Consider the following 144,179-nt stretch of genomic DNA (forward strand, 5'->3'; position numbering starts at 1 on the left):
CAAGAATCAAATGCTTAACCGACTGAGCCACCCAAGCACCCCATTCTTGAGTTTTTATTTAATTTTTTTATTATTCCAACTGATAACTGCTATTTTACAAAGCAATGTGAGCATTTTGTATCATGTGCAACATGTGTCAAAACTGATGCCAGTTTCTGGTTGTGCTAAGCCTAGAAATCCTGGTAGATAGCTTTTTTGTGTACCAGAACAATTTAGTACATATTCTGGATGTACAAAGATAGGCTGGAAGCCTAGTCTGGAGTGGAGGTCAAGGCCTAAATTGAATGGTTAGGTGAAAACACCTGCTCCTGTTTTGATCCTTCTAGTTACTGATCTCAGCAGCTGCTAGAAAAGAGGAAATAAGAAAGAGACTATTTGGTGGGCATATATCAAGTTACTTATATTGATGTCATGGGGGATGACATGGTATAGTACTTGACACATAGTAACTGTAATAAATGTTTGTTGAATTAATAAGTAAATGACTAAACAGCCAAGTCACAAAAGCATATCTCCTGGTACCAATGACAGAATATTGGGCTTTGGGGACAATGGATCTGACCCAATATGTCTGCAGTTTTTCTCTTCAGGGGTCATAGTGATCTGAAAAATTAGCTTTATAACAGGTAGTTGAAGAGAAATGGAGAGAAAGATCTCATCAAAGATTACATTGAGTATAAAAGCTAGAAATCAAGTTGAGATACACATAATAAGTTTCTTCTTGCTTTCTTTTTGAACCTAAAGGAAGAGTCTAGAAAAAAATATTTTTGTTTCCCCTATTTTAATTAGATCTATGTATCTAAAAACCTTATGTCAAAGCCTTCACATGTTTGACATTGAAATTAATTAAGTGCACTGTGGTCAGTGCTGGCCAGAATTTTCTTTTTCTGGCTAAACCTAACTGTTGTATATATTATTGGTAGTTTTTATTTTTTATTATTTTTAGCATTTCACTTGGAGGAACCTAAAAATGCACATATCACTGAAAAGGCAGTTTTTCTATTCCTGAAATAATTCCTCCTTAAAGAATGTTCCTGGCTTAAAGAAAATTTGGAAAAGGTTTTCTCTTTGAAAAAACTCATATGATTGAAGAGATTTCACCTTCAAAGAGTTTTACTCCAGAGGGAGCCCCCTTTGAGAATTTTAAGCATTGCATGGGAAATGTATGCTTTGAAGATTTTCATGTTAAAAAACAGTTGCATGACTTGGGTATCCTCTTTGAAGTTTTTTAAAAAACAATATTGAAAGGATTTCCCCCTTTGAATGTTTTCTTGTTACTAAGTACTGCTCTTCTGAAAAATGTTACTCTCCACTCAAGTGGTTTGCTTCTTTTCATTTTTTCCCCATTATTACCATACCTTTTATTATTTGGGTTGAATAAGAGGGATAGAAGATGCTACTCTACCAGGGCTCCTCCTACATACTATAAAACTAGAATTGGATTTCCCAGTCTCACCCTGCGTCAGATCAGAATCAGAAGTACTATAAAAATTACTACCCCATATAAGGAACCAACATGGAAATGTGACCTCATGTCGGAGATTTTATAAGAATTGGTGATGTCTGGATGAATTACTCAAGAACATTATAAATTGGTTATAGGTAATAGAGAACATCTCAATGAATAATCTCTTCATATTATCCCTAAATCAGATACTGCTAAAGAAGAGACAAAAAAATCTTTTGGGGTAGATCAGATGAGGCATATCATGACCAATAGCAGGTTTCCTTCATTTAACTAACTTCCAATGAGACTCTACTACATCCTAGGTGCCAAAGAGGACATGGAATAAATAAGACATCAACATTACCCTAAAGAAATTTACAATCTTACAAGAAGGGATAAAATTCACAAAAATAGCTCTAACCTCGGGTCTTGTGTTAATAAGTGCATCAATACTAAAAAGCCCTTATCAGACTTTAGAGAAAGGAAAGGCTGTTGGTGATTAGGGGGATAACAGTCTTTACACAGAAAGGAACATTTCAGATAAGCATTAAAGCAATGTTTTCAATTGGAGAATAGTAACTCATTGGGTCAAGACTCAATCTGATGGGATATCATTATCATTCTCTTTTAATGAAATAGAATGGTAAAGAACAGAATACAGTACAATAAAAAAGAAATTTTACACCACTCACAGTAAGGGGAAAATGTGCTTTCATGAAAATTGTGTTGCGTTTTATTTTTATGTACATGTATGTGCTTGTATTAATTGCAATGTAAAATACATTTACTACAGTGAGTCTGAGTAAAACAAAACAAAACAAAACAAAAACCACTTGAGAGCCACCACATTTTTTTTAGATTTTCTTTATTTGAGAGAGAGAGAGAAAATGAGCAGGGGTGAGGGGCAGAGGGAGAGAGGGAGAGCAGCAGAATCCCTGCTGAGCAGGGAGCCTGATGGCAGGGCTCCATCCAAGGATCCAGAGATCATGACATGAGTGGGAAAGCAGTCGCTTAACCGGCAGGCAAGCCACCCAGGTGCCCCTGGAGAGCCACTGCATTTTTTGGCAAGCCTAACAGGCTCACTAATGTTACATGAATGAGTGAATGCTTGTATGTGGGGTTTCTTACTGTGACCAAATACATGTAATAAAATGTACCATTTTAACCACTTTAAATGTACAACTCAGTGGCATTTAGTACACTCACATTGTTGTGCAACTATCACCACAATCCATCACCAGACTCGTTCACCATCCCAAACTGAATGAACCTCTATACCCATTAAACAATAACTCTCCGTTACCCCTTCCCTCAGCCCCTGGTAATCACTATTCTACTTTCTGTCTCTATGAATTTGTCTATTCTAGATTTCTCACATAAGTGGAATCATACAATATTTATCCTTCCTCATCTGGCTTATTTCACTTAACATGTTTTCAAGGTTCACCTATGTTGTATCAGGTATCAGAATTTCCTTCCTTTGTAAGGCTGAATATATGTGTTTTTATTAGAGCATCTTCTTAGAATGCTGGCATAAAGACCACCCTGTAATCCTCATACAGCCTTTCTAGCTTTGCCCTGATTCCAGCACTTTGAGGTCCAGAGTGATGATTCTTCCTATTGCCTATTTACAGCTCAACAGTTTTCCCCTCCCTGCCAGAAGCACTAGGTGGGGTCAGAGGTCAAGACCACCTGTAACAGAAGCATGCAACAAACTGATTCCCTTCTTCTGTCCCTGAGTGTTCCTACCTTCAGCAATCATATCTTCATTTTCTGGACTCTGTAGCTTATCACCCCAATTCTTCCAGCCCAGCCACCTGTGTTTTCTAGCTTGGCTGAATTTCCTGAACTCCTGACATATTGTCTGACCATAGATCCCTAACGACCTTCTTTCCAACTGCTATTCTGTACTGGGGGTGATAGTCCATTACAATACATTCAGTAAGCAACTTTAGTAAATATTTGCTAGCATAAGTTGAATTCTTTTTTATTATTTAAAACATTTGCAATCACTGACACATCATTGGCCATTTGAAATGATGTTTAGTTGACTATACATTTAATTCCATAGTAAAACTTTTAAAAATCTTTGGAAATATGTTTATATAATAATATTTTGATATAGCTGAGATTTGTTTAATTTTCAGCTCTATTAAAGCAATTTTGTACCATTCTCCATATATATGAGAGGTTGCTAAGGGAACTATTCAATGTAAATATCAAGTAATTCAGGTTTGTGCTTCAAAGGGCAAAGAGCTAAATTTGAGAGATCAGAGGAAGATAATAGTGAGGTGTTTTTTTTTTCTTTTTTTTTTCCACTTGAAAATGCGGAGAGACATTGCAAAGTCTCCTTTTGTTCCTGTGCAAGATGAATCGACCATGGCACCCCGTGACTTGCCTCTCATGATACTTACAATAATTGTTGAACAGCTCTCTTCTGGGCTGGGCTATGTATATGCTACATGGGGACTGTCTTGTGTTCCTTCTTGTTTCCTCCCGTTTCCTGGGCCTGACACCTAGCCAGGCCTGTTGTAGGCTCTCCATAAATACTTCTTGTTTAAGTGAATAAAGGGATAAACTGGCTAGACAAATATAGCAGCTTCTTTGCTTTTCCTCAACTTTGCCTGTATTTTTCTTTCATCTAGAAGCAACAATCAGTTATGCAAGCAATCCAGTGCTGGGCAATGGTCATCCTGACCCTCACTCTAAGTGATTAGCTCAGGAATGGGAATGTGACCCAAACATGGCCAAATCATGATCAATTTTGGATTTTTGCTGGAACTCCTAGAAAAAGAGAGACCCTCTTTCCTCTGGGTCACTAAACTAAGGGATTGTAAGCCAAGAGCTTCCAGGGGCCTCCCCATGAATAAGGCCAACAGAGAGGACAGCAGAGTTGACCAAGAGAAAGGCTGAGGCTTTCTGACGAAGCCTGAGTACCTGAATCCAACTCTGCGTGACCTTTTCTATCTCTGTACTTTTCAGTTTCATGAGCCAATGTATTCCCTTTCACTGTTTAAGAGTTTGAATTTTCTGTCACTTGCAAACAAGGATCCTGCCTGAAATAACAAGTTTTAAGGTCAATGGCCCATTTGAAAAATCATAGTAATTATGAGCAAAATTTCTCATTGTGGAGGTAACTTTAAATAACTCTCAAAGTTGCCTGTTGTTGTTGTTGCTAACCATATAGTTTTGAGAGAGGACATTGTTGGTGTCCTCTCCCAAAGGTATTCCGCAGCTTCACAATGTGCATTAGCCATGCATTTTTAGTAGAATTAGCCTTGCCTCCTGCTGTGTTAATCTAAGAGCTTGAAATTCCTGGCTCACAGTGATAGTTTAAGTATAGGCATGTTGCCTGCTGTTGATCCAAACAGAGTGAAAACTAGAACTCTCATTCAATGGTTGTGAAAGGAAAATCTCCCTTCTGAGTGAATGTGGTGTGCAGCTATGACCTGGATTTGCTGCAGCCATTTTGCCACCATGAGGAAAGCCAGCTTGAGGAAAGAGTCAACACATAGAGGAAGACAAAACTGTAAAAATTAGAAAAAAGTAAAGTCTAATCTTTAATCAATTTAGTCTACCTCTGGACTTTTTAGTTCATGAACCAGTATATTCTATTTATTGTTGAAGCCAATTTAATTTCATTTTCTGCTATTTGGGTTTGAAAGTATTCTATTAAAATGTCTTAATTAAACCACTAATCAGTCAACTGATAAGAAAATTCACTGCAAAGTGCCTTATTTTCCTAAAATACCTCTTCTGAGGACCCAAAAGTAGCATATGTGAAAGTGTCTACCAAAGATCATGGCACATAGGAGTATAAGAAATGTTGATTGAATTGGTGAGTATTACTTTAAATAATAGCTATCATTTTAGTTATACCAGGCAATGCTAAGGCTTTGACATGCACCTCTTCACTTAATTCTCACATCAAATTACAATAACCATAATGATTAGTTCAGGGATGTTCATATGACCCAAGCAATCCAGAATGAATCCCAAAACTTTTGTAGGAGCTACAGAAAAAGAGGGTTACTTTTTCCCATTGGACATGAAGTTGAAAGAATAGAGGTCAGAATCATCTTCACACACTTAATGAAGGTCCTCTCTTTCTCTTTCTTTTAAAGACTTTATTGATTTATTTGAGAGACAGAGCACGCACGAGAAGGGGGACGGGCAGAGAGAGAAGGAGAAGCAGACTCCCTGCTGAACAGGGAGCCTGAGGTAGGGCTCAATCCCAGGACCCTGGGATCCCAGGACCCCCAGATGCTTAACGGATCGAGCCACCCATGTCCCCTGATGAAGATCCTCTCCAAGAATGGGACCAACACAGAAGAAACAGAGCTTAAGAGTTAAAAGAAAAAGCTGATCTTAATGTAATTGTTTCAAGTTCCCTTGCTCAAAGTTTTCATGTGTTCTGTATCAGTTATCTGCTGCTATGTAAAACAAAACAAAACTCCAAAGCTCAGTGGCTTAAAACAATAAGCATTTGTATTTGCTCATGAGTCCATGCATCGGCTGAATAGTTATGTTGATCTGGTCAGGCTGGTTCATTTTGACTAGGCTTACTTTATGTACATGGTCATCTGGGGACTGACTGGTGTATGATGGCTTCATTTACGTACCTGGTGGTAAGTTGTCTGTAGGCTGGGGCTAAATAGAACTACAACTGATCTTTCATCATCTGATAGGCTAGTCCATGTTTGCTCACATGGCAATGACAGTGTTTCAAAAGAGAGAGCAGAGTGTACAAGGACTGTTTACTCTTGTATAAGAACCATCACTTCTACCAAATGCTGTTGGCCAAAGCAAGTCACAAGGTAAGTCCAGATTCAAGTGGGAGGGAATAGACTCTGTCTTGATAGAAGTCCCATTGGAACAGATGTGGATACAGGGAGGCATGAAGAATTGGAGACAGTTTTTAAATAAATCTACCACATGGGCCTAAATTGAGTTTTACTCTTAGAGGCCTCAGTTATATGAAGCAATACATTCATTTTTTAGTCAAGCTTATTTAAGTCTAGTTTCCTATCTCTCATGTCTATCAGAGTTTTAACTGATACAATGATTGCCTCTCCTTTGTAGCCATATTTTGGGTTCCTATAGGGTGAGAGTCACATACATATATGTCCCTCAAAGTTACTCTCATTAGGTGTTTGAAAATTTTGCTATTTTAGGCTACTGTAGTGGAGGAAATATACCGGGACTGTCCAATAGTAGCCAATAGTTATATGTGGCTATTGAGCACTGAAGTGTGGCTAATTTGTACAACAAACTGACTTTTAATAGTATTCAATTTTTTTTAATTTTATGTTTAAATAGCCACATGTGGCTAATGATTAGCCTAAGAGCACAGGTCTAGACTGATAATTTCACCTATGCCCCAAGCTAGCTGAATGACGATGGGTCAGTCATATAAGCCTTCTAGTCTTAGGTCCCTTACCTATTTGATGAAGTGATCAGACAAAATGTTTTCTAAACAAACTCTTAACTTTAATATTTTATGATTTTAAGTAATTCAGTAACTTTTGCCAGAAGGATGAAAAATTCTGTAGGAAGTTTGATATTTTGTGAGGATATACAAAGAGTATGAAAGATTTTTTTTTTCTTTTTTAAAATAGTATGTATAGCTCTTTTTCCTGCATTAACAGTAGTACATGAATGCTAGGGAAAACTGACAATAAAGGAAAGTGGAAATAAAAGTCGACTATAACTGGGATAAGCATATCGTTTACTGTCCAAACACAGACACTTTTGAGAGTGGACAAGTGGAATCCAGAACTGTCCCAGACAAACTAGGTTATATGGCCACTCTGTATATAATCCACAATATGCCTTAATATAAACTAACAACATAACATGGGGCTAACGTAATGTGTCCAGGTGTATATGTTTTCTGATGTTCTGTCATACTATAGGGATAGGTTTTACAGTATATAAGGAAAGAAATGGATGACATAGCTTTCAGTCAATTCTTCAAAAATAATTGTTTCCTCTGGCTAGAGCTTCAAAAGGTATTGAACAACAGTGAATTAAAGATCAATATATCAGAAAGAACCTCTATAAAATATTTCAGACTAAACCCAGATGCACATCTTCTAACAGCCAGTCAAACACAGGGTAGAATTTGCCTCTTCTATTACTTAGAATTAAGTTTCTTGTGAAAATACTTACTATTGCTTTAATTCTAGGAAAATAGGGGAAAAAAATTTCTCATTTATGTGGATGATAATTTGCTTACAAAATGAGAAGGTAATTTAACTATGACAATAATAATGGTGTTTTAGACTTCTTCATTACAGTATTAGAAATGATTTTGCTTTGAAAATAAAATGGACCTTAAAAAGATCAAGTACTATCATTTTTATGTAGCATTTCAATCTATATTAACTAATTTATTTTCTTTCTCAACCTAACTGTATCTTTATATTTAAAGTATGTTTCTGGTGGACAGTATATAGTTGGTTCTGCTTTTTATCCAGAAACTGATAATATCTACCTTTTAGTTGAACTGTTTAGCCATTAATATTTAATGTTAGTATTGATAAAATTGGGTTTAACTCTAACACCTTAGTTTTGCTTCCTCTTTATCCTATCTGCTTCATCATTTCCGTTTTCTTTTTTTGTCTTCTTTTTGGTTTTTGTTTGCTTGCTTCTAAATTTTTATTTAAATTCCAGTTAGTTCATATAGAGTGTAATATTAGTTTTAGGTGTACAATACAGTGATTCAACACTTCCATATAACACCCAGTGCTCATCACAAGTGTACTCCTTAATCCCCATCCCTATTTCACCCATCTCCCCCTACCTCCCTTCTGGTAACCATCAAGTTTGTCTCTATAGTTAAGAGTCTGTTTCTTGGTTTGCCTCCCTCTCTCTGTCTTTTTTTTTTTCCCCTTTGCTCATTCATTTTGTTTCTTAAATTCCACATATGAGTGAAATTGTATGGTATTTGTCTTTTTCTGACTGACTTATTTCACTTAGCGTAATACTCCATAATAGCTCCATCCACATAGTTGCAAATGGCAAGATTTCATTCTTTTTTATGTCTGAGTAATATTCCATTATATATATACAACATCTTCTTTATCCATTCATTAGTCCATGGACACTTGGGCTATTTCCATAATTTGGCTATTGTAGATGCTGCTGCTATGAATATCAGGGTGCATATATCCTTTTGACATAGTATTTTTATATTCTTTGGGTAAATACCTAGTAGTGCAATTGCTGGATCATAGGAAGTTCCATTTTTTTAAAGATTTTATTTATTTATTTATTTGAGAGAGAGAGAGTGCGAGCATGACCAGGGATAGACAGAGGGAGAAGCAAACTCCCCGCTGAGCAGGGGGCCCGATCTCAGGACCCATGAAATGATGACCTGAGCCAGAGGCAGCTGTTTAACTGACTGACCCACCCAGGTGCCCCAGGGTAGTTCTATTTTTAACTTTTTGAGCAACTTCCATACTATTTTCAAGAGTGACTACACCAGTTTGCTTTCAACATTGCAAGGGGGTTTCCTTTTTTCCACATCCTTGCCATCACCTGTTGTTTCGTGTATTGTTGAATTTAGCCATTCTGACAGGTATGAGGTAATAAATATCTCATTGTAGTTTTGATTTGTATTTTCCTGACAATGAGTGATGTTGAGCATCTCTTCATATGTCTGTTGGCCATCTATATGTCTTCTTTGGAAAAATGTCTATTCATGTCTTCTGCCCATTTTTAAATTAGATCATTTCTTTTTTGGGGCTGTTGAGCTTTATAAGTTCTTTTTAGGGGTGCCTGGGTGGCTCAGCCATTAAGCGTCCACCTTTGGCTCAGGTCATGATCTCAGGGTTCTGGGATCAAGACCCGCATCAGGCTCCCTGCTCAGTGGGGAGCCTGCTTCTCCCTCTCACACTCCACCTGCTTGTGTTCCCTCTCTCACTGTATCTCTCTCTGTCAAATAAATGAATAAAATCTTTAAAAAATATATGTTTCTTTGTATATTTTGGATACTAAACCTTTTCAGATATGTCATTTGCAAATATCTTCTTCCTTTCCATAGGTTGCCTTTTAGTTTTCTTGCCTTCTTTTGGATTGAGTATTTTTATGACACCATTTTATCTTTTCTACTGACTGCTTAGCTATAATTCTTTGTTATATCCTTATAGTGGTGGCTGTAGGTTTTACAATATGCATCTTTGATCACAGTTTCCCTTTAAATATTATACCACTTCATGCATAATGTTAAAAAGCTCACATTATTCTTCCTTTCTTCCCCTTCCATCCCACATATTATTGTTGTCATACATTTACTTCTACATATGATATTTTTTTCATTACAACATTGGAAAACAAATTTATTATTGAAATAAATAAAATAAATTGAAATTAAATACATGAAAAGACCCAATTTTATCATTTTATATAACATTTCAACCAATATTAATGACTTTCTTTTAACTCACAGTAAGTTGTTATTAATTTCTGCTTTAAGTGGTCAATTATCTTTTGAAGAAATTCTAAAAATAGAAAAATTTAAACATACCCACATATTTACCTTTTCCAAAACTTTTTATTCCATTATTAAGACTCAATTTCTATCTAGTACAGTTTCTTTTTATCTGAGAAATATTTTTCTTGTTGTGTAGATTGACTGAGAAATTTTTTCAGCTTTGTTTGAAAAAGAATTTTTTTCCTTAATTTTTGAAAGATATTTGCTCTGAATATTGAATTCTAGTTAGACAGCAATTTTTTTCAACACTTGAAAGATGTCATCGTATTTCTGGATTGCCATTTTTTTTTCCAGTGAGAAGTCTGCAATCATTATTTTCTCTGGCTGCTTTTAACAGTTTGTCTTTATCATTGATTTTTAGCAACTTGCTTTTGATGTGTCTTTATGTGGGTTTTTGTGTGTTTATCTTGCTTTTTTTGTTGTTGAATTCATGGACTTGTGGTTTTATAGTTTCTATCAAATTTGGAAAAATTTTTAGTCATTAAAATTCCCATCTTCCCCTCCAAGTCAAAACTTCAATTGCATGTGTTTCAGACTAAATATTGTACCATAGGGCCCTGAAACTCTTCATTTTTTTTCAGTCTTTTCTTCCTTTTTGTGTATCAGTTTGTATAGTTTCTATTGATTTCTATGTCTTCAAGTTCATTGATCTTTTCATCTGCTGTCTCTAAAAACTCCATTCAGCCCATCTGCCAGTTTTTTCCTTTTAAATATTATCTTTTTCAGCGCTAAAAGTTCCATGTGATTTTTTCATTTTGTTATATATGTTATATAATAATTTTATATATAATAATCTTTATGCTTTTATTTCTGTCATTACATTTATGTTTTTCCTTTAAGGGCTTGACTCTATTTATAATATCTATTTTATGTATGTGCTAAAACTCCTCATCTCTACAGGTTTTGGGTATATTCCTATTGATTGATTGATATCTCTCTTAATATGAGTCTCATTTTTCTGCTTATTTACATGTCTTGTAATTTTGTATTGAGTTCTGGACAGCAAATTTTATGTTGCTGTGTGTCTGTGTTTTGTTGTCTTTAAAGAGTGTTGAATTCAGTTTGGTAGGCATTTAGGTTACTTTTGGATCAATGTGACTCTTTCATGATTTTCTTTTTGTGACTTGGTCAGGGATGGTCAAGAGCATTCTTAACACTAGTGCTAATTAGCCCTACTGTTAGGTGTGAGCTTTTTGGGTTTTCTGTTGAATGTCCACGGAGTTCAACAAAGGCTCTGTACTGTGGCTTATTAGAGAACTCAAATCTCTCCCACTCCCGTGTTATCTCCTGGCCCTGTGTGAGTAATGGACATTGCTTAGCCTATAGCTCCTGAATCATTTTTGACCAGCCTTATGGAGTTTCACCCTATGCATGTGTAGCTCAGTATTCACCAGTAGACTCAAGAATAACTCTTGCAGATTTTTGGAGCTCTTTCTCTGTTCTCTTTCCTTTCCAGTTCTCATCAGTTCAAATTTCAGGTGTTTAGCCTCTTTTAAGTCTCATATCTGTCACCTCAATTTATTGAGAATGTCATATTCTGCTTTGCTTATTTTTCTCCTTACCATATTCCAGGAAGTATCTTCAGGCACAAAGCTGAAGAGATCATAAAGTTCACCTCATTTATTTTCTTTTTTCTCACTTATGCACTGCCTGTTGTCCAATGTATGAAAACAGTTGTTTCTTTATATTTTTTCAAGTTTTCTAGTGTTCATTTTATTTTATTTTTGTATTTTTTAAAAAAGATTTTATTTATTTATTTGAGATAGAGCAAGAGAGAGAGAGAGAGAGAGCATGAGCAGGGCAGAGGGGCAAAGGGAGAGGGAGAAGCAGGCTCCCTGCTGAGCAGGGAGCCCCATACAGGGCTCAATCCTGGGACCTAGAGATCATGACCTGAAGTGAAGGCAGATGCTTAACCAACTGAGCCACCCAGGAGCCCCTCTAGTGTTCATTTTAGGGTAGGAGGGCAAGTCAGGTCCCAGTTATTCTTTAATGGCTAAGGATGTTAATGAGCCTAGCCCAGATTCTTATCTGTGGTTGAAATGTCTTGACTGTTTGTTAGGGAAGTTATTGTTTTCCCCTGCATGCTGCTATATTAGTTGAGAACCCTCATTTTATTATACAGAAGTATGTTCTATTTGATTTACTCCTGAGAGCTGGAGATGGAACATAGCAATCTTAGAAGAAAGAAAAAGAAAATAGAGTGGCCTACTCCCTGTGACCATTATTTCTGCTGTAGCTCAAGGATCTTGTCCCCAGTGCAGCTAAGCCAGATGCCCAGACTGGTGAACTTTGTTGCTACCAGGGTCTCACTCAGGAATTTTGCCATTATTTTTTAAACCAAATGGTATTAATGGTTAATTTCATTACACTCTCTAAACTGTTTACGAACATTTGTGTGCAGTATGTATGAAATATTTCACAATATAAATTAAGAGTTTTGCTTACAATAAGGATAAAATGTTGGAATTATGAAGTTCACATTTTGTATTTTAACCATTGTGAGATAAACACATTCTGGTGGGCACAGTGCTACCATAAAACAACAAGCAAGCAAAGAAACAAACCAAGACATAAAAACTTACTTGCCAATGGACCATGAACTCTAAAGGTATCCAGAGGAAATTTTTAATTATTATGATGAATTTGATTAAATATATTTCATATTGTAGTATGGTAAAAAGAATTGGTGGAGTAAGGTGAAAAAATGTAGTTTCTGCCCTTAAGGATCTACAGGGTATATGTAGTGGTGGAGTTGGGGAGCCCCAAGCTTAAGGAGATAATTGGAAAATAATAGATAAGAATGGGTGATGGAGAACCACAGAATATTATTACATCACAAAAGGAAAGATTTTGTGTTGAAGCGACATATTAAATGACTCTGATAAAATATGCAGAAATTAAATTAGGGAAAGGGCATATGTGGTGTGGTGTGGTGTGGAATGGTATAGTGTGGGAAAGTCGGAAAAGTCGTAAACAGACATAAACAAAGGCATTGAGGCAAAAATGGAATGATGGGTGCAGGATATTGGTGTTCTATCTGTCTGGAGCATAAAGTGGGAGACTGGCAACGTCTGGAAATGAGGCTCAACACTATGAAGAGTTTTTACACTATGTTAACAAACTTGGACTTCACCTACAGTGAAATGGAGCCATTAGAAGATTTTAAGAAAGTTAGTTCCATATACAGACTTATTTTTGCACAGATGTCATGGAGTGTAGCATTCATAGGAATAAGAACAGTGGTTAGAAAAGTCAAATGATTATTATAGTAATTGAGTTAAAAGATGCCTGTCCCTAAAAAAAGTTTAATGATAGAAGAGGGGGAATAATTGACAGATCAAGGGCCCAGATAGTATAGCATCAAGGAACTGGAAAAGTCACCCTTCATCCTCAAAACTAGAGGAAAGGTATACATGTGAATGGTTTATGTAAATTATTTCATAGGTGAGAGATTGGCAAATTCAGAGAGATTATGCATTATGGCCTCGCTGTTGTCAATGAAAGTGGCCTGAAAGTGAGTGGAGAATTGGGTGAGATTTGTGCAGATTTGGAAGAGTAGTTGAGGGAGAGGAAACAAAATACAGCTCAAGGGATTAGTAGAAGAAGCTGAGGATCCAGCTGCAGTTTGAAGTTGTGATTTTATGGTGGCAGCATCTATAAGACTGGGAGATTTTTCACCTAGTGGCACTCAACTGCTCAGGTGTAGGAAAGAGTAGATGGTAGATTAAAGCTCTGATTCGGTTTTTGTTGCATTGAGTTGAGACAGTAAGGGTTCAGAATTTTTCTGAGTAGCAATTAAAAGCTTTCTTTTGATAATCAAAACCTACCTTTTAAAACTTCTCTCTCATCGCCTATAAGGAGGGAAGAAAATGTATTCATCAGGGGTCCTCTTGGGAAGAACAAAGTATAGAAATATTTGGAAGAATTATTTCTTGGAGTTGTGACCTCCAATTGTATATTGAAGCAATAAATGATGCTCACTAAAATGATACTCATGAGCAAGGGAGGAAATTCTGGTTTGCTTCAACAGAGAGAAGGGAGAGTATAAAAACAAGAAGAAATAAAGAAGGAAGAGAGAGGGGCTGCAGATATCTAACCTGCACAATATAACTCCTCATTGTCACCTCTAAATATTCAGGGACAATCTAAAAAATACTTGGTAGAAACTAATTTATCATGTCAATTAGACAAGGGACTGAATTTCACATACAGGTTAATATAAAATGTACAAATGCAGGAAACACAAACATAGGAATTAAAGACAGAGTAGATGATGAGAATTCAAGCTCCCAGGAACGGACATTGGTGATCCATGACAAGTTTACCTACAGTGTCAGGAAAGCCCCCCTAATAGCTTCTGAAGGACAGGATTCAAACTGATCCCTCTGTATCTCCTGACTGCTTAGCATATGCCTTACACAGAGGAAGCATTCAATAGATGAACTCTATTCTGAGTCATCCTTCTCAAGGATGAATGCTACCTTTACAAGAGGAACAGAAGGAAAAAAAGTGACTGGATCTCTGACCTTTCACTGCCTTCAAATAAACAACTCAAAGCACAGCTCAGCACTGTCATTTTCAAATAACAAGGGCATGACATTTTCAAACATTGGAATACTGTGATAGCACATGTAAATTTTCTAAGAGAGACTGTATAACCAGAAACATATGTGCATTCAGTAACTATTATAAATTCCTGTGGCTAGGCTACAAGGAAAGCCACCCTTGTAACAACTCTGTACCAAAAGCCACAGATACCTGTTCTTAAAGGTAAGTGCTGGCTCTCAGCTCTCTGGCTGAGGTCACTGTCTGGAAAAAAATTTGTTAGGTTGGTCAGTACAGCAGTTAATACTGGATTAACTAATTATCAGGTTAAGTTTGTGTTTAGGATGCCAGCAAAGCTGGGGCACCACATTTTTTTTTTTTAATAAAAGGCTTCCAAGTATAGTATGGGAAAATTTGTTGGGCAAGGTTTACTTTTTGGGAAAATTTGTTGGGCAAGGTTTACTTTTTGTTTTTTAGATTATACTGGGAGCTGATGAGATGTGTAGGAGAGGAAAAAGTTTTCCTCAACCTTCTTAGGATCCTTGGCTCGGTCTGAAAATTAAACTGGTAAAGATAGATTAACAGAAGAAAAGTATACACATTTTATTGACTTTTTACATGTACATGGAAGCCTTCACAAGAGAATGAAGAACTGAAGAAGTGACCAGAGTAGGAAGCTGTTGTTCCTTTTAGGAAAAGAAACAATACATTTGGGAAGAATTGACAAAACAGAGAGGTTTGAGTTAGGGGTAGCAAGTGGTAAAGCAGTCACTGGGAAGATAAGGATGAGTTGTACAGATTTCTTGACCCCAAATTCTCCATCTCTGGTGATAAGAATGTCATCCTTCTTCCTTGTACTGGGAAAATGTCTTTTATGGGAGTTTCATGATCTGTTTCAGGGAATAGGGGTGAGGGGGATGGTGGAAGGTCAACGTGATATTCCTGCTTCTGCCCTTTTCTCAAAATCTTCCAGCATAAGATGTTCAGCATGCCAAGTCCCCGTGTTTTGCGGTAGCATGTCCTGGACCCCGTAAGATGGAAACCATACTTTTGTTAGTTTTGTTAGTAATTATGTCTTCAAAAATTACACCGTAGGTAGATATTTTCGGCAGACACAATGGCGTTGCATCCTAAATAGAGAGGTAGCCGACAAGTTGGAATAGTCCCTGAGGAAAAAGAAAATATCCAAGTTCAGTTTGATAAAGATAAAGGGCAGAAAATACGTCAGAATTTTGCCTTACTCATTCAGCTATCAAGTCTTAAGCAACTCAAGCTTAACAGCTGACAATATGTTGACTGATAAAAATCCTTGGGGGACTGATTTAATGAATAGATAAGAATTATTCACATATTAATTATAATTAGCATATCAACTGTATGTAAATTACTTCTGAAGTATTTGAGGGTATTGAAGGTGCTTAGAAACAGTTGATAGTCTATGTTATCTTAAACATTCTGCTTACATTTATACAATTAAATTGTACTGTTCATAAGCAAGGAATTATTTTGACAAAGATGAACTTTATTTAAATTTAACTCAAGCTCAGACCTTCTAAATTACACAAAATCTGAATATTGTGGAGTACGTTGAAAGGTTTTATTGTAGCTGTTAAATTCTTTTTTTTTCCTTTTTTTCTCTTTTTAGTGATATCAGGAAGGAATTCCAGAAGATGTGCTCATACTTGACATGAGTAAAAAAGGTCCAAAGATTTATTTCATAAATTATTAAAACCTTATCTTAAAATATGCCCTAACTGGTCACATTGCATTCCACAACCTATATAACATCTGAGTGGCCAGATTGGTATCTTCTTTTTAACTATATCCTTGTGCCCTATGGGATACAGGAAAAGAAAAAAAATCTCTTCCTCTGCCTACCTGAAGTTCTCCAACTGGAACCCTGTAAATTAGGCTGACAAAAGACAGATTAATAAGAGAATAACAAATAGAAGTTTACTAATATGTGTATTTCATATATACATGAGAGAAACTCAGGGGTTACTAACTCAAAGGGGTGACTAGACCTTGGGCTTGTATAGCATTATAACAAAGGAATAATACTTTTTTTAAAGAAGTAGCAAGACAAAGGAAAATACCTCAAGATTCTAGGACTCAAATCATGAGGAGGCAAATATCTGGAAAACTAACAATAGATAAAGGCTATTTAGTAAAGTTGTTATGAAGATTCTTCCGGTGCTGTTTCCAGGCTGATAAGGGTCTAAAGTTGTCTCCAGTGATTCACTTTTGTTGTTCCTAGTGGAGGGGAGGAAGGACATCTTTATAAATTTATGTCCTGCTTTTAGACAAATAGGAGGAGAGCAGATTACATTTTATATATTTGCTTCTCAATTGCCTTCAGCTCAAAATCATCCTTTTGCCAAAGTGGCGTATTTTGAGTGGCAAATTCTTCTATGCTTCAAGGACAAGATTTTGCTTATTCCTGCCCAAACTTCACAAACCTTTCTGTATTTATAGAAATTGTGAGAAAGGGATAGTTTTTTTATGAGATATAAATAAACTGTTTTTCTCGTTAATACCAAAAGAAAGTCCATCAGTCCATTGCATTTACCAGGTAAAATCAAGGCAATATTATCATATTATTAGCAATAATATCAGTGGGAAAATATCCTATTGGCCTATTATAGAAGCTTCAAATCAAAGATAGTTTCCAGGCTATACTCTCCTGAAAAAGCAGCTAATATAAGTATCTTGCTTAAATATCCTTGATGTATTCCAATGTTAAAAGAGAAACTATAAATTCATTGTATTGGCTTTTTTCCCTTCTGAGATATCAAATGTGTCCAACAGGTAACAATTTTATGAAATAGTCTTATGACTTCAAAAAAGTTAAAATTTCAGGGCGCCTGGGTGGCTCAGTTGGTTGAGCAACTGCCTTCGGCTCAGGTCATGATCCTGGAGTCCCTGGATCGAGTCCCGCATCGGGCTCCCTGCTCAGCGGGGAGTCTGCTTCTCCCTCTGACCCTCCCCCCATCTCATGTGCTTTCTCTCTCACTCTCTCTGTCTCTCAAATAAATAAATAAAATCTTTAAAAAAAAAAAGTTAAAATTTCAATGTCTACCCTAAATGTCTACCCAAATATCTTATAAGGACCCCATATCTTCCCCTGCTTAAAACCTTCCAACTTCTTACTGCATTGCCTTTAGGATAAGGTTCAAACTCATCAGCATGGTATATATAGACATTTCAGGATCAGGTTTCCTCTTCATTCTCCATTCCTTACACCAAAATTCTCAACACCATTAATATCTCTCTGTGTACAGGTTCTGAGCATTTGATATTCTCTCCTGACTCCCTGCTTTGCAGATGGTGTTTCCTCTATTGGTGATGCCTTCTCTGCTTCGTCTACTGGCAACCTGACAGTTAAAGCTTCAGCCCCCCCAGAAAACCTGATCATGTATCCTCAACCTTCTCTAGCTTACATTCAAAAAAACATTGTGTGGGAGACATCTTTTGTGCTTTTCCTGGTTGTGCTGGTGCTGCACTGATTTTTTTTTTTTTGCACTGAATTTTAATAATCGATATTCTCATCTCTTCTCTCTACCAGAAATCAAATTAACTGAGGTTGAGGACAGTTGGGTTTTTTTGTTTGTTTTCAGTATCTTGCACAGAGATTGAAATATGATAGTTTTTCAATAAATAAATAAATGTTAGACACCTTAACTTTCAAAAATTTTGAATAGCCACAGTCAATATATTTCTTTATCTTTACAACCTGGATTATCATACCTGTAGTCTCATTCTCTTCTCTTTATCTTCTTTCAAGTCTCTGCTTAAATGTCATGTTATCAGGATGGCCTTTCCTAATCTCCCTATTGAAACCTATCACTCAATTCTCATCTATTACCCTCTTTCTACACTGCCTTGCTATTTTTCGATACAGCAGTTATCATCTCCTGACATACATACATACATGCATAAATATTTTTTCTGTCTCTCCCACTGGAATGTAAGTTCCTTGAGAGCAGAGTCTTTGTTTTGTTCTCTACTATATCTCTAGTCTCTAAAATAGTGTCTGAAACATAGAAAGTATGAATTTCATTCATTTAACAAATATTTATTGAGTGCCAGGTACTGTTCTAAGTGCTCAGGGTACATTGGTGAACAAAGTAAGCTCTTTCCCTTGTGAGTGGCCCGGGGAGGCAGTGGTGAGGGAGGAAAAAAAAAACAACAAAAAATCAACATAATGAATAAGGAAAATATGTGCTATATTGGAAGATGTTATGAGAAAATGAATACAGAGTGAAGAGGATCAGGTGTGCTAAGGGATCAATTTACACTATTAAATAGGGTGGTCAAATAAATATTTATGAATAAATGTTTATTGAATAATACATATTTGTTCAATGAATGAATGAATATCTTCTATTGCATATGGTCAGCTATTTAATATATACTTAAACTTGGATTAGTTAAATAACTTCAGCTCACTAACAACTACAACATGAACGGAAACCTTTGGAATACAAATTATTTTGTTTGAATGGGATATTTCACCTAATGTAAAAAAAAAAAAAAAAAGCTAAATGTTTCATCCCACTCAGTATATGCAGCTAGAGGAATAGTAAACTCTGATAAATTGCCAGTCCATTGTTCTTTCCATTATATCAGACTGGTTCAAATTCAAACTTTCATTTCTGAGTTTACCTACTAGCCTTATGGAAAGACAGCACATTTTATGTATATAGGTAAAGTCAACTTGTTTTTCTGTATTTCAGTCTTCCAAGCTATGAAATAGGATAAGGAAGAAAAGATTTGCCATCTGGTATGCAGGCATATCACTAGAAATATAATGTTCCTAAATGAACCTTTCTGCTAACTTCCCACTCTAGCTCATTTGTCTTATATATCTATGTAATTACTTATTCATATATTCAAACATTTTTATTGAGTGCCAGTTCTGGTCTAGGGACTGTGCTAAGTAAGCACTTAGGATGTAGAGATGATTACCACTATATTTAAGAAAGTCTATTCATTAATTCATTCCACAATTATTTATTGACTATTTACTTTGTGCCAGGCATTGTTCTAGGTGTTGAGAGGGCAGCAAAGAAGAAAAAATGCAAACTTACTGTTCTCATGTAGGTTGTATTTCGGGAGGAGAGACAAATAATAATCAACTAAACATATAGATACACATATAGCCTAATATAATATTAGGCTCTTAATTCCTAAGAAGAGAAATAAAGTAAGGAAGGAAATAGAGTGAGGGGATAGAGTTGCTATTTTAAATAAAATTCTCCAAGGAGGCCCATCTGAGAGGGTCACTTCTGAGTAAGACTTGAATGAAGTAAAGGAGAAAACCCTGTGAAGATGTAGAGAAGAGCATTCATGACAGAAAGCACTGCCTGAGGCTGACTTTCTTTGGCAGTGGGTTCTAGACACAAGGTAGCCTGTATCAGTAGGTATAACCTCAAGAGCCAACTATGCTAGGATCGATTATGCTAATCCATGTTTAGTCATGTTTGTTGCTTGAAATCAACCATGGTGGAAGTATTTATGTCATGTAAGTCAACAAACATAACAAATCAGAGTTTTTCTCCCAGAGAGCCACTTAAACATTCACTGACATATCACTGACTCTGTTCCCAAGTACTGAGGGAGGGGAGAGTGGTAGAGGTGAAATAATTTCCATAGGGGCCAGATCCGACTTCTGTGAGACCAGTTCTCTTGGTGGAGACCTAACCAAAAGGTTCTGGTTGTTTCTTTATGTATCACTTCCTGGACCCCAGTGTTTGAGGTGGGGGAGTAACCTCGGTAGTCACTGCTCTGAGTAATTGGTAAGTAGCATCAGTGAAAAAGCCCTTCCTCCCTACCCTTGCACTTCTATGCCACTCTCAATTTTTTAAAAATGTTTAGTCCATAACACCTGTTTTATCATGTTCACAGTACCACCACCAACTAAACCTGAAAGAATAAAAAAGCTAAGTGGAGGACCGAACAGAAAATACCACCACCTCCTGCTCCCGCCAAAAATGAACAGAACGTAATAACAGCATTAAGGTACCTAAATAAAAATATACAGTTCATTTGTGAAGCCCCCAAATACTCAACATTTTAGAACTGTTATCACAATTTTTTAAGACTTTATTTCAAGTATTAATATGATGGAAATGATGGTGAGGCAACTAATACATTGCAAAAAAATGTCATACAACGTATTTTTTCAATTAATTGACAGTATATGCAGTTACAGTTAATGTGTAGACAGAATCTTATTTTTACCCATTTTATATAAATGAAAGAAGATTTAGTTTATTAACCCAGATCCTATACACATAAATAATACTTTAAAGCAAAATAAAGTGTTACTGATTATAACTCTTTGGTTGCAAGTAATAGAAACAACTTGACTGACTCACAGAAAAGAAAGAGAGAAAGGGAAAGACCTTAGGAAGGACTGGAACTAGGAACTAGAAAGCCTGATAGCCAGGTAGTACAAGTATAGTCTCTGTTAGCAGCTTCAATCCTTTATTCCTTCTGCAGACCAGTTACCTACACTCCTTAGCTCACATGGTACAATATAGTTGTCCATGACTTCTGAGTTAAGATGTTACCTTTCTAATCACTTAGGAACACCGACTGAGAGTTTTTCCTCCTATATCTAAGTTTCTAGGTGGAAGAATTTGATTGACACACTTTGCTAAGCTGCCCGTTCTTGGTCTAACCAGCTATGGCCAAAGGAACTGGGCTTTCACATTACAAATAGGGCTGCTGAAAGTCCATCATGTGAAGAGAGTCAGGGAATTGAGAAAAAGATAGTTCACAGAGAAAGAACATGTATTTATGTGCTAAGCAAATATACTATAAGTGCCCACATCAAAATACTTCATAGCAAATTCAAGAGTAGAAAGGGACTCAAAAAATCACCTAGTTCAATCCACTGCCCTGTGCAGTGATCTCTTCCATCCTGTCTCTGATGGATGCATTCAGCCTCTGCTTGAACATATAATAACAGAGAGCTGACTAAAGCATGAGGCCACTCATTCCAGTGTGAGGCACTTTTATTGTTAGAAGGTTCATTCTTGCACTGAGCTGAAATTTGCCTCTCTGTAACTTTAATCCATTCTACTTTGTGGAACAATAAATAATATGCTTAATTCCTCTTTTTACATGACAGCCCTTTATTTATTTAAGGATGACTAACATGTTCTTCGCTGGTTTTCCCCAGGGTAAACACCTCCAACTCTTTCAAACATCTTTTCTCTGATATGAATCCCTCATCCTTCCCTATTTTAATGGCTAGTTTGCTTTCGATTGTCTAGAAAAGATATTCCTACTCCAAATGTATAAAGCAGTAAAGGAATCTCCCTGGCTCACATCACTGGCAAGTCTACTAGAGTCAGTCTTCAGAATGTAGGTGATCCAGCAGTTCAGTTATTCATTCATCCTTCAGCAAATGTTTGGGGAACATCTACTTTGTGCCAGGCATTTGTTCTAGGCCCTTGAGATACATCAAGGCCAAAACAAATTGTTGGTTATAGAGCTTCTATTCCAACAGAGGGAGACAGATGGTAAGCAGTAAATGTAAAAAAAATAAAATTATATAGTACAGTAGAATGTGGTGAGTGCCTTTAATAAAAAGAGTAGATAGAGCAAGGAAAGGGGGACTGAGATGATTGGAGCAGGGTGGCAGGTGGCTGTATTTAGTAGTGTGCTCAGTGTGCATCTCATTGAGATTTGAATAAAGACTTCAAGAGGAGAGATTTGGGGGGGCGTGCATGCAAAAATTTGCAGGAAGAGCAGAGCAGAGAAATAGATTAAGTGACAGCCCTAAAGTGAGGCAGTACCTGCCTGGCATGTTCTAGGACCAGCAAAACAAGCCAGTTTTTACATGGCAAAAAATGAGTGAAGGGGAGTCATCAGGGTTGAAGACAGAGGACAGGGGACCAGATCACATAGGATTATAAGCTTTGGTAAGGACCCTGCCTTTTACTCAGAATGAAATCAGATTCCATTTCAGGGTTCTGAGCATAGGAGCGACATGATCTTACTTACATTTTAAAAGAATCTCCCTGGCTCCTATTCAAAATAGATTGTTGGGAGGTAAGAGTTTCTTTCTGTTTTTCTGTAGTCTTTACATTTAGGTAACCAGCTTCTTTTGTGATTATAGTGTGGTTGCCCGCAATGATCAGAGCTATATGCTTCTCATTTGTGTCCATCAAGCGGGAGATGATGATTATTACCACCATCAAATGATGGCAAATTTCATGCTGATTGACCCACCCCTGAACCAATCCCTGGGTTCAAAGGAACGCCATATTGTGATTGCCCTTACTTCTGAATTACCTGAAACTATCACCATGGAAGGGAAATGATTACTTTGACTGGCTTATCTGTGAAACTAGGAATGAAGGTTCAACTTTTTCCACAGTGGAAAACTGAATGAACGTTGAGCTGCCAACAATAACGCCCTCTACAATTATCCTGGTCTAACATTTTCTTAACATTTATTCTAACTAAACATAATCTGTGGGCAAAATTTGAGTACAATACTTTCATTTCGTTAACAAATCCTGAGATTATAATTATACTTTATGATTTCTTTATAGGGTCTGTCATCAAACCATGTATCCCCTAATGTGTAGAGTATTTTGCAGCTATTTCTTTTAACCTAAATAGGAGAACTTACACCTATATTCCTGTTGCATTCCTTTCAATATAAACTTGAATGATGATTCTATCTTCCTAGTGTAGGTTATCTGTGATTTGCAAATTTGGTAAACATACTTCATTGTAAATATTAAATAAGGACAAAATCGTATTCTTCTTTTCTTAAAAAGACACTTTGTTTCTCTAATAGAATATGGGTGTAGGGGATCAGGGAATCATAGACAGAGGTGACAATGCTCCAAGAGAGACATCTATTGTAAAATAATTAAGAGACTTAACCAAATCTGAACTATTTTCGGCTCTCAATTCTCAGTTTTTCATTGCTAGTGTTAAGGAGCGAATGTATCCAAACTACCTTTAAAACTTTCAAAATATTGAAAGATTTTGAAAAAGCTGATGGTTTCCATTTGTTATTTGGTTCCTTTCTTTGTGAAGTTATCAAAGAAGAATACAGCTGGGAAGTTACTCATTCCAGGAATGAATTTAAAACCTGTATTTTTATTTGCAAATCGCTTGTCAGTTATCATTTATGTGGCTATTTACATAAAGCCACATAACTTATAATGTGGATTTTATAATATATTTGTAACATTTCATAATTTATAATATTTTAAAGCAAAATGATGTTTTCTTTGTATGTAGGATTTTTTTTCTCATCTTTTACTTTTCTGTGTATTTTTCTTTACTTTTCTCATTCTCTCCCCTAGTTTAGTCCTTTATGCATGATCATTCTAAAAACTGCTGATCCACTCAAACTATTGTGTTCTCTTCCAAGAATAATCTCTATTATACGCACAGTATAGGAAGGACAGCCAGCTATGCTGAGCTTTTTTTCAGTGAGCATGTAGATAAGCAGTCACTTTTGCTGAATACAAAAGAGTCAATGTTTGTGCTAAGACAGTCCTTTGCTCGCTGCCATCTAATCCTTTCGTTTTTTAATGTAAAATGTATTTTTATCAAAGTAACACATGCACAAAGCTTAACAAGTAAATAGTTCTGGAAGATTTATTATGAAATAAACAAAACCAAAACTATACTCTTCTGTCTCACCCTTTTCTTCTCCCCAAGTACCATTCCCAGAAACAACCACTTTGAACTCTTTTCCCTGATTCTCCTGGTATTTACCTCTATGCTTCTGAATGATATGCTCACTTGCTGTTTTCTCAGCTATCAATTCTAGACATATTCTATTTACTTCCTACTTTGGAATATGAGAATTTATATTCCCGCCACACACACAGACACACACACACATGCACACATCCACACTTCTATCCTCCCATGAAATTGTTTCATAACCTTAATTTTATTAATATTCAGTGCTTACATTATTATGAAGATGTAACTATTTTTATGATTGATCCAGAGTGCATTGTGATTTATTTACTTACAATTTTTTATTTATCTCAGAGTTAATTTTTTTCCCCTAAGCTTGCCAACAGCACTACAAAACTCTGCTCAATATAGTCAGACATTTTTGGTCTATATAAGTTCCAGGCTTTTTCTTGGAGACATCTTTCCTGGTGCCTTCTGTTCTCATATTGTATTGGAACCCAAGGACTGTTGTACCACTGCATAGCTCTTGGCCTAGGTCTTCTTTGATCAATATCTAATTTACTTTTCCTCTCTTATATGTTGGATCTCTGGCTTCCTGGATACCATATGTTCTTTACTGATGTATTCCCTCATTGGGAAATACATCTTCCAGAAGATTTCCAAGAAGAAATGCATAGGGAACACACTTTCTGACATACAAATGTAGTATATTTAGAAGTATGTTTATTCTATTTTTATACAAATTGATAGTGTGGAAAGGAATCCTTGTTCTCAGTACTTAGGAAGCTCTGTGCTATGTCTGCTGGGGAGGGAGACAGGTGGGCATTGACAGGTGAAAAAGGGTATCTTAGTACAGTTTTATCTTGAATTTCTCTTATTATAAGTGAGGTTGAGCATTTGTTTTTACTTTTCTGTAATATTTATCCATATTCTATTTGTATGCTTACTTATTTTTCTATTTGGTTGTTGACATTTTTATTGGTAGGAACTCCTTAAATATTAAAGAAATCAGCCCCCCTTTTTACAATAGGAATTGCTAATATTTTCTCACAAAGGCTCAAGGACCTGGAAGATAATTTGATAGCATTTTTAAAAATTAAAAATGCATTCTACCCAGGAATTTAGTTTGTGGTATTTTTCCAGCAGATATATTCACACATATGGAAAATGACTTAGAAGCAAGAGTTTTGATTGTAGAATTGCTTGTAAATAGTAAGATTGGAGGCAACCTAAATGTTCATCAGTGAGATCCAGTGAAATAAATCATGATTTACTCATTTGGTGGAATATTATGCAGCCATATATGAAGAATGAGACAGTTCTAAATGTACTGATAAGGAAAGATCTCTATGACATATTTTTTAAGTTAAAACATAAAAAACAGAAAAGTGTATACTATAATTATTACTTCAAAATAAAAACTAAAACTATATATGCAATCAATTTATGCAGTAGAACATTATGCAATAAACTGGTAAGATGGGTTGCTTCTGGAATACAGTAGCTGGGGAGCAGGCGTAGAAGGTATATGCTTTTTCTTTTTGTAACCGCTTTATTGATATATAATTTATATACTATGAAATTCACCAATATTAACTGTATAATTCAATGAATTTTAGTATACTTAGTGTATTGTACAACTATCACTACAATCTAGTTTTAGAATATTTCCATCAGCCGAAAAAGAAACCTGTGTCCATTTACAATTAGTCCCCATTTTCACTCTCAGCCTTAGGCAACCATTAGTCTATTTTCTGTCTCTCTATATTTACCTTTTCTGGGCATTTTATATATACTTTTATATCTTTTGAATTAACTTTCCCTATTTTGAATTTATATCACCTATTCAAAAATACATACCAAAAAACCTGATCTAATTGATCATATTATTATTCCTTCTTCTCATAAGAAGAAACTGCTTTATGAAAAAGTTAAAGGAAGTTGTTGGTACTACAAGCAGATGAGAGGTGAAGATAGAAATAAAATCAAAACATTATGAACAAGATCCTATTTCCTACTTTTATTGCATCCATATTAGATCTCATTTTCACTTAGCATACACTGAAATTTAGATTTAATCATTGTTCACATAAGTGTAAATCTCTGTAAAAGGTCAAAACATTTACCACTCAGAAGGGAAAGAACAAATCATTACACTGAAAAAAGATATGGGTATGAAAATGACACTGTAAAGGCACTTCACTTTTTATTGCCTTATTTTGTTAGGAATCCATAAACACTAATATAATCTTGTCATATATTAAAAAGGCTGGCCATCTGCTAATGTTGAGATTAATAATCTGCCCCATGGTTAACTCATAAAATCATACAAATTTAGATTTGGATGAGGTTTCAGAAATTTATCAATGACATCTTCCCAGATTTATTCCACTAGATACCAGCCAATCTAATTACTTCAGTGACATATTTAACCTTTGTGAAAATCTCTATATAGATTTATTTATACCAATATTGTTGGCTGTTAACAATCCAAGAGCTAAATTTGTTACTGGTTTCTTGTCAAGTGAATAATGATACTTAATAACAAAAATAATAAGTATGATGATAGCACCCTTTACTGAATATTTACTGTAACCCATCACTGAACTAGAGAGGTGCTTTACATACATTAAGGCATTTAGACTTCAGAACTGTCTAGGATGAAGGCCCTATTTTTAATCCCATTTTCATTTTCAGTAAAGTAAATCCCATTATTTTTAGTAACGGAAACTTTTTCCTGGAGAGGTTAATGAACATGCCTAATGTCACACAGCTGCTAAATGAAAGAGCTCAAATTTGAACCCAGTTTTTAATCAACATGCTTTTGTGATATACATTGCTGCATTAGCCCAATTCCTGACTCCATATTATATTTTTGTCCTTTTGCCTTATTCCCTCTTATTTGACTTTATTTCATCTGATATTTTATATGACTTGACTTGTAAAGAATCTTAAATTTTTTCTAGATAGTGATGGGTTTAAATAAGCAAGCATATTGACTATTGTTTGTTCATAGTCTTGTACTTTATTAGGAGAAAAAAAATAAAGAAAAACATGTTTTTGTGAATACTGTAATTTCTTTTGGCACCTAAGGACAGACTTCCCCTTGGGAGACAGTTTGTCTTTGCCAATAGATCAATATTGATTGAGTCAATGTGGAGAATACAGAAAATTTTGCTAGAGTTCCTGCCCTTTGGGAGCTTACATATTGTTGAGGGAAAATACACGTACAAAACCACAAACAGGTGAAAAGTGATTATTAATGGCATATAATGGGTCCTTTATGTACTGTAAGTCAATGGTGAAGGCAAAGGAAAGGCATTGTTGGAAATAGATATTTTTAAGGATTGCCAATCCCTGAGGTAAGTCAAGAATTTTTAACATTTGTGTGCTTTGAAGAGTTCTATAGCAAAATATTTGGACAAGATGCTCTTTAAGGTCTGTCCACCTTAAAAATAATATAATTTTATGAATTATACAGAAAGTACCATTTAGTACAGTGAAATTCCCATTAGGAATGGGGTAAGAGGGTTGCATCAAGGATGTATAGGAAAACCAAACTGGGCACTGAGAGTAACTGGAGAAATATAGGGAATATTTTTCATTTCTCAGGATTTTAAGTACATTTGTGTTTGTGTTATGGTTGGGGGTGATGGGCGAAGAGGGTAAATTGCTGGTAAAGCAATTCACCCACTGAGCGAATTTCTCCCAAATGGATGCTTGTTCAAACTTTGTTGAACCTCTGAAAAACAAGTTAAAGAAAAGGTCCAATATGGTATTAGAATTAAAATGGAGACCGTGAGATAGATGGAAAAGGGAGTCAATTTGTGTAGCCCATTTTAATGTTCCTTTCCTCTCTAACCAATGGTGAAGACTGAGGTACCACTCTCATCCCCACTTTCCCTTTCAAGCCCCCAAATGGTAGATCCTAATTTATCCTAGCATTTTTCATAACTACCCTCTACCACATGGCTCAACCGGTCTTCTTTTCCATCCAGGGCATTTTGACTATTTCCTACAGGTGCCCACTAATCATCAGCTGAAGTGAGAATCACATTTTCCTCCAGTTGGCGTGGAACTACAAGTGTCTGGAAGCAAAAGCCTAGGTTTCAGTCTGATATCCAATAAGCAGTGGTCTCATTTAAGGGGGGTAAAGGTGTTTTGTTTTTTGTATCTGTTTTTGTTTTAGAGGATGGAGAGGGTCTGCAAATAAAAGATGGCGTAAGAGGAAAGCTATAAAATAGTTTTTCCTTGGCCCGAGCAGGTCGAGGGTAGCCAAGTTGGGACCTGGTTTGGAGCGAAAAGTGGAGGCTGCCTGGGAACAGTCCTACGGTCCCGGGACCACCCTCCTGAGGTGCAGGGCAGTGGGTGTGGAGGGTTGAGAGGTGTACCACCCACGCCTCCCAAGAAGGACATCAGGGACTTCTCAGAGGAGCGTGCAGAAGGAAGCCAGGCCGCCGAGCTCCACAGCAGCAGGCCTGGGCCTGGAGGGCGGAGGGCCCCAGGCGCGCGGCGGCGCGGAGGAAGCGACCGCGGCGGCGCCCACTCCCCCTCGTCCCCGCGCCCCGCCGCTCGCCTCCTGCAGCCGGGCGCCGGCACGCTCGGCTCTTTCCGCCGCCGCCGCTGCCGCGCGCTGCCCCGTGCGCTCCGGCACCTTCGGCAATTTCCGTCGGGCCCTGGCCGCCATTTTCTCGCCGCTTGTGTGTCTCGCTGGCTGCGTGGCTCGGTTCTTGTGAGCGAAGCTTTGTCCGGTTCGGCAATGGACGGGTATGTAATGGGGCCGGCGAGGAGGTGTGTGAGAGGGGAGTTGGACCGTCCTTCAGCCCGGTTCGGGGTCGGCCAGAAACCCTCCGGCGGCCCCTCCCAGGGCTGGGCTGCCGTTACCCAACCCCCGCCCCATCGCACACACCCCTCCCTTCGTTTCCCCCGGCGGGCTCTGGTCGAGAAAATGAGAAAGAAAGCGGGCTTGTAGGCAGGAGAGGCATTGGGGCGATGGCGGGGGTGGCGACCCCGGAGCGGGAGCGGGTACGGGCTTGGCGGCGGGGGATGGGGTGGGAACCCCAGAACGTCTGGCCCGTCCCTGCCCCCTCTAGGAGCCATTTCGATCCGTAACCTGGGACCCGAACCCTGGGTAGCCGCGCCTGTGGAAGCGAGTGTGGTGCCAGCCTGTGGGGGGTGTTGCTGGGGGAGGGAAGAGAGGCATCTGTGTGCACCCCAGCCGTCCCCAACCTCCCCGGCCTCGCCTGGCCCGCCCTGGCTGGGGGAGATGCCGGTGGCGGGAGCTCGGGGGAAAGCTAAGTGGGAGCCGCTGGGAAGGCGGGGGTGGGGGGGCGGGGGGGGCGGGGGGGCGGGGAGGGTTGCGGCGGCGGGAGGAAGGGGGAAGGCAGATGTCATACTCCTTTGTTTTCACTTGAGTCTGGTAGTGGGGGCGGGAGACAGAAAAATGCCTTTTTGTGGGGGCCTAAGAATAATCAAGGCTTGGCAAGAGGGCCCAGAAATTAAATCATCTAAAAAACCAAGTGTTTGTGGTCGACATCAGTCACATGGGCAAAGGCCAAAAGCCATGGCAGAAACAAGAGCAGATAGTCAACACAGGGCCATTTTTTTAAGCCACTTTGACCAGTTTCTGGAAAAACAAAAACAACTACAAAAAGCTACAGAACCGTGCTGCATCTTTGAGAGCCCGAGTGGAGACAGAATGCTGAGTGAGGTGAGGCAAGGGCTTTGGGAAATGACTCGGACCGGGGTCTCCCTGGTACTTAATGCTCTACATCTGAAAAGACTCCTAAGGATTTAACTAATTGTTGGAAAAGAGGCACCCTTGACGGCGAAAATACAGCTGTATTCAGCCCTCCTGGCGGTATAAAAACAGTATCATTTAAAAAGCACATTTGTTAGAATCAGTGACAACATATGAAGAGCCAAATAAAATATGATTTATTTTGATTAAGTGTTTGGAGTTTGGTGTTTTTAAAAGATACTAAGGGAAGACCTTTTCAAAGTTAACAAAGTAACAGAACTTAAATTATCCTAGAGGTTGTTTTCCCCATGAAACATAAATCTGGAGCAGTTCACTGTTTCACCAGATAAACATGGAAATTGATGACAAAACTTGGTAGTGGAATTAATGTTTCCTGATTCTCTCAAGATAACTAAAGAGTTGGTTTAAGTTTTAAATTACTAATCTAAGTGTACAGGCTTTGCAGAAATGGCATTATACTGCTTGGGGTTTTGTTCTTTTTGATATTTAAAGGGTTGTTTAAAAAATACTGGAAGTTTAGTGAATTTATCTCAAGTTTGAAAGCAATTTCTAGAAAACCAAGTTGAAAATAGTACAAAGAAGTGTCACTGACAGCCTGTGTATTTGTTTTCCATTTGCATTGTGAGTGGAGGATTTATGAATGAACTACCCTAAAAAGTTTTAGAGTCCAACAGTGATCATTAGAAAAAGAATGAGGTTGAAACTGTTGTTTTTTTTTTCTTTACAGAATTGTCACTGAGGTTGCAGTTGGCGTGAAGGTAGGAAAAAATTGAAACTAATGCAAACTGAATTGCTGTATCTACTATTATCATTAATGAAAATTTTCAGTTAGCTTTTGAAAGTTAACAGTTAAAAGTATAAAGTGTTTTGTTGAATTTTAAAAGTTGGGTTATATAGTTTATAATCTGTGTAGACAAAGCTAAGTTTTTCTAGAAAGGCAGTCAGTGAGAACATTTTAAAGTAGGTATGAATGCTGTTCAGGGTTGAAAAATGTTTTCAGACCTGGCTTTTTGTGACTGTATAAATGATATCCCAGGTTTCTGAGGGGAAATTATGATTTTAAATGGACAGATAAGTGATTTGACCTAAATCATGCAATTTTATTAATCTGGGTTTTTTTTTTACTTTTGATTATGAATACTAAAATATGTATTTCAGTAATGAGCGACATTAGAAATCAGTTATCTTGTTACTTAAAAGAAACTTGTTAAGGCCATTAGCTTCAAATTGGAGTCAGAAGTTAAGGGCTGGTTTGTCTTTCCATGAAAGGAAAATGGGCTTTATGGTAGAGATCATTTGGAATCTTTCCTCACTTTTTGGCCAGGAAAACTACTCCTTTGAACCTTAGTTCTAATGCTTAGGCTTTTTATTTCCTGGAGTTCTTGCTTATTTTTACAGTGTAATATGTTAAAATTTTTTTTGCAAACCTATCCACCTTGTTGGGGCATGGTCCTTCTGTTTTTTTAAATTTTTCAAACCTAGCACATCTTCCAGGCCTCATACGCAAATACTTGTTGATGGAATGACATTTCCCCCTTTCAAGTGTGAGTAGTCTTGACAGGCTGTGTGTCCTTGGTGTAGTGATGGTGACTATTTACCGTATTTTTTGGAATTCTTAAAATTTCATCCACAACACTGTGAAATTCTTTAGAATACTTTAGGAGATACTTTGTTTTTTCAAGTTCTCTGCCCTATAATGCACTAGAAATTTGTCCATACTTTAGTATTTAGGCTTATTTTTTGAGTTCATATTACATAGATCGGGAGAGAAATAGTGAGCTTTTTCTAGGGAAGGTATTCTTATTTGGCAATGATACTTTGTAAGTTGAGGTAGTTGCAGGATTTGAAATCAGGAATAGGTCAAGAGTGCAAGATACAGAATGTATAGTTACCATCCAAGTAGGTATTCTCTGGAATTTTGTAAAAGAATGAATGATACAAGTCTGAGCTGTCCACTGTTAGTGGATGAGGAGAGAAGGAGCTTAGACAAGAGGGGAGAGAAATGAGGAGACAAAGAATTGGATGTCCAGGTATGGTTTATTGGTTTTACCAGTTTTCTGTATTAGTAGTTCGAGGAGAAAAAAATTGGAAAATGATGTAAAAATAATTGCCAACCTTTTTTTTTAATCCATTGTTTAATATCAAAATTTGAAGTTTTATTTTATGAAGTTTTCTGAGATAGTGGTTAAGAATTTTTGCTTGGGAGTCATGCCGGTGTACGAGTAATTAAGTTTTTCTATGTATATATTTTTTTAATGTGCATGGTTAAAAAAATTCGTAGTGGTAAGTATTTCTCCCTGAGTCCTAGTGCTGTTTCTCAGGTGTAGGTGATTACGTTAAATTTTTTCTGGTGCATTTTTTTCCTGAAGTGTTATTAGTTTGTATATTATCAAACATTAGCATCCTTGCTTATTTATACAAATGGGTTCATACCACATGTAGTGGCCGACATCTTGCCTTTTTAAAAAAATAGCTTTATTGTGATAAAATTTGACAAAAAGTAAACTGCACATATTTAAAGTGTACAATTTTTTGACATACGAATACACCTATGAGACCATTACCACAACAAAGATAATGAGCATCCGTCACCCCCAAAAGTATCATTTTGCCTTTTTGTAATCCCTCCCTTCTGCCTTTCTTTCTTCAAGCAACCATTGCTTTCTGTCACTCTAGGTTAGTTTGCATTTTTTAGAATTTTAAATGAATCAAAATGTACCTTTTGTTTTGTTTTGTTTTTTGGTCTTATTTTACTCAGTGTAATTATTTTGAAATTTACCCATGTTGTTTATCAATAGTCTATTCCTTTTTCTTTGCTTAGTAATACTACATTTTATGGATATACAGCAGTTTATCCATTCAACTCTTGATGGGCATTTGGGTCGTTTCCATTTTTTTGACTATTGTAAATAAAGTTACTGTGAACGTACTTGTAAAAGTCTTTGAACTTTCATTTCTCTTGGGGAAATACCTTTGATTGGAATGGCTGGATCATATGGTAGGCATATGCTTTTTAACTTTTTAAAGTAAGAAACTGCAGACCATTTTCCAAAGTGGTGGTACTATTTTTACCTTGCCCCCAGTAGGGTATGAGATTTCTAGTCCTTCCATATTCTCTCCAATGCCTGTGATTGTCTTTGATTATAGACCTTCTGGTAGGTGTGAAGTGGTAATCTCCTTGTGGTTTTAATTTGCATTTCTCTGAGGTCTGTGATGTTAATTATCTTTTCATGTGCTTTTTGCCAGCTGTGTATCATCTTGGGGGACCTGTCTCTATATCGCTTGCCCACTTTTTAAATTGGGTTACTGTTGAGTTTTAAGAGATCTTCATTCTGGTTATAAGTCCTTTATCAGATATATGGTTAATATTTTCTACTATTTGTGTTCACTTTCTCAGTAGTGTCTTTTGAAGAACAGCAGTTTTTAATTCTAATCAACTGAAGTTTACCAATTTTATCTTGTATGTCTCGTGCTTTTGGTGTCATATCTAAGCCATCTTTGTGTAACCCAAGGTCACAAAGATTTTCTCCTTTGATTTCTAATAGAAGTTTTACAGTTTTGGGGTTTTTTTTTTTTTTTACAGTTTTTTACAATTTTTACAGTTTATGCATTTAAGTTTTTTTGAGTTAATTCTTTTTTAATATGGTGCAAAATATGTCGGCATATTTTGTTTTGGGGTATGGACTTCAACTTTTTTCAGCACCAGTTGTTGAAAAGGCTGTCCTTTGTTCATTGAATTGGCTTTGCACCTTTGTCAAAAATCAACTATCTATGTATGATTCTATTTCTGTACTGTTTCCTTTCCCATTGACCCATTTTTGTCCTTCTAGATGCCAAAAACATACTGTCTTAATTACTATGATTTTATATTAGTCTTGAAATCAAGCAGTCATGGTCCTCTTTGTTCTTTTTCAAAGTTGTTTTGGCTCTCCCCGTGTCCTTTTTTATGAGTCAGTTTCTACAAAGAAGCTTGCTGGTATTTTATTGGAATTAACTTGAACGTATGAAGGAGCTTGAGGTAAATTGACATCCTAACGATCTTGAGTTCTCCCACTCATGAACACAATTTAACTTTCCATTTACCTAGATCTTTTAATTTTTTTCAGCAGTGTTTTCAAAGTACAGTTTTTGCGCATTTTTGTCAGATTTATCCCTATTTCGTGTTTTTTGGTGCAGTTGTAAATGATGTTTTAAAAAAATCTCAGTTTCCAGTTATTAGTGCAAAGAAATACAAATATTTTTGCATGTTCTTGTATTCTTTACTCTTGCCAAACTCACTTGTTAGATCTAATAGCTTTTTTGTAGATATCATCAGATTTTCTATACACACAGTTTATCTTAACTCATTTCCTAGCTGGATACCATTTTTTTTTTCCTGCCTGTGGCATCTAGTACAGTGCTGAATAGAAGTGATGAGAGCAAGCATCTTTACTTTGTTCCTGATATCAGGGTGAAACACTAAATGATACTATTTCTTTCTTAAATGTTTGGAGGCAATTCACCAGTGAAGTTGTGTGGACCTGCTGTTTGTTTTCTTTGTGGAAGTTTTAAATGACACATTTAATTTATTTAACTAGATATAGGACTATTTGGGTTTTCTATTTCTTCTTAAGTGAACTTTCATAATTTGTACCTTCCATAGAATTAGTCCATTTCATCCAAGTTACTGAGTTTATTTGCATAAAGTTGTGATATTAACCTTTTTATATTGTTGATATCTGTAGACTCTAGTGATGTCACTTCTCTGATTCCTGATACTGATAATTTGTCTTTTTTTTCCCTATCACTTTAGAGATTAATTTATTAATATTCTTCAAAAATCACTTTTGGTTTCAGTGAGTTTTTGGTTTCTTATTTTATTGATATCTGCTGTTTTAGTTTTCTTCTGCTTGGCATTTCTTCTTTTTCAACTTAGTTATGTTGAAGCTGATATCATTGACATACCTTTTCTAATATAGAGGCTTAGTGCTGTGTATTTCCCTTTTAAGTACATCTTTCATGGCATCTCTCAAATTTTGACATGCACCCTTCTTTTTATTCAGTTCAAATACATTCTGGTATACTTTTTTGACCCCTGTGTTATTCAGAAGTATTTATTTAATTGCCAAATACTTGGAGTTTTCCATAGGTGTTCCTGTTGTTCTAATTTAACTTCACTGTAGCTAGAGAACATATTGAAAGACTTGAATCTTTTGTAAATTTGTTGAGACTTGTTTTATGACCCAAATATGTATCTTAAGTTTTATGTGTATTTTATAGGGATGTGTATTAGGGATGTGTATTGACATTTATAGAACACTACCCAACAGCTGCTGTTGGGTAGTGTTCTATAAATGTCAATTATTGATAACATTAAAGTGATTTCTGTCCTTCCTGATTTTTTACTGTGCTAGCACATTGAGAGAAGGATATTGAAATCTCTTTTACTTGTGCATGTGTCTGTTTCTGCTTGCACTTCTACTAGTTTTTGTTTTATTTACTAATTTTTTTTTGAAGTTTATGGTTAGTACATAAATGTTTAGGATTACTATGTCCTTTTTGTGCATTGACTCCTTTTTTTATGTAGTGATCATTTTTATCCCTGGTAATAGTCTTTGCTTTAAAATCTACTTTTTATGATATTGGTATACCCATCTTGGCTTTCTCTTGAATAGGGTTCACATGATACATCTTTTTTCATTCTTTCACTTTCAACCTGTTTGTGTCCTCAGATTTAAAATGTGTTTTTTGTATGTAGCATAAAGTTGGAATTTGATTTTTACATCCAACTTACCCTCTTCTTTTGACTAATATGGTTAGTTTTAAAACTACTACTTCGCTATTTTTCTTTTTGTGCCTTGTGTTCTTCCCTTTTTCTGCTTTCTTTTGATGAGTATTTTTTTTAGTTCCATTATATTTCTTATTAGTTGATTAGCTTGTAACTCTTTGTTATATTGGTGGCTGTTTTTTAGGAGTTGTAACATAGATCTCAAACTCACCACAATATTCCCTCAAGGAGTATATATGCCACTTCACATAAATTATATGAGTATTAGAATACTTTATTTCTCCTCTCTTGGCCTCTGTGCTGTCATTATCATACATTTTACTTCTATAGATGTTATAAATTCTATACTGTTTATTGAAACAGCCAGTTAACTTTTAAACATGACTTAATAAGAAAAACATCTTCTGTATTACCCATAATACAGTTATGTGTATGCATTGAATATTCAGGGGGGATTCTTTGCGGATTCCCAGAGTTGTTTCTGTGCAACTCTCTTTGGTACTCTGCTGTACAAACTCTCCTTGCTTTGGTCTCCTTGGACTCATGTCCTCTTACTTAACTCGGAGTTTTTGAAGTTGGGCCATTTTTTCCACCTGAGCTGTGCCACGGCCTGGTCTTTCTCTCAAGAGAGTAAGCTGGGGGCAGTCATGGACTCACCTCATTTGTTTTTTGAATTTCAGGGATCGTTGTTCATCGTTGTTTGATCTTCAGTGGTCTTGAAAACCATTGTTGTATACATCATGTGTGATTTTTTTAAAGTTGTTTCAACAGGGCAGACTGGTGCATGTTACACCATCTTGCCTGAGACTAGAAGTCCACCTTTCTTTTCTTTTTAAAAAAATTACATAATATGGTCTGCAGTTCTAGATCTGCCTCATTCTTTGTTACATGGACACACCACAATGTAGTTCCTACATTGATGGCATTATGGTTTGATTCCAGTTTGCAGTTAAAGACTGTGTGGGAATATTTACGATGGAAGTAAAAATGTTGTGTCACTTGAAATTTAGTTAAGTATATGAAAACCACATTGCCAAAAGGATTCTTGGCTAAATGGTTTTCCACAGCTGTGTATGGGAGTACCTGTTTCTCCACACCCTTACCCAATTCTGGGTTTTACAAAAATTTAGAATGTTAGCAAATTTTAGGCTAAAAAAGTGCTTTATAATTTATATTTTGAAATGGGTGAGATTTTAAGAATTTGACTTTGTATTTCTTGTCCTGTGAACTGCCTCTGTATACCTGACCTATTTTAATGATCATCTTTGTTAGATTTCTGTGTAAAAATTGGTATCATATTCATTGTAGGTACATTTTCTTTCAGTTTAATCTTTGAATTTTTTTTCCTTTGAATTTCTTCATGTAGTTTTGGGCATATAGATTTATTTGTATTACTAAGTAGTATAATTTCTTCTTTTTTTAGTTTATTTGATCTTAAACATTTTTAGCTTCTGTTTCTTCTATCTTTTAAATGGGATTATAATAGTTTTGAAGATTAAACGTGATTATGCAGAAAAAGTATTTTTCACAACTAGGTTTTCAGTTAACATTAACCGATTTACACTACATACAGAATATTCAAATTGTATAGCTTTAGGATATGTTGAAATTTCATTTTTCATTATCTATAAATTTGCTGTACCTAGTTGATTTTAGGCTCCTCTTTGGTTAGCTTAGTGAGAGTATAAAAGGAAATTTGTGAATTTTTAATAAGAGGTTTGTTGCATTTCTTTAAAATGGTTTTTTAGATTCCTTGTCATTTGTAATATCAGGGTTTCATTTCTATACCCTTAACCATTTGCCACTGTGAAATCTTTGCAAAACAATTGGCCTGTTACTTAGGAAAACAAAAATGCCTGAAGTGATTGCATAGTAGTTCAGGATGATGCTCAGTATGGTAAAATGTTAACTTTTTGGATGGATATTTTAAATAGTGAAATTTGTAGTAGTTCTCTTCTAAGTTAACTAAAAGAAGGCTTTAAGACTGGACAGTTAATAAAGAACATAGTTGTTAAAATAAGCTGTTAGCATTTTCCAAGTTGAATTTCACTAGTATTTTGAAAGCATGGTGGTAAAGTGCTGAACTTACTGTAGAAGTTTTGATATAGCTATTGAATTTACCAACATTGGCTGTTTAGATAGTTGCAATGAAATAATGCCAACTGTTAACTTTTTGTAACGATTGAACATAACATTGTTTATAATAGATATGTTATTAAAAACTTGGGGTTTTTAGATTCTGGTATTTCTTAAAATGCTGTATAGATATTCGTGCGTGCTTAGGTATTTACATTAGAATTTCAAGTTGCGGACATTTTTAGTGTGTCTACTAAATGACAACACTGTTAACTTGTAACTCAAGAGACTGAGAGAATACATACTCCTTGAGGGTAGAGGTAGATATTATTCAACAACAATGTTTTATTGCTCCTCCATCATCAGTAGTACATGTTAAATAGTACATACTCAGTAAATATTTAATGACTACTAAAGGGTCTCTGGCTTCAGTGTTCTTATAATCTTATGAGCCACTTATCAATAAAAAGATAAACCAATTTTATTTCACAACATTCTTCCTTTTTGCTGGAGATACAAAAGAGCTGTGTCTTTTAGGTCCTCATATAGTTGAAGAGATAAGTGCACAAGGTTTAAGCATGTGCCATATGGCCATTGTAGGGAGAGATTAGTTCGGTGTGGTAGGATCAGAGCACACTTCACAAAAGTAGTGAGTTGTGACATATGCAGTGTGAATAGTTTGGGATGGGAGGTGAGTAGTATATGTTGAGGGAATGGCATGGCCAAAGTTGTGTTGATGGGCTGGCACAAATTCACAACCACTGAACAGCTTTTGTGCCAGTAGGTTTGTATATGGGTTTGTATTTGGACATGAGAAAAAGAGAAGATGGCAGATAGGTTGTAGAAGGTCTCAAGTGCAGGTTATTAAATTTGTACTTCATCTGGTAGACACTGTGTATACCTGTAAGTTCCCATATATAAAAGTAGCTCACTGTTATGCTGTTTTTGGGAATTTGGAGAATGAGCTCTGAAGAGATTGGCTTTGGTATTACACAGAGTGCTATGATTTAGAATAATGAGTCTCTGTAAATGTTAATATTTTAATCTCTCATTTGGTCTGTGTTGCTAAAGTGTAATAGCTTTCTTAATTTAGTTTTAGACATGCTGCATTAGGGGCTAATGTGGCTAAGTAATATTTTTACTTTAGAAGTAATATGTCAAAAAAAAACTTACGACAGACAAGTGTTTTTGAAGAATGATTCTTTTTATATAACTATTGTGAATTTTGAGCATAGAAAAAGACAATAGCTGCCATGAACCATTATTTATCTGTCACTTAGTCCCAATAATCATCAATCATTGGTAAAATTTGTGATATCCACTCTACTTTTCTCCTGTATTATTTTGAGACAAGTTGCAAATACTGTATTTTATTTTCATTATTATTTTTTAGAGAGAGAGTGTGTGCCAAAAGGTGGGGAGGGACAGAGGGAGAGGGAGGGAGAGAGAATCTTAAGCAGGCTCCACGCTTAGCATGGAGCCTGACGTGGGACTTGATCTCACGACCCTGAGATCATAACCTGAGCTGAAATCAAGAGTCAGATGCTTAACTGACTGACCCACCCAGGCATCCCTGTATTATTTTATTTGTAAATGTTTTGGTGTGCCTCTAAAAGATAAGGACTCTCTTCTGTTTGTTTTTTTTTAAACAATACTGTTAGAATGTACAAAAAAATGAACAGTTCCTTAATGTTATCAAGTGCCAAATTTGTGTTAAAATTTTACTTGTCTCATAAAAGTCATAGTACTTTTATAGTTTTTTTTTTTTTTTTTTTAGTGGGGGGTGGAGATCAGGATCAAATAAGATGAACACATTCAATATATTGATATGCCTATTTTATTTCTTTTAATCTGCAAGTTCTCTTTTCACCCTGTGGGTTTTTTTGTTTTGTTTTGTTTTACATGGCATTTTATTTTTGAAGAAAACTTGTTGGTCCCACAGAGTGGCCCCAGTCTGCATTGATGATTGTGTTCTGATGTTGTAATTTAAAATGTTCATGTGTCATTGGTGTTGGATCTAGAGACTATCATATTCTCTTTGTTTTTGGTAATACTTTATAAGCTGTGGTATGTTTTTCCACTAGAAGACATATGCTGTCTGATTTGTGTGTGTGTGTGTGTGTGTATGTTATTCCCAATAATAATTCTTGTAATAACTTCTTTCACCTTGTTTGTGCTCAGCATCGTCTGTGCTCAGTAAACATCTGTTCATCAGTGTTCTTAAAGGATATGTAAAAGAAGTGTATCTTAAAAGTTCACTTAAAATTTGTATAATCGAAATGCAATATTAACATTTAATGTAACCTGAAATTATTGGTGGTGGACAAGAATGTTTTTTCAGTGGAGGTCCTGTCGGGTTAAGAACATGTGATCTAGAATTTGCTAGCAGGCTAGGGTTTGGCCTCTAACTTTGAAGGTAATCTCTAAGCTTTAGTTTAACAAATTTTTAAATGGTTTTAATTTAATAAGACCTACCTCAAAAGTTATTTTGAAGATGAGATGAAATAACACGTAAGATTTTGCACAGAATGGCACATGATGATCATGGTTGTTACTATAGCTTTTTATATAGCTTATTTGGAAAGAGCACCTCTAGATGCCAAATAATGTAAATTTTTTACATAGCTATTAGAGACAAAATTTTTTATTGTTTAAAATAAAGTTAAATTTTTTTTAATTGAAGTGTAGTTAACCTACAGTATTAGTTTTGAGTGTATGTAATTTTTTAAAAAGTTTATTTGTTTTTAGTAATCTCTGTGCCTAGAGTGGGGCTCATGACCCCAAAATCAAGAGTCACATGCTCTTCCCACTGAGCCAGGCAGGCATCCTTTCAAGTGTGCATTTTTAAGAAAGCCTGGAGTCCATGTTAAAAACAGCTAGTCAGATAACACTAAAGAGAATTGGTTAACTAAAAGAAAAAAATTACTCAATTTAACAGAGAACAACAAAGAGATGAAAATAGTAGAGGGGTTAAAAGATACAGAGAAAAGCAAGAGGAATTCTAACAAATATCTAATTAGAGTACCAGAAAGAGAAAGTAAAGATTGCAGAGAAGCAGAATATGAAAGTTTAAAAGAGTTAAAATTTTCCAAAACTGATGGGCTTCATGAATTTTTAGGTTTAGGAAGCACAGGAAAACTTAGACACATCACAGTTAAAGAGCAGACCACCAGACAACAGAGAAGATCTTTAAAGCAGCCATAGAAAAATCAGATTTCTTAAGAAAGAATAAGAACTGGAAAGACACAATGTGCTTCTTCAACATATGGGTATAGAAGATAGTGAAGTTGTATCTTCAGAGTGTTGAATGAAAATGCCTATTATTCTATAATCAGCTAAATTATCACTTAAAGAGAAAAACAAAATAGTGACATTTTCAGAAACACTGCCCCTTCCTCTGCCCCAAGAAAGGCAATTGAGGAAATTGATCAACAGACCCACTGAAGAATTTCTAGAGGTTGTACTTTAGGAAGAAGGTCAATGACTCCAGAAAGGAGGTTTGAGGTAGAAGTAAGGTTAACCAAGAAATTGGTAAGACTGGGTAAATTTAGTTACTGACAGTATAAGAGTAATGGCAGTGATTGTTTGATTTGGGGTTTAAAAAATAGAACCAGAAATATTAAATAATAACATGTAAGAGTAGTCGAGTAACTGATGTTTAAGTTCTGATGATTCTAGTATTGTTTTGAGCTGTGTTGTCCATTATAGTAGCCACTAGTCATACATGGTTATTGAGGACTTGAGGTGTAACTAGTCTAATCTCCAGTTGTAAAATGCACATAAATTTCCAAGACTTAGTATGATAAAAAATGTAATTTTTATACATATTAACATGTTGACAATATTTTGGATTAAATAAAATATCATTTGTATCCTTTTTACTTTTTAAAAAATGGTTATTAGACCATTCATAAGATCTTACGTGTTGCTCATTTTACATTTCTTTTGGACATGACCACTAGGATGTAAATTTCAAGTCCAAAGGGAATCAGATAAGGGTCAGCATAGTAAAAACAGGAACAGGCTTTGTAACTTCTAAAATAATTGGAGGATGGGGGTGACTGAAATTTTACGTATTATGGATACTAAAGCCATGTTACCTGTATATACCATGATTAACTCCTGTCTATGGCTTGTTTTTTTATTGATGAATAGAAGTTGGAAATTTTAACATCTCATTTATGTTTTGGTTTTAAGAAAGTTTTCTTTAACTCAGGGTCTTAATACAGTGGATTTTATTTTGAAAGTTTTGAAATTTTGATTTTCACATTTAAGGCTTCAGTCTATCTGGAATTTAATTTTTGTATAGTGTATGATAAAGGTTTAATGATTTTTTTTTTCCCCTTGGGGATAACAAATTTAGTACCAACTTAATTGAATAGTTCATGTTTTTTTCCCAATGATCTGCAGTGTCACCTGTCAGGTTTCCATACGTGCATGGAACTTTTTTTTTCAACTATATGTTCTGTTTAATTTGTCTGTACCACAGTGTCTTAATTTACTGTAGCATCTTGGAATCTTGTGGAGTGAATTTCAGAACTTTGTTCTTCAAAATTGTTTTGAAGAACGTTTTCTTTACCATGTGTATTTTAAGATCATTTGGCTGACTTCCATGAAGACTTTTTGGGTTTTGAATAAATTGCACTAAGTTCATAAGATAATTGGAGGAGTATTTACATTATCAACAAAATAAGATGGCAATGCTTGAACTCAAAGGGAGAGAACTATAACATTTCTTTGAAAAATTTACCTCTTCCGCATAATATTTTCTCTAATTATAGAGGTCGTGCTTAATACTTTAGGCAAAAAGGAAAATAGATTACTAGTGATTTTACCCCGGTTAATCAGCACAATACGTACTTCCCATCATTTCCCCTATATATTACAAGGATTTTGAGCAGCTTACATGTAAAGGGTGAGGAAAGAGGGATACTTCTTTGACAAATAGTTCACTTTCTTCCAAAGTTACTGGTTTATTCAGTGCTTTTCTAGAAAATTACATTTTACTGGGCTTCAGATTTCTCAGCATTGTATAGCAGTTGTTAATTCTCCCCTTTGTATTGCTAATATTAAACATTGATATTCTGTTTATTTCTCTTATCAGAGACCTTATTTTACTAGTTTGTACAAAGAACCAGCTTTTATACTTTTTTTGTTTCCACAATTCATTAATGTCTGTTTTTATCCTTACTTTTCTGCCTCATGCTAGATTTTGTTTTTTAGTCCACTTTGACTCCTGAACTCATTGACTTTCTTGTTTAAAAAATATATTCAAGATTAAGAAAGATTAGGTGATACTTTTGGCAATAAGTTTTTAAGGATTTTTTTTTTTTTTTTTTAAATTTATTTGACACATTGAGAGAGGGAACACAGCAGGGGGAGTGGGAGAGGGAGAAGCAGGCCCAGTGCTGGGCTTAATCCTAGGACTCTGGGATCATGACCTGAGCTGAGGGCAGATGCTTAATGACTGAGCCACCGAGGCGCCCCTGGCAATAAGTTTTTGTTTTTAGAGTTCTATTTTTTTAATTGAGAAATAATTGACATATAACATTGTTAGTTTCACATGTATAACATAATGATTTGATGTATGTGTATGTTATGAAACAATTACCAGAATAAGTTTAGTTAATATCCATCAGTACATATAGTTAAAATTTTTTTCCTTATAATGGGACTTTTTAAGATTTTACTTTATTAGCACTTTGAAGTGTACAATGCAGTACTGTTAATTACAGTAACAATGCTGTACATTGCATCCCCAGGAGTCATTTATCTTATAACTGCAAGTTTGTATGTTTTGACCACCTCCACCCATTTTGTCCATCCTCTACCTTTGGCAACCACCCATCTGTTTTTTGTATCTGTGAGTTTAGTTTTTATTTTATTATTTTTTTAAATTAGATTTTACCTATAAGTGAGATTGTACATACAGTATTTGTTTTTCTCTGACTTAGCAGAATACTCTCAAGACCCATCCATGTTGTTGTAAATGGTAGATTTCCTTATTTTTTTTTAATGCCTGAATAATATTCCACACCACATTGTCTTTATCCATTCTTCCATCGACGGACATTTAGGTTAGTTTCCGTGTCTTGGTTGTAAATTTTGCAGTGAACATGGGGATGCAGGTATCTTTTCGAGACAGTGATTTCCTTTCCTTCAGATAAATTCCCAGAAGTGGGATTGCTGGATTGTATGATACTTTTAAAAAATTTTGGGGGAGGGGGAACCTTTGCTGCACCCATTTACATTCCTACCTAGCCACATAGTGGCTGCACCCATTTACATTCCTACCAGTAGTGTACAAGGGATACCTTTTTTCCACATTCTCACCAACACTTTTATTTCTTGTCTTTTCGATAGTAGTCATTCCAACAGGTGTGAGGTGATACGTCATTGTGGTTTTGATTTGCATTACTCTGATGATTTGTGATGTTGAGCACTTTCTTAAGTACCTATTGGCCATATGCCTGTCTTTGGAAAGATGTCTATTCAGATCATCTTCCCCTTTTTAATTGGATTATTTTTTTTCTGAGTCATGAGTTCTTTATATATTTTGGTTACTATCAAATACAGTAGTATCCCTTATTCCCAGGGGGTACATTCCAAGACCCCCAGTGGTTGCCTAAAACTACCTACCTGATTTTTTTTTTTTAAAGATTTTATTTATTAATTTGACAGAGCGAGAGAGGGAACACAAGCAGGGGGAGTGGGAGAGGGAGAAGCAGGCTTCTGCTGAGCAGGGAGCCCAATGCAGGGCTCAATCCCAGGACCCTGAGATCATGACCTGAGCCGAGGGCAGATGCTTAACGACTGAGCCACCCAGGCGCCCCTAAATAGTACCTAATTTTATATATATTGTGTTTTTTGCTGTGCATGCATACTAGTGGTAAACTTTAACTTACAAATGAGGTGTACAGTAAGAGATTAACAACAATAATAAAATAGTACCATTTACAGTTAGGTGAATGTGATCTCTCAGACGATCTTATTGTGCCGTACTCACCCTTCTTCTGGTGATATGATTAAATGGCTATGTGATGAGATGAAGTGAGGTGAACGATGTAAGCATTATGATGTAGGATTAGGATGGTATTGACCTGACAATACTTCAGAAGAAGGATCATCTGCTTCCAGACTATGGTTGACCATGGGTAACTGAAATTATAGGTAAGAGGGGACAACTGTGTATGACTTGCAAATATTTTTTCCCATTCTGTAGGTGCTCAGGTTGCATTTGCTTTTGTGTCAAATCCAAAAAATCATTACCTAGACTATGTTAAGGAGCTTATCACCTTTGTTTTCTTTTAGGAGTTCTGTGGTTTCAGGTCTTGAATATTCAAGTATTTAATCTACTTTGAGTTAATTTTTGTGTATGGTGTGAGGTAGTAGTCTAGTTTCATTCTTCTGCATGTGGCTCTTCCATTTTCCTGGTATCATTTATTGAAGAGACTGTGTTTCCCCATTTTATGTTTTTGGTTTCTTTGTCATAAATTAATTGATCCTGTATATGTGGGTGTATTTCTCTTCCATTGATCTATGTATCTTGTTTTTATGCCAGTACCATCCTGTTTTGATTACTAGTTTGAAATCGGAGTGTGATGCCTCCAGCCTTACTGTTCTTTCTCAAGATGGCTTTGGCTATTTGGGTCCTTTGCAGTTACATACAAATAGTAGGATTGTGCTTTCTATGTCTGTGAAAAATGCCATTGGAATTTTGGTAGGGATTGCATTGAATCTGTAGATTGTTTCGGGTAGTATGAACATCTTAACAATATTGATTTTTCTGATCCACAAGCACAAAATGTCTTTCCATATATTTGTGTCAGTTTTTTCATTTTAATTTTTTTAAGCTTCACTATTAAACTTGGAAGATACACAAAAGTAGTATGAAGGTACAGTAATACACAAATCCTTCCTCTTGGAGAATATTAAAGGAAATCTCAGATAATTTCATACCATCCCTAAATACTTTATTGTGTCTCTAACAGATAAAATCTCCTAAGGATGATATTGATACCATCATTATACCTAAATAAAATTTAAAATAGTTTCTTAATATTATCTAATTTCCAGTAGTAGGCATAATTTCCCAATTGCCTCAAAAATGTTTTTCCCCCTTTCAAATCAGGAATCAAGGAAAGTCAATATGTTGATTTAGTTAATGTCTTTTAAGTCTCTTTATAAATCGATTTACCTTCTCCTCTCCCTTTTTCTTTTATTGATTACTAGAGAAACTGGGTCATCTATTCTGTATGATTTTCCACCTTGTTGATTTTGGTGATTATACTTCCATGTCATTTTATACGTATCTCATATCCTATTTTCTGAGATGAGGCTTGATCAGATTCAGGCTTAATTTTTAGCAGGAATATTTTGTAGGTGCACTCTGTGTAATTTCTATTGTATCACACCAGGAGGAATAAAATATGTCTATCTCTTTGTGATGTTAACATTTATCAGTAGGTTCGGGTTTTGTCAGTATGATGCATCTAGAATAGAGTGCTCCATCATCCTTTCACTTCCTTGGTTTTATTAGTTAATGATTGCAGTTTCATTGGGCATTGCAAAAATGGTGATATTCTTTTTCACCCCTGCATATTTGAGATTATTCTGTTAAGGCTTTACATCAAATATTTGTCATACTGGAATACCCTTTTTATAAGAAAACAGGATAGATTTTGACTTTAAAAACATTTCCTGATGAGTTGGTACTGTAGTAACCTCCAGTGTAGCCACTGGTTTTTTTTTTTGTTGTTAGAATCATTGTGGTGGCAAGGACTTTTAGTTTATTTTCCAGTTTTACAGCAGTGATTAAAAAGTCTTTGTTTCATCTTGAGTCAGTGAGAGCTCGTAACATGGGTGGCTTTGATACTTATTTGCTTGAAGTACCTTTTCTTGTTCCAGACCTTTAATTAGCCATTTCTTTAAGAAAATTTTGGTTCCTTTGGGTGGGTAGTGGTCCTTAGAGACCACAATAATGTGGGTGCAAAGGTGCAAATAATTGCTGTTAGGTTGTTATTACTTCAAAGCTCTTTTAGTGGACAGAGCTAGCAGTGTTTTGAAGACAAATACTGTGAGCTCATTTGTTATTTCCAATTCATATTTAACTTTACAGTTTTTATTACTCTGATTTTATATTTGTATCCTTTGTGCATTGAATATTTTTCCTTCCTAATATTAAAATATTACATATGTATACTAATTTTTCTTTTTTTTATTATGTCATGTTAATAACCATACATTACATCATTAGTTCTTGATGTAGTGTTCCATGATTCATTGTTTGCGTATAACGCCCGGTGCTCCATGCTGTACGCACCCTCCTCAACACCCACCACCAGGCTAACCCATCCCCCCACCCCCCTCCTGTCCAGAACCCTCAGTTTCTTTCTCAGAGTCCATAGTCCTTCATGGTTCGTCTTTCCCCCGCTTCATTCTTCACTTCTTGCTTTTTTTTTTTTTTTAACATAATGTATTATTTATTTCAGAGGTACAGGTCTGTGATTAAACAGTCTTACACAATTCATGGCACTCACCATAGCACATACCCTCCCCAGTGTCTATTACCCAGCCACCCCATCCCTCCCACCTCCCACCACTCCAGCAACCTTCAGTTTGTTTCTTGAGATTAAGAATTCCTCATATCAGTGAGATCATATGATACATGTCTTTCTCTGATTGACTGACTTCGCTCAGCATAATACCCTCCAGTTCCATCCACATTGTTGTAAATGGCAAGATTTCATTCCTTTTGATGGCTGCATAATATTGCCTTGTGTATGTGTGTGTGTGTGTGTGTGTGTGTATATATATATATATATACACACACACACACATACAACACATCTTCTTTATCCATTCATTGGTCGATGGACATCTTGGCTCCTTCCACAGTTTGGCTATTGTGGATATTGCTACTATAAACATCGGGGTGCACGTGCCCCTTCGGATCACTACATTTGTACCTTTGGGGTAAATACCCAGGAGTGCAATTGCTGGGTCGTATGTTAGCTCTATTTTCAACTTTTTGAGGAACCCCCATACTGTTTTCCAGAGCGGCTGCACCAGCTTGCATTCCCACCAACAGTGTAGGAGGGTTCCCCTTTCTCCGCATCCCCGCCAACATGTGTCGTTTCCTGACTTGTTCATTTTAGCCATTCTGACTGGTGTGAGGTGGTATCTCATTGAGGTTTTGATTTGGATTTCCCTGGTGCCGAGCGATGTGGAGCACTTTTTCATGTGTCTGTTGGCCATTTGGATATCTTCTTTGGAAGAATGTCTCTTCATGTCTTCTGCCCATTTCTTGATTGGGTAATTTGTTCTTTGTGTGTTGAGTTTGATAAGTTCTTTATAGATTTTGGATACTAGCCCTTTATCTGATAATATCATTTACAATCTCTTCTGCCATTCTGTCGGTTGTCTTTTGGTTTTGTTGACTGTTCCTTTTGCTGTGCAAAGGCTTTTTATATCTTGATGAAGTCCCAGTAGTTGATTTTTGCCCTTGCTTCCCTTGCCTTTGGTGATGTTTCTAGGAAGAAGTTGCTGCGGCTGAGGTCGAAGAGGTTGCTGCCTGTGTTCTCCTTTAGGATTTTGATGGACTTCTGTCTCACATTTAGGGCTTTCAACCATTTTGAGTCTATTTTTGTGTGTGGTGTAAGGCAATGGTCCAGTTTCATCCTTCTGCATGTGGCTGTCCAATTTTCCCAACACCATTTGTTGAAGAGACTGTCTTTTCTCTATCGGACATTCTTTCCTGCTTTGTCGAAGATTAGTTGACCGTAGAGTTGAGGGTCCATTTCTGGGCCCTCTATTCTGTTCCATTGACCTCTGTGTCTGTTTTTGTGCCAGTACCATACTGTCTTGATGATGACAGCTTTGTAATAGAGCTTGAAGTCTGGCATTGTGATGCCACCAGCTTTGCTTTTCTTTTTCAACATTCCTCTGGCTATTCGGGGTCTTCTCTGGTTCCATACAAATTTTAGGATTATTCCATTTCTTTGAAAAAAGTGGATGGTATTTTGATAGGGATTGCATTGAATGTATAGATTGCTCTAGGTAGCATTGACATTTTCACAGTGTGTGTTCTTCCAATCCATGAGCATGGAACATTTTTCCATTTCTTTGTGTCTTCCTCAATTTCTTTCATGAGTATTTTATAGTTTTCTGAGTACAGATCCTTTGCCTCTTTGGTTAGATTTACTCCTAGGTATCTTACGGTTTTGGGTGCAGTTGTAAATGGGATCAACTCCTTAATTTCTCTCTCTTCTGTCTTGTTGTTGGTGTATAGGAATGCCACTGATTCCTGTTCATTGATTTTATATCCTGCCCCTTTACTGAATTCCTGTATGAGTTCTAGCAGTTTTGGGGTGGAGTCTTTTGGGTTTTCCACATAAAGTATCATATCATCTGCAAAGAGTGAGAGTTTGACTTCTTCCTTGCCGATTCTGATTGCTGGGGCAAGGACTTCTAGTACTATGTTGAATAGCAGTGGTGATAGTGGCTATCACCAGATAGCTGCCGTGTTCCTGACCTTAGGGGGCGATCTCTCAGTTTTTCCCCATTGAGAATGATAGTCACTGTGGGTTTTTCATAGGTGGCTTTTATGATATTGAGGTATGTACCGTCTATCCCTATACCCGTGAAGAGTTTTGATCAAGAAAGGATGCTGTACTTCGTCAAATGCTTTTTCTGCATCTGTTGAGAGGATCATATGGTTCTTGTTCTTTCTTTTATTAATGTATTGTATCACACTGATAGATTTGCAGATGTTGAACCAACCTTGCAGCCCAGGGATAAATCCCACTTTGTCGTGGTGAATAATCCTTTTAGTGTACTGTTGGATCCTATTGGCTAGTATTTTGGTGAGAATTTTTGCATCCATGTTCATCAAGGATATTGGTCTGTAATTCTCCTTTTTGATGGGGTCTTTGGTTTGGGGATCAAGGTAATGGTGGCCTCATAAAACGAGTTTGGAACTTTTCCTTCCATTTCTGTTTTTTGGAACAGTTTCAGAAGAATAGGTATTACTACTTCTTTAAATGTTTGGTAGAATTCCCCTGGGAAGCCATCTGGCCGTGGACTCTTGTTTGTTGGGAGACTTTTGATGACTGCTTAACTATCCTTAGTGGTGATCGGTCTGTTCAGGTTTTCTGTTTCTTCCTAGTTCAGTTTTGGTAGTTGATACATCTCTAGGAATGCATCTATTTCTTCCAGATTATCTAATTTGCTGGCATATAGTTGCTCATAATATGTTCTTTTAATTGTATTTCTTTGGTGTTGGTTTTGATCTCTCCTCTTTCATGATTTTGTTGATTTGGGTCATTTCTCTTTTCTTTTTGATCAGTCTGGCCAGGGGGTTATCAATCCTGTTAATTCTTTCAAAGAACCAGCTCCTAGTTTTGTTGATCTGTTCTACTGTTCTTTTGGTTTCTAGTTCATTGATTCCTGCTCTGATCTTTATTATTTCTCTTCTCCTGCTGGGTTTAGGCTTTATTTGCTGTTCTTTCTCCAGCTCCTTTAAGTGTAGGGTTAGGTTGTGTATTTGAGACCTTTCTTATTTCTTGAGAAAGGCTTGTATTGCTCTGTACTTTCCTCGTAGGACTGCCTTTGCTGCATCCCAAAGATTTTGAACAGTTGTGTTTTCCTTTTCGTTCGTTGCCATGAATTTTTTTAATTCTTCCTTAATTTCCTGGTTGACCCATTCATTCTTTAGTAGGATGCTCTTTAGCCTCCATGTATCTGAGTTCTTTCCGACTCTTCTCTTGTGACTGAGTTCTAGTTTCAAAGCATCGTGGTCCGAAAATATGCAGGGAATGATCCCAGTCTTCTGGTACCGGTTGAGACCTGATTTGTGACCTAGGATGTGATCAATTCTGGAGAATGTTCCATGGGCACTAGAGAAGAATGTGTATTCTGTTGCTTTGGGATGGAATGTTCTGAATCTATCTGTGAGGTGCCTTTGTTCCAGTGTGTCATTTAAAGTCTTTACTTTCTTGTTGATCTTTTGCTTAGATGATCTCTCCATTTCAGTGAGGGGGGGGTATTAAAGTCCCCCACTATTATTGTATTGTTGTCAATGTGTTTCTTTGCTTTTGTTATTAATTGGCTTATATAATTGGTTGCTCCCATGTTAGGGGCATAGATATTTACAATTGTTAGATCTTCTTGTTGGATAGACCCTTTAAGTATGATATATCCTTCCTCATCTCTTATTACAGTCTTTGTTTTAAAATCTAATTTGTCTGATATAAGGATTGCCACCCCAGCTTTCTTTTGGTATCCATTAATGTGGTAAATGGTTTTCCACCCCCTCACTTTCAATCTGGGTATGTCTTTGGGTCTAAAATGAGTCTCTTGCAGACAGCATATCGATGGGTCTTGTTTTTTAATCCAGTCTGATAGCCTGTGTCTTTGGATTGGGGCATTTAGCCCATTTACATTCAGGGAAACTATTGAAAGATATGAAATTTAGTGCCATTGTATTGCCTGTAAGGTGACTGTTACTGTGTATTGTCTGTGTTCCTTTCTGGTCTATGTTACTTTTAGGTCCTGTCTTTGCTTAGAGGACCCCTTTCAATATTTCTTGTAGGGCTGGTTTGATGTTTGCAAATTCCTTTAGTTTTTGTTTGTCCTGGAAGCTTTTTATCTCCCCTTCTATTTTCAATGACAGCCTAGCTGGATATAGTATTCTTGGCTGCCTGTTTTTCTCGTTTAGTGCTTTGAAGATATCATGCCAGTCCTTTCTGGCCTGCCAGGTCTCTGTGGATAGGTCTGTTGCCAATCTAATGTGTCTGCCATTGTAGGTTAGAGACCTACAAATCTCTCGAATTCTGTCCTCATGATCCAGTAGGTGCTTATCTCTCTTTTTCTCAGCTTCTTTATTTTCCATCATTTGGTCTTCTATGTCACTAATTCTTTCTTCTGCCTCATGTATCCTAGCAGTTAGAGCCTCCATTTTTGATTGCACCTCATTCATAGCCTTTTTGCTTTCGACTTGGTTAGATTTTAGTTCTTTTATTTCTCCAGAAAGGTTTCTCTAATGTCTTCCGTGCTTTTTTCAAGCCCAGCTAGTATCTTTAAAATCGTCATTCTGAACTCTAGTTCCGACATCGTACTAATGTCCGTATTGATTAGGTCCCTGGCATTTGGTCCTGCCTGTTGGGTTTTTTTTTTTTTTTTTTTTGAGGTGATTTTTTCTGTCTTGTTATTTTGTCCAGAGGAGAATAGATGAATGAGAGAACAAATGCTAACAGGGTAACAACATCTCCGGAAAATACACACTAAATAAATCAGAAGAAACGGGGGGGGGGGGGGGGAGAAAGAGAAAGATAAAAACAAAACAAAAACAGAATATTATCAAATATGATCAGGCTGGTGCATAGATCAGTGCCACACACTAGTTTCTCGTGTATTTTGGTCTGTTAGAAGAAAGTGCCTCCCAAAATTTTAAAGAAAAGAAAAACCTATATATGTTCAAAAATAAGGGGAAATACAATGAAGGGATGGAATATGACTGTAAGGATGAAGATTATAAAAGATTTTATAAAAGGAATTCGTAAGAAGTTGATTGAAAAAAGAAAGAGGATTTAAAGAAAAAAAGAGGATGTGATCAGGCAGGAGACTAGAAAAAAGCCATACACTAGCAATTTTGGGTATATTTTGGTCTGTTAGAAGAAACTGTATCCCAAAATTTTAAAGAGAGATGTATATATATACACATATACACCAAAAATAAAGTTAATTACTATGAAGGGGTAGAATATGACTCTAGAAATGAAAAATAAAAAAAGATTTTTTAAAGAAGGGATTGATGATGTTGGTTGAAGAAGGGAAAATGAAAAATTAAAAAAAAAATAAAAAGTTAAAAGAAAACTTAAGTTTGAAAGACTAAAGAATCATGGGGGAAAAGCCATGAATTGTATGTGCAGTATTTCCCTAGCGGTGGAATTCTGCCGTTCTCATTGATCGGTAAACTTGGTCTTGGCTGGCTGGTCTTGCTGATCTTCTGGGGGAGGGGCCTGTTGCCTGGTTCCCAAATGTCTTTGCTGGAGGCACAATTGCCCTGCCCTTGCGGGGTCTGGGCTAAGTAATCTCGGTTTTGCTCTCGGGAGCAAAGCTCTCCCTGCAAGCTCTTCGTACAGCTTTGGAGGACGAGAATGAAATGGCGGCCTCCCAATCTCGGCCCTGGAGGAGCCGAGAACTCGGGGTCCCACTCCCCAGTGAGCCCCCAGAGAAAAGCAGTAAATCACTCCGGTCTCCCTGGTCTCTGGCCGCACTCTGTGCTCACCCGGCCAGTGACCAAGCGTTTTTTTCTCTGGCCCACGACCCGTTTGGAATCTCCAAATCCAGCAGATCCCTGCGGTGCTCTTCCCGGGGGAGGAAGGGGAGTCTCCCTGGATCTGCCGCTTGTTGGGTCCCTGCTGGAAGAGCAGTAGCCCGACTGTACTGCGGATCCCGGTTTATGGCAGCCCCAGGCTGAGAGCCCACTCCTCGGCTCCATCTCTGCAGCCAGCTTCCCTGCTCTGATACCTGGGAGCTCTGCCGGGTCCTGAGACCACACTGTCCCAGCGAGGGTTCCACCCCCTGCTTAGCCACTGAAGTGACGTCCCTCAGCGGAGCAGATTTCTAAAAGTTCCGATTTTGTGCTCTGCGGTTCTATCACTTGCCAGTAGCGGCTGACGGAGGCCCCTTCCCCCACCGTCTACCTTCCTCTATATCGCCTCGGATTCACTTCTCCACATGTCCTACCTTCCAGAAAGTGGTCTTTTTTCTGTTCAGAGTTGCTGCTATTTTTTTCTTCAATCTCCTGTTGACTTCGTGTTCAGAATGGTTTGATCCCTCTCTAGTTGAGTTCCTCAGGCCTGACGAAATTTAGGTCTACTACTCCTCCACCATCTTGCCCCTCTAGTCCTAGTTTTTCTTTTTAAGGAAACATCGGTACTACACTGGCATTATAATTACTGGATATAAAGTTTCTTTGCAATTACTTTTGTCCTTATAGTATAATTACAGAATTCTGAAGTTTATTGAGAGAATTCTGTGTGTAGTTCTGTCAAGCTGATAGTTAGGTTTAATGGTTTCATTTTGGTTTTGATTTTTAGGATCCCCTCCCCCCCAATTTTTGGCTTAATTTCCCCAAGTAAAAAGTAAAACAAACTACGTTTATAATGATTCTTAAATTCCTGTACACTCTAATTTGCTTTTTCTATCTCATCATTTTCATTAATTTTTGGATGTAATGTAAACAAGTGTGAATTGCTTCCTTCATTCTCCCTTCCATCACCCTAGAGAGAAAGTGGCAGTGTATACAGGTTATAACAGCTATAACTTCTGGAAATCACTCCATGGCTAGGAATTTTTTGTCTTTTTTTTTTGGTACTGCTGTATGGAAAGTATATGAGTATCTCTGTTCCTGATAGCCTGCGCAGTAGAGTATATTGTTCAGTAATTGGGGTTTTTTGCTAGTCCGATATATGAGATGGCACATAAATGTATTCATTTGAATTGGTTTTTACTGTGAGCAAGATGAAATAGCTTTTCAGTTTAATCTTTTGCCTATCTTTTTTTAATGGGGTAACTTTGTAATTTTTCACAGTAGTCTGTATTTGAAGTTTATATGCTCGTTTTGATCCAAGTTTCATCAGATTAAACTAAAACAATTGAATTTTTTGGTTTTTCTTTTTCCTCATCAAAATGTCTTACTGTGAGCAAATATGTTTTGTACAATTTCTTTATGGAATTTCTTGAGTTACTCGTTACATAGATTATGATCTGTTTTTGTGACTTTCATGGGTATTTAAGTACAGGGATGAATTGCACATAACTGAAACATATCAGCTTGAGAATTTAAAAAACCATGGTACACCAGTATACTAGAATGCTATGAAAATGTTGATAAAATGAAGTTCACTAGTAGTGTTGAGTTTTTTAAGGATCTCTAAGCTGTTTTATTAAATGAAAGGAAGATGATGTGAAGCAGCATTTATGGTGTGATTCTCTTTTGTATGAATATTAGAAACAGAAATACAAATTTTTGGAAAGGATTTGTAATAAATTTAGTGATAATTTTGAACTGGGAAGAACTTCACATTTCTATCTGTTTGGACTTGAATTTTCTGAATATTTGGAATTAATTAGTATTGAATGTTATCAGTGCTGTTGCATATGCTTATGTGTTCTTTAATCTCCCTTCCACCCTGCCATGAGTAGTGACTGCCAGGAATTATTTTATCCTTTTTATATATGATTTTGTCATGTATATAGCAAAAATGTATTATTTTGTGTTATCTTGAGTCTTATGAAAATGGTATGCCCATTTTATGTTTTCTGTGACTTGTGTTTTATTTTAACAGTTTTTAATTATCAGCCATGCTTTTGTAGTTATGTAATATTCATTGCAGTGTAGTATTAGTCTGTGAAAATACCCTGATATGTCTCATTTTTTGTTGGAATTCACCTGGCTCATTTACCATTTTTGACTTAACAGTGGTGCTCTGAATAGTTTTGTATTACTTGGTGCATGTGTGCAAATGTTTTTGAGAGTATATATCTAAGAATAAATATTGGTACGATGTAGAGTATGTTGAACTTTGCAAGGTGTAGTACTAGATTATTTTTCAAAGTATTGTTCCAATTTATGTTAATGGTAGTATAGAAGAGTTCTTGCAGTTTCACATTCTCACCAGCACCTGGTCAAGTATTAAATCCCTTAATTTTGCCATTTTTAATGAGGTGTTACATCTTTATTTTCCCTCAACATGTTTACGGCCATTAGTGTTTCTGCTTTTGTGAAATTTTATGAAATACCTATTTGTATCTTTGCCTAATAAAAATTTGAATTTTGTAGGTTTTTTTAATGTATTGATTCTCTGTTGGTTATATGTGTTGTTAATATTCTCTCCTAGTCGGTAGCTTTCCTTGGCACTTCATGCTGTGTTTTGATGAACAAAAGCTGCTAATTTTAATGGATAGAGTTTCAATATGGCCACAAGTTCCCTGTGCCATCATAATTAAAATTATTTATGTGTTCCTTTTCCACCCATTTGAATATTTCCCTTGTTTTTATGGGAATCTTAGCTGTTGATTGTTGGAAATCAGTAGTGGTTTTTAAGTTTTTATCTGTTGTTGGAATAGTTTCTTTCATAGAGATTTTGTTTCCACTCTGTAGGAGAATTTATCAGTATTTTTAATGGTTTGTGTTCTTGTTTTTTAATTTAAAAAGTCCTTATGTATTCAGATCATGAAGGTATTTTTATACGTTACAAAAATTTTTAGTTACGCCTTTTACGATGGTTTCTAACATCAGAAAATTTGTTTGTATATTGTATTAGGGATCTAATTTCATTTTCCCCCCTTATAGAGATAGCCAGTTAAAATTACAGTGCAGTTTCTTCATATGTTAGGTAAATATATGTTAGGGTAAAGGCTAGGTTACTGTATTAAATGCAGAACATAGTGGTATAAGTAGACAAGTTTATTTCTCATAAGCTAAAGTCCTGCTGGTTTAAGAAAATGGTATCAGTCTGCTTGATGAGGTTATTCACTGGGCCAACTTTCTTTCATCTTGTTCCTTCATTATTTTCTAAGTTTTTGTTCTTGTCTGCAGGGTCTGATAATATAGAATTGTGCTGTCTTTTTGTTTGTTTTTTCCTTTAGTTATTCTCACCCTGAGGTTTGTCTATTCTGTTGTTTTGTTTAAAACTCAACTTTTGTTTTTTATTGATCCTCTTCAGAGTATCATTGCCATCCGTATTCTGTATTTTTATTGGTTGTATGAGTTAGTGCTTCCACAGCTTCTAGTAGGTGGCTAGCATCCAGTGCACGTCTCCTTGGCAGCATCTCTGTGTTTAAAGAAATACTCACCCGAGTACCTTCTTTTCTGAGAATCTAGCTTTTCTCAGGAACTTGATGTTTGTTGGCATCCTTGTCCCTATGACTTTGGGTCATGGTTTCGTCTTCTCCAGAAAAGAAAGTCTTTGGGCAGTTCTCAGTCCTGAAACCTAACAGAGCCCAGGGACTCTTGTCAACGTCAGTCTTCAATTCTTGCTTGCCTTCCTGGTAGCTTAAGCAGCTTTTCTACCTGGGTACTTGGATTAAACTATTATGATGAACAGGATATTTAATAACCAAGATTAAAAAAAAAAAAGTTTCAAGTACTGGAATGAAAATGTGATTCAATTTTTGTACTCATATTATTTTTTACACTTACTTTTTTCTTTTACGTATAGATTGTATCTTTGCATATTAGCATTTTCCTGATTGTTTTTGTGGGATGTTCACTTCTCCTGAAATGGTCATTTTTGTTACACAGGAGAAAAAGTTTCTGTGGTCAGATTTAAAAAGGGACATTAGTGCCTATCTTAACATTTCATTTCCTTTTTAAATTGAATCTAAGATCAATTGACATCCATCTTAGATGAATTTTAAGAATACATATTTTTAGTAGAGATTGTTAATCTGAGTTTAAGTTCTAATTCAGTTTGTTTCAGTAGCCACAACTGTGGAACAGCTATCAATTACTGTTTTTATTGAGTCATTTGATTTTTATATCTCTTCCAGCTTAAGCATCTATGCCAAGATATATAAAATAAAATTGTCCCATCAGTTAATGTGGAAACATTAATATTTTCAGTACTGTAGAATCACTTATTTTGGTCATAGAACTGGTAAGCTTTATACTCATTGGAAAGACCAACATAATTTTTTTAAAAATATTTATAAACATTTTCAATAATTTTGGTAAAAATATCTAGAATTTCAAATAACTTGATATTCTGCTGACTCAGTTATGAAGGCCGCTAAACCTACTCTTCTAGCAGTATGTGTGAAATCATTTGTGGGAGAAAAAAGCCCACAAAAATTAAAGCATTTTTAAAAAATTGACAAGACTTTGCCATTCTCGAACATTCATTATAGGAAGGAGTGTCCTGCATGCATCATGTCAGAATTACAGGCTTTCTTTTATACTTCAGTAGATCTAATATTCCTCACTCCTCATCTCCAGAATTACTTTGAATCCTCTGGGGTGGGAGGATTTTGACTCACACAAGTATTTAAAAAGTAAACTGATAAGACGTATTTGAAAAGAAGTCAGGTATACTTTTGAAAAGTATGGGAGTCTTTGTTTTTTGAGAACTAGGGCAATGGTTAATAGTCATTCATTGACTAATTAGTCAACAATTATATGTGGACCATGTGCTTGGTGACCCTTGGGAATATTATAGTGAACACTGCTGATGTGGGTCAGACATGCTGTCTGGTAATCACTGTTCATGTATTATAACATTTAATCTCAAGGATTTTGACGTAAATGTTCTCTCCATATTACGAATGAGGAAGTTAAAGCTTAGAATAGTTAAGTAATTTACTAGTTACATAGCTGGTAGGTGGTAGCTAAACTACAGAGCCCCTTTTCTTAATGCCGTATCACATACTTGCCATAAAAACAATGAAAATTAGGTTAAGCTCTCATATCAACAGACTAAAAAAAAAAAAATCACACGATAATAGCAATAGATGCAGAAAAATCATTTGACAGAATCCAACATCCACTTATGATAAAAACCAGTAATAGTTTCTAGTTTTAAGAGAACTTCTTCAACTTGATGATAAACATCTACAGGGGCGCCTGGGTGGCTCAGTCGTTAAGCGTCTGCCTTTGGCTTAGGTCGTGATCCCAGGGTCCTGGGATCGAGCCCTGAGTCGGGGCTCCCTGCTCAGCGGGGTGCCTGCTTCTCCCTCTACTTGCTCTGCCTGCTACTCCCTATACTTGTGCGCCCACGTACTCTCCCTCCCTCTCTCTCTTTCTCTGACAAATAAATAAAATCTTAAAAAAAAAAATCTATAAAGAAACTACAGCTAACATCATACTTAATGGTCAGAACCTCAATACTTTCTAAGATTAGGTACAAGCCAAGGACATTTCCTCTCTGTTCCTTTCAACATTCTATTGGAAGTTTTTGCTAATGTGCTAGGGCAAGCAAAAGAAATAAAAGGTATACAGACAAGAAGGAAAACATAAAATTGTTGTTTGCAGATGACGTGATAGCCTGTGTTGAAAATCTGAAAGAAATGACAAAAAATCTGGAACTAATAAGCAGTTATTGCACTGTTGAAAGATACAGGTTGATATACAGAAGTCAGTTGCTTTTCTGTATATCAGTGGTGAACAAATGCAGTTTGAGATGAAAAACACAATACTCTTGACAGCACCCCAGAAAATGAATAGCTAGGTATAAATCTAACACAAAATATAAGAATATCTATATGAGGAAAACTACAAAGCTCTGATGAATGAAACAAACAAAACCCAAAAACAGATGGAGAGATATTCCATGTTTGTGGATAAGAGGATTCTATATTGGGGGCGCCTGGGTGGCTCAGTCGTTAAACGTCTGCCTTTGGCTCTGGTCATGATCCCGGGGTCCTGGGATCGAGCCCCACATCGGGCTCCCTGCTCGGCGGGAGGCCTGCTTCTCTCTCTCCCACTCCCCCTGCTTATGTTCCCTCTCTCACTTTGTCTCTCTCTGTCAAATAAAATCTTAAAAAAAGAAAAAAGAGGACTCTATATTGTCAAGATGTCAGTTCTTTACAACTTGATCTGTAGATTTAATGCGGTCCCAATCAAAATTAGAGCAAGTTATTTTGTTGATACCAGCAAGCGGATTCTAAAGTTTCTGGGGAGGGGCAGAAGATCCAGAATAGCCAACACAATACTGAAGAAAAACAAAATTGGAGGACTGACACTACCCAGCTTCACTTACTGTAAAGCTACAGTAATCAAGACAGTGTGGTTTTGGTGAAAGAATAGACAAATAGGTCAGTGGAACAGAATAGAGAGCCCAGTGTAGAGCCCCCATAAATATAGTTGGCTTATCTTTGACAAAGGCGCAAATGCAATACCATGGAGCAAATACAGTCCCGTTAAGTGCTGCTGGAATGATTGGACATCCACTTGCAAAAGAATGAATCAAGACACAGTTAACACTCTTTTAAGAAAAATTAATTCCATGGATTTAAGGTTCCTCCTCATCTTTCCGTGGTTTGATAGCCCGTTTTGTTTTACTTCTGAAAAATATCCCATTGTCTGGACATTTCCACAGTTTAGTTATTCCATCTACTGAAAGACTTTTGGTTGCTCCCAAGTTTTGACAGCTATGAATAAGGCTGCTATAAATATCTGTGTGCAGGATTTTATGTGTACATTAAATTTTCAACTCCTTTGGGTAAATACCGAGGTGCACAATTGTTGGATTATGTGGTAAGAGTGTATTTGTTTTATAAAACTTCCAAACTATTTTCCAAAGTAACTCTCCCTCACCAGGGATGGTTTGGGGGAAGGATGAATAAAGCAGAGCATAGAGAATTTTTTAGGGCAGTGAAAATACTGTATACAACATTATAATGATAGAAATATGTCTTTATACATTTGTTCACACCCATTGAATGTACAACATCGAGTGAACCCTCAGATAAACTGGATTTTCACTGATTATGATGTGTCACTGCAGGTTGATCCTTGGTAATAACTGTACCATTTTGCTGGGAGGTTTTGATAATGAGGGCCTTAATGTATGTGTGGGGGCAGGGAGTATATAGAAATCTCTGTTGCCACCTTCTCATTTTTATTGTAAACCTAAAACTGCTCTTAAAAAATAAAAGCAAAAAAAGAAAACATTTTTATTGTTGATAGTGAACCAATACTTAGGCGAAAGGAAAGAAGGAAAAACTGTTGGCTTTGTGGAAAAGGGAGAGAGATTGACAAGAAAGTGGAGTTAGTTTTCTATTTTAGGGGTTAAAATTTTAAATGATTCCCAGTAGTGTAACAGGTGACATTTGTTTTTCAGTGAGTATTTGGAAGATATAGATAAGTGACAGATTCATATTTTTGTAAAGTTAAAGATGTCTTATGCTAATGTGTTTTTTTCTTTTTTTTTATAGAGAGGATCTGACGAACTACTCTCAGGCAGTGTTCTCAGTAGTCCGAACTCTAATATGAGCAGCATGGTGGTTACAGGTAAGTGTATCTCTCTTAACAGTTTTGCTTAATTATTTGCCATTTTATGGGGCAGAATGTTAAAATGAAAATTTAGTCTTTTATCAGAATAGCCTTTTATAATTTATGTTAAATGTTTTAAATGTTTCTGTTGAAACACTACAGAGGAAATTTTACTAGAGTATATATGTGTAAAAAAAAAAAGTGTGTGAAGTGTGTAAAAAAATGTATTAAAAAAGTAAAAAACCTAAACTTGATGATTTCTGTGGGCAGGCACCTAAGTCTGATTGCCTTTTTTTAATCACAAAAATATAACGCTTTTTCTTTCATATTCTAAGTCCCCTCATTCTTGCCCCTTTTTTACTTTTTAGTTTTTGTGTTTGCGTTTCTTAGAATATTTTTTACATAGTCCCCTTGCCTCCCTGAGGGATATGTTCCAAGACTTGCAGTGGATGCTTGAAACTGCAGGTGGTACGAAACCCTAAATATACTATGCTTTTTCCTATACATAGATACCTTTGATAAAGCTTAGTTTTATAAATTGGGCATATTAAGAGATTAACAAGAACTAAAAATGGAACAATGTAACAATACAGTATAATGAAAAGGCATACTCACCTTTTGTCTTCCTATGATGATGTGAGATGATAAAATGGCTGTGTGATAAGATGAAACTAGGTGAATGATGTAGGCATTGTGATACAGTATTAAGCTACAGTATCTCAGAAGAAGGATCATCTGCTTCTGGTCTGTGGTTGATAACTGGTAACTGAAACTATGGAAAGCAAAGCTGCAGATAAAGGGAATTACTGTGTTTTAAGTATTCTACATCCCACAAGCCCTGAAGCCCAACTAAATAAAAATAAAAAGATTCAGGGGCATAGTTGTCTTTTCTGTGTGCTTTCACCCTTTTTTCTTTGCTCTAACAATATTTTAATTCTTTGAATTGAGTTCCTTAATGTTATCTCCCTATTATCTTCATACTTAGGGTATTTTTCTTGTATATGTCTGAAATAACATTGTGGGTTGTTTGTAATGTCTGTCTAAACAAATATAAACTAATTTTGGACCCTAGTTTTATGGGCCAGAATTTGAATCTGATGATGATGACAACAACTGAATTAGTTTACCTTATAACCCTGCATTTTACATTGTTTACCTAAAACCAGAGTTCCTTTCTTGAATTACTTGCTTGAGGAATTAATTGTACTGGATACTAAGAGGGTTGTAAAAGATTAGAAGCATTTTGATTTACTTCAGGTAGCTATTGCTTATGTATATGTACACCTTGGTGCACACATACACGTGCTTGGCAGTTCAGTTAAAAATAAAAACTGTGATGAAGTACTTACCAAATATAGTCATGATGTGAAAATGAATTTGCCCACACATCATTATTATTGACTTTTCCATGGTTACAAAGCAAAATCACTAGGCCATGGTTTTGATAGTCAAAGTACGGTATACAAATAATTAAACAGGTTCAAATGTCTGTAATGCTTCTTTGTTAGTTTCATTTTTTAAAACAATATATATAGCGATGAACAGTTGAAATGTTTTAAAAATTAATATGTAGGGCTATGACAGAATAACTGATAGCAGCCTTCTCTTCTCCCCCAATATGCCCTCCAAAATCAACAATTATGAAACTGTATAAGATATATTGGACAATTGTTTGGAATTGATGAGCAGACAGTACTAGGTAATGATCCCTGAAAGAAGGGAATAGGATTATTATCACATGAAGTGAATCCCATAATCACTTTGGCTTTCTGCCTTGGGGTACTCTGTTATTATAGCACAGGAAAGGGGAATCTAAGTTGAGTATGGAAGTCTCAGTGAGCCAAAAAGACAGATTGGAATTCAAAGCTGCTCAGACATCTGGGATTTGTGGAGAAGGGTCCTGAAAAAGGAAGTTCTCTGGGGGTTTGAACATAGGGCAGGGGTCAGAATTCAGTGTGGGTATTCATTTGATCAGCATTTTTGAATGATAGCTGGGCTGCCTGTGTGCAGGTTGAGAACTTTGCATGGTCTGTCAGAACTGATGTGCTTTGGGGCTGAGAGCTAGAATCGTGGTTCCAAAGGTTGTTTAGTGCTCTGAGACCTGAGAGTTCTGGGAAGTCAGAATGCAGACATCTTGGAGAGAACCTCAGGCATTTAATTTAGACTACAGAAAGCCCAGTCGTTAAGAGAATGGATCACACACTATTGTAAGTGCCAACCTTAAGACTAAGTTTAGAAACAGATAGTTTAGGCTGACAACACATTAAAGATCACTAGTAATTTAATTGCTTGCCTAAACAAAACAGTACCCCCTAAGGAAGACATGATTCAGTCTTCATTTTGTAAACTGTCATTCACAATATCCACCGTACCATTAAAAATTACAAATTATGGAAATCATGAAAACATTCCATAAAATAGAGAAGCATTAAATAGGAGCAGATACCAAAATGATCTAGATAATGGAATTAACAGACAAAGAGACTAAATATTTTTAAAGCTGTAAAGGAAAATACTAAATAGTGAACACATAGAGGCATGTGTTAAGAGAGAAAAGACAAGTAGAGGGCATATAGAAATTTCTGAAATATATTTGAGATGAAGAATTCACTGGGGCTAACAGCAGATTGGAGACAACTGAAGAAAGGTTATTGAACTTGAATACACATGGATAGACATTATTAAGTTTCCCAGAAAGACGAAAATATAGGGACAGGTAAGCTGTCTAATACATGTATAATTGGAGTTCCAGAGAGGAAGTAAAGAGAATGGGGCCAGGTATATGTAATTGAAGCAATAATGGCTGAAAACTTCTAAAATTTTAAGAAAAATACCAAGTTGGATAAATAAAAAGAAACACGCTTAGGCACATAATAGTCAAAATATTGAAAACTGATGGTAAAGAGTAAATCTTACAGCAAGGAAAAAGCCATCTCACAGGAGACCAACACCTTCACTTCACTAAAAGGGAAAAAAAAAAGCTAACTTTAGATTGAATAGAATGACACTACATAAAAACTTGGATTTGCAGGAAGTAACCAGGAGTACCAGGAATGGTAAATGTGTGTGTAAATTAAAAAGGCTCCCTTTTAATCCTTTAAATCTCTTTGAAAGACTGTTTATGTACATTAGAAAACAAAACAAAACCTTTGTATTATGTCGTTTATGTATGTAGATGTTTCTGTGACAACAGTTAGCACTAAGTGAAAATAAATAGAATTTTACAGTTGTAGGGTTATTATTTATATGAAATGATAGAATATTAACTCTAACGTAGATTCTATTAAGTTTGCATGTAATCTTCAGAAAGAAAAAAAAGATACAAGGAAGTATAGTTAAATGTGAATAGAGAGAAAGTTGGAGGACTGATTCCTTGTTTCCGAAAGTTGTTGTAAAGCTGAGTAATCAAAACAGTGTCATATTGGCATAAAGACAGATAGATTAGTAGAACAGAATAGAATGCAGAAATAAACCTACATAATTATGGACAGCTGGTTTTTGACTAAGGTATCCATATGTTTAAAAAAAAAACAACTTGGATCTGTATCTCATACCATAGTTAAGAGTTAGCTCTGAGTGAACCATACATGATGTAAATAAAGTCTAAAATTATAAAACTTCTAGAAGAAGACAGAGTAGAAAATCTTTGTGACCTTGGATTAGGACCCCAAAAACATAATATGTAAAAGAACAAGTGGGACTTTGTTCTTTTGAAAAACTTCAAGTTTTTCAAAACACATTGATAGTAGAATGAAAAAAGCCATAGAATATCTGAGCGTCTTTGTAAAGCATATAGTTGATAAAGAACTTTGATCCAGAACATATATAAATTTGGACTGTATAAACTCTAAAACTTAACAAGGCAAGAGACAACCCAATGTAATAAATTGGCAAAAGTACTTGATAGTTCAGCAAAAACATATGGCAAGTAAGAACATGAAAAAGATACTCAAAAGTATTAATCATTAGAGAAATATAGATTAAAACTAAAGTGAGATAACATTACCCCCCTATTGGCTAAAATTTAAAAGATTGACCATACTAAGTGTTGGAAAGGATGTGGTTGAACCAAAACTCTCATATACCGTTGGTGGGAATGTAAACTTGTAGAACTACTTGGGCAAATAATCTCGCAGTTTCTTAAAAACTTAAACATCTATGAAATGATGCAGCTGTTTGTCTCTTAGTTATTTATGCATGAAAAAGGAAGGCATATGTTCATTAAAAATAAAGCTAAAAAACTTAAGGTGAATGTTCATGTAGCTTTTTTTGTAATACCCAAAGCCCAAAACAATCCAGATGTCCATCAACAGCTGAATGGATAAACAGATTGCAGTTTTGGCATTGTATTCCATTGCATACCATGAAATAGCACTCAGTCTTAGAGAATAAGCTTTTTTTTTTTTTTTTAAGTAAGCTCTCTGCGCAATGTGGGACTTGAACTCATGACCCCGAGATCAAGAGTCTAATTTGTCTGATATAAGGATTGCCACCCCAGCTTTCTTTTGGTATCCATTAATGTGGTAAATGGTTTTCCACCCCCTCACTTTCAATCTGGGTATGTCTTTGGGTCTAAAATGAGTCTCTTGCAGACAGCATATCGATGGGTCTTGTTTTTTAATCCAGTCTGATAGCCTGTGTCTTTGGATTGGGGCATTTAGCCCATTTACATTCAGGGAAACTATTGAAAGATATGAAATTTAGTGCCATTGTATTGCCTGTAAGGTGACTGTTACTGTGTATTGTCTGTGTTCCTTTCTGGTCTATGTTACTTTTAGGTCCTGTCTTTGCTTAGAGGACCCCTTTCAATATTTCTTGTAGGGCTGGTTTGATGTTTGCAAATTCCTTTAGTTTTTGTTTGTCCTGGAAGCTTTTTATCTCCCTTTCTATTTTCAATGACAGCCTAGCTGGATATAGTATTCTTGGCTGCCTGTTTTTCTCGTTTAGTGCTTTGAAGATATCATGCCAGTCCTTTCTGGCCTGCCAGGTCTCTGTGGATAGGTCTGTTGCCAATCTAATGTGTCTGCCATTGTAGGTTAGAGACCTACAAATCTCTCGAATTCTGTCCTCATGATCCAGTAGGTGCTTATCTCTCTTTTTCTCAGCTTCTTTATTTTCCATCATTTGGTCTTCTATGTCACTAATTCTCTCTTCTGCCTCATGTATCCTAGCAGTTAGAGCCTCCATTTTTGATTGCACCTCATTCATAGCCTTTTTGCTTTCGACTTGGTTAGATTTTAGTTCTTTTATTTCTCCAGAAAGGTTTCTCTAATGTCTTCCGTGCTTTTTTCAAGCCCAGCTAGTATCTTTAAAATCGTCATTCTGAACTCTAGTTCCGACATCGTACTAATGTCCGTATTGATTAGGTCCCTGGCATTTGGTCCTGCCTCTTGGTTTTGTGTGTGTGTGTGTGTGTGTGTGTGTGTGTTTCTGAGGTGATTTTTTCTGTCTTGTTATTTTGTCCAGAGGAGAATGGCTAACAGGGTGACAACGACCCCAGAAAAATATGCACTAAAGAAACAAGAGACTTGAAACCGGGGGAAAAGAAAGGGAAAGAAAGAAAAAAGAAAAGAAAAAAAGTTAAAAAAAATATGATCAGGCTGGTGAATAGATCAGTGCCACACACTAGATTTTGGGCGTGTTTTGGTCAGTTAGAAGAAAGTGCCTCCCAAAATTTTAAAGAAAGAAAAATATATGTACAAAAATAAGGGTAAATACAATGAAGGGATGGAATATGACTCTAAAGATGAAAATTATAAAAGATTTTATAAAAGGAATTGATAAGATAAATCAGTTGAAAAAAGAAAGAGGATTTAAAAAAAAAGGGAGAGAATGTGATCAGGCAGGAGACTGGAACAAAGTTATACACTAGAGATTTAGGGTATATTTTGGTCTGTTATAAGAAAACGTATCCCAAAATTTTAAAGAGAGAACAACTTATATGTATATCAAAAATAAGGGTAACTACTATGAAGCGTTAGAATATGACTCTAAAAATGAAAAACAAAAAAGATTTTTAAAAAAGGGACTGATATTGGTTCAGAAAGGGCAAAAAGAAAAATTCAAAAAAAATTAACTTTTGAAAGCCTAAAGAATCAGTGGGAAAAAAACCATGAATTCTATGTGCTGTATTCCCCTAGTGCTGGTGTTGTGCCCTTCTCATTGATCGGTAAACTTGGTCTTGGCTGGCTGTTCTTGCTGATCTTCTGGGGGAGGGGCCTGTTGCAGTGCTTCTCAATGTCTTTGCCAGAGGCGGAATTGCCCCGCCCTTGCTGGGGCTGGGCTAAGTAATCTGCTCGGATTTGCTCTTGGGCACTTTTGTTCCCTGCAAGCTTTCCGTACAGCTTTGGAGGACAAGAGTGAAAATGGCAGCCTCCCAATCTCTGCCCTGGCGGAGCCGAGAACTCGGGGCCCCACTCTTCAGTGCGCCCCCAGAGAAAAGCAGTCAATCACTGCCGTCTCCCCGGTCTCTGGCCACACTCATGCTCACCAGGCCAGTGACCAAGCATTTCTATCTCTGGCACACGGCCCTGTTAGGAGTCTCCAAACCCAGCAGGTCCCTGCGGTGCGCTCCCGCGCCTCTCCTCCCAGGGTAGGAAGGGGAGTGTCCCCGGATCTGCCGCTTGTTGGGTCCCTGCTGGAAGATCAGTGGCCCGACTGTGCTGCGGATCCCGGTTTATGGTAGCCCCAAGCTGAGAACCCGTTCCTAGGCTCCATTTGTGCAGCCAGCTTCCCCGCTCCGATACCTGGGAGCTCTGCCCTGCACTCAGGCACCCCCGGTCTTTTTGTGACCCCGAGGGTCCTGAGACCACACTGTCCCAGTGAGGGTTCCACCTTCTGCTTAGCCACTGGAGAGATGTCTCTCAGCGGAGCCAACTTCTAAAAGTTCCAATTTTGTGCTCTGCGGTTCTATCACTTGCTGGTAGCCAGCTGACGGAGGCTCCCCCTGCCGCGGTCTATCTTCCTGTATATCACCTGGAATTCACTTCTCTGCATGTCCTGCCTTCCAGAAAGTGGTCGCTTTTCTGTTCAGAGAGTTGCTGCTGTTCTTTTCTTTGATCTCCTGTTGACTTCGTAGGTGTTCAGAATGGTTTGATCCCAATTAGCTGAATTCTTGGGACCAGACAAAATTTTGGAAACACTGAGTTTTAAGATTTTTTTCTCTCTTAATGATGAGAGTCTGTTTATGTTCTCACAGTGTCCAATTTGAATATGTTGTATATAAGAGGAAATAGGAAAAAAAAGAGAACTTTAAGAACTAGTGATTTTACTTGCCTGGACAAATATGCCATTGTCATCCAGGTGTCTGAAAAGGTACTTTTACAGACCATGTTATAAAGAAACTTTTATGGTTATCAGATACAGAACAGGATTTCATTAATTCCAGCTTTATCCACAATGTTTCCTCAAATTCACTTTATTGTAGAATTTGGTTTCTTTTTTTTTATTTTTAAAGATTTTATTTATTTGACAGAGAGAGTACACAGCGAGATAGGGAACACAAGCAGGGGGAGTGGGAGAGGGAGAAGCAGGCTTCCTGCTGAGCAGGGAGCCCGATGCGGGGCTCAATCCCAGGACCCTGGGACCATGACCTGAGCTGAAGGCAGACGCTTAACGACTGAGCCACCCAGGCGCCCCTAGAATTTGGTTTCTAAAAGCATATATCTCAATGGCCTTTCCCTTATCTGTCCAGGGTTTCTTTCTAAACATATACCTTGTTTTTTGTGTCAAAGAAAAAATAATTTTAGAAGTGTGAAAGTTAATGTCATTAGAACCTCAGTCTCAGGTAAGTATGTACTAAGTCAGTGCATTGAGATTAATTTGTAATACGGTAGTTCCTTCAGAAATAAAAGTGAAACATTTCAAAAAAAAAAACAACTAGCTCCAACTAGTATTGTGATTGGATTTTATTGAAAAGAGTTTGTAACTATTTGTCAGTGGGAAGTAGCCTTGACAATTAAAATTTTTTGAGTCATTTCTTCATAGCTGTGGATATGGAATATTACTTTAAGTTAGGTATATATATTTCTGCCAGTGCTGCTAATTGTTATTCCATAATAGGATTTATTATTGCTGAAAGTGTGACATTTTGTTTTATGTGAAAGAACTAAAATCATTCCATAGATTCTGATATATGTTACTCAGAACTCTGGGATATTCATTTTAACTTCTACATGAAGACATTTTTATATGTCATTTGGTTTTGTTATAATGCTTTGAGAATATTCCAGCACATGAGACTTATAGTTTAGTCTAGACTTCTATTTTTTCTAGCTCATGTGTAAGGTACTTTTGGCAAGTAGGCTGTGCAGCTTCTTAAAAATACAGTTACAGCCAGTTTTTATGATAAACCTAAGATTTTTTTGTGTGGTGGCTGTCGATCTTGACTAAACAGCTAGCAGAATAACAGAAGTATGTTTCTGTATATACCTGCATTTCTGGTTAACTCTTTTTTGAAATTTCTGTTTTCCCAGATAGGAAAGTAAAAGTGTACAGACATTGATTTTTCATAACTCAGATTCTTTTTATTTTTTATTTTTTAAGCCAACAGCTTCTATAACATTATGCTTTGCCCTGAAGTCTAACTTAAAACTGCTTGGAATTGAAACTGCTTTTCTTCTCAGTTTCACATTTGATAAAGGATGCTACCAGTGTTTTTTATAAATGCTTGAGTGTGAAAGACTTAAGAGATTGAACATGTACTTATATTTTGTTAGTTTCTGCTGTATAAACAAGTAGAAGTATAAAGTTTTGAAATGTACTTCAGGATGATACACAGTTGGAAGTATAGAATTATAATATTGGTGAATGAGTGGGACTAAAATAATAGATTTACAAATTAAATAAGGTGGTTTTTGAGACCCAAGTGCTGGAGTGTTCACATCAGCAAGTAAAGATAGGACTTTGGGGCCAAAACAGCTTGAGGAACTCCAACTATTATTTGGAATGAGTACATAAGCAGAGGGTTCAAAGCAGCTTTAGATGAATCAGGGAAGTAAGAAAACTAGAAATGAATTGTTAAGGGTGTTAGGAGAACAGAGAGATTTGGTAAGGATGAGAGGGCTCACAGTATTTTGACCATGAATGGATTTAACAAATTACAAATTAATGAGACTGTTTATGTGAAAACTGCAGGTAATGACCAGTAAAGAGCAAAGGTCAGTCAAGGAAAAAAAAAACTGATCAAAGGTGAAGATGTTCACTATAGAATTGAGGTAGAAAAACCACTTTTGAGTTTGGAAGAGAAGTTTTCAGGTAGAAATAGTTTTTACATTTTTTTTTTTTACATATTTGTTTTGAATTTGAGAAGAATATCTTAAGCAAAAGGCTTTAAGAAGGCTGAATAACATATGGAAAATGATGTGATTAAAGATTTCTGCCATTTATATACAACCTGTATGCATAAATAAAAGCATTACTGCATTGTTGTTGCCTTAGTTCTTCGGAATCATTTTAATTATTACTGGTTTTACATTCACAAATCAAAAGTTTGTGGGTTTACCTGGGGAGTGGAAGGGAAAAGATCATGGAAAGAAGTCCAAATTATTGTACTTTGTCTTCTGAAGAATCACAGATCTATAACCCAGAGAGACTCAGTCTTCCTTACTTCTCTGTTAGGCTAATAAATGGCCTATGTGTTTCATAAGCTAAGGGCTATACATTTTCTTGTGTCCTTTTTCTTTTCCAGGGATGGAGTGTTTTTATGTTTGAAAGTATGCTTAATCATATGACTAAAAAAGTCCTTATTTCCTCATTTCATGTTCTTACATTCTCATATAAAATGAATACTTCCATAATATTTAGCACTGAAATATGAATATTTAGTAGCCACCCCTTCTAAAACTATTCACCAAATGAGGGAGTATCAGAATATGAAGAGAATGTAAGTTTTGATGTTACATGGTCTTTGGGAGAAAAGTACAGATCTTTTGTTAGCAGTTGTATATAATGTGATACTTGTTTTTGAGATCCTCCTATAGTGTAGTGTACTGGTCACCTCTCCCAATAGACTGTAAGAGAGCATTGGGGATCTTACTGATAATCTTGTTCACTGCTGTACCCCCAGAGCCTCAAACAGTGCCAAACACGTTCTTGATACTCAGTAACTTTTCTTTTATTATTATTTATTTATTTTTAAAGAGGGCTGCACATTCCAGTGGTTGGGAAGGGCAGATGGAGAGGGAGAGAGAGGATCTTAAGCAGGCTCCATGCCCATTGCAGAGCCTGACACGGGGCAGCATCTCACCATCCTGAGATCATGACCTGAGCCAAAATCAAGAGTCGGATGCTTAACTGACTGAGCCACCCAGGTGCTCCAATACTCACTAACTCTTAATCGATGTGTGAATGAATTTTAAAGACACTTAGAGATCAAATTGATATTAGAATTTTATAGCTATTGTTGAATATATACACACATACAACACACACACACACAATGTTTATGGATAGTGTTGATTTGGGGAGTACCATGAAGTACTTACTGAAAGCTTACATACAAGTGGAGTATACATATATATTTCTCAGCTTATTAAGTATTCTTCGTTTTAGTTTAGTTTCAGAAATATCCTTTAGTCCTTAGACCATTTGGAACCACTGATACGGAATAGTGGGTAGATTGCAAGTTCTTCAAACAATTTTACATAAAACATCACCTATTTTATTGTGTCTTTAGTAGGACTTTTAGTTTTGGTGTGACTTTGGAATCAAGGCAGGTAACTAATTTGTTGATTGAAGTATATCAGTTTAAAGGTCAGTAACAGATTAAGTTAATCAAGTCTATGAGTGTTTTATAGTATATAGATGTTGATTGTGACAAAATAGGTAGATTAAGTGGTGGTATGAATAAATTAGGAGAGGCTCATTGTAAGTAAGCCATAATGTGGATTGACTGCATAATTACTTTTACAAAATTGCCTTCTTTGCTCCCACTTTTGAGTGTGATATTTTCCAAATTGAACCATATATAATTTCCCAGGTAAAATTACAATCTCCTTAATTTTTGCCAAGTCAAAAGTTTCACATTTTTTGTATTTCTGTTAGTCGGTAATAAAATGATTAAATTGTAAGATAATTGTGTTCTTTAGCACAATTTCTTTATGAAGTTGTATTTTAATGTGTTTTTGCTTATCGTTTGTTACTCTTTACATATACTGTTCAGAAACATTTATCTAATAGTTATCTTAATTGGTAATGTAATTTTATTTAATAGTAATTGGTAAATATGATTTTCTCTATTCCTTTGGAAGCCCGGCTTTTGAATTTTTAGGAATTATTCAGGTGTACTCAGCTATGTTTTTAAGTTCTTTTTTAAACTTTGTTTTGTGTTATTTTTTTTTACACAAATGAGGAAAAATAATAAAGACTTTTTTAATGTCTTTCAGCCAATGGTAATGATAGCAAAAAATTTAAAGGAGAAGATAAAATGGATGGTGCTCCTTCTCGTGTACTTCATATTCGAAAATTACCTGGTGAAGTGACAGAAACTGAAGTTATTGCTTTAGGCTTACCTTTTGGTAAGGTGACCAACATCCTTATGCTGAAAGGGAAAAATCAGGTATGCTTCTTTCAGGACCTATAAAATGTTAAGCCCCAAACTACCCAGCATGCATGAATTAGCTAACTTCTAATAAAAGGATAGACTATAGTAGGTCCTAACTTTTCTAAAAGAACATAACAGAAATCTTACTCTGACTTTTCCTGGTAATGCTGTTTGAGAAACTAATGCTAAGGAGCCAAAATGAATAAATCACTGTAGTTTTCAATTTTGCCTTTTGAATTCACTTTTGGATTGTTATAGATTGGATTGTTAGATTTTGGATTGTGGAAAATACAAAAATACAAATGGAGGCTTTCTTTTATTGTGGCTCTACTCTTTGTAATATCAGAAAACAGTGGGGGCACTAGTAGCATCTTATCCTTTAAGCTTATCCAATGGAAATATTTATTTGATAGCATTAGAAGAAAATAGTCACTAATCCTAGGTATTCTTCATTGGATAAATGTACCTGTGGCAGAAAGACCAAGGCATATTAAAATAAGATTTTGTTTTAAAATTTCTAATGATACCATTTAGAAGAATTTAGTGACATTAATGAACTATAAATATAATTAATGTCACTAATCTGATAATTTTTAATTCTTTTTCTTGTCTCTTTTGAGTTATACTGCTTTAAAAATGACTTTGAGATCTCTTATGTTCTCTAGTATCGGAATGGTAAAATTCTGATATTGAAAAATGTTTAGATTTTATTCTCTCTAGCTTTTGTTGGACTACATTTGTGGTGTATGGAAAATAAGGATAAGTAAGGATGACTTATTTTAGTGTCTAAATGTAACTGGAAAGGTTGTACTCTAGAGACTGATTTTTCTCATTAGCTGAATAGATTACACAGATATTGAAGTTTACTTGAATATAATTCATAGTATTCCAATTTTTGCTATTTAAATTTTCAGGCATTTTTGGAACTAGCAACAGAGGAAGCAGCTATTACTATGGTTAATTACTATTCTGCTGTGACACCTCATCTCCGTAACCAACCAATTTATATCCAGTACTCCAATCACAAAGAACTAAAAACAGATAATACGTTAAACCAAGTGAGTATGTGTGGGTACATAAACAAAATGGACATATTAAGCTCAAACTTATTAACAGATGTAACTATGGGCATTATCTTGTTATTTTTAAGATATTTTCTTGCGATATGTCCCTAAATATTAAATATGTTAATTTACAAAAAGTATGTGCAGTCTATTTTCATGTTTTAAATTGGTACTTGAATTAAATAATATTTTTTCAGAGCATTAAGGTTCTGGTCAAAATGTTCATTTCCACGTTGCAAGTTCAGATTTTTGTGTAGAAACTTGTTTATGAGATAGGGCTCACTGTTAGCATAAACTGTAGAACTCTGCTGCTTAGACTTGTAAGGTATGATTTTTAATGCCTTTAGTTATTTGACTTTTTATAGGTCTTAGGTTTCTCCTGGAAATAATTTTATTGAAGATGTATGAGTGGTTTTACTTGGGGAATGTAAGAATTGAGGATATATGAATATATGGATTTATTTTTTAAAAATATGATATAGAAGATATTATTTAAAATTAATATATTTCTAAAAAATATAAGAATGGGTTTATGCCTAAATACATAGCATTGCAGGAATGGTCTAAAAACTTTAGCTCTTTTAATACAGTTTTTAGCTAATTATATCTTTTCTGTTTCAGTAAAATCTAAACTATATCGGATTCTTTGTCTTACTGAAAATGTAATGGACTAATAATTCCTCATAGATTTTAACCATCATAAAAAGTGACCTTTCAAGATCATTTTGATAGTTTATAAATAAGCATTTAAAACTTTTTTTTGAAGGCGAAATATTCTGGATTTTTTTGTTTTAATTTGGTAATAATTTTCATTAATTTTGAACCACAAACTGTACTTCTAAAAATTTATCATTGGAAATATACCAAAAGAAAATACTCTGTATTCATTTTACTTAGAATTTAAAATGGTATTTATATTTCAATTTTGTTTTATATATTAGTATTTTTAGTAAAGTAATTCATGAAGGCATTCCCATTTTAAAAGCTTCCAATGCAAGAAACATGAAAAGGATAAAAATAAGGCATCTTTGTAATCTTAAATAAGGTTAGGAAATAAATGCACTTATTCTGGTTTGGGTTATTCCAGATACAGGGAACAATCAATGCAAAGTTGCTTCTGTTGAAAAAAAACATTGTTTTGCAGCCATATTTTTAGTTTTCAGAAACCCTTTAATCTTTTCTGGTCATTTTTTTTTGTTAAAATTGGTTGTGTTTTATGATTTCACAGTTCTTTCAGTATACTAATTAATAGTACTTTATTTTATTTATTAATTTTTAAAACCATACCTTTCTTTTAAAGATTTTATTTATTAGAGGGAGAAAGCATGCGGGGGGAGCCCAATAGGGGCTTGATCCCAGGACTCCCGAGATCATGACCTGAGGTGAAGGCAGACGCTTAACCCACTGAACCACCCAGGTGCCCGTAATTAACAGTATTTAAAAAAATCCTTCACTATATATAAATTATTTCATTTCCTTCAGTGTTAGCTGTTAACGTTTGTTTTGTATCCATCTGTCTGTCCCTCCTCCCCCAGTAGTCTTTTCATATTTCAGAATTAGGTTTTACTTGTTGGACTGGTATGCTTTCCTCTAGATTAAGTAATGAGTTTGGATACTAAGCTGGGATCCCCCAAATACCAAGAAGGTCTGGGCCAATAAAACTCCCTTTAGAATTCCTGTTTCTTTGAAGGGAGCATTTTGTTGTTTTTGTTTTTTAAAGGTTAAGGAGAGGAGATGATGCGGGAGAGGAGGAAGAGGAGTTTAACTGTTCATTAGGCAGACTTTCCATTAACCCTTTTATATCCCCCCTCTGCCCTCTGTGACTCTCCCAGTTTCTCTGATTCATGTGGCTGTCAGTGCAAACCCTGTTTGCTATGTCTTCTGTGTCATTTGTTTCTGTTCATTTTCTGTATTCCAGAAATTTGATGAAAGTATTCTCAGCTAATGACATTCTCTCTTATTCAGTATTTGGGTTTATTCCATTTTGTATTCGTTTTTGGGCATTTTTTATTAATTTTTTTAAAGATTTTATTTATTTATTTGACACAGAGAGATAGCGAGAGCAGGAACACAAGCGGGGGGGAGCAGGAGTGGGAGAAGCAGGCCTCCTGCAGAGCAGGGAGCCCAATGCTGGGCTTGATCCCAGGACCCTGGGATCATGACCTGAGCCGAAGGCAGACGCTTAACGACTGAGCCACCCAGGCTCCTCTTTATTAAGTTTTTAATTTTAATTCCATTACAGTTAACATGGTGTTATACTAGTTTCAGGTGTACAGTGTAGTGATTCAGCAATTTTATACATTACTCAGTGCTCATCATAAGAGTGTACTTTCATCCCCATCACCTCATTTATAGGCATTTTCATGGGCATTCATAATAGGAGAGGCAAATGAATATGAGTCAACCATGAATTCTTCCATGATCTTCATCAGATTACCAACTCTTTTCAATTTACTCTTATAATATCTGCCTAGTTTTCATCATCTTTCTTGTTACTTGAATAGCTCATACACACACAATCACTTCTTGGCTATATTGTTATAATAGCTCTTACTGATCTATTTTTTACTTTCCCCTCTTGAATTCTTTCTCCCTAGTACCTCTCCCTCCTCTTTCCTCCTCTCCCCTTCCCGTCAAACAAATCTGACTTAAGTTACTGCCCTGCAGCAGATCCTTTTCATGTTCACAATAAAGGCCCTCAGAAGAGGTGGCTACTATTTCTGTTTTATTGACTATATATTTGCCTATGCTTCTACCCAAAAGTAATTGTAAACCTGGCATGCTTTCTCTTCTTTCCAATCTTTTGGGGCCACTGTGTTTCTGTGAAGCTACTTTTGCCTGGATTATTATGGCCGGCCTGCCTGCCCTTGTACTACTTTTCCAACCCACACTTCACATGGCCAGTTGCTGCACATCTTCATGTCTCATCTTAGTTCCCTCCAGAAAGTTATCTTTTGATCCACAAAGAGTGGATTAGGTTTGCACTAAGAAACCTCAACACAAATTAAAATCATAGTGAAATAGTACCATGTACCATCAAATTGATGAGATAAGTGATGCCAAGTGTTGGTAACAAGGTAGAGAAGCTAGAACTTTCATATATACGTATGGGAATGTAAATTCATAGAATCATGTTTAAAAACTTGAAATATGTAGTGAAGCTGAGCATATACATATTCTTTGACGTAGTAAATCTATTCCTAGTTACATACCTGAAAAAACATTATATGTGCATCAAAAGATATGTATGAGAAAGCTCATGGAACACTAATGCATTAGTCCAAAGCTGGAAATGATCCAAATGTTCCGCAGCAGTAGAATATGTTGTGGCATATTCATTCATTGGAATTTGTTAGAATACAAAAGAATGACCAAGCTGCTGGTACCTGTAAAACATGGATGCACATCATAAAAGTAATATTTATTGAAAGAAGCCAAAACAAAACAAAAAATGCCAGACCAAAGTAGAATACATACTATGTGATGCAATTAGAGTTTTGATAATGTTCTATTTTTTATCTAGTCATTTCATAGATCTGTCTAATTTGTGATGTTTTATTGAGCTTATACACTTCTGATTTGTGTCCATTTATATGTGTATGTAATGGTTCTCTAAGTTTAATTAAAACCTAGGTTGGCAAGCCAACTCTGTTTTCCTCAATTAAAAAAATGTAGAAAGTTATTGTTAATGATAATGGAGAACCTAATTATTAAGCTAAAAAGAGAAGGTGGAGAGAAGTGAATAATATTGGGGAAGAAGGTATGGAGTAGACATATACCTGTGTGCTTATATAGACTAGATACATATATGCTCATATGTGTAGATGGTATCTCCGGAGGGGATACCCACAATAATATTGGTGAGGAATGGGTAGGGGAAAGCAGGTAGGGTGATAGGGTTGCAGAGGAAACTTTACCGTTTGTACCATTTGGATAGTATATATATGATCATGTGATTCCTTTAAAAAGACATTCCATTATTTGAAAGCGGAGATGTTAGTGTTTTCCTAATTTGTGCTATTTCTTTGCTTGTAATAACAAATATATCCAAGGGCATGCTTTACTAATGAAGGAAGTAATATTGCAGTAACCTACTTAAAATACTTTGAGTCACTTAGCCAATATATAAATTTGTAGGTCATATTATTTCATGAGCATTTAAATAATGAGGTTTAACCAGATGGGCATATGGTCTCTTTGAATTCCAAACTCTGTGATCTCCTGGTTATGTGACATTTCAGTGAACTATTTCTTTTTTGTTTACAGATTTATTGAGATATATTCGATATATTGTGTAATTTAAGGTATATAATGTGTTGATTTGATACACTTCTGTATTGCAAAATGATTATCGCCATAGCAAATGTGCTGCTAGAGGGAGCACTATTTTTGTTTATTCTCATAAGTGTTGGCCTAATTCTTTTATGTTCTCCTTCCTTTTCATTTATGATGGTGTTCAGTTAATATTCCTATTCATCTGCCAGCATAGCTTTTTCAAACTCTAAAGCAATGTAACAGTATTTGTCATTGTTACTTAATAGTTATTTGCCTTTATATAGGTTTTTTGACTCCAGATAGGTAGAAAAATTATTTCCTTATCAATGAACCTGTCACAGTAGTAATATTCTATTCTGTTTTTTTTTTTTTTTTTCCAAAAAAAACTCAGAAATTGTGTCTCAATAGTAGTGGATCTCTCCTGGTTTAATTAGCAGTATCTTAGAATTTATGCTAGTAATGAAAAAGAACTTAATATGTATCCTGAGTATTCCTCCTTTAAGATTGTATTAGACATAAGCTTTATGGGAGTTTTTTTTTTGGGTAATCTAGTAATCTTGCTGAGGTTTACCATGTGCCTTTCTCATGGAGTGAATAATGTTAGATTGAAGTTTTATTGGTCTCTAAAAGTTTCTGATTATGTGAATCTGCCAAACTGTATTTTCTTTTTTTTTTTTTTAAGATTTTATTTATTTATTTGTCAGCACAAAGCAGGGGGAGCCGAGGCAGGGAGGGAGAAGCACACTCTCGCTGAGCAGGGAGCCCGATGTGGGACTCAATCCCAGGACCCTGGGATCATATGACCTGAGCCGAAGGCAGACGCTTAACCAACTGAGCCACCCAGGCGTCCTTATATTTTGTTCTTCTGAAAATAAATTACTTTGCCTATCTTTGCTTGTTCAGTATAGGTCCCAAACCCTAGATAATTGTTTTGAAGTAAATACTAGTAGAATACTTGAATTATAAACAGATAAAACCTGGCTATTGAGTGACTTAAATTTTGTTTCATCTGTATGTGTCCTAGAAAAGAAATGAGCTAATAGTGTAACATGCAGCAGAGTAGAAGTGAAAATACTGAGTGTGTTTTAAAGTGTTTATCTTTCAATTTTCAGCGTGCTCAAGCAGTTCTTCAAGCTGTGACAGCTGTCCAGACAGCAAATACTCCTCTTAGTGGCACCACAGTTAGTGAGAGTGCGGTGACTCCAGCCCAGAGTCCAGTGCTTAGAATAATTATTGACAATATGTACTACCCTGTAACACTTGATGTTCTTCACCAAGTAAGTTTAACTTAATTTTCATGTTTACCCATAAACTGGAGAAATAATGATACAGCAGATAAATAATACTTTGATTTTAATGTTTTAACAGATATTTTCTAAGTTTGGTGCTGTATTGAAGATAATCACATTTACAAAAAATAACCAGTTTCAAGCTCTTCTCCAGTATGGTGATCCAGTAAATGCTCAACAAGCAAAACTAGTAAGTCTGGAGCTTTTTTTTTTTTTGAGATAGTGATATTTTTCAGGGGCAGATAGACATACACGCATATATGTAGCTAATGTTATTAATACTGACATAACTTGGCAGTATAGATGGCACAAATTGGTGTCATTTAGATACTATTAGGAAAGCTTAAATTCGTGATGAGTGTTTCTTTTTAAGGATAGTTGTATGTGTAGTTATCTATAATATAGACTTCTGTTATTTTGCATTTTTGTTTGACGTAGGTCCGAAGTTTTAAGCTCTTGAGGGTAGAGCATGCACACCAGTAAAGATCTTAAAAGTTTTTCAGTGGGAGTTTCAGAGTAATTAATTAAGCTATCAAGACAGTTTGGCTAAAGTATATCATCACACATGTGGCTCAGATGTTATGATAGGTTCTTAGTTTATTTAAGACTACAGTATATTTAATATTCTTTTTAAAGATTTGTTTTTAAAGCCAGCTTTTTTGAATAGGTTTCTAGTCTATTTATTATTTACATCCTTTATATTTTTTTATTGTTATATATGGAGGGTAAGAAACTATTTATTAAAAGAAGTAAAATCTGTTCCCACATCATGGCTACCCTTGAAAACTGCATACCGTATTTTTACTTCTAAATGCCTTAATCCTCTGTTCATGTATTGTATTTAAATCCACCTTTGCTCTAGCTCTTTAACTTCTTGTGTCATATTATCTCATTGTGATTATTATTCTGTTGTTAAACCATTAAATATTCATTATTAAACCATTACATCAACTGTCTTATCTTCCTTTACCTTCTGTCTTACCTCTTTTTCTCTCTTTTACTCTTACTTTCAAACTAATTACAGTGTAGTACTTCAGTGCTTTCTCTAGATTAAGATAGATTGTATGGAACCCAGACCATTTTTGATTGTTTCATTGTGTTTCTATCCTCAATCTCATTTGGGAAGCAAAAATAGCTTCAGGTAGCACAAAGTCTGCACCGTTAATGTTGGCATAATTGAAATGGTTTAGCAAGTATTATATCATTTTTTTCTGATATTTTATGTTGTAAACAGAACAGGAATTTTTCCTGTGTTACAAGGGGAGGCTAAAATTACTTATCGTAATACACACTATATGTGAGGTAGACATATTTTCAGCCTGTTTTTCTCCAGTATGTTGTTACTCACTGGTTCTTAAGTTACAGGACCTAATCTTAATTATATTTTCCTTTTCAGGCATACATTAACACTTGGAATTCTTTTTTCCAAAAATAATTTCTCTTTATGTGCCCAGCCCTCCAACTTTGGAGATACCTTGTATTTAAAGAGTAGCCAAAATCCATGTGGTATGAGGTTTGATCAGTAGCAGACAACCTAGAAGCCATGATCTTTATGGCATTTTTTTTTTTTTGTACCTTCACAACATATTTATAGTGCGTGTTTTTCTTAATGTGGAATATTTTTTGTCATCCCTTCTGATGCAGAGGGATGAGTATTTGGTAAAAGACCAATGAAATGGAATTTGATTTGGAATTACACTGCATTTGGGCTATAATTCAATGGGGAAAGTAGTTTATATGTGTATTTTATCTGAAGTAATCTATAGTAATCTAAAAGATTATGCTTTAATAATGTTATCAGGTATTTGAAGTTTTCATTTAGCCAATCTTCCGTGTACAGATAATAAGCATCGGGTATTTGTTAACGTCATATACACTCACTCAGTTCTTTTCTACAAAGATGTACAATTAATTGTAATTCCAGGAGAGTAGGTAATTATTTAATATTAATTACTAATTAACTATTCTGGTATCTGAACTCAACTTCATTTCACTATTATAATGAGAAGGAAAAATATTTATTTCCCAAACTTGCTTGCCCCATTATCTTGTAACCCTGACACCTTGTTAAAACATATAGTTTTGATGACTGTGGTAATCTTTCTTCATGCCTGTATCTGGACTGTTTAGTATACCTAGAGAATATCATATAATCTAGCACTTGGTACCGGTTGAAACTCATCATCATCAACTACAACTAGACTAGGCCCTTTACTTGAAAAACCTTACCATATTTCTCTAATCATCATGATGTCCCATTTTTCACAATGACTATACCAGAAAATTCTCATTCCACCAAGTCCCTCCTTACTCCCCCTTACGACCTTGCCTCCTGCTTCTCAGGAAAAATAGAAACTATCAGATGGAAACTCAGTCAGCTTTTCTCACAAAATCTGCTTATACCACAACTATCTTTCTCTTCTAATAAAAAGCATAGATATTTCTAAGACCGTAACACCAGATTCTATCCTCTTCTGCCCTCCAAGAGACTTTGCATTGTCATCCCCTCTTTCTCTTATATTTTTCTCTCTGTTGGCTACTTCTCACCAGTGTTTCAAACATCCTTAAATCTCTTTCATTGTATGTGAATTTACCCTGAATTCCACGTAACTCTCCATCTGTTCACCTCTTCTTTTCCCTTTTCATTATAGGCAGATTTACTAAATAAGCTCTCTTTGTTTGCTGTTTATACTTACCTCCTTTTTATTTTTCTACCTACCGCAATTTGGTTCCAATCCCCCTTTACACAAATTGTTTTTCGCAGTGTCACCAGCGATCGCTACAGTGCTAAATCTCAACCGCATTATTCAGCCCTTATCATCCCTATCCTCTTAGCTAACATTTGACACTGTGAGCCATTCTCTTTCTTAAACTCATCTCTTCTCCTGGTGTCTAACACTTCTCGCTTAGATATATTCTGCCTCTCTATGTCTTATCATATCCCTCCCCTTTCTGCATGGGGGACTACCTGTTCCCACATCTGTATTATACCTTTGTGACTCTGACAGTGCCCACATGCCCACACTCTCTAGCATCAGATCTTTTCTAAGAAATCCAGACTAGGAACTTAGTGGACCATCAGGCACCTTCAGACTTAGTGTGTTCAATTCAACTCCTGTAACTTAACCCCCCTCCCCCCCCCAGAAAAAACCCTGCCTCATCTGTGGTGTTTACTGTGATAGTAAAGCTCAGGGTACCAAATTTGACATCAATAACAAGCCAGAAAACATGGCTTTTATTCCTTTTACTTTCAGCCTATCACCAAATCTTACTGATTCTCATCCTAAATTTCTGTCAAATCTATCCTTTTGTCTCCCACCTCTCTTGCCACCACCCTAGGCTAAGCCAGGTGTTACTCAAAGTGCTGGTCTCTGATGTTACCAGGAGCTTTTGCCAAAATACAAGTCAGCATACTTCTAGCTATAATGTGTTTAGTGTGATATTGATAAAGATTCTGACATAGACTCCTTATCTTCATGCAGATGAGTTTGGGCTGCTAGTCCATGAATCACAGCTTGAATAAAGCACTGATCTAAGCCATCATCTCTTAAATCTTCAGTGGCCTTCTGACTCAGGTCACCACTTTGACTTCTTCCCCTACACCTGTTTTTCCACAGAGTACAAAGAATGATCTCAACTTAAAGTCCTGTAACTTCCATTGTCAGTGCCCTTTAGTGACTGACTTTTGTCCTTAGTATAAAGTCCTCAGTCCTTAACATGGCTTACAAAACTCTTAATCAGACCTCAGCTTGTCTTGCCTTTTACTATATTGGACTTTTTAAAATAGCTTGCATATGCTGTATTTTTCTCTGATTTCTCAGGCTTACAGCTTGATGCTGCATTTGCTTCTACTGCTTTCTCTTTGTCTTTTTATGTCCAACTCTTCCTATTTTCTTTCAGGTTTGCAAGTCTCAGAGAGGTCTTCCATGAACTTCCAACTACATTATATCCCCTCCTTTTCTTAGTTCTCACTACCACACATCAAATTTATAATTATTGTTAGATGTCTGTATTTTCAGTTTTACTCTAAGTCATGTAAAGAGTGGATACCTTGTGTTCTTTGTTTTCTGCTGAATTCCTAGAACATAGCACAGTGTATGGCACATTGTAGGTATTAGAACTTTCATCCCATGTCACAACTCTCCCAGCATCTGCTGTGTTACAGATCTCTTCCCATTTTGCAGTCATCCTTATATATCTCAGTATATTATGGAATGAGTTAGTTCTAAACTTTAGTAGAGTTGCTACATTTTTATGCTTGTTTAAACAGTGGAGGTTATATAACCTTATAGGCAAAAGAATACAAGTTTAGAAAGAGAATCTCAAGCCTACCTCTCCTCTTCTAGTGACAGTTGCTCCATATGAATGGGAGATGAAAAATGTGTCTTAAGCACTGGGAATTCAGTTAGCTGGCAAGGTGTACCTTTAGGTTTTGCTGAAGAGAATTTATAGTGTTCTTCAAAGTATGGTCCAGAGCCCACCTAGGTTCTTGTCATGTAGATTGCTTGTTTAAAAAAAAAAAAAATGGGATTCTTAGGTATCCTGAACTAAGAAATCATAATCTTTGGGGGTGGCAGCTCAGTGCTCTGTTTCTGTTTGTTTTTGAAAGCTCTGGGAACCACTGCTATGTAAACGCAGTTTGAGTGATAGAGCCAATGAAATTCTTTTTATATACTAGTTAAAATTTTTGGCAGTTATTTTCAGTTAATTTGAAAATTTTGCCCCCTAGCATTATGCTTTATAAGAGAATAACAGCTCAGAAAAAGATTAACAGTGGAGGTATTAGTGAGGGTTGGAGGGAAAAATTCAACAATCTCTTGAATTTGTCCTAAGGTTCATATATATTTCAGTCCAATTTCTAAAAAGGTCATGCAAAAAAGTGTTGGTCTCTTATCAAAATAATACTAGATTTACATGCCTAATGGATCTTGGTCTATATAAACATCAGGCTTAATCTATTGATGTATTATCAGAAGAACTGTTATTTCATTTTCACAGTGGTTTATAGAGCTAAACATTTTTCATTTCTAAACCATTTTATACAGTAAATGTTATTCTTCTAATGAAAAATTAACAATATATTCCCTTGTTCTTTAGTTTGTTCTAGGCTTATATCCAGCTGGAGTAGACATGATGATTATGTAGGACCAGGAAAAAAAAAACCCATAATAATTGTAACAGCAGCATATGTCTTTTATAATTCACATTGTACTTTGACATATGTGATCTTTTATTTAATCCTCAAGGTAACCTTGTGAGGATCCTGGCAGCCATTATTATCTGTTTTCCAGATTAAGAAAGATCCTGAGATTCAGAGGTTAAGTAACTTGTTCAAGATGACCTAATTCAGTGTAGGCTTTCAACTCTAGAGCTTGCACTCTTCTGTTCCCGACCTTTCCTGGGATGACATTGCATTTTCTAATTCAACAGTCTATTTTGATTCAGGTTGAGCACCTCAAGTTAAGGAAATAATAGTATTCGCCCCAGTTCATGGGAATTGCTATTATGCATTATAGTGATACTTATTTGGCTTGAAGCACTTCATAAAATGTGACATCAAAGTACTGCCATCCAGCAAAAAATGTGTATATATAATAAAATTAAAGTATGCAGACTGTTATGGTATGACTTTGGCAGGACTGACTATATTTGTAATCCTTGTTTATTTTTTTTAAATTGAATTATTTGCAGATTTTTTTTTAAATTGAAAGCATTAGCATATGTTTCACTGGTTGTATTTTAGATTTAAGTAGCACTTTTCTATTTAAAGAAGATAGTATTTGTGGAAATGAATACATGTACAGTTGGGATAACAATGATGTATGATACTTGATCCCTTTCCTGGTGTCTTTTATGTGCAGGTCTTCATTGTTGGGTTTTATTGTCGAAGTCCTGTTCTTTTCATTCCTTAAGACTGCTGATACACTTTATTCACTTTTACAGGCCCTAGATGGTCAGAATATTTATAATGCTTGCTGTACCCTAAGGATTGATTTTTCCAAACTTGTGAATTTGAATGTAAAATACAACAATGATAAAAGTAGGGATTATACTCGACCTGATCTTCCATCTGGGGATGGACAGCCTGCATTGGACCCAGCTATTGCTGCAGCATTTGCCAAGGAGACATCCCTCTTAGGTATGATTTTTATTGTCTATACCACTTTTCTCCCATTTTACCAAATGGGAAGGTGCCTGTTAAACTCCAGTAAGTATAATGAATCCCCCATTTTGGAATTTAAGAAATTGTGTTAGGCTTTATTTTATTTTATTTTTTGGACAAGAGGCATTTGAATGCTGTTGGTAGGAAAAAACCTAAAGTATTAGGAAAATTCTATCAGCTATATTCCTTTCACCATCCTCATTTTCTCTCTCAAAATAAAAAGAAAAGCTCTGATGAAATACTGTTGAGTTCCTAATTTCACGTTAAATTTGATGTCACACTGTCTAGGTCTAAGGCCAGTTTTAGAGTCCTTGTGTATATTCTTTAGAGCTAATCTAATGGTTATAATTTAGCACTGCATAGAAACAGTGAAAAGTGAACAGGCAAAACATGTAATGGAAGTAGTCATATGGATTTTTTTCAACACATGTTATAGCCTGTCTCTTAAAAAACAATTTAAACTAGGAAGGATTTTCTATAAAATTTATTTTGGTATTCACATTTTGTCTTAAATTATTTATATTTCACCTCATTCTACAATGGATCTGACTCACCTCACACAGACAAGAAAAACAATGCAAAAATTTGCAACTACTAGTTGATGGAATCAAGATGAAGAAAAAATAGGGGAAAGTGTTATTTTGCAAATGAAATGAGTGAAGTGATTTATAACTTAAGATGAAATTTTATAGTTTTATTTGCTGTGTTTGGGAAATTCTTGGTTTCTTATATATGTGTAAGATTATCTTTAAATTAAAGTTTCTGTCCATTTGGAACTGAAGATTGATGAGTTATAAACTAGCTCTTATAGTTCAGTTTATGTCTCAGTAAAAGTATATTATAATGAAGTAATTCTTACAAGTAGATACATATTTACTGTAGATATGTAACACTTGTGCTATCCATTATAAGTATGTAGTAATATAAGTGATACATCCATGAACAGAGACACCTTATGCACAAGAGAAGCAATTGATATTTGAAATTAATTCTGGTAACTTCAGACAGAATTGACCCTTTATTCTGATTTTCTAATACATCTAGCACAAACAAACCATAATTGTTTATCATGATTTTAACACATTCTTTAGGTTAATAACATTCTTTTCTAACAGAATCTCTTTATCACTGTGTGGGCTTAGTTTAAGCCTTTATTCCCTCAACTTGGCTTGTTGACTATTTCATAGTGTACCATTTTTAAAGGTAAAGTCAAGAGTGGGACAATGAGTGATACATGGTCTTTGCTTATAATTATTACTATAGATTCTTAAATTATTTACTGATAGAAATTGTATTATTTTATAGAAGAGAAAAACAGCGTTTATTGAATAACTCCCAGGTCCTAGGCATTCTACTAGGCACAGTAGATCTGCTGGAACAGATACATTATTTAATCCTTAACACAAAGTAGATAAATTCAAGATTTTACATGCAGTTTCTGAGAAGTTTAAAAATTCACATCCAGGTCATTAAACAGCTTAGTGTAAAATATCAAGAAATTCCAGCTAGCATCAAGCACAGGACCATAACAATCCCTTCCTTGGACTTGAAGGAGTTTGTGTGTTTTGCCCATTTGGGTATAGTGAGACGTGTCTGTGTGTGTTTGGATTCTGGGTGGAGTCCTGGTTAGAAGTCACCTGGATTCTTCTAGGGAATTCATCTCTGTTTTCCTTGTAACCTCATGGCCCTGGTGAAATTTCTTTTAAGTAGTAATGAAATGTCTTTCTCATAGAAGATTATGAAGCCCTGGCATCATTGTATCCTCCTCTATACATTTATTATTCATTTTTCAGGTGTTCTGCATTTTTTGCATTAAAAGCATATGAGTAAAGTTCACTACTTAATAAATTTGTCTTCATTTTCTAGCTCTATTTTGAATATTTCAGTATATCTTTATTTCTGCACTCTGATAAGAAAGAGTGAAGATAATGTGAATTCACCTTTTTTTTTACTAAATGACTTCATCATTTACCTGTTTTAATGGTTTTGCATCTTGTTATAACTGGGTTTTTATATTAAGTATCCCCAGATATTTTTTGAATGTTAGATAAGTTAAAAGTTTCAAAAATCAAATAATGCTATGGACTCTGGTAGTTTTGATAATTTACAAGAGGTAACCATTTTTTCTTTTATTTTCTATGTAAATATGTAATTTTATACAAAATTAAAATCACACTGTATGTGCAGTTCTGTGTTATGTTTTATTGTAATTATTAGTAAGAATTTTTAAAAAATTTTAATAGCTGTCTAGCATGCTAGTGGATTTATAGTACTTTTGAAAGTACCTTTATTGGACATTTAATCTACTTCCATACTTTTTATTAACATATATATAGCATTGTTACAAACACCCTGTACATAACTTTTTTGTCTTTCAGATTATTTCCTGAGACTAGATTCCTAGAGCTAGATTTATCAGGTCAAAGAAAATGTTAGAGACTCCTGATTCTTACTGCAAATTTCTTTCTAAAAAGATGATATTAATATGAATGATCTATGAGGCTGGCTATTCTACTTTTTTGCCTATCAGCATTGAGTATTATATTTTGGATTTGTTAGGATATTAATTTGATAGGAATACGAATGTGTCAAACTGTTATTTTAATTTTTATTTTATGAGCTAGCTTATAAATTTCAAATGCTTATTAGACATTTACAAGTCTCTGAATTAGTTGTCTAAGTTCTTTCTATTGGGATGTACAATACATGTAAAATGTGTATTCACGGTATTCATACTTCATAAGAGCTGAGTCTTCAACTTGATTCACAATATTTTAAACTAGCCAGTTTATAGGAAAATTATTTTTAAATAATTTATCTCAATCCAAAAATGTCCATCTATGGGACGTGAAGTTAACTTTTTCGCCCCACACATTTGTGGATATTGTGATCTTTATAAGGAACCACTTGTGTTTTGCCTTTTAAAGTAGTTTTCAAACACCCTTTATAGTAACATTCAGTATTACTTTAGTGAGGTCACGTCTTCTGGAATGGTAACTAAATCTTTTCTATGTTTATTTGCCTCTAGTGAAATTTATTAAGTCAGGTGACTTCAGCATACAACAAACTGGTATCAGTGAGATCCATTTCCTGCTGAGTCTTCCTCAAACAGTACTTGTTCAAAATGAAATAATAGATCTCTCTTTATTTCAAAGATTCTGTAAGAACACAAATAACTAGGTGATCCTTCTTTTCTGCAAATATTTAGGGGGATTCACTTTACCTTGTATAATTTTTATATCTAAGAACTTGACTGAATTTGGAATCAATATATTTTAATTGGTTTATTTTACACAGTAATTTTTTTTAAAGATTTTATTTATTTGAGAGGGAGAGAATGAGAGAGAGAAAGCACATGAGAGGGGGGAGGGTCAGAGGGAGAAGCAGACTCCCTGCTGGGCAGGGAGCCCGATGCGGGACTCGATCCAGGGACTCCAGGATCATGACGTGAGCCGAAGGCAGTCGCTTAACCAGCTGAGCCACCCAGGCGCCCCTACACAGTAATTTTTTTAAGACTAGCTTTTATACCTGGCTTCTGTTTTCCTTTTAGTAACTAGGGGTTATAGTGTCTCAGAAAATTAATTTTTTCAAGAAGGAAAACTGAGGGCTTTGTAATTAATTAGAAATCTGACATCTAAATACATAATCACAAACCTGGCAGACTATTAGTTATTCACATATTCTACTTCATAGAACAAAGTGATAAAAATCCTTGAGATTTATAAATTGAGACATCGTTACTATGATCATTTTATCATGTTTAAGAAGTGCAGTTAATTTATTAAGGGGTGGATCACTTTTAGAAAAATTGCTAGAAGTAATTTTTCATGATCTTGTTGTCTACCTTTTCAGAATTAGGGAAGATAATTTGTACAAAGAATACTTATGTTAGAGCTTTCTATGCATTTTGAGTTGAATAAAGTAGCAGTCAGCCATCTCATCATATGGCCTTAACAGAAAGGCAAAACAAATTTTTTATGAGAAATCTGTTGACCTTAAAATAATTGATAATGGAAAACAGCTATAACAAACCTTTGTTCATGAAGGTAAATCTGTAGTTCCATAGAACAGTATCTCAAGTTTTTCTGCACATTGAAATCACCAGGCCCTACCCTAGACTGAGAATCATGAATAGTGAGTTCTAGGAGTTTGTAGTTTTTTTAAGATCTCAAGATGATTTTACTGTGTAATAGAAATTGATAATTACTGCTATAGAGAAAAGTTTGTAATTTTTAGATGCTAAATTTTAGCTTTTTAACAAAGTTAAAAAGTTTTCTTTAACAAAGTTAAGTTTTCTCAGAAAACTTCTTTATAGCTTGTTAAACAGTATTTTATACTTTGTTTATTCATGCCAAATAAATATATCTTGGTATAATTGTTCTGATAGAACATTGTTTAGCTGTTAAATTGAATTTGTTTTCTTCTGTGTTTGTGATACATAAAATTAACAAGTAAGCTTTAAAATATTCTTTTAAAGTTATTTTTAAGTGATTTCTGAATCTTGTTTTGTTACTTTTGAATGGCTTATTCACATGGTAATTTTAAAAAACTTTTTACTGTCAAAGAGTTCAGTCATCATATAGCAATGTAGTGAATCCCACATTCGCATCATCTTGATTTAGTAGTTTCTACACTTGTTTTATCTGCTCATTTTTTCTATTGTATTTTGAAGCAAATCCTTGACATCATGTCATGTCATCTCAAACATTATCATAATATCTTTACAATAATGACATTTTCTTATCAAACCATAATATGATTATCATACCCATCAAGTTTGACAGTAATTTCTTAATGTCATTGAATACCCAATCCATCTTCAAATTTCCCCAGTCATCTCAAAAAATGTATTTTAAGAGTTGATTTGTTCAGAATAGGATCCTCTCAAGGGCCATACATGGCATTTGGTTGTTATTTCTCCTAAGCCACTATTAATCTGTGATAGTTCTCTGCCTTCCTCTTCACTCTCAGTTCCTCTGACTTAATGAAGAAACCTAGTTATTTTGAGAAAAAGTCCTACAGTCTTGATTGGTGTGGCTGTTTCTTTGTAGTGTCAACTTGTTCCTTGCGTTTTTTTATGTAAACCAGAAGTTAGCTCCAAAAGCTTGATTAGATTTAGGTTGTGGTATTTATTTATATTTTTCAAGCAAGAATACTTTATAGGTGTTCTTGTGTTTGATACTGTATCTCAATTGGAAGCATAAAACATCTGGTTATCCCATGTTTAGTGATGCTTTAAGATAGATTGTGGTTCAGGAGGTGACATTCTGAGCCTTCCATTATATTTCTCTAATGGCTTGAGTAGTATCCACCAAAGATTGGTGCGTTAATTTATTTCATTTGGGGGTTGTGAATGTTGCCTTTCTCCCTTAATTCACATTTCTCTATATTAATTAGTTGAAAATCTTTACAGAGTTTTCCTTCATCAACTAGGGCTGTTTATCTTGTAATATGGTTTGTACAGGACAGTTAAATTCTTGCATTTGTTTGTTTTTGGCGGAAGAAATTGATGCCCAGCTTTTGATTTTTCACTAATTTTTAAACCAGTGTATGAATGGGTGTACAGCCTAGCTTCTTCCCAGTACTGCTTTAAACTCTAGAAACTGTAGGTTGCCTCCAGGTTCTGATAGCCCCAGAGTGGTTTGAGATAGTGACTTTAGTCCAGAAATGAGCTGTTTTGTTTATTAATGTAATATTTTTTATTTTGGTCTTAGTGGTTCAAAAAAGGGAATGGGTGGTGGATAAGGGACTAAACAGAGTTAATTAAAATTTAGATCTGTTTCTCTCGAGAAGGAATTCATCCCCCTAAAATAACCAGGAAGCATTAGTATTTCCTTACTAAATACCACTAGAATATACACTTCTCTCTTGTAGTTAATTGTGAGAGAAAAAAAAATGATCCACAGATATGAGTGTGAGTTTTCTCAAAGGATTAAAATCCCTTAGGTGATGTTTTCCTTGTATCCATGTGTATGTGTAGTCTGTTTATAGTTTTTAAATATGATTCTATAGGATGTGCAATGAAAACAAACATCTTTTGTGAAACATGGGTATTTTATATGTGCTATTACAGTAGAGTGATGAGGGGGGAAACTGCAAAGCTAGACTAATTGGAAATTAGTATGTAGCAGTGAGCTAATAGAGCAGTATTCATATGTTTTCTTATATTTAAATGATGCCTATGTTTTCCCATGTGTGTTTTTAGAAAATAAGATATTCATTGTTGTCTTTTAGATATTATTTACTAAATTAGGGTGTTTTAGTATCCTCCAAGGTGAATGCCTTTTGGAAATTCTTACTTGTTTTTCTACTGAACCATTCAATAGCCACAGAGCTTAGGAAGAACAAAATTACCACCTGGGATTTTCATGAATTTATAAGGCTACTTTCAGTTAATTATTGTGGTATGTAGGCCATTAAGTAGACTTTTCTAAAAAGAAATGGTGGTCGAAATGAGTCTTAAGTATACTTTATACCAGTTTCTAAAAGGTGGGGTCTTGTAGATGATTGGTATAGGTAGAAGGGGTTAGCTGTTTTTTTCTACCACTATTTGTTTTCCCTATAAAAATTTGGCTCCACTATCAAAATGCCTAGATCTTTTGGGGTAATTCCTGTGATAGAAATAAATATTTAGAAAATTGCTAGTTTAAAAGGAGTTACTTAGGTGCCACCATAATTGCTACAGTTCTTCATATATCATGTAGCAAAAACACATGAAATACTATGGCTTAGAATGAAATTGTCTCAATGCCTGGAACCAAAAGGTTGTCTGATGCATATGGATACTAATCACTAGCCATTTCTTGAATATGTATTAAGTGCCCACATCATTCTTAGCCCTTGTGAGTTATCCTCACATTATCCCTAAATGAAATTATTCTTATTGTCCCCCACTTCATAGATTTAGTAACTGGGACACAAAAAGATTAGCAGTGTGCTCATATTCCTGTAATTAGTGAGTGGCTGAGATAGGCATTCTCTCAGTCTGGCTCCAAAGTTCATGCTCCTAACAAACAATTGAATAAAATATACTATAGATTAGCTGGGCCTTTTAGCCTGTCTTCTTTTCCCCTGTGGAGTTAATAATAGAACAATGTCATACATGTAGTAAATATGTAAGTCCTATAATTTTAATTTTCCCCCATATACTAATTCCTTTTTTCCCCCATATACTAAGGTGTTTTCTGTTGCCAAGACAGATTGTTTTTTTGTTGCCAAGCCCATTCAGTGTTTAACCTGGTTATTATATGATTGAAAAATCAAAAGTATTGTTCATGTGTCCCTTCAAAATTGAATCCAAAATAGATATATATATATATATAACACACAAACCAAAATATAGTAAACTGAGTTTGTATTTTTACATTTTCACAAAATGTACATTAAAACTTAAAAACTAAAATCTTAATTTTAGCAAAGCCCTAATCTATAATATCTCATTATAAGACTGCATTATAGCAAAGAAAATTATGGTCATAAAATCAGACTGAATAATTCATCTACTACAGACGCATTTGCAAGTCATCGTCCAACAAAAACTAAAACAATTACAAATACACAAACATTCTAGAAATACTTCCTAGAAATATTAAGCTACATAGATTTTTAGAGTGTATCACTGAATGCCTTAACATTAAAAATTTTTTTAAAAGCCATATAATTAGAAAAGTAGTATTTTATCATGTTCAATGTATCATATTTTTGGTCAGAAGTCACATGAAAATACCTGTACTAACTCACTGTCCCATAACTTTGGCTTTCTCATTTCATATCTGTTTTAACATGTAAGAAGTAAGAAACTATAGAAGTTAAGTTGAAACTTCTCTACGAGTGCATTCTTAGATGAGTTCTTTGGATTATTGAACTATCCTCCATTTTGCTATGGCTGAATTTTTAAAATATTAGTTTCTCAGTCTTTAAAATGTTAGTTTAGAAAAGAAGTAATGAGCTGAGATAGAATTGTTCATTTAAAATACCTGTCAATGGATAAAATTTTAACTTCTAAATCATAAATTAACTTGAAGCAATAACCTTTAGTTTAACTCTTTGAGTCCTATTTAAATAATATTTGAATGACTGTGTGTTGAATTATTTTTGTTTTCTTGGTAAGGGAAATGTTGGTGGTAGTTGCATACTTTGGAAGTATAATGGGCCACAGGTGTGATATGAACATTAGAAGAAATAAGGTTACCATGTCAGTGCATATTTACTTATTCCCCAGCATTCTCAAATAGGATAAGCTTATTCCTGTAGGGCTACAATGTTATTCGTAGACTGCCTTTTAACTATCCAGGATAAAATCTTCATATAAAGTTCTTAATGGATGATCACATAGCCTTTGCTTGAAATAATCTGTTAGGTTCACCCATTATATTGTTCTCAGGTATAGTTTTAAGAAATTTTATTTACCTTTATTTTCAAGACAGTCTGTCAGAGATTTGAATTTATTCTAGTGTTACTGTTCATATTTTTCAGGCTAAACAGCCTGAATTCAGTAGTAACCAACGCTAGCCTTTGGATATAAAAGGTAGGTTTAAATTAAATCAGACTGTAGATTTTATTTTGAAAAAGTGTTGGTTTTTAAGAGTTGACAGTTATATATATATATATATATATATATATATATATATATAGTATGGCTGAAACAAAGAAAAGCCAGTATGTTACTGCTGCTTCTGTAATTGATAGAATAATAACTGTGTGTGTGACCACAGTATAAAATGTGCCTCTATCTAAAGCAGGTGAAAATTAGGTAGATTTTCACTAGTTCCTCTAAAGATACACCAAGAAAACAATAGGTAACATATAGGAAATCTCATTTCAGTTCTTCTCTCGATCTTTTTCCCCCTGAGTTCTTTCTAACTTCATTATTTCGCTTCCCTTTTAGCTTCTATACTTTTTTTTCCTGTTGATCTTGATTTTAATTTAATGGTGTTACTCTCTGAGTCTGCCTTTCCTCTCTATGCCTCATTTTCTAGATATTTCTGATAACCTTGTTAAGTAATTGGCATGAGCATTTCATACCTCTGAATGGATTCTGCCTCACCTCAGTGGCATCCTCGTTAATTCATTCATTGAATTATTCAGCGTTCATTTTAGCACTGTGCTAGGCACTTCAGGGATTCAGAAGGTTTCTGTTGTGTAATCTGGTTTACAGTCTGGTGGAGGCAGCAAACATCTGAGTAGCTCTAATGTGAGGCAAAGTGAAATCTGTAATAGAGTTGGTGTCATATTAGAACATAATGAAATGTCTAATGAGACTCATTATCTGAAGGAGAAATTGGAGGGTTTTATGGGCCAAAGGCCATTTGATTTGGATATGAATAAGAATAAAAAACAGCATGAGCAGATGTGATAAAGTATATATCATGTTTAGGGAGTGACAAGCATTCACTTATTAACAAGCCATATTGGAGACTGACTATTAATGTCTAAATAAGATATAGTTGTGACTCTAAACCAGGGACATGAAATGAGAATGAAGAGAAACAAATATGGGAAAAATTAAACATAAAAGTAATAGTACTACATGGAACACTACATCAAAAACTAATGATGTTTGGTGAGTAACATAACATAATAAAAAAAAGTAATAGTACTTGGCATCTTATTGATATGAGTACTTATGAAGAATTAAACTTGGGGAGAAGTCCACTAGACAGTAGGAAATTCTGCCTACCACTTGGACAATAGTTCCATGAGCTTGTGAATTGGGAGAACAATGTGATATTTTAAAAGCTTGGCTTAAGATTCTTCAGATATAAGAGGGCGAGAGGATTAATGACTTGAAATTAAAATTGAAACTTAAGCAGTGCACATTTATATTGTGGGAAAAATTAAGAAATTGAGGGATTAAATAGGATTAAAATTAGAAGTTCCTATTCAGTTCAGTAGTTCCCATAAGGTTATTCATGAGGGTGGGTATAAATAAAAATAATGGATTAAGGATATAAATATGATAAGAAAGCATTTATTACTCTTTGAAGAAGTGTGCTATAAAAAAAGGAAAGAGAAATGGAAGGGTAGTTCAGTAAAACAGGGCCGGAGGAAAAATGTTTGCATTGAGCAACTATGCATAATCATACGGGCTCCAAATCCAGATGTCCTGAGTTCAAAATCTGTGTCAGCTTCACTGTCTTGGCCTCCACATTTGTAATGGATGTAATGACAGTGTTACAAGGCCATTGTGAGGATTAAATATGTTAAGTGCAGTTTGTATAGTGCTTGGCATACAATGAATGCTCATTTCATATTAACTAGTATTTTTTGTGGGGTTTTTTTGAAGATTTACTTATTTTAGAGAGCATGAGTCGGAGGGGGAGAAGAAGAAGGAGAGAGAATCTCAAGCAGACTCCTTGTTGAGTGTGGAGCCTGACACATGGCTTGATCTCAAGACTCTGAGATCACGACCTGAACTGAAACCAAGAGTTGGACGCTTAACCCAACTGTGCCACCCACGCACCCCTAGTATTTGTTTTTAAGGCTAGCTTAAGTCCTAGAATTGATTGTAAAGGATTGGATCTAGAGTATAGTGAAAATGCTGGAGCCTAAAAAAATAAAAAAGTACTTGCTTGCTTAGGATCATTGTGAGAACTAGAAGGGATTATTATCAAGCTCACATAGAAATATGGGGGGGGGGGAATGTAGGGGCAGAGCTGGGACCAGAACTGAAGTCATCAGTTACGTAGTCCATATTCTTTCTTCTCACCATTTTATGTTTTTATGAAGAAAGGGAAAAGGAGAAAACAGATGAAAGGGAGTACTTTTGAAGTTGGTTGAAAAATTTGAGGAAATTCTGATCTCATTCTTAGACTTGCTGAACATACCAAGATTGAGAGTAGGATGTGGGGCTTAGGTCTGATGGGTTTGTACAGAACCCTTGCAGATAGACTTGGATATCAGCTAATGTTAAATACCAGAATGTTTATGGAATCAGTTTTGGGGTGTGTATGTATGTTTTCACTCTAGTGCTCACTACAGCAGCACATATACTAAAATTGGAATGTTTTCACTCTATTACTTACCCAGATGAAAGCTTAGCCAAAATACAAGATTGGATTTATCCATGTCTGGCATTGAAAGAACATCAAAAAAACACTTAGGCTACATTGTAAAGTCAAGCCAAGGAAAAATAGAAAGGGAGCTACTCAACATAGAGGCCAAAAGTGGGTTCAGTAATTGTATGGAGTACGAGAATTGAGAAAGATGGAAGAATGAAGTCAGGAAAGGGGATTTTAAATATTGGAAAAAGAGAAAAATCAAAGATGTAGTAAGAGAAGTTGCTAAAATGGATTGATGTAGTAAAAATTGTCAAAGAAGTTTTTAAAAAAATTGTGAACCAAGGGTGTTTGATGTATCACAAGATGATGATGGGCTGGGAGAGGAGGAGGAAATAAAGCCAGGTGCTAAAGTCTTTCTGTGATGAGATGAAATGTTCCAGTGACCTGATGGTTGTTTTGATGAGAAAGGATTGGATGCAGAATCTGTCTTAATTGATGGTGGTAGAACTGCAGTATGAAAGCAACATTGGATGGTAGGGTAGAAATGATGAATAATGCATCCTTTTTCCTTCCTTTGGGGAAGGGTTTAGGGAGATAAAAATGACTTTTTGAGAGGGTTATAAGAAAAGTTTCATTAGGATAAAGCAAGCTTTTAATTAAAAAGTTTCTCTAAGGAACACATTGAATAAAAATGTAGTTGTTAATGATAGAAAAGAGAATTCCAGCAGGCAAAATAAGGAATTGAAAGGAAGGTGGTAGAAGAGGAGGAATGGATTGTTTCAGGAAAGAATAGCATTTGTCATTCTTGTCAAAATTGAAAGTTTCAGTTTCAAATCAGGAAATAAAATGTAAAAAACTGCCCTCCCCACCCAAGACCCTATACTTGCTGAATTAGAAAGGGCCTCAAAGTCCCACCCCCTATCCTCTATTCAGTAGTATGTGAGACAACTACCGGATGTCTTGAACCAGAGTAAAGAAGTTTTAGGTTGGGAAATGAAGGGATAAAACAAATTCTGTACCTTTAAAAATCATAGATAAAATTGTCATAGTCAACAGGAGCCTAAGGAGACATGACTAAATGTAATATGGGATCCTGGAACAATAAAGGGTATTAGAGGCATACCAAGGAAGTCTGGCAAAGTATGGACTTCAGTTAATATTGATTAATTGCAGCAACTATAGTAATGTAAGATGTTAATAATAGAGGGAAAAAGAAGTGCCCAGGTTATATAGGAACTGTAGAATCTTCAGTTTTTCTGTAAATCTAAAACATAAATTTTATTAAAAATCATAGATAACTTTGTAAATGATTTAAAGTAAGTTAACAAAAAGTTTAATTCTTCTGAACAAGATTAAGGATGTCTATGTGACCTTAAGGGAAGAGGGCTAGATAAGTAAGTTATATCCCTTCATCCCACTGGACCTTGTATCCTGTACATGGCTGTGTGTTCATCCATTTCAGTGGAATAAGGGTTAGCAATAATAATGTGTCAGAACGAACATGAGCAATTTAAAATTGCCGAGTCACTCAAAATGTCTGGGTGGCCCACCTGATGAAGATCATTTCACATGGAAAGTATCCCTGTGATACCTTTGTATGGCAGTTTATGAAGCTCTTCCACATTATTTTGTTGTAACAGTCCTGGAAGTAGAACAGGTATTTTTGATCTCTCATCATCAACATGCATTAATAATGTTTTTTCCAGCATACCTGCTGCCTTAGCTAAAGATGTAAATCATTAAAATTACAGCTAAAAATATTTTGCTGGAGCCAATGTATATAACATGTTTTATACAATTTTTACAAAGGGAAGATGGTAAATTTATTGACTTACAGCTAGGAGTTAATATGAAAAATACAGAATTTTTCAGAATTTATCATTGTGGTGTAAATAGTGCATCATGAAATATTTTGTATGTTGTTTTTATTGTAGAAGACATTTAGATTAAACCTAATTTTTTTTTTCCTGATTGACAGTAATTTTTCAGAGAAGAGCATACTGAGAGAAATTGTAGAATCTTTCATTAGAGGCTTTAAAAGTCCAGTAAAAACTCAAGACTAATTCCAGGGATTTAGAACTGTGTAAAGATGGCTTAAATAGCTTTTCTAAGTTATCAGTCTGGGGAGGGGAGGGGCGGCGGGGAGGAAATAGTGGAAGAAAAGTACATGCTAGTGGCATCAAGTACAGTGACTGCCCTAATCTCTTAAAGTACTCTTACACCATACTCTGGGCTTCCTAAGATGAATAAAAATGACTTGGTAGAATGAAGGGGGGGGAAATCGGAGGGGGAGACGAACCATGAGACTATGGACTCTGAGAAACAAACTGAGGGTGTTGGAGGGGTGGGGGGATGGGTTAGCCTGGTGATGGGTATTAAAGAGGGCACATACTGAATGGAGCACTGGGTGTTATATTCAAACAATGAATCATGGAACACTACATCAAAAACTAATGATGTATGGTGATTAACATAACATAATAAAATTAAAAAATATATATATAACCTGACACACTAGCACAGTGGCCCAGATTATAAATGGATAAGTGATAATAAATCGAAAAGTGGGGAGACATGAAGTAGACAGTGGGGATCTCACAGCTTACATTCCACTTTTTTGCTAAGCTTCCCCTTACCTCCATACTAGGAGGTAAATTGCATCTCCTTTGAACCCATTTTCTCACTAGAAAATTTGCAGTCTTATTGTTACTTAAAGTGCAGTGTTAATAAAAGGTGACATTTCCTGGCATTTAAAAAAAAAAAAAAAGTCTGCCGATCTGTCACACTAAGACTCCAGCCTGGACTTTTAATTTTCAGTTACTATTTTAAATTAATTTCAGTTTTCTTTTAATTCTCAGTGATCATTTTTCCGTAAGTCTTGATGTTTTAAATAATTTTGTGCCACCAAGTTACCTACCTTCATTGTAAAACCCAGATTTCAACAAGAAATGTATTTCAAAAACAGTTGTCTTGAATATTTAAAGTTTCTTAGAACAAATTTTCTATCACCTTTGAATATTTTGGTGAAGTTTTCATGAGATTGTTGAATTGTATATTGACATTGTAGAGATGTATTTCAAAAGAAGCTTTTCTGCAAAAATGAAGTATTAAGCTTAGACTGTCGTGTTTAGATTGATACATCAAATTTAGGTAGATTGGTATTTTATATTTCATGAATTAATAATTTTCCTTGAAATGTCAACAGGGAAAGATGAGTAATAGATGACTTAGAGCTTAATTCTGGAAGTGTCAGTAGTGTGTAATCTATCTGCATGTCTAACATTCTTTTTTCTTTTCTTTTTATTTAATATACCCATACTCTCTTATAGCATTTTCTTTGAAATGAATAAATGTATTTTTTTTAATTCCTTAGCATTTCTTAACCTCATGTGTACAAAATATACCCAAGTATACATGGCAGTGGTTCACAAAATACCTAGAGATTTCTTGGTCTCTAACAAAGTCAAAACTATATTCATGACAATACTAAAATATTATTTGTCTTTTACTCTTACTCTCACCTAGCATACATTACTCTGAAGGCTAATAGAATATGGGATGTGTTCTTGTTCTTTTTAAAACAGTTCTTGGTTTTTATTTCTGGTATTTTGAATATCAGTTGACATAATCCAAATAAACAAAAGGTCTTTGTGGTCCTCAGTAATTTCTGAGTTTACTTTGTAAAGGGGTCCTGAGACCAAAAAGATTGAGAACTTTTTCAGTGTGGGGATACAAAGTTCAAGACAATTCTATTAAATAGTATTTTAATAAACAGAGGATGGTGGTAAGAGTCAAGAGATGGACAGGGAAAATGCTAGGGATTTAGGAAATTGTTTAGATTAATTTTGGTATCTAATTATAATTAGTTGTTCAGTTAAATTATTTTGGTTTAGTGGGCCCTGAAAATTGTTTGGTAGAATTGGAAATGAAACCAGAAATTAAACGTTTAATTTTTCATTGTGGACAAGAGCTGAGGCTCAAATGTCTTTCTTTGATGGATTAAAAAAAAAATCTTTTATTCTTAAAGGAATTTGAGGATTGATACTGAACTTTTTTCTTCTGCATGCCATGTGTTGTTGGTGTTTGTTTTGGGCCACCGACTGGAACCCATTAAGACCAAGAAACTTAACAGAATTTTAAGCACTTCTTCCACGGAAGAGCAGCAAATTAAAGGCAGGGAAACAAGGGAATGATTTGACAATGTAATGGCTACATCTGGAGTTTCTGCCACCAATTATTGAATAAATTGTGTTATCAACTTTAGTTGAATGCTATGTACACTGAGCCACAACTACCTGAAAAATACTTTCAAGGAATGATAATTAAAGGAGGAGGGGGAGAGGTCATTTTCATTGGCAGCAAAGTAAGATACCCATTGAATATTTAATGGAAACAACCTATAAAGTATAATGAGAGCTACAGTATTTAATGTGGGGAAGTTTGAAATGCTGTAGAATAGTTTGCAAAGGTCCACCACACTAGTGGATCCAAAAAGGCATCAAAGACTACTAAAGACATGAGAAGTTTTTATTTTAAAATTAGATACTTGTTTCTGGGTTTTACTTTTAAAATAAAAAAGGATGAAAAATAATACATAAAATGGATGAGCGGATGGAACAAGATTGGCCATGAGTGCCATGAGTTAATACTTGTTAAACCCGTGTGATGGGTGTGTGGGGTTTGTTATTCTAGTCTCTTTCTCTCTCTCTCTCTTTTTTTTAAATGTTGGATATTTTCCATAACAAAGAATAAAATCTAAAAAAGAAAATGGAGAAATAAGAAAAAGGGAATCTGGAAAAGTGGGCAAAAAGCACTAAAGCTCATCCACAAAAAGATTGAAAAAAATATTATTCCACTGTTGAACTGCTCAGAGAGAAGAGAGAAAAAGAAATTGGAGGGAGGGGCGCCTGGGTGGTTCAGTCGTTAAGCGTCTGCCTTCAGCTCAGGTCATAATCCCAGGGCCCTGGGATTGAGCCCCCGCATAGGGCTCCCTGCTTGGCAGGAAGCCTGCTTCTCCCTCTCCCACTCTCCCTTGCTTGTGTTCCCTCTCTTGCTGTCTCTCTCTCTGTCAAAAAATAAAATCTTTAAAAAAAAAAATTGGAAAATATTTATTAAGTCAAACTGCAGATAATAAGAATTGTGACTCTTAACCCTTCAGACTGTCAATGAAATCAGTTTCTATAAAGTAAAAAGATAAAAAAAAAAAAACTTGGCTAAAATATTAAGAGATCTGAAACCAAAGGCAACATCACATCCTTATGACATACACAAGAAGGCTGGTGGAAAGAGAAAAGAAGAAATAAAATATGAACTTAACGGGACAACAATACTAAGGGCCATTTCTCTCCAGGTATGTCATGAATTAACTTCATGTAGGTTGGATGTTTCCTTTTTCATGGGAAGGAGAAAAATACAATTCATTAGTGAACTAGTATTTATTGAGATATAAACTGGCATGGAAGAATTGAAGGGAGGGAAGGATTTTGAGTTTATTCTTAAATGGTGAGAAAAAATTCTCTCTAGAATAAATGACTGGCGTATCTTAAACATGATAGAACAATAGTAAGACTGGAAAATAGAACAATTGAAATAAGGAAGTGGTAAAACTGGTAAGCAAAAGGTAGGAAAAGGCTGAAAGAGAAAGCTTGCGTGTTAACAGTGACATTTTCTCAGTCTTTCTACTGGGGAAATGTGTTTGAGAAATTTGTTGTGTTCATTATGACTACTTGAGTGTGAAATTAAGGCAAATAAACTTTGGTAAGATTTTCTTTAGGTCATTTGAATGAATGAATTAAATAATGATGTGTTCCGGGTGATAGTTCTCCAAGAACTGAAGAATTTACTATATTTGTTTCATAAACTGTAATTGTCTGCTTTCAAGTATGAGTTTATGAAGAAGATAGCACTTGTATAACAATGTGTTGAGTTATTGTTGAAGATACTTATTTTAGATGTGCCTTCTTGCTATAAACCATGGAAGTGAATTTTTCAAGTTTCTGACCTAGAAATATATTCTTTATGCTTTGTTTGCTTTTCCATAGGAAATGGAATATTATATATTTAATTTTTTAGCATACTACAGGTATGTACCTTAGCCCTAATATTTAATGATTTCATTGAAACCAGTTAATTTTCTCTAATTGCTACATTATCAGCAAACCATTTTTCTAAATGTTATAAAAATTAACTTTCAGGAACCATTTGGAGTGGTCAGCCCTAAGCCATGCAGCCATCGTGCTTAAATTGGTTTTTGTAAACGACTTGTGTGTGTTTCGTAAAATATGCTTTATTTTAAAATTAGGGCTTCCTGTTGCAGCTGTTCCAGGAGCTCTGAGTCCTTTGGCTATTCCAAATGCTGCTGCAGCAGCTGCTGCAGCTGCTGCTGGCCGAGTGGGTATGCCTGGAGTCTCAGCTGGTGGCAATACAGTCCTGTTGGTTAGCAATTTAAATGAAGAGGTTAGTAAAATAATTTTCTAATGTTTATTCTTTAACTCCATTTCATTTGTGAAAGTTTTTCATGTTTATTTCATTTTGCACTTGCCTTTCTTTTTATGTACATTCATTAGTCAAAGTATTTTCTGTATGTTTCTACTTCTGAATAAAATCTATGTACTTGTTTAGGTAATATTTCCTTAGTCATATCTCTTTATATATTATTATTATTATTATTATTTTTAACCTAACTACCTATTTTTCCTAAGAAAAATATGGTGAAGTACTAAAGTATGGCTTTTTCTTTTTGTTGTTCTCAAAGGCAAATGTGGTCTAATTTGCAGATTTAATTGTAAAACAATTTTGTTCTTTGCCTTTTCTAATTATTTGCTTGTTCATTTCATGCTTATGTGTCATTGCATTTTTTTAAATCTTATTTTATGTGAACTACTCTAATACATTTTTCTTTGAAGGTTCTTCCAAAGATCTTGACGAGGCACTCTTCCAGTCTTTCTTAGTAATTTTTTCTTTGCAGTTATTAGTCATTGTCTTCTAAAAATATTTTTCAACTTTATCCCCTCCCCCCCTTGTTAAATAAAATTTATTGCTGAGTTATTTTCTTTAGTTGTACATTTTATGTCTGGTATATTTTATTTTGATTGCTATGAAAGCTGGTATGAAATGTGGGAAGCTCAGTGTATCAGTTTACAATGTCCAATTTGAATATTTGTTTCATTTTTAATTGGCCTCTGTTAATACGAACATTAAGCTTATTTTATCATTTAATACTATTGTCATTCACAGTTCTGCATGCTAAAATGTTTGAATCAGAGTGCCTTTGTTTTTCTTTTAAGAATTTTGCCTGCATTTCATAACCAGCCATGCTTATGCAGTTAAAGTTCAAAGTTTAAAATTCCTGTGCATGCTTTCCTTCCCTATGTTGAGATGAAATGCTGTAATTTACTCTTTGATATAGATGTACTTTACCCATATTTGTCTTGGATGACTACATTTTACTCAGTTTTTCTTGTACAGTACATAAACCAACCATTTTCTGACCAAATTCCTGCATTTCCTATGTACTGACCTATATTTTATTTTTTTTTTGTTCCCCAATTCCTTATTTTTTTCTTCTGCATTGCTGTTTCCCTTCCCCATTTCATCCTTTTCCCCTGTGTGTTCACCTTCCCTTTCCTTGTCTTTCCCCAAATGCCCATTCCCTTCCCTGTCTTATCCTTTATTTTCCTTGTCCTTGTCTTCATTCCCTGTCTCCATTCCCTATGTTCATGCTTCTGTGCTTGAACAAATGTTCCTCGGACCAACTTGCCCCAATTAACCGCCTTGAACCATGATCCATGACCACCTCACCATTCTGCGGGAACCACCCTTCGTTATGGATGATCTGTTCATCTCCGCTCTTCCTCGACTCTTCTCTCTTCTTGTCTTACGCTGCTTGCTCTTCTCTCCTTCTAAAGATGGTTACGCCCCAAAGTCTGTTTACCCTCTTCGGTATGTTATTGTTAGCACTATACTTTTATTATTGATTTGATTTTTGTTTCACCTTAATTCTTATTTGTAGCTAGCACTTTGGCTTAAAGTTGAATAGTAAATCTTTTGCTATTTTTCTTTGCTATTTAAAACTCTCCATAGACACAAAATTTGTTTTAATGCATGCTGATTTATTTTGCATGGTCTTTAATTTAATATCATTCACATAGCTTTGAGGGTTTATCAAAAATTATTCTTTTCAAAATTCACTGTTCAAAATCTTGATCTTCTTTATTCATTTGTGAGAATGATGAGTTTGAATGAGTGATCATGTTGATGTCTGAATGTTTCATTAATATGTCAGAAAGATAATCTTCAGCTGACTTGCATGTAAAATTAATTCCATTTTTGGATTACCTCTCTGTGGCTCCAAAAAAGGTGTTTATGGAGATGTGCAGCGTGTGAAGATTTTGTACAATAAGAAAGACAGTGCTCTGATACAGATGGCTGATGGAAACCAATCACAACTTGGTAAGATTAAATTGTATGTTAGCTATATATCTTTAAATCTGAATCTGTTAATAAAAACAAACCCCTTTATGGCAGTAAGAAAACATTTTTTTTATAGCCAGGCTCAAAATGTCATGTTAATTTTCATATTTTAATGTATTTATACATGATGAACATGTTTGCATATTCTGCTGTCCTCTTACCAATCCTCAAGTACAATCTAATGGAAAACGGTTTGGGCTCCAAAATTTCAGTAAGTTTCACATAATAATGATTGCGTTTATATTAAAGATCTTTAGTGTTTTTCTTTTCTGGTTACTCTCTATAATAGAAGTTAACTGTTCATATAGTCTAAGGAATCCTAATTTTAATTATTCTAAGTATTTGTCTAAACTTAGTAACAGAAAGAGTCACATGGAAAATGTATTTTAGAGATACCAGGCTTTTACAAAATGAAAAACTTGTGCCACATACACCATTGTTAATCCCTTTTGGAATCTTAAAATATACTTGATCACACATATATTCTTACTTAGGTAGATATTTTAATTAATGTATCATTTGACTTTGTATACAATGTCAGATCACATAAATCCAGAATACAACTGCATATTCACAATGTGGTAAGACTGTAAATATCATCATGTTCTTAGCTTATAATTCTCTTTATTCAGATTCAGGGTGATGATGCCTCACATTGGCTTTCACATTGTTAATTTTGAGGTAAGGGCTGTCAGTTTTGCTGTTAACAGCCAGTGAAACTCATAAACCTGAACAATGTGATATATTTGGCCTTTGGTAGCAGATAGAAGTAAGTTTGAATTTCATTGTTTCTTACCAGCTATCATGGTAGCTCAGACAACATATAAAACTATACATCAGACTCTCCACTTTTTAAAATGGAGATACTCATCTTCAATGAAAGATTTATAAAAGTGCTAATCATGTCCTAGATGCCTAGTAAGTGTTTTCTTCTGCTGTGTATACTTCTGTGCTCGGGTAAGGGTAGTCATGGCCATTTTTCTATGTACATTGTAAGTAGCATTTTACAAAGCATTAAAGCTTTCTCAAATGTTTCATTTTTTTCTCATCACTCTGTGAGCTGTGGATGGCATTACCCTTCATAAAAAGGATATACAGGCATCATAGTTGAGAAGTACCTGAGGTAGAATTTAACCAAACTCTTCTGGATATTTTTTATATAAGGCCTATTTTAAATAAGTGGCATTTTAATTTTTACTATAGTTGCATTAGTTTGCTTGGGCTTTTAAAATACCACAGATTGAGTGGCTTAAACAACAGAAATTTATTTTCTCAGGTGCCAGCAGATTGACTTTCTGATAAGGGCTTTTTCTTCCTGGCTTGCAGATGGCTAACTTCTCCATGTGTCCTCACATGGACTTTCTTCTGAGCTCTCTGGGTTTCTCTTCCTCTTACAAGGACATTAGTCTAATTGGATGAGGGCCTCATCCAACCTTCATTATCTCCTTAAAAGTCCCTGTCTCCAGATGGTCATATTGTAGGATTAGAGCTTTAATATATGACTTTTGGGAGAATACAGTTCAATGCATAACAGTACTTACATTTGTAAATCTTTTACTTCTGTTTTTTGTAAGATCTTTCTAATAAAGCTTTGACATGATTTAGTTTTTAAACTATATTTAATAGTAAATTTATTTCTCATTGCTAGATTTTGCTTTTTTGAAGTAGATGACCATAAAAATATGTACTCACACCATTAATGCCTTTAATATTGAAAAAAATACTGATTAATTTTTAAAATTTAATATGCTTTATTTCTGGTCACTGTTCTTTTGGTTTTCATAGGACTCTATTTGGAAATACTCATTGCTTCATGATATAGGTAGATTTTTTTTATGCTTAGGAAAGTAGTATGGGGGAAATACAGAGAATTAAGAGATAGTAGTGTTTAAATGTGAAGGAGATTGTTGCAAGCCTTAGAGTCCATATTAAATCATTTGAGACCACAGTTTTAAAATTTGTGAACATGAAGATTTTCTTTAATAAACATTCTACCATGCCTATTTTAGTGTTTTCTTAAATTGGATGTCTTAAGAATAATTTGTGTATGTTATCCTTAAATGAACTTTAACAGAATTTTAGCAAAATACCGAAGTAGTAGTTCCTTCATATTAAACTTTTTTTTTATTATATAGCTGCCATCTCAAAAGTAAACTTAGTTCTTCATAACAGACCTTTATCTACTAAATTACATCTATCAAAGTGTTCTGTAAAATGAGTGGAAATCCTATAACTGTTAGGATACTTGAGTAGTTTTTAAGTATGTGTATATATTGGCTTTCACAGTGGAACTACAATGAATAATGAAGAACTGTCAATCACACTTTGAGTCTTGCTGGTCTCACAAAAGAGATTTCAAGAGATCTCTCCCTCTGTCCCCCCAAGGAGGGAAATAGCAAATAGTATGGAGTATAATGGGGAAACAATAAATTTAAAAATTATGATAGAATCTAAGTCCCTGTGCACCAGGAATAACAACAGCAAATGTAAAGGAGTAAATGCATTAGTGAAAAGACAGGTTATTAGATCTGTTTTTAAAAAGTTCGTTACAAGAAAATGTATAAAGCACAAGGATTGGAAAGGTTGAAAGTAAAAGGGATATAAAAAAGATAAATCACCAGGAAGATAAAACAGTTTTATGTGTGTGTACCCCCTAATGAAATAGCCTCAAAATATGTAAATCATAAATTAATAGAACTAGAGGGAGACCTGAACAAATCTCTTAAAGGAAGAGATTTCTTCACACCTTTCTGAATTATGTCAGGCAGACAAAAAGAATATCAACAAAGATACAAATGGTGTGACTAAATTACCTTAACAATTACACATGTATAGAATTATGCATTTAACACATTGTTTTTTAAGTACGTGTGGGAACATTTATGAAAACAGGCTTCAGTAAAGAGTAAGTATCCTATAGACCCTATTCTCTGTTGCACCATTTAGAGTTAAGAACAAAAAGATACATTTAGAATTTCCCAAAACTAAAATGATAATGAAAGTACTATACGAAGTAGATACGTGTAGTACAGTGAAAGTGTTTTGACAGGAGGTTAACTTTATGAATGTTGGTATAAACCCAAGGAAAGGAGATGATGATGATAATAAAGACTAGAAATCATTGGTATAGAAGACAGTTGAGAGAAAAAAAAACAAAGCTAGAAGCTGGGTCTTTGAACAAATTAATAAAATAGACAAATGGATGTTGAGATTCATTTTTTAAAAAATGAGAGGCAACACAAATAATACTTGGAATTTTTAAGGGGATAATTGTTGATAGCTCCAATTACACATTTTTATAAACTCCTCCTGTATAAAAATGTATAAATTTTTTTTTATCATCTTTTGACTTTCCGTCATTCATTAATGTCTTCTACAGAGATTAAGGGAAAAGTAAATTATATTTAACCAAAAGTGCCATTTCCACTGTGCAGCACTGGCCTTTTCCTCTTTTATCATTGATTGCTTTGCCTATTTACACTATATTTCTTATAACTGATTTCAAGATAGAGTCCTGTTATTTAAACTTGATTCATCTTAAATTAGTAATTCAAATAATCTTTTTGTTCAATTGTGTGCCTCAGTTTTTGATAAGCTTTTTTTTTTTTAAATAAAAACCATGAAGACCCCTCATCTTCAGCCCTCATCCTCTTGAGATTACTTCAGATTCTTTTGTCAAGTCAGCTGACTACTTCCAGAGTTAGCTCTTTGATTATTTTGGTTTATTTTAATCCCATTATTCTATCATCCATCTCCTCTTGGTACAGCTACTATGCCTAGGACTTTATTGTTTTCTTATTTCTGCCCTTCGGTATATCAAAACTGAGCTGTTTGTGCAGTCTTTTCATAACTTTTCCAAAACTGAACTAAGATAGTTTTCTTTATAACAGCCTTCATCTGCTTTATACCACTTTATTCCCCCAAATTCACTTCTTATAACACATTTGTATGAGCTAGTAGTACTCTATCATAAGAAATAGAATGATAGAACTTTAAAAATGTTTTGTAATTCAAGTAAGTTTTATTATAAAAATGTACCATCTCTATGAATAATTGAATTGATTTTATAAGTGAAAATTTAGAAGTATATGTGAAATGCAGTGGAACTAGTGAATTCAGGACTAAGATGATTTTTTTGTTAGTCTCCATTGAAAATCTAAGAAAAAAACATTAACGAATACATAACACTACAGTAAAAACAGTCGGGAAGAGTAAATTTGTTTTTAAAGATTAAGAAAGCTTTAAGTGAAAAAAGAGCATAGTTTTGATTCTTCTCTGAATGGTCCCTTAACACTTTCTTTTTCAGACCTGCTTTATATTTAACTGGTTCTATACAAGTACGTATGACAAGATGCACAGAATTAACAAATTCTGTGTATCTCCGATGTCAGACTGTGTACTGCAGTATACTAATCAAATTAAAAACATTTTGAGAGTAAGGATTTTGTTCTTGTTTCCCTGCTCCCATATTGCCTTTATCTCTCTGCTTTTAATACTCTAATACTTTAAGTAGTCAAATCAGACCTTCAGTTTAAAGTATATATGACTTCTGAAATGGTCTTAAGTTGTGACTAGTGAGTAAAACCTAAAACGTAGAGAACTCTTCTGTAATCTCAGATCAGTTCATTTAGCTTAAAAATAACCCGACTGCTACCTCAAGAAGTAATGTTCTGTGTTTAAGCACTGTGCTTTGTGCTGGGATAGAGACAGTGGTTCCTACCTTCATGTACTTTGCGGTCAGAAGGAGGATTTAGATAATTAAAATAAATTGTGATGAATTTAAAAAGAAGTAAAGGATGAATATTTAGTGAGGTTCTGAACCTTTCCAGAGAAGAACGATGTTGAGAAAGGCTAGGAGGAATAATGAATGAGTTGGGAAATTGTTGCAGATAGAACAGCATGGGCACAGGGCTAAAAGTAAGAAAAACTAGCATGTCAAGGAGGTAGGTTTTGTATAGCTGGAGCTTAAAGTGCAAGGAAATACAGTACTAAAAAAACTATAACTTCCATGAGGGGTAGGATGGTTCTTGTCTTACACTTGATTATCAGCACTAACAAAGTAGTTGGTATTGTACATCATCAAGAAATATTTTCAAAGAGGCTGGGGAGATTTCATTCCTTAACATGGCTTGTACCTTTCCTAGTCTGACCTTAAGATTTTAAGCAGGTAATGACATCAGATTTACAATTTATAGAGTTCATCCAGCAGCTATGTGTAATAGAATGGGTTGGAGAAAAGTAGAAAAAATCCAACAGGAAGATAAATTAAGAGACTGAGTTATGCAGATCAAAACATTGTGACAGTGAATAGGAGAGAATGGAGAGATGAATTGAGGAATAATTAGGAAGAAGAGCATTCTAGGACTTGGCAATTAGGTTGTGGGGCAGAAGGGAGAAAAAGTTACAGATGAGTACTAGTTTCTGCAACTAAGTGTATGAGTTAGCAGGATAGGCGAGGAAGAGAGAGATTCATAATCAGGATTTTCATCCTATGAAAGAAACTGGCTTTTTTGCCAGAATGCTTGTCTAATGCAAATAAATTTAATCTTGTCACCAGTGGCTGTTGAAAACTTACTGATTTATTTAAAAATCATAGAATTCAGTTATTTCTGCCATTCTAAAAATTCTTTTTGCCTTGGACTTTAGTTAATATTCTTAATAGGAATTTTTTCTTTTTACAGCCATGAATCATCTTAATGGACAGAAAATGTATGGCAAAATTATTCGTGTTACTCTTTCTAAACATCAGACTGTACAACTACCTCGAGAGGGACTTGATGATCAAGGGCTAACAAAGGATTTTGGTAATTCCCCATTGCATCGTTTTAAGAAACCTGGATCCAAAAATTTTCAGAACATTTTTCCTCCTTCTGCAACCCTTCACCTATCCAATATCCCGTAAGTATCAAAGTTGGAGTTTAAGGGTATACATTTTAAGAATAAAACCTAAAATTTATTATTAATCTTTACTTTTTTTTTCCATCCAATTTTCCTAGTCCTTCAGTAGCAGAAGAGGATCTACGAACACTGTTTGCTAACACTGGGGGCACTGTGAAAGCATTTAAGTTTTTTCAGTAAGCAAGCTTTCTTGTTTTTAAATTAGTGACTTCATAGAAGTTAAGAGTTGTCTTCATAGTTTTTATCCTTTTTGTTTATGGGTAAAAATTCAAGTATTTAAGCCCTTTCTAATTTTTATGAAGTATCTAATTTCATAATTTTGTTTCAGAAGAGATCACAAAATGGCTCTCCTTCAGATGGCAACAGTGGAAGAAGCTATCCAGGCCTTGATTGATCTTCATAATTATAACCTTGGTGAAAACCATCATCTGAGAGTGTCTTTCTCCAAGTCAACAATTTAAAAAGGGGGAGATGAAGATTGAGGGTGTATCACATTGTTTGGTGTCATCACCTATTGACTGTTCAGAAAAGTGGGGACCAGAGTTTGATTTTTTTTTGTTGTTTCTTTTTTTTTTTTCATGCTGTTACCATTCCTTGGTTATAAAATGAAATGGCATACATAAAGGCAGAGTTGTTAACTGCTGTATTTCATCTGTTCTATAGGGAGGCCATTTTTATTGTATGTTTATAATTTTAGTTTAATTATACTTTCCTTTTTCAACTTAGTTGACATACGTGCCTTAAAAAGGAAAACTAGTGTTGCTATTGTGCATTTACTAGGAAAAAGGAATTGGTTGTCTAGGGCACATTGTTATATGGGAATTCAATATGTTTAGGCAGGGGTGTGTAAAAAGGTTAAGTTTTTGTTTCTCCTGCTTGGAACTTATTTAGAATTATTGGCTTGTCACATTTCTTTCTATTTAATCAAATAAGACATACTGAAGTAAAGCAGCATTTTTTAGTTTTTACTACCTTAGGCTTTCTTGCTTTAAAAAAACATTGGCCTTTTGTATCTCACAATTCTGGTCTAGATTCAGTTATGAATGTAGGCATTAGTTAAAATTAACAAGATGCAGAGTATTAATTTCTTAAGACAACAAAGTGGTTTCTGTAAGTTTGAGCCCTATGTGGAAAGCATTGTGGAATCTTAACCTTTTTGTACACACTCTTGTGGGACGTATCATATAAATGTCAGCACTAAGTAATGTCTTGTTTGTGGCTGAATATTTTTCGTAGATGTTTTTGAAGTTGACATGACTTACGTGCATTTAAATATATATTGCCATCCTTAGTTTGTAATTAAGATTTGGAATATGGTTGTGGATTTCTGAGCATGTGCAGACTGGTCTAGCTAGTTCAGGAACTGGTGCATGTATTTTTCAAAGATAAAGAACGTGTACTGCGAAAATTTGCAGGAAGATTAATTTTGTGGCAGTTTTCTAAAACTGACAACCAGGTGGGACCAAAGTTTATGTGCCTTTAGTCTTAATTTACCTTGCATTGTAATATTCAGTTTTAATAAATCTTCAAAATATTTTGTATTTAGGAATAGATCTGACTTTAATAAAAACATGGCTCAGAATCTACAGGTCAAATTAATTTGAACAGTTCTTGTCAATCTGAATTGTTGATTCTGTTTAAATGACCAATACTTTTTGAAATTGATGTACTTAGTTTCAAGATTCATAGATTCTGTTATCTATGTAGACAGAATGGTCATGTATATTTTCTATTAGTTGAGTTTTTACATCTTTAGAAATGTAAAATTCAGTATAGTTTGAAAGTGGCACAATTAAAAATTAATTTTCTAACAAAGTTGGGAGGTTTGATGGTTGTTTAATTTCCTTTTGTGTGTACTCTGCTTACCTCTGTAGCATGCTCAATAAACACTTCTGTAGCTCTGTATTCACCTTTTCTGTCTTTCTCTGCTGCCTTTTCTCTCTCCTCCTCTTTGTTTTTCACTCCACTGTGCTTCTGAATTCATGTTTATTCTCTGCCAGGGTGGGAAAGGAGTAATAATATTACAATTCTATGGCTTTATACCATAAATAAATCTAGATGCTGTGAAAATATACCAGCTGGTTTTTTTTTTTTTTTCTTAATTTAAAAGATAGTAACTGCTTTTCAGGAGGACACATATTAAACATTTCCCACCCTGTTATAATCTACTGCTTTAAAGACATAACTTTTATTGTATCTTGTTAATTCTTTCTATCTCTTTTGTTGTTGTTGTTTTTTTTAGTAGATTTATGCACTAATAGATCTTTTGGATTTGCCATGCTCTCTTGCTGCAGTTTCATCTTTCATCTTTTGTGTCTGCTAAAGATTTCCTACTAATCTTAGATTACCTTGTGAGTTTTAACAAAGAGTACTAGATGTTACTGGGAAGAAACAGTAACATTTGGTCTGTTTTTGCCATGGGTGGGAAGATAATACGTTCAGGTTATTTTAAAACTTAAGGGTAATTTGTGATGTTGCAACTTTCTTTTTTTTTTTAAAAAGAGTTCAGTTAGGGTGCTCTTTGTGTTACTCATAATATTTTTGGTCACTTTTTAAAAATATATTGGTTTCAAGTAACTTTAGAGTTAATACATATTCTGTAGGTTTGTTTTGTTATGAAATAACTAAGAATTATGCAAAACTCATACATTAGGAGAATAAAAAACAAATGGAGTAAGATAACTTTAAATGTGCCATATTAATACAACAATTCATTTGCCTCCAAGAAAGAAGAATGTAGTAAATAAAACAAACAATTGCTTACATTTGAGTCAGCAACATTGGGGTTCTTTGGAAGATAGGTGATCTCATATTTTTTCTTCTTAAAATGGGATTGTACTAGAGAAGCACTCAAAGCAACAGCAGATGGGCCTAAAGTATGTAAAAAACCAATACCATGGCTAGTGAATAGGAATTGAACAAAATTTCTTCTAAGTGAACTTTTTTCTCAGTATTGGGTGGTGGTTGAAACACCTGAAAGTAAGTACTTAGCCACCTTTCAAGTTAGTCTTTGTGGCTGGCTTTGGGTCCGAAAAAGAAAGGAGGGTCCTGAAATGTGCATAGGAACTGGATTGCTTCAGTCGCTGAGCTGGGGAAAGTTCACAATACCTCTGATGGAGGATTACCAGACACCAAAGTTCTTCCTGCCCAAGGAGTGGCAGATTCTTCAGTCTCTTAGAGTACACTATGATACACAGCCTTCCTTCCAAAGCACCATGTCCATAAAGTGGTAATTTTGACATTGTAGAATATTTAAAATTTGGTACCTTAACCCAGTCCTTGTCCTATGTAAGTTGCTGAAGTACTAGGTGAAAATACTGTCAGCATTGTCATCATTATTACCACTCTATGCCTCAGTCTTTTACAATGAACTAGCGAACAGTGAAGTGTTCTTAACAGCTTAACTGCTTGTTAATAGAAGCCTTACCTTGAATACTTTTTTTTTATGACTGCACTAGAAAACCTGTTTTTTTGATATTACGATTTATTTGGAAATGGGTTTCAAAGCACCTACTTAAGGAATGGATTCATATGTATTTATATTGAATGTTATGTTTAGCATGAGAAATGTCATAAATAACATTAGAAATGTTTAGAAATGTCATTTGAAAGCCACTAAGAATACCTTGGCTTAACCATGAAGGGTAACAAATCATTCTCTTCATTATGTTAGGAATATATTAACTCGGACTTTTAATTTGTTCCTGTAGTTCTATTTGGATCACCATATAGTTTCTAGGCAAAGGACAAGTCACTTTTCTAAGCCTCGGTAGCCTTCATCTATAAAATGGAGGCAATGAATTCTGCTCTGCCCACCTCACAGAATTCTTGTGAAGCTCAAATAGAATAAATGCAGAAATGCTGTGTGGTAAACTGCTATGTAGGAGAAAATGTAACAGTGTCAAAGTTCTAGGACTGCCAGATTAGCTTGTAGTAAACTTAATCCACACTAAATTTTATCCTACTGCCTTTTTTTTTTTTTTTTGCTACAAGGAAGTATTTTTTTAATGGTCTAAATTTTTTTTTTAGGTTTTTTTAAGTGACATTTAAAGATGGAGAATGCAAGTATATAATGCATCCCAAAGCCAAATGAAAGGAGACTGGATTTATTAGTCTTATATTTTCTGTTTGAACTATTTGATAACCCAGTAATTGAACATAGATACATATTTAATTTTAGGCTCCACTTAATGAGTTTTTTTTATATATATAACTTTAAAGGTTGCTGTGAAACTTGGAGGTAATTCCAACACTTAAAGACTTTGAAGGCTATGAAAAGAAAAGATTCTCATGACTAGCACAGGACTTCAAACTAAGTTTCCTCACTGATGCAGTATTTTAAAATGGAACATAAATCTGAAAACATGTTCAGGAAAAGGTACAATATTGTTTAGTGAACATGAGGGTATGTAGGTTTCTATTGTAGCTGTTTCTAGAAAATCTTAATTTTAAGCAACAGTATTAGAATTTGTGTACTAATTATCAAAAATCATAATTTTATATTTTTCTAAAATACACTCCGTTTAAGTTTTTTTTTCACTTTAGGTTTTACAAATTAAAATATTACACATGTTGAAATGTCAGATTATTCACATTAAGGACAAAAAGAATTGTTCAGATATGCAGAAGAATTACAGAGCAAATTGAACACCTATGCACTTAGCACTTGATTCTTCCACACGTAACACTTTCCATACTTTATATATAATTTTAATATATGACTTCAATAAAACTTAGATTGAATTGACATCCCTGTGTACTTCTTGTTCTAATCCCTACACCATCCCTTCCCCAGAGGTAAACATTATTTGATTTATGTTTTAATTCAGCGGTTGCTCTTGGTCTGTATTCTATAGCCTAAATTTTCTCTGCACGTATACCCTATAATATTCATGATGGTTGGATGGTACATTTTGTTGTCCAGCACAGTTATTTTTTAAGATTGAGATATTTGGACATCCATACTCCCCTCATCAAATCTCATGACATTTAACCAATTTTAAGGTTTTTAAATCACTTTTTTAAAAATAAATATTGAATAAGTTGTTGGAGTATTAAGTTCCTCCTAATGTGAAGATGTAAAACGTAAGCAAGGAACTGTTGACAGTATCTTAAAAGCTGAAATTATGTGTAAGATTCTTAAATACAAATATATCCTTTCTAGCTACCCATAAAATCCACCCTTCTTGCGACTTCCCTCTCTCCCATTTCAGTGGAAAGGTGCTTGGCATGTTGTTTTCATCCCTTTAATTGGTGTTAGTGTTGTATAAGATTTTTTAGTGAAGGCATGTTACTTTTTATTATGAAACATTTCAAACATACAACAGAAGACTATAACCCCCATCGTTCAACTTCATTTACCAACTTTTCTTGTTCCTTTACCCATTTCTAACCTCCCATATTAACACAAATCCCAAATATGTTTCATCATCAGACTTTCTGGTATATTTTCCTTGCATTCCTGGTCATAGTCACTATTCTATAATAACGTCTGGGCTAGCCTCACCTGTCAACATTACAATTTCTTCAGATCCTAGAAGCTTGCTACTAAAAATGCAGCCCCCAGATCAGCAATTAGTATCACTTGGGAGCTTATTAGAAACTCAATCTCTGGCCCTGTCTCTGACCTGCTGAATACATTTTGACAAGGTGGGCAGGTGAGATCCATTTGGACATTAAAGTTTGAGAAGCATTCTAGTAGAATATACTTTTCAGTTTCATGAAAATCAAATTTTTTTCCTAATGTGACTATTAGTAATTTTAAGTTAGGTAAGTACTGTTAATAACATTAAGGAATAACTAGAATTAAAAAGGACCCTATATATATGTTATAGTTTTAACCTCGTTTTAAATACAAACTTCTAAGGAAGTCAAATGAATAGTTTCACGACATATTTCTAGTAACTGATCTGTAATTAGAATACAGGTCCTTGGGTTCCCAGTCCAGTCCTCCAGTGTGTTCTCCCAATTAAAGGAAATACAGGCCTGCTGTTATCAAATCAAAACTAATTTAGTGTACAATAGGTAAATAGCTATTAATAGAAATCAATTTTTTTTATTTCTAAACATCAAATTTAGCTTGACAGGGAAAGAAATTCCATGTGAATTGATTTTAAACGATTAGAAATTAACACTCTTCTAAGTGCTGACTCAAAGTATGGTATAATAAAATTATGCCCTTGGGTTGTTTTAGTAAATAGGCAGCTTTTCTATTCACTGAATGCTTCTTCAGTCCATTTCCCAACTCCAACTGGATAGCAGTTTCATAGTTGAAATACCTAAGCTTCGCTGAGTAATATTGCAGATACAGTTAGAGCTGTGTAGATACAGATTTAGCTTTGCCATAGCATGCCTTTAGGGACTCTTAACATATTCTTAGCGTAGTTCTTAATGTTCTTGTGACTAGCAGTTTCCTCCAGTGTCCTGTCTTGAATTTTTCCTGCTTACCAACTCTATTGCTGTCCCTAAACCTTGCTGCTTTAGCTGTCATTTACACTATTCATTTTTCATCCATCCTCTTTTCTTCTTTGCAATTAAATTTCTTGCTCCTGTGACTTTGGTTTTTATAACCATAACCAACCGATTGTATTATCCCTTTTTACTTCTGGTTAATGAACTGACAAATGATAGTGTGTTGTATATAATATTCAGATGTTTCCCTGTTTTTGTCTGGTTCAGCTTAAAAATCCTTTTATTTAGCTTTTTAAATTTGGGGGTTGTAACAATTCCAGACGGTTCAGATCACTAGAAGTCTTCCAGAAACCTGAAGCATTCATGTATTTATCACTATGTTCAGTTCTATTGGAGGGGAATCTGTCAAAGAATTGTGGTTAAAGAGCTCCTTTCGGGAGACTTAAAAACTTCTAAAAGGTGATTTCAATTCATTTAGTCATGATTCCAAGAAAGTAAAGCCTATATGTTCAAAGGAATAATATTTTCTAAAGATGTAAGTGAAAGAGCTCCAGGGGGAAATAATATTACAATAGTTCTCTCTTCCCTAAGTTTGGAATTTTATAAGATACTGGTTTTTTTTTTCCTGGAAAAAAGCATAGGCATTGATGCTAGACTAAACTGTATTCAAGCCTTATTCTACCTAGTAGCTGTGAAACCTTTACAAGCCTTAACTTTCCCATCTGTAAAACAGAGAAAACACGTACCTCAAATGTGCACTCTGGGGGATTTATGTGAAATACAATTTCATTCCATTGATAGTTTTTCTTTTCCCTTGCTTGGGGATGAAGGTTTTTTTTTTTCAGTAAATATTAGACCTCTTTATTAAAAGCATTTATTGGACACTTGCTACGTGCATTGTAGGGAATTCAAGGAAAAAGAACCACTGTACAGCTTTATAACACGTGGAAAAGGCAAACCTTTTCCAACATATTTGATAAATATTAGGGAATTTAAGCATTACGTGAGTTTCACATTTACTGATGTGCAATTTCATCATGGGAAACATTGGTAAAAGCAAAAAACCGTACCCAGCTAAACCAGCTGTGTAGATATACGTAGAAATTTACACAAAGGGTGCTCATGTATACTCCTCAGACATCCGTTAGCTACTTCAGTTCTCCACAGGTATTAGGTGCCACACTTTATCCACATCTGGTGTTAACTTTTGGTCCAGTTTGAGGTAATTCAACCAACACTTTACAATAATAACTAACAAGCTCCAACACCACTTCCTATACCCACTTCTACAAAAGCAACCTAAGATCTTTTTCAAGATGAAGTCATATTTATAGCAGTATTTATATATATATATTAACAACTGTGCTGCCATTTTTTACTGTTTTTACTTTTATGTTCCTGATGAAGTTGTTTAATGTTGTGCCCCAACCCCATTTTTTCCCCATTTTAAGCCCTGTGGTTTTTATTTTGTGATTTTGCATATGTGGAGGTTTCTGGAAATGTTTATGCTATGTTAGAACTGTCTACTTTCAAGGAGCTTCTAGTCTGATTCACATTATGACAAGACAGTTATTGGCAAAATATTGGACACGACATCAGAAAACAGAATTTGATGTTGGGTATCACCATTTTACTGATCATGGTAGCTGGAGCAAGGCCAGTTTTCTGAGCCCCTTTTCTCATTCATATCCTTTCTGTTTTACGGGGTTATTTTTAGTTTCAACCAAGATAATTTATGCAAGCACTGCATAAAATATCAACACCTGTAGAAATAATAGCTTTGGGAATGTCTGTAGTGGTAGAAAAATTGCCTTTTGGTCCAATTTTAAGGTGGGGTGATTATAAAAATTTTTCTGAACTAATGGAGATATTTTTTAACCTCAAAGCCCATGCTCTTTTTACTTAATGCCATGATGAATAATAACAGAATGTACATAAGTTACTTGTGGTTAATTTATTCCCTTACCACTTTTATTTTTTAAATAGTTGAATTTAATAATTTGTCTTTAAAATTAACTCAGAACTACCCTTTGAAGGGGTAGATTCCAGTTTTAAAGATTGTCAATATAAAAAAATCCAAGTATTGTGCTTTCAAATGAAATACTAGCCCCTAAAACTATGATTTCTACCAACTAGAAATATAAATCAATTTTAAAAGGATTTTATACTGTAACATTTTAACCTCTTGAGAATTCAATCTTTCATTCAACAAGTACTACCTGCTAACCATGTACCACCTTAGATGCTGTGAAATGGCACATAAAACACAGTCCTTTCTTATCATGGGGTTTTCAGTCTGCTGTGAGGTAAGTATACAAGCACTTAGATAGTTTGATACATTTTATGGAGAAACTACTGGGTGCTATTAGATCATACTTAACCTTTGTCAGGTAAGGATTCTTGGAGGTAGTTATACTTTAGAGCTGGGTTGGAAGGAGGAATGAGGAAGGGAACTGTTGAAGACAAAAATAGTTCATTTAAAAAATAGATACCTGAGTCAAGATGATGGCACCCCAGAGAAACTAAAAGTTAACATGGCTAGGTTGTAGATTATGAGACAGAGAAGCAGTAGACAAAATGTGTTTTGATAGGAAGAGGTCACATTATGGGCCATGCTAAAGAATTTGGACTCTAAAATCAGTGGTTTTTAAAGTTATTGGTAAAATGGACTTAAGAGGTAACATGGATGATATGGCAATACTGGTAAACTTACCCTGCTTATTAGAAAATATCCCTTTAAATACGAATTTTTTCTAATTCTAAAAAAAAAATCACAAAAATTAAATTTATTTAAACCTATCCAAGAATCTCAAAATTTGATATTAAATTATTTTAAAGAATACAAAGTTAAGACTTCCAAAAGTATCTTTTGTCAAATGCCATTAAAAGGAAGGCACCCTAATGCATTATCCTGACAATCTAAACCCCATGACCATGCTTCTCTGATTATATGATAAGGATTAGACAAAACCATGAAATGCTGTATGTTTTTGAATTGTCTTTTTTAAAATGGTAATTAAAACTTTTCCCATTAAAACAAACATGGATATATCATTGGAAGAATGCAAAACATACGAGCGCCTGGGTGGCTCAGTTGGTTAAGCGACTGCCTTCAGCTCAGGTCATGATCCTGGAGTCCCGGGATCAAGTCCCGCATCAGGCTCCCTGCTCAGCAGGGAGTCTGCTCCTCCCTCTGACCCTCCCCCCTCTCATGTGCTCTGTCTCTCTCTCTCTCTCTCTCTCTCTCATTCTTTCTCTCAAATAAATAAATAAATAAAAATAAATAAAAAGAATGCAAAACATAAAGCCTGTAAGTTAAAACATAAGATTTAAAATGAAATTTCAAAGCCATTTTAGCCACCATCATGCTTTAAGGACCATTTTAGGTTGTGCATCGTACTCTTAAGTAATATAGAAGTTTTAAATCTGAAATGCCAATTTTATTGAGTCAAAAGAGTTGGTGTATATGAACAAATATCCCTTTATAAAAACATTTTAACCATTAAAAAGGAAGTCTCAAAGCAAGTCTAAATGTTATTTGCTAATAAGATAGAAAAGATAGAAGTATGTTAACCATAATTTGTCTTTTAGCTAGTTTAAGTACAGTTATACTTGCAACATATTCTTGAGTTTAAAACCACACTCATAACCAGTTTAATGATTGAAAGTATGTTGAATACTTTACCACCCGTGTCTCTAAATTTGCTATCTACCTTGGCTTATCAAGCCATATGTAATTGAGTTTAGTGAAAATTATTTGAAATCAAGAAAACAAGATCTCTATGGAAATATTGAACCTCATAATAGATAAACAGAATGTCCAAAAATACTTGTGTTAGCATTTGCTTTCTTTCTGATCACTGAATTACCATACTTAACCTAGAACTCTATAGAGGTTTCTTACTAATATACTCTCTCTCCCTCAAGTATAGTCTCTTTCTGTGTCTCTGTTTTTATTAACCATTCTTAACTGGGATGTTGTATAGAATTGATGTCCAGGGCAAATTCCAGTTTAGGAACTCCAAAAAGACTCACATTTTTGACACATACTTAATTGTTCTTGAATAGGTATAATTTAGTTGTAAGTAAGTTTAATACTGTTTCACCTAAGGAAATCAAAGAACTCCCATTCATTCTTTAATATATTTACTGCATAAATTTCAGACCATCTTGGTCTAAGGTGGCCTAATAAGTATAAATAAGTATAAAATAACTGGCAAAATCCATCCAAATTTTGTTTTTATTTACTACCTATTTTTATTAAATTCTAAATCTGAGCATGGGTTCAAGGATTATATACTAGCACACAAGAATTTTTTTTTTCCTAGAATAGTTAGAATGTTGTCTTATGGGGTTGGAGAGCTGAAGTATATAGTTCCTTATAGATTCATTGAAGCAAATGATAGGAAATCATTTAGCTTTTAAAGACACAGAAGCAGCCAAGTCATATAACATGTAACAATTTCTAAAAGAACACAAACTGTTAGATGTGTCCCTCTTTTATATCTATATTCAACAATCAACACTTCGTGCATGGAGATCTGAAATTAAGGTGAACCCTTTTCTTGCCCTTTCTTCCTTCGGGGAGGGAGGAAGTATTATGTATTCTTTAAGAACCTAATTTGCTGTGATAAAGACATGATCAGAGTCAACCATGGACCTAATTTAACTTTGTTAGATTCATAGTGCCAAAAGAAGACAAATTCCTTTAATTTGTCTATACAACCTTAACTAAAAGCAAATTATCCGTATGGTAGCTCTTCAGCCAAAGAGAGATGAAGAAAAGATCTTTATTGAATCTATCCATCTTGGTCATTTATCTGTATAACTCTTATCCCTGACACAATTTTACATTACTTAACATTTTTTCTGTCCTTTGGATGTAAATCTTGTACATTTTTATCATAAGATCTAAATGGCTTTTTGCACTCAAGAGCCAGAACTTTCTCTCAGCTGCCCTCCATCTTCTTTCCCACAGGATGAGCATGACAACATCTCTTTTTCCTTTTCAGATAATGGGGAATTTTAGGAAATAACACACATGGTGGAGCAGTGGTGACAGAAAACACAAATCTGATGTCCAGTAGGTCTTATTTAGTTCTAGTCCTGTAGTAAATAATAGCTAGAATTTAAAAAAATATTTTCTAGTAACACTTTTATATTCTGTACTTTATATGCATTTGTACATCTGATTCCTCTTGTAACAGTGTGAAGCAATTATTTCCGTATTAGAGAAAATGAGGATTAATCAATGTTACTACCAAAGTCACATAGTAAATGGCAAAGCCTGAGCCCATGTTTTAAACACTAATCCACTATCATCTCAGCCCATAGACCATTAGTGATCACATTTTATCATATGCCTTCATAAATATGAACAGTTTTGTTTAAACACATTTACCTTTAAGCCTGTCTTATTGCCCTGCCTACCTCAGGCTCTAAGTTTCAGAGCCATGTGATGGGGCAAATATACAAAAAATGGCTCACTTTTCAGTGGGAGTCTTTTAATCAGGGTCCAAGTGATGGGATTCTTTGCTACTGAGTCTTTAAGCTGGCTATTTCTATTTTTATTGACTATCAATGTCATGAGGCCTCAAGTCCTGTCTGAGTTTCTCAAAACACTGGCCTCCATTTCCACCAGGGACTTAATCTGGGTCTGGCTTCAATGTCCACTGATCAGACCTTCATTTCCTAGGGCCTCAACCTATACCAATTTATAAAACAGGCCTGTGACTGGTTTCATTTAACTTCCAACAACTTCCTTGGGCTTCAGCATATTAATAATACCTCATACTTAAGAATTGCTCTGTGCAAGCTCTACACAAAGCATTTTATATAATTCCCAAAGTCAGTTTACATATAAGTGGTAAAGCTGAAATCTACCTTATGAAATCTGTCTCTAGAACCCGGACTCAACCTGTTGTACCTACTTGAGTCATTTTTGAAATATTTTAGTCAGCTAAGTCCATCCCTTGAACACTGCCCAAAGTGTAAGGTCTGCTGTATATTCATCCTACTTTTCTTTTTTTTAAAGATTTTATTTATGGGCACCTGGGTGGCTCGGTTGGTTAGGCGACTGCCTTCGGCTCAGGTCATGATCCTGGAGTCCCGGGATCGAGTCCCACATCGGGCTCCCTGCTCAGCGGGGAGTCGGCTTCTCCCTCAGACCCTCTTCCCTCTCGTGCTCTCTCTATCTCTCATTCTCTCTCTGTCAAAAAGATAAATAAAAATCTTTTTAAAAAAAGATTTTATTTATGTATTTGACAGTGAGAGAGGGAACACAAGCAGGGGGAGTGGGAGAAGGAGAAGCAGGCTTCCCGCTGAGCAGGGAGCCCGATGCGGGGCTCGATCCCAGGACCCTGGGATCATGACCTGAGCCAAAGGCAGATGCTTAACGACTGAGCCACCCAGGCACCCCATCATCCTCATATTTTTCTGTGCTTTCTCTTTTCACTGGGCTGTGGAAACCTCACTCCTCACTCCATGGTCAACAAAGCCCTCAGAGAGTTCATACAATGCTTTTCCCACTTCCTTAATTAAAACCTGGTTCTTCTCATTTTACATGTATCCCACAGGATCAGAAGTTAGGGCATGCTCTTTTCTCTCAATTACTGCTTCTATCTTCTACTTTCAAGTAAACATTACCACTCCATTTTTTTCTTATCACCCAAGTGCTGACAATGTCCTGATTGATTTCCTGTCCATGATATGGAATGTAGTCTCCTTAGAGTTTCTTGCTTTCCTAAACTCCAGTGACCCAGACCACAAAACTTAAGCCATCTCTTCCATGGCGCATCTCTCTGATTTTTTAATCCTCCAGAACTACTTTACCTCTGAAAATTTGAACTTTGAGAAATATCTTGGGGACTTTTGTCTTTTAAAAAATCTGCTGTTTCCCTGTGCTTAAAACAGTATTTGGCACATATTAAGTGTTTAATAAATACCTATTGGATCCACAAATTACAACTTTTGGTTTTTTAAAGATTTTACTTATTTGAGGGAGAGAAAGAGGGAGCAAGGATCTCAAGCAGACTGCTGAGCACAGAGCTCGATGCGGGGCTCAGTCCCATGACCCTGAGATCATGATGTGAGCCGAAATCAAGAGTCAGATGCTTAACCAACTGAGCCACACAGGTGCCCCAACAAATTACAACTTTTAATTTCTTAATACCACTATATGTGATTTTTGGAAAGAGCCTGTGTCCTTCGATTCTTCCAGTTCTTATACCTCATCTGAAACACCTCACTACAATCTTCATTTCCCTTATACTTGTCCATTTATATCATACCTGCCCAGCAAATCTCAAGTCAAATCGATATCAAAATCTAAATTCTTTGCTCAATTTACTGAGTATAGTTGAACAAAACTGTATACTTTTAAATATTAGTTCAACTCTGAGTCCTTTGCAACGTCGTTTAATCATTTTAAGGATCAAGGTCAATTCCCTTTTTCTATTTCCTTTAGCCTATATACACATATTTCCAACTTTGCCTCTATCAAATACTGAGGATTCACAAAACATAACTTCACTTTTGGTACACATTTGTCCTGTTGTAATGTTCTAACAAACCGTAAGAGACTCTTAATCATAGGAAACAAAGTGAGGGTTGCTGAAGGGGGGTTGGGGGGGAAGGGGTAACAGGGTGATGGACATTAAGGAGGGCACATGATGTAATGAACACTGTGTATTATATAAGACTGATGAATCACTGACCTCTACCTCTGAAACCAATAATAAATTATGTTAATTAATTGATTTTAAATAAAAAACAGAAAAGACACATACAGACTGAAATTGAAGGGACAGAAAAAGATATTCCATGTAAATGGAAGCAAAAAAACAAAAACCAAAGAAAAACAAAACAAAAACCCAGAGTTGCAATAGTTGTGTCAGACAAAATAAACTTTAAAACAAAGACTGTAAAAAGAGACAAATAATGGCATTACAAAATGATAAAGGGATCCCTTCAAGAAGATAAAACAACTGTGTATATGTATGCACCCAACCCTGGAGCACCTAAATACATAAAGCAAATCTAATAGACATAAGTGGAGAAATGGAGAGTAATAGTAGAGGATTTTAACACCCCGCTTACATCAATGGATAAATCATGCAGACAAAAAAATCAATAAGGAAACAGTGTCTTTGAATGATGCACTGGTCAAGTGGATCTAACAGAAATATACAGAACTTTCCATCCAAAAGTAATAGAATACATGTTATTATCAAGTGTAAATGGAACATTCTCCAGGACAGATCACACGTTAGACTGCACCGCAATGACAGTCTCAACAAATTTAAGAAGATAGAAATCATTTCAAGTATCTTTTTGACACAATGATATAAACCTACAAATTAATTATAAGAAAAAAAACCTGAAAAAAACACACAACATGCTGCTAAACAACCAATGGGTCAGCCAATAAATCAAAAAATTAAAAAAGAAATACATGGAGACAAATGAAAATGAAAACACAATGGTCCAAAATCTTGGGACATAGCAAAATCAGTTCTAGGAGGGAAATTTATAGCAGTACAGTCCCACCTCAAGAAACAAGAAAAATCTTGATAAACAATCTAATCTTACACATAAGGGAACTAGAAAAAGAAAAACAAAGAAAACCCAAAGTTAATATAAGTAAGGAAATAGTGAATATCAGAGCAGAAATAAATGATATAGAGAACAAAAAAATAGAAAAGATTAATGAAACCAAGATCTGTGTCTCTGAAAAAAAGATTGATAAAACTTTAGTCAGACATATCAAGAAAAAAAAAGAACATAAATAAGTAAAATCAGAAAGGAAGAGAAGTAAAAATCAATACCACAGAAATACAAAGGATTATAAGACATTACTATGAAAAAGTATATGCCAACTAATTGGACAACCCAGAAGAAATGGATAAATTCCTTGGAACATACAATTCTCCAAAACTGAATCAGGAAGAAATAGAAAATCTGAGCAGAATGATTACTAGTAACAGAATTGGGTCAGTAATAAAATAATCCACAAAAAAACACAAAATTCTAAGACCAAGTGAATTCTACCAAACATTTAAAGAAGATTTAATACTTACTCTCATCAAAGTATTCAAACAAACCAAAAAGGCCAAAAAAACTGAAGAGGAAGGAAAATTTCCATATATATTCTATAAGGACAGAATTACCGTAATACCAAACCCAGACAAAGATAGTACAAGAAAAGAAAACAACAAGCCAATATCCCTGATAAACTAGATTCAGGGATCTGCAACAAAATATAAACAAACCACATTCAACAATACATTAAAAGGATCATGCACACAAGTGAGATTTATTCTGAGGATGCAAGGACAGTTCAATAAGTGCACATTAATCAACATAATACATTAAACAAAATGAAGGATAAAAATGAGATGATCATCTCAATAGACGCAGAAAAGACTTTTCACAAAATTCAACATCCATTCATAATAAAAAGTTTCAACAAAGTGGTTTTAGAGGGAAAGCACCTCAACTTAATAAAGTCCATAAATGATGAACTCACAGCTTATATCATCGTCAAAGGTGAAAGGTAGAGTTTTTCTTCAAAGGTCAGGAAAAAGACAAAGATGTCCACTCTCACCACTTTTATTCTACGTAGTACTTGAAGTCCTAGCCACAGCAGTCAGACAAGAAAAACAAATAAATATCATTAAACTTGACAAGGAAAAAGTAAAACTGTCACTATATGCAGATGACATGATAATATACATAGAAAGCCCTAAAGACTCCACCAAAAAACCTGATAGAATAAATAAATTCAGTACAGTTGCCAGATACAAAATTAATATTCAGAAATCTGTTGTTTTTCTATACACTAATCACAAGGTAGCTAGCATAAAGAAAAAATCAGAAAACAATCTCATTTACAATTGCACCAAAAAGAATAAAAAATCTAGGAATAAACTTAATCAAAAGGTGAAAGACCTGTACTCTGAAAACTATAAAACATTGATGAAAGAAATCAAAAACACTAACAAATGGAAAGATACACCATGCTCTTGGATTGAAAGTATTCTTATTATAAAAATGTACACATCACCCAAAGCAATCTACAGATTTAATGCAATCCCTTTCAAAATACCAATAGCATTTTTTTTTTTTTTTTTTAGAAAGAGAGAGCATGTGCATGGTGGGGAGGGGCAGAGGGAGAGAGAAAGAGAATCCCAAGCAGTCTCCACACCCAGTGCAGAGCCTGACACAGGGCTTGATCCCATAGCCCTAAGATCATGCCTGACCTGAGCCAAAATCAAGAGTTGGCCACCCAAGTCACTGAGCCATCCAGGCACCCCCCAATAGCATTTTGCACAAAACCAAAAAAATAACCCTAAAATTTGTATGGAACCACAAAAGACCTCAAATAGCCAAATGCAAGCTTGAAAAGAACAAAGCTGAGGTATCACAATCTCAGAATTCAAGATATACTACAAAGCTGTACTAATCAAAACAGTATGATACACAAAAACAAACACATAGATCAATAGAACAGAATAGAGAGCCCAAAAATAAACTGATGCATATATTGTCAATTACAACAAATGAGGCGAGAATATACAATGGGCAAAAGATAGTCTTTTGAACAAATGGTACTGGAAAAACTGGGCAGCAACATGCAAAAATACACCATACACCATACGCAAAAATAAACTCAAAATGGATTAAAGACTAAAAGTGAAATCTGAAACCATAAAACTCCTAAGGGAAAACATAGGTAGTAATCTCTCCAACATCAGCCTTAACAACATTTTTCTAATGTCTCCTTAGGCAAGGGAAATAAAAACTAAAATAAAGTATTAAGACTATACCAAAATAAAAAGCTTTTGATTAAAGGAAACCATCAACAAAACGAAAAGACCACCTGCTGAATGCAGAAGATATTTGTAAATGATATATGTGATAAGGGATTAATATCCAAAATGTATAAAGAATTCATACAACTCAACCCCCCAAAACCCCCAATAATTCAATTGAAAAAAGGCAGAGACCTGAATAGACATTTTTCTTCAGAAGACATACAGTTGGCCAACACACACATAAAAAGATGTCAACATCACTAATCATCAGGGAAATGCAAATCAAAAGCATAATGAGATATCATCTTACACCTGTCAGAATGGCTGGTATCAAAAAGACAAGAAATAACAAGTGTTGAAAATGTGGAGAGAAAGGAATTCCCATCATGCATATCTGGTGGGAATGCAAACTGGTGCAGACAGTGTGGAAAACAGTATGGAGGTGTGCCCAAAAAATAAACGTAGAAATATATGATCCAGCAATTCCACTACTGGATATTTAATCAAAGGAAATACAAACACTATTATGAAAAAATATATGCACCGCTATGTTTACTGCAGCATTATTTATATTACCCAAGATATGGAAGCAACACAGGTATCCACAGAGAGATGAATGAATAAAGAAGATGTGAGATACACACACACACACACACACACACACAATGGAATATTTCTCAGACATAAAAAAAAAAAAAAGAATGAGATCTTGCCATTTGTGTCAACATGGATGGACCCAGAGGGTATTATGCTAAGTGAAATGAATCATACAGAGAAAGACAAATACCATATGATTTTACTTTTATGTGAAATCTAACAAAAAAAAAAAAGGAACAAAAAAATGCAGAAACAGACACATAAATACAGAGAACTAATGGTGCCAGAAGGGAGGGGGATGGGCAAAATTGGTGACAGGAGTGGGAAATACCAGGTTCCAGTCATGGAATGAGGAAGTCATGGAGATAGAAGATACAGCATAGGAAATATAGTCAATGGTATTGTAATAGCATTGTATGGTGACAAATGGTACCCACACTTGTGGTAAGAATATCATAACATATAGAGTTGTAGAATCACTATGTTGTACATCTAAAACTAATATAACGTTATGTGTCAACTATATTTCAATAAATTTTTTAGATTAAAAATAATTTTTAAAGGGGCTCTATGTGATTAGATTTGTATTAGATGCCAGTAGGAATGATGAGGATGGATTTCAATGAAGAGAGCCTGGAGTAATTGAGATCAGTTGGGAAAACTCTTGGAACAGTGTAGGACAAACATCATGCTGTGAAGTTAGGCAGTGGAAATGGAAAGAATTTGAAGAGATTTCCAGAAATGGGTTGGGGAACCAATTAAATGAAAGGATGTGAAGGAAAAGGAAGAGTTGACAGAGTGTTATGCTATTATTTGTATTAACAAAGTAGGAAAAGAATTAGCTCTTGTAGTGTGGTTTTATACCATCAGTTAAAAGAACTTTCAAAATACCCATTTAGGTTGTAAAAGCATATATGAAGCATAGAAAAGAGGTAGAAGTTGAGATTATACCCTGGAAATCTTAAACTATATATAACAGTTTAAGCAATAGGAGTGGCTAAGATCATCTATAAAGAGTTGGAAGAGATTTTTATTTTTATCTGTTCTATTGGTCCTCTCTGTCCAAATAAATCGTGTGCCCATGGAGGGCTGGGATTGAGTCCAATTTCATATGCTTCTAAGAGCCCAGCAGAAGAAGATAGTATGAGTATTTGCTCAAGAACTTTTCCCCTCTCTTTTGCTCTCTTACCTTGGAAGCACTTGTCTTTCTTTGCTTATGCACTCTCTCTTTAATTCAGCACAGAGAGTAATTTGAAAAGTAATTTCTGGCAAAGTGTATAATATAATGAAATTCCACCACAGGGAAAAATTTGAATGCTCCATGGAATTTACTATCTAATGCCAGACACAGTTTCACCTTAGAGGCTTTTCAAGAACAGAAAAGTTACTATTTGGGGGGGGGGGGGGAAGTAAGGTTAATGATGTATTGTTACTTCTATTGTTCTGCTTTGAGACCTAAATATATACTAATCAAAAAGGTCACAAAATATAAACAGGCCTATATGTACTATGTGGTTTGTACCAAGTGTATGAAAAAGGGCTTAGACTATCAGTGCTTACTCTGTAGTGATATAAATAACTTATAGATATACTATCATAAGGAAATTAAACAATTCTATATCTATGCCTACATTCTAGGTAGATAGGCTGAAACTATATTTGCTGACACTTAAAATTTTATTCATTTAGATTTGGCATTTTTTTCCTTTATATTTTCCTCTTATCTGGTTTAGTGGGGTTTTCTCCTTCTTTCATTTTTTTTCCCCACACTCTCCTTGTTCCATTAGAATCTCAGAGTTAAATAAGCAATTTTCTAAGATGTCCTTGTCAGGAGACATTATGGAAATTATTTGAATATCATTGCTAAGCCAGGTGAGCCATTTAAAAATGTAAATAATTTGCAATACCATGAATCTAGCTGATGAAGAGCAACCTTAATGCTGATTGATTTATTAGAATCTTTTCCTGATTAGTAATTGCTTCAAAATGTCTTTTCTATGGTTCAGTTTATCATTTTTGTGCTGGTTCTTAATACATATCTGTTTAACTGTCAAGTTTGTAATAAGCATTTCACACCATTAGTTACTCCATACTTTTCAAACCAGTAAGGAGGGATAGTAACTGTACATTTCTTACAGTTATTGACTACTTGCAGTACTTAGTTGTTATTATTAGTGATCTGATTTCAAAAATGTTTGGAGACTTTGCAGTTGTCCTACTCAGCATTTTGTTTTTCCCAGGGTATTATATTTTAAAATATATACTATGGCATCAAAACAGCATTCAGATTACAGACTTTCAGGTTTTCATCCAATCTTTAAAACTGCTTTAAAGGAAAAGATATAATCATGACCTTGAGGCATTTTCAACATGAGCTTTATTTGAAATTCACAAACATGATTATAATTTCAAGAAGCACTGTCTTAAAGTTGTCTTATTGCTATAATGAAGCTGCTAGAAATTTCATTTATTCTCAGGTTAAATCTCAGGAAACCTATTTTATCATAGGAAATCACTCAGTGTTAAAATCCTGCTTTAACTCTGGGGTTCAAATTTATTCATATAACTCTTGGGAAATGCCTATCAGTCATTCACAGAAGTTTTATTGCCTATTATATTTATTTTTTAATATAAATTTCAATTTAAAATTCTCTGAGGGTAAGTACTCTGTGTATTGCAACTTTTATCATATGTGTATCTTCATTTATTTAACTGTAGATACATCAGGAAGTTTGCCATATCCTACATATCACACATTTTAGTTGTGTAGTGATAATAAAAGATTTGAACACAATACATATTAACTCAAAAATCCATGATTATGGATGATTTTCAGTCATTTATTTAACAGTGGTAAGAGATAATATTATGTGCAGTATAAAAATGTTTTCCAGTTTGGAATTAACTTGACTGTGAATTTATATTGGCAGTTGTGATTATTATAACAACCATGATTTACTGATGTCAAGTCTAATACTTGATATATCCATTAAAATGTTAGGACAAATCACTTATTAAAATAAGAACAAATGCATAGCTCTTTTAAAACTGTTCACTGGTAACTCAAAATCTTATATACTGTTTTGTTTAAAAAAAAAAACCCTTTTGTGTATACAAAGTCTCTTCATTTCTGTTAATTTCTTAGGTGGAAACTACTTTTAAAAAAGCATAATTAAATAAACAATTTGTGTGCTGGTATCTATTACTTTTAAAGTACTTTTCTTAAATGGAGGAATCTAACGTTTCAAAAATCAGATGTTTACCAAAATATTGAAAATAAAATAGGATTTCTGTTTGTTCACCTAAATGTTTTTGTACCTAAAGGCATGTGCAAGTTCTTTTGTCAATTTCTAAACCTTTCCTTATGAAATATAGTTTAGTTCCATTACATTTATATTTGATGTTGCAAAAATTTGTGAGGCCTAAAAAGACTACTAGTTTGAAATAACAGAATTTAAAATGAACATATGATTTCTAAGATCAGTGGGAAAGAAAGGACAAACTGGAAGGATTTTAGCTAGAGTAAAAATGCAGGGCATTTTTCCCTTGTAGATAATTGTATTAAACTAAAGTCTCTTCCTTCTTTCAACTGATTAAATAAGAAATAGTTCAAAAATGATTAATTGAACTTAAAAGTAAATAAATACTTCCTAACTAAAAATTTATTTAGACTTTTAATTTTATACTGAAGTCTGTTTATATAAACTGAAGACTTTGTGGCCTCTAATTTACTACATTTATTTAATTCAGTTATATTTTTTTCCATCTAGAAAATGTTTATTAGAGAAAGAGAGAGAGAGAGCACAAGCAGGGGGAGGGGCAGAGGAAGACAGAGAAGCAGACTCCCCACGGAGCCAGAAGTCCCACGCAGGGCTCAATCTCAAGACCCAGGATCACAACCTGAGCCAAAGTCAGATGCTTAGCCTACTGAGCCACACAGGTCCCGTGAAAAATTCTTAGATATAAAACTGAAACTTAATATATAAAAATACGTTTAAAAATCCTGGAGGGTGACCCAGTATTGCCACTGATTTAAGTCTGACTTTGAATAAATCATTTAACCATTTAGGAGGTAAAATTTCTTATAAATAGAATTACTATAATTAATTAATGCAGTTGCCAAGAAACTAAAATATTCTATCTTGGAAACATAGGAATGCTGCATAGTTTTAAAAACATTGACAACAAATAATGTTTGTAATTATTTGGAGATTTTATCTCTAGGAAAAAAAGCACTAAAAAGATTGAGTAGAAGAAAACCTGTACAGTACCATGGGAGAAACACTGATTTAGATTGGAAGAATTGAGTTCCTAAAATAGGCTCTACCTTTAACTACCTTAAGGACTCTGAGCACTGATGCTTTTATCTTGAAAATCATGATTGGCCTAAAAAATGTCTATAGGACTTTTAAGATCTAACATCCATGACTTAATATCATCAGAGGCATAGAATATGTTAAATACAAAATGATGATGGTGAGCTCCTTGAAACACTACTATCATGCTTTAGAGAGATGGGATTCTTTAAAAAGTAGACAGAATCTAAATGGCAAGTATCTCCAAAACTTACTGTAAACATCAGTTGTTTAGTAGTATGTGTTTTCCTACACTGTTAATGAAGTCTTTTTAATCAGATTTCTCTATTCACATAGCGGGGCTTAGGATCTAAAGCTGAAGACAGGCTCACAACTATTAGATTGAGGCCTTCACAAAATTGGGCTTTCTAGACTCCCTTGGTCCTCAGTGATCACTCTAACAGTCATTTTAACTGACCTTGATGAACTCCAGCTCCCCTTGTCCTCAACACAAGCTACTCAAGCCCCCCACTTAATAAACATATGCATACACAACCCTACTACATACATACATGTGCTAGTTCACTCAATAAGTGATCCTGTGATATCCTTACCCATTCCCTACCCCAACTTTATAATCAAAATAGAAATCAACTGAAAACTCTCAATTCCCTGCTTACATAATCAACACATATGTCCTTCTCTACAGCCTCAAAGAAGTCCATCCTATTCAAGAGTAGTTACTCTCCATGCTTTTTTACCTGCCCTTTTAGAAATTTCTGTATGAAGTATCTTTTCTCCTTTATCAATTTTCCATTTGGATTTCAAACTCTTCTGAAAAATACAAGATGAGGAATACTTCCAAGCTCATTTTATGAGGCCAGCATTACCTAATACCAAAACCTGACAGAACATTACAAGAAAAGAAAATTACAGGCCAATATCCCTGATGAATATATATGCAAAAATCTTCAACAAAATATTAGCAAACTATATTCAACAATACATTAAAAGAATCATGCACCATGATCAAGTAGGATTTATCCCAGGGATGGAAAAATGGTTCAACATTTGCAAATCAATCAATATAACACACAATGTTAATAAAATGAAGAATAAAAATTTATCATTTCAATAGATGCAGGAAAAGTATTTGACAAAATTCAATATCCAACAACGATATATAACTTTCAACAAATTGGGTATATAGGGAACATACTTAAATATAAAAAGGCCATATAAGACAAACACACAGTTAATACTCAATGGTGAAAAGCTGAAAGCTTTCTTCTAAGATTAGGAACTAGACAAGGATGCCCATTCTCACCAATTTTATTCAACATCATATTGGAAGTCCTAGCCAAGGCAATTAGGCAAGAAAAAGAAACAGAAGGCATTCACATTGGAAAGGAAGAAGTAAAACTGTCTCTATCTACAGATGGCATGATATTTTATATAGAAAACCCAAAGACTCCTCCCAAAAACCTGTTAGAAATAATAAATTCAGTAAAGGATAGAAAAATCAATGTACAAAAATCAGTTATGTTTCTATAGGGTAACAATGAACGATGAGAAAGAGAGATTTAAAAAAAAATTCCATTTACAATTGCATCAAAAAAATAAAGTACATGGGGCACCTGGCTGGCTCAGTTGGTAAAGCATGCAACTCTTGATCTTGGTTGTAAGTTCAAACTCCACATCGGGTGTAGAGATTATTTAAAAATAAAACCTTTAAAAAGAAAAAATAATAATAAAGTACTTAGGAATAAATTTAGCCAATGAGGTAAGAAACTTGTACACTGAAAAGTATAAGACATCAATGAAAGAAATTGATAATAACACAAATAAATGGAGAGCTATCATGCTTATGGATTGAAAGAATTAGTATTATTAAAATGTCCATACTACCCAAAGCAATCTATAGATCCAATGCAATTCCTATCAAAATTCCCATGGCATTTTTTACAGAAACAGAAAAAACAATTCTGAAATTTGTGTGGTATCATAAAGAACCCTGAATAACCAAAGCAATCTTGAGAAAGAACAAAGCTGGAAGAATCACACATCTTAATTTCAAACTATATTACAAACTATAGTAATCAACACAGTGTGGCATTGGCATAAAAACCGGACACACAGATCAATGGATCAGAAAAAAAAGCCTAGAAATAAACTCATATAAATATAGCTAATTAATTGATGACAAAGGAGCCAGGAATATGCAATGGGGAAAGATAGTTTCTTCAATAAATGGTGCTGGGAAAACTCAACAGCCACAGGCCAAAGAATGAAACTAGATCCCTATCTTACACCATACACAATTCAATTAAAGACATAAATTTAAGATCTGAACACATAATTTGCTGGATTTGATTCCAGCAAAGACAATAAAAGCAAAAATCAACAAGTACAACTACATCAAAATTAAAAGTTTATGAATTGTGCAAGACTGTTGAATCACAGATCTGTACCTCTGAAACAAATAATGCAATATATGTTAAGAAAAAAAAAGAAGAAGATAGCAGGAGGGGAAGAATGAAGGGGGGGAAATCAGAGGGGGAGACGAACCACGAAAGACTATGGACTCTGAAAAACAAACTGAGGGTTCTAGAGGGGAGGGGGTGGGGGGATGGGTTAGCCTGGTGATGGGTATCAAAGAGGGCACGTTCTACGTGGAGCACTGGGTGTTATGCACAAACAATGAATCATGGAACACTACATCAAAAACTATGATGTAATGTATGGTGATTAACATAACAAAATTTTTTTTTAAAAAGTTTATGAATAGCAAAGGAAACCATCAACAAAATGAAAAGGCAACATACAAAATGGAGAAAATATTTGCCAATCATATATCTGGTAAGGGGTTAATACCCAAAATGTATAAAGAACTCCTACAATTCAATAACAAAAAACCCAAACAATCCAATTAAACACTGGGCAGAACTGAATAGGTATTTTTCTAAAGAAGACATACAAATGGCCAACAGGTACATGAAAATGTGCTAAACATCACTACTCATCAGGGAAATACAAATCAAAACCATACTGAAATACCACCTCACCTTTGATCATCAAAAAGAGAAGAGATAATAAATGTTGATGAAAATGTGAAGAAAAGGGAAAACTAGTGCATTGTTGATGGAAATGTAAATTGATACAACAACTGTGGAAAACAGTATGGAGGTTCCTCAGATTATTTAATGTGACCCAGCCCTAATATTTACATATAATAAATATATATATAAATAATATATAAAGTAATACAATTAATAATTATTAAATTATTAAATATGATCCAGCAATTTCACTTCTGGGTATATATCCAAAGAAAACAAAAATAAGATATTGAAGAGATATCTGCATTCTCATGTTCAGCATTATTCACAATAGCCAAGATACAAAAACAACCTAAGTATCTGTCATTCTACTTAGGCATACATATAAGTTTGTGTATGGTAAAAGGATACAAAATTTCAGCTGCAAGATGAATAAGGTCTGACCATCTAATGTAAAATATGGTTAGTTGATAACATTGTATTGTATAATTGAAATTTGCAAAGGAAATAGAACTTAAATGTTCTCACCAGGAGGAGGAGGAGAAGGGGAGGAGGAAAAAAAGAAAAAGAAAAATGTGAGGTGATGGATGTATTAATTAGGTGGGGACAATCTTGTCACAATGTGTAAATATATCAAATCACAATGTACACTTTAAATATCTTACAATTTTTAAATTATACTTCAATAAAGTTTAAATTAAAAAATATTTTTTAAATAAAAATGCTTATTGAATTAGAAGGAAAAAAAAATGATCCTGTGATACCCCATCCACTTCCTAACACAATTTTATAATCAAAATACAAGTTGTCAAGTGAAAACACTCAACCTCCTCCTGACAACAATCACATATACTCTTCAGTCTCAGAGAATGAGTCCATCCTAATCAAGAATAATTCCTCTCAATGTCCTTCTTCATGCCCTTTTAGAAACTCCTCTATGAATTACTCTCTTTTCTCTACCTCTAAATTGTGCCTTTGGATTATGTCTTAGCCTATAAACACATGCAAGTTGTGTAAAATAATCACTAATACACACACATACACACACCTTCTTTGATCTGATGTTTTCTTCTGATTTAATCCCCCCTTTATATTCACACTGTTTGCAGGTGTAGTCTATACCCACTATTTCACATGATCTATTCTTTTTTTTTTAGTCAACTGCAGTCTGACTTCTGCCACCAACATTCCATAGAAACTTCTCTTACTAAATGATTAATGGCCATTAATGACCTTCTAATTGCAAAATTTACTTTATACATATCATTGCATTTAATCTGCTAACATCCTACTAAGTGTATACTCTTAGCCCAGTTTTGCAGACAAGGAATTTCACTTCCTGGTAATTCCTCAAGTATCAGTAGTTAGCCTGATAGGATCAGCTTGTGTCACTTGCCAATTCATGAGCTAATCATTATGACCAGGGTATAGAATTTTGGGGCAAATTGAGGTTGTGTGCCTACCTCTGAAACAATCACAGGAAATGGGGATTTGATGCTTTGATTGGCCAAGACTGAATCTCTTGCTCAATCCCTGGAGTCCTCAGCATAATAAACAAAGAATAGTGAACAGGTGCTTTCCCAAAGGAAATTCTACCACCTTTATATCTGTTACGATTTTTTTAATGCTATGAACTTTTTTCTACCAAATGTTATTTTCTGCCCCTTTTTACAGGAGATTTTCTGTAAAAATAATTTTCCTTAATTCTAAAAACTTTATGAAACTTCTGCTATGTCTTAGGCTTACATTAAATCCTAGAGGTACAGTATAGAAACAAGAGTTATATAGCCCTTACTATAAAAGATCTTATTGTATATAACTGTGGTCTTCATTATTTAAAACAACTTTGAAAAAGCATGAACTCCTAAGTATAGCTTAAATTGACATCAAGATTTTTTGTTATAAGTTTGAATAATTACATGATTTAATTTCCAGAATATTATCAATGGTTTTTTTTAAGAAGAAAAAAACCTGTGTAACTTTTAAATAAAACTAATGGAATTTAAACCCCTACTTGGTTGATAAACACCATCTTCCATCTAAAACCTATTTATAAAACTTTTTCTTTGACATTCAAAATTTTATGCATTTCCTTTTACTCCCTAACTTTGAATTTTCTTTCTCTTTCCCCCCAAACATTTCTATTCTTTTTTTATTACACTTACATCATCCTATGCAACCAAAATCTTTATAAAAATTAAAATATCAACTTTATATCATTTTCTATTGTATACAAAATTTCCACAAGCAAGGAGGAAAGGAGATGGCAGAAAGGAGGATACTTAGTTCACCTTGTCCCACAGACACACTGAGATAACAGATACATCTATATAACTAACTCTGAAAATAACCTGAAGACTGGCAGAACAGACCTTTCACAGAATCATAGCGAGAAGCCCACATTTAAAAAAAAAAAAAAAAAAAAAAGAATGCAGGCAGAGATGTGGCTGGGAACTAAACTTCTGGCAGGAATAACCACAAAAGGGAGGGACACCACAAGCATGAGGAATGAGAGGATCAGACCCCAATCAGGCATCCCAGCACTGAGGACCTACACAGAGATGAGAAGTTCTCATATCATCTGGCTTTGAAACCAGTAGGGCTTACCTTTGAGGACCCTAAAAATCAGCAGACCTAACACTAGGAGAGCCAGAGGGCAAAAGGAAACTGAATTCCCACCCTTAAAGAGCCAGCATGATAATTCAGCCTAAGACACTGCACAGAAGCAGAAGTTTGGAAAACATCTGAGGTATAAGTGAAGGAGATTTACTGGGTCATCTTAGAATATGTGCTGGTGGGGTGCCTGGGTGGCTCATTCGTTAAGTGTCTGCCTTTGACTCAGGTCATGATCCCAGGGTCCTGGGATTGAGCCCCGCATAGGGCTCCCTGCTCAGCGGGAAGCCTGCTCTCCCCCTCCCACTCCCCCTGCTTGTGTTCCCTCTCTCGCTGAGTCTCTCTCTGTTAAATAAATAAATAAAATCTTAAAAAGCAGAGTTCTTTAGGAGATTTCTCTGGGAACAAAAGTGATGGTGGATGCCATTTCTCTTCAACTCCCTCAGCTAGATACCAGATGCTTATGCGAGCAAGCACTAACACTCTTACCTAGCTTACTACTACCATGTGCTCCACCTCAAAGTTCCCCTAAGGACCCACCCCATACAACTTGTCTGCCTCAGCAGGTACTCCTCCAAAGCAACTCCTGCCCTGCTACACCCGGCAGGCAGCTGCTGAAGGGACCAGCACCACTCCAAGGTGACTCCTGCTCTAGGGTGGGTGGAGACAACCACATACACCATTGCACCTGCAGTTCCAGCAGCCCAGTATTTTAGCTGGCTGTGCAGAGACCAATACCTGCCTTTTGGTGTGCCTGAAGCTGTGGCAGAGAGGCTAATTGCAGACACCAAGGCTGACGACTGACCATGTCCACCAACAAACCCGCTTGTGGTCTCAGACAGGCCTCTCAACAGTGTGAAGACAAAACCATGCCCCCTGCACCCATAGCAGGTAAAGTAGGTCATTGCAGCCAGCTAGGCTGAAGGCAACATGGCTCAACTACACGGTAGGGTACTTCAGCTCATACAGGAGACTCCCCTGGAGATCCTGATCCTAAAGACCAGAGAGGATTGTGCTACAGGGCACCACAGGACCTCTTCTACACAAAACCACTGCTTTTAAGACCAGGAGATGGAGCGCCTGGATGGCTCAGTCGTTAAGTGTCTGCCTTCGGCTCAGGTCATGATCTCAGCATCCTGTAATCAAGCCTCACATCTGGTTCCCTGCTGAGTGGGGAGCCTGCTTCTCCCTCTCCCACTCCCCCTGCTTGTGTTCCCTCTCTCGCTGTGTCTCTCCCTCTCAAATAAATAAAATCTTAAAAACAATAAAAGACCAGGTGACATGGCAGACCTACCTGATATATAGAAAGAAATCCAGACAGCTAGATAAAATGAAGAGACAGAAAAATGTGTCCCAAATAAAATAACAACACAAAATCACAGTAAAAGAGTTAAATGAAATGGAGATAAGCAAAGTACTTGATGAAGAATTCAAAGTAATAATCATAAAAATACTCACTGGACTTGAGAGAAGAGTGGATGATCTCAGTAAGATCTTTAATAAAGAGAAAATACTAAAAAGAACCATTTACAGCTGAAAATTCAATAACTGAAATGAAAAATATACTGGAGGAATCAACAGCAGATTAGAGAATGTGGAAGAATGGATCAGTGATTTGGATAACAGGGAATGGAAAGCAACCAAGCAGAAAGGAAACAATAAAAGAATAAAAAATTATAATATGGTAAGGGATCTCTGTGATATCCTCAAGTGTAATATATTCACATTAAAGGGGGTCAAGGAGAAGTGAGATAGAAGAGGGCAGAAAATTTATTTGAAAAAATAATAGCTAAAAACTTTCCTAAACTGGGTAGGAGACTGACATCTTAATCCATGAAGCACAGAGAGCCCCTAACAAGATGATTGAAAGGAGGTCCACAATATGACACATGATACTTAAAATGGTAAAAATAATGAGAGAATTTTAAAAGCAGCCGGAGAAAGGAAAACAGTTATGTACAAGGGGAACCCCATAAGGCTATCAAGTAATCTTTCAGCATAAACTTTGCAGGCCAGAGGGCGGGGCATGATAGATTCAAAGTGAGGAGAAGAAAATAAACCCCTAGCACCAAGAATAGTCTACCCAGAAAGATTGTCGTTGAGAATAGCTGGAGAGGTAAAGTTTCTGAGACAAACAAAAATTAAAAAGGAGTTCATCACCACTAAACCAGCCTACAAGAAATGTAAAGGGAATTTTTTAAGTGGAAAGAAAAGGCCATAGCTAGAAGTAAGAAAATTATGAAAAAAAAATCAGTTAATAGAAGACCTATATTAAAAGTAGATTAATCACTTGGAAAGCCAGAATGGGGGGTTAAATCCCAAAGTAAATTCATTTATAATCATTTATAACCTATAAAAATTAGTCAAAGAATATGCAAAATAAAAAGGTGTAAAACATGATATATCTGCGTAAAATGTGGAAGAGGGAGTAAAAATTTACTGCCTTTAGAATGTGTTTGAACATAACTGACCATCAACTTAACATAGACTGCTATACACATCAGATTTATATATGAACCTAATGGTAGCCCCAAATCAAAAACCTCTGATACACAAAAAATAAAGAGAAAGGAATATAAGCACAACACTTAAAACACCCATCAAATGAGAAGAACACAAGGGAAGAAAGAATAGAGAAGAACTACAAAAACAAACAGAAAATAATTAACAAGTGGCAATAAGGACATACCTATCAATAATTACTTTAAATATAAATGAACTAAATGCTCCAATCAAAAGAATATGGTGATTGAATGGATCAAAAAGCAAGACCCATCTATATGTTGCTTACAAGAGACTCACTTTAGACCTAAAGACACATATAGACTGAAAGTGAAGAGATGGAAAAACATACCATGCAAATGGAAGCAAAAAAAAAAAAAAAAAGAGAGAGAGAGAGAAAAAAAGGTTAGTGTAGCAGTATTTATATTGAACAAAGTAGACTTTAAAACAAAGATCATAACAATAGACAAAGAAGGGCATTACATAATGATAAAGGGATCAATCCAACAAGAGGATATAACAATTATAAATGTCTATACCCCCAACATAGGACCATCTGAATACATAAAGTAAATATTAGCAGACACAAAGAAGGAAATGGACAGTAATACAATAATAGTAGGGGACTTTAACACCCCACTTACATCAATGGATTGATCATCCAGACAGAGAATCAACAAAGAAACAGTGGCTTTGAATGACACACTAGACCAGATCCACCTAACAGATATATAAAGAACATTCCATCCAATAAGAGCAGAATACACATTCAAGTGCATATGGAATATTCTCCTGGATAGACCATATATTAGGACACAAAACAAGTGTTAATAAATTTAAGAAGACTGAAATGATCTTAAGTATTTTTTTTTCTCACCACAATGGTATAAAGCTAGAAATCAATTACAAGGAAAAATCTGGAAAGAACACAAGCACCATGCTACGAAACTACCAATGAGTCAATCAAGAAATCAAGAGGAAGTGGGACACCTGGGTGGCTCAGTCAGTTAAGCATCTGCCTTTGGCTCATGTCATGATGCCAGCGTCCTGGGATTGAGTCCCACAACCGGCTCCTTGCTCAGCGGGGAGCCTGCTTCTCCCTCCGTCTGCCACTCCCCCTGCTTGTGCTCTCTCTTTCTCACTCTCTCTCTCTGACAAATAAATAAAATCTTAAAAAAAAAAAAACAAGAGAAAGTAAAAAAAAAAAAATACCTGGAGACAAATGAAAATAAATATACAATGGTCCAAATCTTTAGGATGCAGCAAAAGCAATTCTAAGAGGGAAGTTTCTAGAAATATAGTCCTATCTCAAAAACAAGAAAAATCTCAAATAAACAACCTAACTTTACACATACAGGTGCTAAAAACAAAACAAAAAAAGAAAAAGACAATGCCTAAAACTAGAAGAAAATAAATAATAAAAATTAGAGCACAAATAAGTAAAATGGAAACTAAAACACAATAGAAAAGATCAATGAAAACATGAGCTACTTGTTTGAAAAGATGAAATTAATAAACCTTTAGCCAGACTCATCAAGAAAACAAGAAGGACTCAAAATCAGAAATCACAAAGGAGAATAATAACTGACGCTACAGAAATATAAAAGATTATAAGAGAGTATTATGAAAAAGTATATGGCAACAAACTAGACAACAGAGAAGTAGATAAATTCCTAGAAACATACAATCTCCCAAAACTGAATTAGGAATAAATAAAATATTGGAACAGACGTATTACTAGTAATGAAATTGAATCAGTAATTTAAAAAACTTCCAGGTGTACCTGGGTGGCTCAGTTAAGTGTCTGACTCTCAATTTCTGCTCAGGTCATGATCTCAGGGTCATAGGATTAAACTCTGTGTCAGGCTCTGTGCTCAGTCACAGAGTCTTGCTTGTCTCTCTCCCTCTGCTCCTTCCTCTGCTCTTTCTCTCTATTAAAATAAATTAAATAAATAAATAAATAAATAAATAAATAAAATAAATAAAAATTAAAAAAAAACTTCCAACATACAAAAGTCCAGGACTAGATGGCTTCACAGGTGCTTTCTAACAAATATTTAGAGAAGAGTTAATACCTATTCTCTTAAAACTATTGCAAAAAATAGAATGGAAGGAAAACTTCCAAATGCCTTCTGTGAGCATTACTATAATACCACAACCACAAGAATACACTACAAAAGAGGAGAACTATAGGCCAATATCTCTAATGAACATGGATATAAAAATCCTCAATAAAATATTAGCAAACCAAATTAACAATATATTAAAAATATCATTCACTGGGGACTTCCAGGGAAAATGGCAGAGTAAGAGGGTCTTCAGCTTACCTCATCCTTTGAATACACATAGATAACACCCATATCAGTGTAAGTAACCCAGAAAAAGACCCAAAGACTGGCAGAACAGACTCACCACAGCTAAATGTAGGGAAGAGGCCATATCAAAGAGGGTAGGAAGAGCAGAGATGTGGTTGGGAGCTAAACAGACCATGGGACTGTCCACGGGAGGGAGGGATGCCACAGGCACAGAGAAGGGAGAGAAACAGAGCCTCAAACTAAGCACCCCAGGCATGGGGAACCTGCATGGGGAAGACAAATACCCATAACATGTGGGTTTGGAAACCAGAGGGGCCTAATTTGTGGAGTTATTACAGTCAGTGGGGCCTACACCTGGAACTTTAAAAATCAGCAAGGTCAGCTCTGGGAGAGCTGGAGAGTGAGAGGAAACTGAGTCCCTACTTAAAGAGATGCCACAACAAACAGTCCCACATAGATACAGAATAGAAACAGCAGTTTGAAAAATGCCTGGGGTATAGGGAAAGATTTATTTACTAATCTCGAAGCATATGCTAGATGAATAGAAATCCTTTGGAGATTTCTCCAGGAACAATGGAGCTGGCAGTCACCATTTCCCTCCCCTGCTCCCCAGCCAACACACACTGACACTGCAAGAACCAGCACAGAGCCAACACTCTCCACCTAACTTGCTAACAGCACACCTTGCCCTCACATTCTCTTGTGGACCTGCCCCCTCCAGCCAGGCCTCAGCTCCAGGTGTCTTCCCACAGCTGACCTCTGCAAACTTTGCTAACACATGCCCCCACCCCCACATTCTTCTGTGGATCTGCCCTCTCCAGCCTTGCTGTAATTTTCTAAAGCAACTCCAGGTCTCTTCACACAATAGACCTGCAAAACCTTGCTAACACAAATGCCCCGTCCCAACATTCTCCTGCAGACGTCCCTCTCCAATGTGCCCTGGCCAGAGCCCAAGTGGAGCCACAAGCCTGTCAGTGTGCAAGCAGCCCTAACAGGGGTCAATACCACTTCTGGGGAGAGGGGAAGATAATAACACAACTATGGCCCCAGCAGTGGGCTGGGAGCAGACTTCTGGTCTGACTGCAGGTCCT

General features: G+C 35.1%; 1 protein-coding gene across 4 annotated transcripts; it reads left to right on the plus strand.

Annotated features, from left to right (window-relative positions):
- The first annotated feature begins 28,800 nt into the window (after positions 1-28,800).
- PTBP2 (polypyrimidine tract binding protein 2) lies at positions 28,801-113,242 on the plus strand. 4 transcript variants are annotated; one of them, XM_027598559.2, is made up of 14 exons: positions 28,801-28,943; positions 30,665-30,695; positions 60,722-60,797; positions 72,164-72,336; positions 73,236-73,379; positions 78,773-78,937; positions 79,029-79,139; positions 84,893-85,088; positions 102,414-102,568; positions 104,020-104,053; positions 104,471-104,563; positions 110,266-110,482; positions 110,581-110,658; positions 110,811-113,242. In XM_027598559.2, exons 1-14 carry the CDS (start codon positions 28,936-28,938, stop codon positions 110,941-110,943), a joined length of 1,614 nt encoding a protein of 537 aa, XP_027454360.1. In that variant the 5' UTR covers positions 28,801-28,935; the 3' UTR covers positions 110,944-113,242. The 4 variants fall into 4 exon arrangements, with proteins under 4 accessions (XP_027454360.1, XP_027454371.1, XP_027454379.1 ...); XM_027598570.2 differs by having other exon boundaries at positions 110,814-113,242; XM_027598578.2 differs by having other exon boundaries at positions 102,429-102,568.
- Positions 113,243-144,179: the final 30,937 nt, after the last annotated feature.

The sequence above is a fragment of the Zalophus californianus genome, chromosome 4 (genome assembly GCF_009762305.2).
Source record: "Zalophus californianus isolate mZalCal1 chromosome 4, mZalCal1.pri.v2, whole genome shotgun sequence".
Lineage (NCBI taxonomy): Eukaryota > Metazoa > Chordata > Mammalia > Carnivora > Otariidae > Zalophus > Zalophus californianus.

Bases quoted from the DNA above. Each gene is read 5' to 3' on its own strand.
- PTBP2 (XM_027598559.2), top strand. The intron at 60,798-72,163 runs GTAAGTGTATCT...AATGTCTTTCAG, and splicing joins GAGCAGCATGGTGGTTACAG to CCAATGGTAATGATAGCAAA. The intron at 79,140-84,892 runs GTAAGTCTGGAG...TCACTTTTACAG, and splicing joins ATGCTCAACAAGCAAAACTA to GCCCTAGATGGTCAGAATAT.